General features: G+C 45.5%; 1 protein-coding gene and 1 non-coding gene across 2 annotated transcripts; one reads left to right on the forward strand and one right to left on the reverse strand.

The window, feature by feature from the left end:
• Positions 1-17,792: 17,792 nt before the first annotated feature.
• On the forward strand, positions 17,793-17,867 carry Trnal-caa (transfer RNA leucine (anticodon CAA)). The gene has a single exon. It is a non-coding gene; the product is annotated as a tRNA-Leu (tRNA).
• Positions 17,868-32,590: 14,723 nt separating this feature from the next.
• LOC126427994 (spidroin-2-like) lies at positions 32,591-96,003 on the reverse strand. The gene is made up of 3 exons (XM_050089878.1): positions 95,886-96,003; positions 42,083-42,401; positions 32,591-33,029 (listed from the first exon to the last, which is right to left on the reverse strand). The coding sequence occupies exons 1-3, from the start codon at positions 96,001-96,003 to the stop codon at positions 32,591-32,593; spliced, it is 876 nt and encodes a 291-aa protein (XP_049945835.1).
• Positions 96,004-144,179: the final 48,176 nt, after the last annotated feature.

The following is a 144,179-nucleotide window of genomic DNA, read 5'->3' on the forward strand; positions in this document are numbered from 1 at the left end:
CAGGTATTTAGCATCGTACATTGCTGTTTAAGGGGAGAGGGAGTCTTCTACCTCCACCATGTTAAACCGACAGGAAGTAGATGCTGTGATATGCAAATGTTTTGCTTTTCAGAGCATTCACATAAGGTTGGCTCCCGTGGCGTGATGTCATGAGGAAAGTTACCAACCGATTTCTCATAAACAGCAGTTGACCGGCGTTGTCTGGAGAAACGTCGTTGTGATGCCTCGTGTAAGGAGGAGAAATGCGTACCATCACGTTTCCCACTTTGATAAAGGTCGGATCGTAGCCTATCGCGATTGCGGTTTATCGTATCGCAGACACTGTTGCTCGCGTTGGTCGAGATCCAATGACTGTTAGCAGAACATGGAATCGTTGGATTCAGGAGGGGAATACGGAACGCCGTGCTGCATCCCAACGGCCTCGTATCACTAGCAGTCGAGATGACAGGCATCTTATCCGCATGGCTGTAACGGATCGTGCAGCCACGTCTCGATCCCTGAGTCAACAGATGGAGACGTTTGCAAGACAACAACCATCTGCACGAACAGTTCGACAACGTTTGCAGCAGCACGGACTATCAGCTCGGAGACCGTGGCTGCGGTTACCATTGACGCTGCATCACGGACAGGAGCGCCTGCGATGGTGTACTCAATGACGAAACTGGGAGCACGAATGGCAACAAGTCATTTCTTCGGATGAATCCAGGTTCTGTTTACAGCATCACGAAGGTCGCATCTGTGTTTGGCGACATCACGGTGAACGCACATTCGAAGCGCGTATTCGTCATCGTCATACCGGCGTGATGCTATGGGGTGCCATTGGTTACACGTATCGGTCGGCTCTTGTTCGCATTGACTGCATTTTCAACAGTGGACGTTACATTTCAGTTGTGTTACGACCTGTTGCTCTACCCTTCATTCGATCCCTGCGAAACACTACATTTCAGCAGGATAATGCACAACCGCATGTTGGAGGTCCTGTACGGGCCTTTCTGGATAGAGAAAATGTTTGACTGCTGCCGTGGACAGCACATTCTCCAGATCTCTCACCAATTGAAAACGTCTGGCTTTTGAGCAAGTGGCTCGTCACAATACGCCAGTCACTACTCTTGATGAACTGTGGTATCGTGTTGAAGCTGCATGGGCAGCTGTACCTGTACACACCATCCAAGGTCTGTTTGACTCAATGCCTAGACGTATGAAGGCCGCTATTACGGCCAGAGGTGGTTGTTCTGGGTACGGATTTCTCAGGATCTATGCACCCAAATTGCGTGAAAATGTAATTACATGTCAGTTCTAGTATAATATATTTGTCCAATGAATACCCGTTTGTCATCTGCATTTCTTCTTGGTGTAGCAATTTTAATGGCCAGTAGTGCAGAAACCGCTGAATACTTGGACTTACGTGCTTTCCAGTAAATCAGTTCAGATAAATACTGGGATGGTTCCTTTGAAAATTGCGCAGCCGATTTCTTGCCGAGCCCTGTACTGATGACCTCGTCGTGTATGGGACGCCTGACCGTAACTTTCCTCACAACGAGTGACGAGCAGTTGTGGAGCTGGTGGCGGCAACTGGGAGACGCCGCTGTAGAGTCGGCCGCTGTGCAGCGCGGACAGCCGGCGTCGAGACGGAGGAACGGATGGCACGGCGAGGGAAATTTGCGGCAGGGTCAGGAGGGGAGGGAGGGAGGGGGGAGGTCTAAAACACGGAGGGGGGAGGGCGGGGAGGCTAAAGGACATCCCGAAGTTTATCCGAGCTCCGGCAGCTCGCAGCAGCGCCTTGCGGTCGCCGCTATCTGGAGCCGCCGGGACACAGTGAAATACAGCCCCGCCACCTCCGGAGGAGCTGGATGGCTGGCCGTAGCCGCGCCGCCGCTCCAGTGAAATACGTCACCACCGGCGGCTGCGACAGCTGCGGGCCAGCTCTGCCGGACCCAAAGGCGAACGCCGGACCACACACAGAGAGAGGCGTCACCTGCTACGAACTACGTGGTCACGTCACATTTTGGTGACCACCTGTCAAAAGCCTGAATGACCACCTCTTGTAGCGGGACCTAGCAGGAAGAGGATCAGTGAGGTTCAGGCCAAGGTACCGATAGGGACGTGAAGCCATGCCGACTACAGTATCGTGGCCAGTTGGACTCGGTTCCTCAGTTGAGAATCTACAGCGCAAGGAGCTTGATTGATGGGATTTGAATCCGGGAAGGTTGGTACCAAGGAGAGCACGGTTAACATACTGGTGCTCTTCGAACCACACTCGTGCACTTTGAGCTGTGTAATGCGTTGCATTCTCTTACTGGTAGACGCCATGGTACCGAGCAAAAACAAACCGCTTTTAGGGATGGACAGCGTCGCCAAGGATAGATGCACACTTATGTTCTACATCTACATCATCTACATCTACATTTATACTCCGCAAGCCACCCAACGGTGTGTGGCGGAGGGCACTTTACGTGCTACTGTCATTACCTCCCTTTCCTGTTCCAGCCGCGTATGGTTCGCGGGAAGAACGACTGCCGGAAAGCCTCCATGCGCGCTCGAATCTCTCTAGTTTTACATTCGTGATCTCCTCGGGAGGTATAAGTAGGAGGAAGCAATATATTCGATACCTCATCCAGAAACGCACCCTCTCGAAACCTGGCGAGCAAGCTACACCGCGATGCAGAGCGCCTCTCTTGCAGAGTCTGCCACTTGAGTTTGCTAAACATATCCGTAACGCTATCACGGTTACCAAATAACCCTGTGACGAAACGCGCCCCTCTTCTTTGGATCTTCTCTATCTCCTCCGTCAACCCGATCTGGTACGGATCCCACACTGATGAGCAATACTCAAGTATAGGTCGAACGAGTGTTTTGTAAGCCACCTCCTTCGTTGATGGACTACATTTTCTAAGGACTCTCCCAATGAATCTCAACCTGGTACCCGCCTTACCAACAATTAATTTTATATGATCATTCCACTTCTAATCGTTCCGCACGCATACTCCCAGATATTTTACAGAAGTAACTGCTACCAGTGTTTGTTCCGCTATCATATAATCATACAATAAAGGATGCTTCTTTCTATGTATTCGCAATACATTACATTTGTCTATGTTAAGGGTCAGTTGCCACTCCCTGCACCAAGTGCCTATCCGCTGCAGATCTTCCTGCATTTCGCTACAATTTTCTAATGCTGCAACTTCTCTGTATACTACAGCATCATCCGCGGAAAGCCGCATGGGACTTCCGACACTATCTACTAGGTCATAGGACACACACCCTGTCAGCGCAAGCTAGCTTAACATCAGAAATAGAGCATATACCCTCAGTCTTCTGGAAAAACGGAAACACTCTTAAGCAGATTCATAAGGCCTTCCAAGCAGCCACTCTGTCGCACGACAGAGGAGAAGAGCAGAATGAATTTAAGACACTGGCTTGCTTACACTATGTGGGATCTATTTCTGCCAAGATGGTCCCGGTGTGCTTCGCAACAGCTGTCGCGTTTCATACAGTATGTGATCAAAAGTATACGGACAACCCCAAAAACATACGTTTTTTATATTCGATACATTCTGATCCCATCTACTGGTTCAAATGGCTCTGAGCACTATGGGACTCAACTTCTGAGGTCATTAGTCCCCTAGAACGTAGTACTACTTAAACCTGACTAATCTAAGGACATCACACATCCACGCCCGAGGCAGGATTCGAACCTGCGACCGTAGTACTCGCGCGGTTCCAGACTGCAGCGCCTAGAACCGCACGGCCACTTCGGCCAGGTACTCCACATCAGCGACGTCAGTAGTCGATAGACATCATGAGAGAGCAGAATGGGCCGCTCCGAGGAACTCACGGACTTCGAACGTGGTCAGGTGACAGGGTGTCACTTGTGTCATACGTCCGTACGGGACATTTCCACACTCCTAAACATCCCTAGGTCCTCTGTTTACGATGTGATAATTAAGTGGAAATGTGAAGGGACTCGTGCAGCACAAAAGCGTACAGGCTGACCTCGTCCGTTCACAGAGACTGCCGACAGTTGAAGAGGGTCATGATGTGAAATAGGAAGACACCTATCCAGACCATCACACAGGAATTCCAAACTGCATCTGGATCCACTGCAAGTACTGTGACAGTTAGGCGGGAGGTGAGAAAACTTGGATTTCATGGTCGAGCGGCTGCTCATAAGCCACACATCACGCCGGTAAATGACAAACGACACCCCGCTTGGTGTAAGGAGCGTAAACATTGGATGACTGAACAGTGGGAAATCGTTGTGTGGAGTGACGAATCACGGTACACAAATTGGGGACCCGATGGCAGGGTGTGGGTATGGCGAATGCCCGGTGAAATTCATCTGCCAGCGTGAGTAGTGCCAACAGTAAAATTCGGAGGCAGTAGTACTATGGTGTGGTAGTGTTCTTCACGGAGGGGGCTTGCCCCCTTTGTTGTTTTGCGTGGCACTATCACATCATAGGCCGACACAGATGTTTTAAGGGGCTCCGGAAAGGCTCAAAATCATGAAAAGTTCAATTTTCACTTTTTTGCGTTTTATGAATCTGCAGACTATTACCTTTTAATAGATATATAATTTATTCAATTCCGAAGACTACAACTATTTTTAAATTTTTTTTGAAATGTGTTCTACATAGGCGTGACCCACTGTGGCGCTGTTAAACTGCTGTCAAATGGTGTTATTATTAACGTCCGTGTTCATCAGGTACATTTTAGTGATGTGAGATAAAATATGTGTTGTGGCTAACCTGTGATGGTTCAATATATATCGCTGGTGTGATTGTCGATTGTTTCATATTTACTCTGTCGTTATCTCGAAAATATTCGTAATTAATTCTGTTTCTTGAGTCTCTGTTTTGTTGAAGTATAATAATGAGTAAAAGTAAAGTAATTAGAAATCCTCTGAAGGCTTTTAATAAAAGGAGAAATGTTGGAAAGCCAAAGGTATGTGTTATTACTGTAAACAATAAAGACGATAACCAAGTGAGTGAACCTAACCTCTCAAGTACACCTGCCCATAGCAGTCAAAGTGGGAAAGAAAATACTTCACAGAAGAAGCTTGGTTCAATGAGTGAAAACTATGAATGTTTTATGGGCGAATCGGATGTAAATGAAATATTTGATATGTCGGTTCTCAAAGGAATTTTTTCAAACTGTGTAAGATGTATTCATTGTAGTGAAGTTGGTCTGGAACTCTCCATAATAAAGCACGTAGGACTTGCTAGTGAAATACAACTGAAATGTGATAAGTGTTCATACATGACCACCTTTTGGAACAGTGTTGCAGTAACTGCAACTGAAGAAAATGGTAGCAAAATCTACGAACACAACAACGAGCGATGCTTGCTTTAGACAAGGAACGCATTCGGGCTGCAGACAGGGCTGTAAAGAGTCTAGAAATACAAGCAAGAGTAAACAGGAGGAGGAACAAGAGGAAGCTGGAGGAGGAGTTTGCAGAGGATGAAGATAATCCATCCTATGGACCTGGAATGCACTAAAAAGTTAATCCAATCTTTGTCGCTCGATTCCCAAAACTTTTATTTTCTCATACTAATTACATGTTTTCTAAGGATCTTCCAAACATATTTGTTTCAAACTTTCAGTTAATGTTACACAGTACCTTCTGCATAATTTAACACAGCCTTTTTCCAAAAAACTGTATATTTTTGAATATATAAATAAAAATTGCAAAAAAATGTTGTGAATTTTCATTACAATTGAAAAAAAATCATCTTTAATAACTGAACTAAAATTTTGTAAAATCCCTATGTTAAGTTGTAGCCCATATTCCAATAAATAATCTGTAAAAAGTTCAACTTCCTACCTCAAATACTTTGTAAGGAAAGATGTAATTTATAAGCGTTATTTTAACATTGCAAGTATAGCGCGTTCCAGAGCCCTTTAAGCACCTTCTTGCTCCCCACTGTTGAGGAGCAATCGGGGATCGAGACTGCATCAGTCAGCACGATCGAGAACCAGTTCATAATGCACGGCCTGTGGCGCAGTGGTTACACGACGATAACATTCCTGTAGCGGACTGTCCTGCACAGAGTCCTGACCTGAATCCTATTGAACACCTTTGGGATGTTTTGGAACGCCGACTTCGTGGCAGACCTCACCGACCGACATCGATACCTCTCCTCAGTGTAGCACTCCGTTGAGAATGGGCTGCCATTCCCTAAGAAATCTTCCAGAATATGATTGGACGTATGTCTGCGAGAGTGGAACTTGTCATCAAGGCTAAATGTAGGTCAACACCATACTGAATTCCAGCATTACTGATGGAGGGCCCCACGGACTTGTAAGTCATTATCAGGCAGCTGTCCAGATACTTTTGATCGCATAGTGTATATGACTGTCTGGCGTGTGTTAAGAAAACGGATGCATCTCCGCCATCCGCAATTTCCTAAACGTCCGTTTCCCAGATAAGTGAACAAACCGGGGTGCGCCAATTGCAAAGCCTCCTGATGGACCCGACGCCGACACCTCTGAGCTTTTTATTTTGGAGATTCATCAAAGCTACTGTGTTTGTTCCACCCTTACCGGCTTCTCTTCGAGAGTCAGAGACAGAACTTACCTCAGAACTGAACAAGTCACGCCTCGTATGGTACAGCAAGTTTCGTAAGAAATCGATTTCACATGGGATATCTGCCGCACAATCAATGGGAGTCACAATGAACCACTTATACAGGGTTATTACAAATGATTGAAGCGATTTCACAGCTCTACAATAGCTTTATTATTTGAGATATTTTCCACAATGCTTTGCACACACATACAAAAACTCAAAAAGTTTTTTTAGGCATTCACAAATGTTCGATATGTGCCCCTTCAGTGATTCGGCAGACATCAAGCCGATAATCAAGTTCCTCCCACACTCGGCACAGCATGTCCCCATCAATGAGTTCGAAAGCATCGTTGATTCGAGCTCGCAGTTCTGGCACGTTTCTTGGTAGAGGAGGTTTAAACACTGAATCTTTCACATAACCCCACAGAAAGAAATTGCATGGGGTTAAGTCGGGAGAGCGTGGAGGCCATGACATGAATTGTTGATCATGATCTCCACCACGACCGATCCATCGGTTTTCCAATCTCCTGTTTAAGAAATGTTTCTGCTTTAGCCTTTTCCGTAAGATTTTCCAAACCGTCGGCTGTGGTACGATTAGCTCCCTGCTTGCTTTATTCGTCGACTTCCGCGGGCTACGCGTGAAACTTGCCTGCACGCGTTCAACCGTTTCTTCGCTCACTGCAGGCCGACCCGTTGATTTCCCCTTACAGAGGCATCCAGGAGCTTTAAACTGCGCATACCATCGCCGAATGGAGTTAGCAGTTGGTGGATGTTTGTTGAACTTCGTCCTGAAGTGTCGTTGCACTGTTATGATTGACTGATGTGATTGCATTTCAAGCACGACATACGCTTTCTCGGCTCCTGTCGCCATTTTGTCTCACTGCGCCCTCGAGCGCTCTGGCGGCAGAAACCTGAAGTGCGGCTTCAGCCGAACAAAACTTTATGAGTTTTTCTACGTATCTGTAGTGTGTCATGGCCATATGTCAATGAATGGAGCTACAGTGAATTTATGAAATCGCTTCAATCATTTGTAATAGCCCTGTAGATCTAAGGTAAACAAAGTTATGTATTTTGCTATAAAATGAAGCCAAAACTGTATTTTAAGTTAAGTGAATCAATCAATATGCGTTTTGAAAGTTGTAACGTCCTTCTTATACACCCCATATAGCGTGACTCTGCTTGGCAACGAACGCTATCGGATTTGTCAATAAATGTCTCCGTAATGGCCAACTGCTCTCTGGCTACTCTGCCAGTGAGGTTTGTTGATGGATTCCATGTCGCTCTAGCTTCCTACTAAACGGTCCCGTAACGAAACGCGCCACTCTTCTTTGTACCTTCTCTATCTCCCCTATTAAGCCTGAATAAGCGCACAAAATTCACGAGTAACGTTCTGTAATCTGTCGAACAACTGTTGCGAAAGGCACTGCTTTCATGAATCAATCACATTACATCACTATTATTCGAACCAATGTCAGCCTGCAGTACGCTTTTTCTACAGTTATTTGTATCTACTCTTCCCCCCGGCTGTTCAGTCTATATATATCGAAGTAGCAATGACGGAAATAATAGAAAGTTTCAGGGAAGGGATTACAATTTAGGGCGAACGGATATCAATGATAAGATAGTCACTGAAAGTGAAAAAGAATTACAGGGTGTGCTGAATAAAATGAACTGTTTAATCAATAAAGGAGATGGATTGAGAGTAAACCGAAGAAAGACGACAGGAATGAGAAGTAGCAGAAATGAGTTTAGCGATAAACTTAGCATCATCAAAATTGGTGACAACAAAGTACACGAAGTAAAAAAAATTCTCCTGAATAGTAACTCTTATTTACGTCTTAATTAAAATCAGTTACGTTATTTTTATAAATTACATTTATACTTACGTATAGTTGGAGTTAGATTAATCTTTTGATATCAAGGATGGTGTGTTTGTTGTATAGATATTACGTCGTTAAAAATTTATGTGCATGCGTTATCTATATTTCAAGAATTCGATCAAGAAAAGCTCAAATCTCAGAATTTTAGAACCCGGGAATCTACAAAACTTATTGTGAAAATTGCAAGCAATTCTACATCAGACAAACAGGAAGAAACATCAACATTAGATCCAAGACACATACGAAAGCGTGCGAAATTGATCAGTCATCTTTCTATCTACATCCTAAAAGCGAAAATAACAAAATAGAAAATACTGAAAATTTGCATTGGTTTACTTTGGAAATGCAGTTGGCTGTTAAGGCAAACTCTTTTATGCTTTTTATCGTTAATACGGCGGCAGCTGTTTGTCGTACCACACATAATACGACCTAGACCACACGTAAGTAACTATGTATTCTGATATGGTTGTCACATTTTCTTGTAATTTAATTTATTTTATTGTTATTTATAGTAGTTAATTTTTATTAAAAAATTATTCTTCCACTGTTCCAGTGGACAGACGAATGTATGAAGCACATCTGATGTGTTGCATGGCCTATTACAACTGTGTGTACGGTTTTATGATAATAGCGTTATTTGAGTAAAACTATTAACAACAACATGACATAGGCAGAAGCATATGTGCCCTAATGTTACATATAGTTTTAATGATATACAATATCTCTCTTTGAGCCACTTACATAGTTAACATGACACCTGTAAATTGTTAACGTATGTTCTACATTTTTTATAATTTTTTTATGTTAGTACATTTCTTCTACTCATTGTACAGGGGCCTGAAAATGACATCAATGTAATGCCGAAACTGGTAGCTCATAGAAGTTAATAAAATAAAATAAACTTCTACAAATCATACGGCTGTTGGTAAGTTAATGCATCAAGAAATTTTATTGACGATTCTGGCCACGGCGAAGGTTGAGCCTTTGTAATTACAGATAACACATATACAAAAACTTTTAACGAAATAGTATCTATGCAACGAACATACTATCCTTTATTCCCGAAGATGAAAAATCTGTGGACATACAGCATCTAAGGATCCCAACTGCCAAATAGTTATCACGAAACATTTCATATTATGACAGTTACATGATTATAATAATATTTCATAATAGCCAGGTCACAGTCGGCCATATGATCGACAACTACACCTAGAAGAAAGTAAAAATTTAATGTACAAAAATAACTTTATTGATCATAAATAAGACATAAATGAGGTGCACTATTCACAAAACCCACAGGGGGACTTCAAAGTTACATTGTAATCTATAACGGTCAAGCCTGCACAGGAATCCATGAACACAAGCAAATAACGATTATGTTGCATCTACTGGAAGGGATTTCTTATAAATTGCGACTGGAAAAAATCGTTTCACTTTATGGCCAAATTTGGTGTTACTACTTGCCACCTTTTCTGTTATTTGTATTTTTCCCTGTTTCTTTGATATCTTTCCCAAATAACTTGTTATGTTTTTGCCTAATTTGGTGTATATCTTTTTGGCAAATCGTGTGTTATTTTTTGCCACATTATGTGTCTTCTATTGTCAAGTTCGGCGACATTGTTGCCGAAGTCGACATTAAGTTTCCAAAAATAGGATTCAGTATTTGACAAATTCGGTAACGTTTCTGCAAAATTCGTTAACATTTTCTGTCAGATTCAATCTTGTTCTTTGCCAAATTCAGTGTTGTTTTCCCCCCACATGCCGTGTTATTTTTTCCCAACTTCTGTGATGTTTTTCCCTAAATTTTGAGTCATGTTTTGCCAATTCGGTGACTTTCTTTGCCAGATTCGGTGTTTTTTTGCGGCATTCGGTGTTACCTTTCTGCTATATTTTTCTTTATTTTTGCCATATTTAGTGTATTTTGCCAAGTTCTGTGTCCCGTTTTTGCTAAATTTGAGTTCATTTTTAGCCATATTCGATGGTTTCTTTAAAATTTCAGTGCTATTTTAGTCGTCGCAGCAAACTCTGTTAAGCAGGAAATAAATTGTAAGTTTAAGATTATAAACGAACCTAAGCCTTGAGGAGATTAGAAGTCAAAGCGCAATTTTAACATACCATACCGCTCAGTTACGAACATTAGTATACTGCCGTTCTCAGGCTTACAACCTTTTTATACTAGTGCGACAAAATTACAAATTTCGTGACATCTCGTAAAAATAGCCTATTTCGCGCTATTTCGCTAAAAGCTGCTCATTTCTCGTTATTTTTCACTTTATAGTTGACGCGGACTTTTCCTGTCCCTACTTATGTAGTGTCGACTGTCTTCCTGATAACAAAGAACACACCCACAAATCGTGGCCTAGTGGCTATCGTAGCTGCCTCTGGATCACGGGGGCCCGTGTACGATTCCCGGTCGGGTTGGAGATTTTCTCTGCCCGGGGACTGGGTGTCATCATTTCATCATTATCTACATCTACATCTATATCTACATCTGCATCTACATCCATACTCCGCAAGCCACCTGACGGTGTGTGACGGAGGGTACCTTGAGTACCTCTATCGGTTCTCTCTTCTATTCCAGTCTCGTTTTGATCGTGGAAAGAAAGATTGTCGGTATGCCTCTGAGTGGGCTCTAATCTCTCTGATTTTATCCTCAATGTCTCTTCTCGAGATGTACTTAGGAGGGAGCAATATACTGCTTGACTCCTCGGTGAAGGTATGTTCTCCAAACTTCAACAAAAGCCCGTACCGAGCTACTGAGCGTCTCTCCTGCAGAGTCTTCCACTGGAGTTTATCTGTCATCTCCGTAACGCTTTCGCGATAGTGGACAGGTTTGATTGTGTAAAAATTGAGACTTTGTACGGGCGTTGATGATCGCCCAGTTGAGTGCACCACAGACCAAACATCATCACCATCAAAGAGCAATTCTGGAGGACGACGGTTCAATCCCGCGTCCGGCCATCCTGATTTAGGTTTTCCGTGATTTCCCTAAATCGTTCCAGGCAAATGCCGGAACGGTTCCTTTGAAAGGGCACAGCCGACTTCCTTCCCCATCCTTCCCTAACCCGATGAGACCGATGACCTCGCTGTCTGGTCTCCTTCCGCAAACAACCCCCAAACCCATCAAAGAGCACGCTGACTATCTGTGATACGCTGTCTACGGCGCTCTATGTCTCGTGAACAAACAGAGCGAATTCAGCTAATTTTTTGTCCGGTTGTCGCTACTGTGTGAATACCCAGCAGGCAAACTACACAGCTCCGGAGAGACGGCACGTAATGTGCCGTCGCTTTTGTTTCTCTCCTCCAGCAGTCTCCATCCTGAGGACAGTAATTTTTAGTGCGCCGCGCGCCCTCCAGCCGCCTCCGAGACGCCACAAGACTGATGGACCGCCTGCCCCGGACGGACACTGGCTGCCAGCCACTAATAGCCCGCCCCCGCCGTCCCCGGGCCGCCCCCGCACCGCCGCCACACTCGTCGCGCCGCCTCCGGCTGTAATTGCTAGCGACAGAGATTCCGGGGCTTTGGCGGTGACCGATGGACGTCCGTGTCGGCATATCAGACTCTCTTCTCTCCTACCCTCTCAGCTGCTGAAGACCCCGATACAGACGCGGCAAGTGAACCGAATGAGAGAGTTGCTCAGAACAGGAGAAGAAGGATGCTGGGGAAACATCAGCATTAGATCTGGGCCATAACAGTCCTGCAGACAACTGGAAACTCGTCGCCAATTAGGGTCAAGTGTTCGAAAGTGACCTTTACAAATTTGAGCACACGTACTTCTGACATGGGGATAGGTATAATAGTGCGGTCTGCACTGCAGTGTTCACACACACAAACCAAAACTTTATTGTATTTTATTTCCTAATTTACTTTCTATTCACTTTAGTTGATGACGAATACGGTCACCCACCGCCTTATGGCACAGAATGTGGGATGGTGGATGGTGACCAAATCTACACTACTGGCTATTAAAATTGCTACACCAAAAAGAAATGCAGATCATAAACGTGTATTCATTGGACAAATATATTATACTAGAACCAACATGTCATTACATTTTCACGCAATTTGGGTGAAGAGATCCTGAGAAATCAGTACCCAGAAACAACCATCTCTGGCCGTAATAACGGCCATGATACGCTTGGGAATTGAGTCAAACAGAGCTTGGATGGCGTGTACAGGTACAGCTGCCCATGTAGTTTCAACACTATACCACAGTTCATCAAGAGTAGTGACTGGCGTATTGTGACGAGCCAGTTGCTCGGCCGCCATTGACCAGACGTTTTCAGTTGGTGAGAGATATGGAGAATGTGGTGGCCAGGGCAGCGGTCGAACATTTTCGGTATCCAGAAAGGCCCGTACAGGACCTGCAGCATGCGGTCGTGCATTATCCTGCTGAAATGTAGGGTTTCGCAGGGATCGAATGAATGGTAGAGCCACGGGTGGTAACACATCTGAAATGTAACGTCCACTGTTCAAAGTGCCGTCAATGCGAACAAGAGGTGACCGAGACGTGCAACCAATGGCGCCCCATACCATCACGCCGGGTGATACGCCAGTATGGCGATGACGAATACACGCTTCCAATGTGCTTTCACCGCGATGTCGCCAAACATGGATGCGACCATCATGATGCTGTAAACAGAACCTGGATTCATTCGAAAAAATGACGTTTTGCAATTCGTGCACCCAGGTTCGTCGTTGAGTACACCATCGCAGGCGCTCCTGTCTGTGATGCAGCGTCAAGGGTAACTGCAGCCACGATCTCCGTGCTGATAGTCCATGCTGCTGCAAACATCGTCGAACTGTTGTTGCAGACGGTTGTCGTCTTGCAAAAGTCCTCACCTCTTGACTCAGGGATCGAGACGTGGCTGCACGATTCGTTACAGCCATGCGGATAAGATGCCTTTCATATCGACTGCTAGTGATACGAGGCCGTTGGGATCCAGCACGGCGTGCCGCATTACCCTCCTGAACCCACCGATTCCATATTCTGCTAACAGTCATTGGATCTCGACCCGAGCAGCAATGTCGCGATACGATAAACCGCAATCGCGATAGGCTACACTCCTACCTTTATCAAAGTCGGAAACGTGATGGTACGCATTTCTCCTCCTTACACGAGGCATCACAACAACGTTTCACCAGGCAACGCCGGTCAACTGCTGTTTGTGTACGAGGAATCGGTTGGAAACTTTCCTCATGTCAGCACGCTGTAGGTGTCGCCACCGGCGCCAGCCTTGTGTGAAGGCTCTGAAAAGCTAATCACTTGCATATCACAGCATCTTCTTCGTGTCGGCTAAATTTCGCGCCTGTAGCACGTCCGTGGTGTAGCAATTTTAATGGCCAGTAGTGTAACACCCAGGAGTAGTGGAACTTCCAGTCACGTCTCAGAAGCACACTGACCTCCAGTCAGTGGTAAACAACCTTCGACGGATCCTGGAATGTACTGAAGAGGGCGAGGTCTACGTGTCTGAGCACGACTCATGCCAACATTCACTTATCTCGAGCCAAACCAAATCGATCCGTCAAGTGTCTCGACAGTTGCATCACCTGCCAGCTACTGTGCACAGGGTGCTACACAAGACACTGAAGCCCACGCCTACAAGGTGTGGCTGCTGCGTTCACTACAGCCAATTGATGGACCAGTGTACAAAACATTTTCAGCTGACATTCTGAGATCCAATGGTGATGATCTGCGAAACACAACTAGCTCTTTATTCACATGAAGTGCTGAGGATTTCAGATCGGTTCTGTATTCCTGGATTTTCGGAAGGCTTTTGACACTGTACCACATAAGCGGCACGTAGTAAAATTGCCTGCTTATGGAATATCGTCTCAGATATGTGACTGGATTTGCGATTTCCTGTCAGAGAGGTCACAGTTGGTAGTAATTGACGGAAAGTCATCGAGCAAAACACAAGTAATTTCTGGCGTTCCGCAAGGTAGTGTTATAAGCTATCTGCTGTTCTTTATCTACATAAACGATTTTGGATGTCTGAGCAGCCGTCTGAGGTAGTTTGCAGATGACACTGTCGTTTATCGACTAATAAAGCCATCAGAAGGTCAAAACGAACGGCAAAACGATTTAGAAAAAATATCTGAATGGTGCGAAAAGTGGCAGTGGACCCTAAATAACGAAAAGTGTGAGGTCATTCACATGAGTGCTAAAAGGAACTCAAACTTCGGTTACACGATAAGTCTGTGTAATCTAAAAGCTGTAAATTCAGCTAAATACCATGGTGTTACAATTACGAACAACTTAAATTGGAAGGAACACATAGAAAATGTTGTGGGGAAAGCTAACCAAAGACTGCGTTTTATTGGCAGGACACTTAGAAAATGTAACAGACCTACTAAGCAGACTGCCTACACTACGCTTGTCCGTCCGCTTTTAGAATATAGCTGCGCGGTGTGGGATCCTTACCAGGTAGGACTGACGGAGTACATCGAAAAAGTTCAAAGAAAGGCAGCACGTTTTGTATTATCGCGAAATATGGGAGAGAGTGTCACAGAGATGTTACAGGATTTGGACTGGAAATCGTTAAAAGAAAGGCGTTTTTCGTTGCGACGGAATCTTCTCACGAAATTCCAATCACCTTCTTCTCCGAATGCGAAAATATTTTTTTGACACCGACCTACATAGGGCGGAACGATCACCACGATAAAATAAGGGAAATCAGAGCTGGTACGGAAAGATATAGGTCCATTCTTTCTGCGCGGTATACGAGATTGGAATAATAGAGAATTGTGAAGGTGGTTCGATGAACCCTCTGCCAGGCACTTAAATGTGATTTGCAGAGTATCCATGTAGATGTAGATCCAGACTATCTGAAAAAGATGATGTTCATAGACGAAGCATGCTTTCATGTGTCCAGGAAGTTAAACCGACACAAAGGAAGGATCTGGGGCACTGAGAACACCCACACCAGCACTGCAGTTGCGTGCGACTGTCGAATGTTAAACATGTGGTGCGGTCTGCTTCGAGGCCACGTGGTGGGACCATTTTTCATTGTAGACATGTGAATAACATCGACTGATCACCTGAACGTGTCAAAACAATTTCCTTCCCCACGGGTCGAAAACTGCGATCTGACAACACGCTGCAGTAGGATGGTGCCTATCATTACTGGGCCTTAATCATTAGGAAGGCTTGGTTTCTGGTTAACTGGATTGGCAGAAGAGGACCCATTTGATGGCCCCCAAGGTCTTTTTTCACTCACTGATTTACTTTTAATGATCGGCCACCTGATTTCTTACAGTTGCTCCTTAATTTCTTCACAGAATCTTCCACACTGTTTGGTAGCTCCCCACAGTGTTAGCATCATTTTCTAATTTGATGTGTGTTTGAATGTACTACGTTCTTTGCTAATTTTATTGTGATTTTTGTCAGGCATTACAGTAAATACATATCTGTTATCTCAGTCTTGACATAGAGTCCAAGATCATCTACAGTCTCCTACGACTTTTCCATGGACAGGCGACCCATTAATCTGATATACATATAAAACAAAATCTGTGTGCATATGTCTAAGATCTCCTCCCAAACCTCAAGATCGATTTTTACCAAATTTGTCACAGAAACAGCAGGCCTCACAAGTGCCAGCACTGTGGGGTTTGTAACACCCTAGCTCTAGTAGGAGTGTAAATATAGGCAAAAATACGTTTTCCCCAAACCTGGTAGATAGGCTGCTCTGCACAACAAGCATATTGTGTGGGAACATTGATGGTCTCCCAAATGAATGTGTTTTTCAGGGCAGCCTACATGTCAGGGGCCAACTTCACTGTCCTCCTTTGCATGACGAACTGTATGTCAGAGGCAAATAAATGATTTTCCTAGCCCCTAATGTGTAGACTGCCCTGAATGACAAATGTGTTGTGGAAGTAGTACTGGAGGGCTTTACTGAACCCTACCGCAAATGTTACATGTGCCAATGAGCATGGATGGGGACAGGTTGAGATGAACAGAGTGACAGTGAGGACGAAATAGATAGATCAAGTGAGGCGAGAGGGAGGTGCACGAGAAAGGTGGACAGGGTAGAAGGGTATTAGACCAGTGGTGAAGGACTAGGGACAAAGAGTGGGAAGAGGAGATGAATAGACAGAGAGAGTGAGAAGGAGGAGACAGACAGAAAGAGGTGGGAGGATGAGATGAACAGACAAAGGGAGGAAGAGGTGGACAACAGAGAGGGAGGAAAAGTTGTGTTCAGTATACATATTGAACGCATTCGTGGCTGAAGCTGCAGAGAAAGGCTAGTAAAAGATGTACCATGTTCTCAATGTGACTGTGTTACCGTTGTGCACAGTGGCAAAAGTTAACGATCATTTATAATGAGAAACCAGATACAAGAATGAACACTGCATTTGTTCATCTTCTATAATCAAAGATTTGTTTCGTAGCAATAACTACATTTATGCTTCTCAAGTCTGATCAGAAATTGGGACCGTCTTTCACTATGTCCGTGAAGCTGTGTTCGACAACAGCACATTTGTCGAATAGCGATGTTAAATGTGGCCTCGGTGTTAGGTATATAGTAGGTATATTTTCATCAGATATATAAGAAATGTATTCCAGAAGAATAGCTATAATGAAGAGGTATTAAGTTAGCCGTCTGTAAGAAACAAACATACAGAGATTTTCAATTTTCAGAAGGTAATCAACTCATAGCATTCCTTCATTTCTTCGAAGCTGCAACAACTAAAATGGGTGGACTTCATTTTCCGATAAACTATGAAATTTAGAGGGGTGCTGCACCCTGAAAAAGATAGCCTTGGTCTTGGAGTTCCTGGAATTTATAAAATTCCTTGCGAACGTGTCAGAGGCTACGTAGATCAGTCAGTACCAACGATTTCAGAACGCTGCACAGAGTACCGACGTCATATAAAATGGCGCGAGACCGACAAACCTGGTGTTGCTCAACACAGAACATGATTATGTCGAATTTAATAGAAATATTATCTCATACCTCTGCCTACTGGGACACTGACATCAAAGAAACAATTGAGATCAGAACGTCTGAGCAACAGCAGGAAAGACGACAGAGAAATCAGCACTGTCATTCATCTTCCAATGCCTTATATGGCCAACGGCCAAACCTGTCCCATCGTGTCTTCTCTTATCACCATATGAACAAATTCCTAGTCCACCAGCACGATGCTAAAAACAGTTCTTTCACACTGACCACCCCAAGAATCTAACAAGACTAAAGGTAGAATGAGATTTTCACTCTACAGCGAAGTGTGCGCTGGTATGAAACTTCCTGGCAGATTAAACATACTGGAAGTTTGGAAGGTAGGAGACCAGGTACTGGCGGAATTAAAGCTGTGAGGACGGGGCGTGAGTCGTGCCTGGGTAGCTCAGTCGGTAGAGCGCTTGCCCGCAAAAGGCAAAGGTCCCGAGTTCGAGTCTCGGTCCGGCACACAGTTTTAATCTGGCAGGAAGTTTCAAGGGTAAAGATGTTTCTTTCTCACTGGGAAAGAAAACCTCTCACAAGTATCATTTGACATGATGAAACGTTAGTTCACCAGATTTCGATGGTGTCAAAAGGACATTAGGGGGCTTCAAAAAGAGATTTTAGGTTTCTCTGTACAAATTTTCCACTAGTTCCTTCTAAAGGTATGAAGAGGGACGTGATCATTGGGCAAATCCCGGTTTGAGCTTCGTTCCTGAGGATAATGTGATTGTTCATCTGGTGATCCCAGAAGGTTCGACGGCACAGGTATAGCCGTGGCTTTCGATGTTGGAAGAACTTTGAAAGAAGTTTTCCATATCTAGTTCTGCTGCATGACTACGATGTCAATCTCCACGTGAGAAACAATATAGTCAAGCTGCAGGCTCTACTACATAATCAATTCTCTTCATCAAGGTCTCCAAATGTACAAAGTTGGCTGGTACAAATGAAGATACTTGGCAGATCATCCGTGTCAATTTGAGACTCCGAATGAATTTTATTTATACTGCCTTGTCCGTCATATGTATTACGTGAAGATTCATTTTATATACATGACGTAAAAAAAACACCTTTTAAATATTTCTTTGTGGATTGTCATTACTGTAATGATTTTTTTTCATGGCTCAAAGGGTTCAAATGACTCTGAGCAGTATGGGACTTAACTTATGAGGTCATCAGTCGCCTAGAACTTAGAACTAATTAAACCTAACTAACCGAAGGACATCACACACATCTATGCCCGAAGCAGGATTCGAACCTGCGACCGTATTTTGTTCCATGATAGTAAGTTACTTATTATTTTCAATTAACACACTATACATACGTAAACGGTAAATTAAAAGACAACAAAAGTTAATGTAAAACGTAAACTAACAATTAGAAACATAAAACAAAAGTAACTAAATGAAATGATAATGAACGTTTACATTTATTAATCAGATATGTTGAAAAATCTCTGTCAGCACATTGTGTACAGTATATTTTACAAAAATGGTATTTCATGAATCAGGTTTATTACACATGGATGTATGTGGTGTGAAAGCTTCCCTGGTCCATGCTGTAACAAAAGTTTCATCAAGTCTCCTTTAATTTACGTCTATGGTCACAAACTTTTTATTAACAGATTACCGGTTTCGGTCGATAATGACCATCATCAGATCTGTTTTATAAAAACAAAGTCTCAATGTCGCACTAGTCCCACTGACAACATGACTCGTGTATAAGATGTTATTTGTATATATTTGACGATGTTGGTGCTGATTCTGCATTTAACATTTGACGATGCCACTATGGCTGCAGTACATTGGGACTTAGGTTTTATAAAACAGATCTGATGATGGTCATTATAGACCGAAATCCGTAATCTGTTAAGAAAATGTTTGTGACCACAGACATAAATTAAAGGAAGTTTATTGTATATATGGGTTACTGTTTTATTCGTAGCAATGTCGCAACTTGTGAAAAATTTTTCATTTTTCAGAATTAATTAATGGTGCTAGGGTATTTGCAGATTTTCATATTATTATAAATGGTAACCATACAATAAGTCACAGCTGCAAAGTACTAACGCGAATTCTTTACAGACGGATGGAAAAACTGGTAGAAGCCGACCTCGGGGAAGATCAGTTTGGATTCCGTAGAAATGTTGGAACACGTTAGGCAATAATACTGACCCTACAACTTACCTGAGAAGGTAGATTAAGGAAAGAAAAACCTACGTTTCTAGCATTAGTAGACTTAGAGAAGGCGTTTGACAATGCTGACTGGAATTCTCTCTTTCAAATTCTGAAGGTGGAAGGGGAAAAATAAAGCAAGCGAAAGGCTATTTGCAATTTGTACAGAAACCAGATGACGGTTATAAGAGTCCAGGGATATGTAAGGGAAGCAGTGGTTGGGAAGGGAGTGAGACAGGGTTGTAGCCTATCCCCGATGCTATTCAGTCTGTATATAGAGCAAGCAGTAAAGGAAACAATAGAAAAGTTCGGAGTAGGCATTAAAATCCATTTAGAAGAAATAAAAACTTTGAGTTTCGCCTATGACATTGTAATTCTGTCAGAGACAGCAAAGGACTTGGAAGAGCAGCTGAACGGAATGGACAGTGTCTTGAAAGGAGGGTATAAGATGAACATCAACAAAAGCAAAACGAGGATAATGGACTATAGTCGAATTGATGCTGAGGGAATTAGATTAGGGAATGAGACACTTAAAGTAGTAAAGGAGTTTTGCTATTTGGGGAGCAAAATAACTGATGATGGTCGAAGAAGAGAAGATATAAAATGTAGACTGGCAATGGCAAGAAAGGCATTTCTGAAGAAGAGAAATTTGTTAACATCGAGTATAGATTTAAGTGTCAGGAAGTCGTTTCTGAAAGTGTTTGTGTGGAGTGCAGCCATGTATGGAAGTGAAACATGGACGATAAATAGTTTAGACAAGAAGAGAATAGAAGTTTTCGAAATGTGGTGCTACAGAAGAATGCTGAAGATTAGATGGGTAGATCACATAACTAATGAGGAGGTATTGAATAGAATCGGGGAGAAGAGGAGTCTGTGGCACAACTTGAGTAGTAGAAGGGATCGGTTGGTAGGACATGTTCTGAGGCATCAAGGGCTCACCAGTTTAGTACAAGAGGGCAGCGTGGAGGGTAAAAATCGTAGAGGGAGACCAAGAGATGAATACACTAAGCAGATTCAGAAGGATGTAGGCTGCAGTAGGTACTGGGAGATGAAGAGTCTTGCACAGGATAGAGCACGGAGAGCTGCATCAAACCAGCCTCAGGACTGAAGACCGCAACAACAACAAGAACAACAACCATACAGTTTTCAAAAACGTTAACTACATTTCTACTTTTGCATGAAATGTATTTTTTTGTTTATCAAGGACTCGAAGTTATAGCGTCTGAACGTAATATTCCAAATTGCCTTCCAGCGTGGATTTCAGCGTTGGAAGTGCAACTGGGCAAAAGCGAAAAAATACGCATTGTGTTAGTTTGACCCCTCTACATTCTTGCTGTGATTGATCGAGATAATTTATTTACATCTGAGAATGTTCCCGTGTTAGCAGCTGTTGCTGTGTTTTTCAGAGTAACTTCCACATCACGCATCTGCGTGCAGTCGCAGTGGGTGCAGACCGATGGAAGCAAGCGGCTTTGCTCGCAAACCCTCCCCAGCGCCCCGCCGGAGAGAAGGAGATGTACAGTGCTTGTTTGGCTGTGTGAGGCGGCGCGACGCTCTTGATCCCGCGGCTGCGAAGTTAACCGGCGGTGGCGCTGCGAGATGTCAAAGGTGAGAGTGAGGAGGCGTGGGGCGGCGTGCCAGCCCGCGGCTTAGCGGTGGCGGGGGGCGGGGGGCGGAGGGCGCCTTAAAAGCAAAGCGTGGTCGCGGCGGCGGGCGCCGGGGCGCGGCCCGCGTCCTCAGGAGCGTCGCTGAGCGATGGCGCCGCCGTGACGGACGACGCCGGGCGTCGCCGCGCATCCCAACGCCCCCCGCAGCGCTGCGTGCCGGCGCCGGGCACGTGCGTGCGCTGCGTGCGCCAGTGCGTGCAGCAAGTGGGCGAAAAGAGTCGTCCAGCACTTGCTCACCGACTGCTGTACCAGAAGAATACCGATCTCTCTCTACGTACATCGATTGTAACTCTTAAGTGTCCGTATCGGGCATAGAGTAGAAATATCTCTGGAGTGAGCATTCAGAAGCGCAGAATTGATTTTGCGTTGTCAACATACGTTGCCACAATGGTCACGTGATCTCGGGACGCCGTCGATTTGTCCGACATTTGTCCTATATATTTTGAATGTTGTCATATCGCTAATAAATACAAATTCCCTTCGTAAGTGCTGTGGATTTAGTATAGAAGTTTTGCAGGCACCATAGCAGTTTACGTCTGATATTTGAAACAAATTGGGCTCTTAGCTTTGAAGAGCAAAATGAACGAGCATGACGTCACAGAAGCTTCACGTCAGCATTTATTTACAATGTCTTTCATGTCACATCTCGTCAAGTCGCTTAACACAGTGCTGAACGGCGAAATTGGGGTTTTGAGTAACCATCCTTAATATGCATAAAATGTTACAGTATGGTATCAGAACTGAGGAGCTAACAACGACAAAATTTGTCAATGGCCGAAGCAACCTATATAACCCATGTTCTTGATCAATTATGTTTGGTAAATTACTGAGAAGTGAGACAACGTTTTAAAACATCGACAATTATGTACTAGGCAAAATATGTACATTCGTACACATCAAGGAAAGCTTCAAACGAATTAATGAAGCCTGTTAAACTTATCCATTATGTTTTTTCTTACGCAATTAATAACGTCATAAACAACTGTATTTGACTCCTTCATTAAAGCTGACTTTTTTGCTTAAAATGTCATATGGTGGAATTTGCTTCGTCTACTTATGTTTTTATACATAAACATTGTGGGCGTCAGCGCCATTGTGTTATCGTAAAACATAAATAACTTTTCGCCTTCAGATATACGACCTCGGTTGTGTAAGAAAGTGGAAAAAATATCCCAGTCTTCATGGAACATCTACAATTTGTCACTAAAACAAAGCGCTATTATAAAATAAAGATTGTGAAGATACAACAGTACAAAATCCACTATTATAAGGGGAATGATCGCGGCGAAAATAGCTTAACTTAAGATGTTAACAGACTGGTACCGTCAAAATTTTCTTCCCGAGAAACCTTGATGTACCGTGAAATGACGTGACGTTCCGTTGACGACCTGAGCGAATGCCTCCATTCGAAAGGTATTGTAGAACGTTTTGGTGTTATGTAACGAGACGTGACGTCACCTGATGGCGGACGCGAATTGGCGTTAAACAGTCGACGTCATCGCTAGATCACGTGACAATTCCAGTTTAATGTTAACAACACGCGCAGGACGCAATGCTCACTCCGGAGATATTTCTACTCTATGGTACCGGAGCACACTTCGCGTCAAAGTCGATGTAGCCGAACACGTTTCTGCATCCTAGTGAACACTACTACTCTTAAATTCCAAAGAAATTTATAGAGGTATGGCGCGGGATTAGCCGAGCGGTCAAAGGCGCTGCAGTCATGGATTGTTCGGCTGGTCCCGGCGGGGGTTCGAGTCCTCCCTCGGGCATGGGTGTGTGTGTTTGTCCTTAGGATAATTTAGGTTAAGTAGTGTGTAAGCTTAGGGACTGATGACCTTAGCAGTTAAGTCCCATAAGGTTTCACACACATTTGAACATTTGATAGAGGTATGCGTATCCAAATACAGAGATATGCAAACACGAAGAATACGGCGCTGCGGTCGGCAACGCCTATGTAAGACAGCAAGTATCTAGCGCAGCTGTTAGATCGGTTACTGCTGCTACAGTGGCAGGTTGTCAAGATTTAAGTGAGTCCGAACGTGGTGTTACAGGCGGCGCACGAGGGATGGGACACAGCATCTCCCAAGTATCGATTAAGTGGGGATTTTCCTGGAAGACAATTTCACGAGTGTAACGTAAATATCATGAATCCGGTAAAGCATGAAGTCACCGACATTGCTGCGGCCGGAAAAGATCCTGCAAGAACGGGACCAACGACGACTGATGAGAATCGTTCAGCGTGACAGAAATGCAAACCTTCCGCAAATTGCTGCAGATGTCAATGCTGGGCCACCAACAAGTGTCAGCGTGCAAACCATTCAACGGAAGCTCGTCGATATGGGCTTTCGAAGCCAACGTCCACTTGTGTACCCTTGATAACAGCACGACACAAAGCTTTGCACCTCGTCTGTGACAGTCAACGCTGGCCGGAGTGGCCGAGCGGTTCTAGGCGCTTCAGTCTGGAACCGCGCGACCGCTACGGTCGTAGGTTAGAATCCTGCCTCGGGCATGGATGTGTGTCATATGCTTAGGTTAGTTAGGTTTAAGTAGTGCTAAATCTAGGGGACTGATGACCTCAGATGTTAAGTCCCATACTGCTCAGAGCCATTTGAACCATTTGAGCATCAACACGCACATTGGACTGTTGATGACTGGAAACATGATGCCTGGTTCGACGAGTCCCGTTTCAAATTGTATCGAGCTGATGGAGTGTACGGGTATGGAGACAACCTCATGAATCCATGGACCCTGCATGTCAGCAGGGGACTGTTCGAGCTGGTGGAGGCTCTGTAATGGTGCATGGCTTGTGCAGTTGGAATGAAATGGGACTCCTGATACGTCTAGATACGACTCTGACAGGTCTGATTACTGCTTCCTTTAATGTCCATTGTGAATTCCAACGGACTTGGGCAATTCCAGCACTACAATACGAAACCCCACAGGACCAGAATTGCTAGCGAGTGGCTCCAGGAACACTCTTCTGAGTTTAAACGCTTCCCCTGGACACCATAATTGGTGCAGTTGGAATGAAATGGGACTCCTGATACGTCTAGATACGACTCTGACAGGTCTGATTACTGCTTCCTTTAATGTCCATTGTGAATTCCAACGGACTTGGGCAATTCCAGCACTACAATACGAAACCCCACAGGACCAGAATTGCTAGCGAGTGGCTCCAGGAACACTCTTCTGAGTTTAAACGCTTCCCCTGGACACCATAATCCCCAGAAATGAACATTATTGAGCATATCTGGGATCTCTTGCAACGTGCAGTTCGGAAGATATGTATATCTACCGTACACTTCCGGATTTATGGCCGGCCGAAGTGGCCGCGCGGTTCTGGCGCTGCAGTCTGAAACCGCGAGAGCGCTACGGTCGCAGGTTCGAATCCTGCCTCGGGCATGGATGTGTGTGATGTCCTTAGGTTAGTTAGGTTTAACTAGTTCTAAGTTCTAGGGGACTAATGACCTCAGCAGTTGAGTCCCATAGTGCTCAGAGCCATTTTGAACCGGATTTATGGACACCCCTACAGGATTGACGGTTTCAGTTCCTTCCAGCATTACTTCAGATATTAGCCGAATCCATGCCACGTCGTGCTGTGGCACCTCTGCGTGCTCTCGGGGGCCCTGCGCAATATTAGGCAGGTGTACCCGTATCTGCGGCTCTTCAGTGTATGACATGTAATCATACTGTCTACCTTCACTGCTCTTACATAGGTCGGACAGAAGCAAGCAAGCGATAACTGCATGTTTGAAAACAGATGCAGATGGTAGCCCAGCCTGCAGGTTGCGATGTGCTATTTGACCACGAATGCATGGTGATCATATCCCATACTGATGTAGCGTTACACGCGCAGCAAACAGTGGCGTTTTGTAGCACATGTGTTTCGGGACGGTTTTCTCAACTTATCACCAATACCGTGGACTTAGAGATCTGTGTCGTGTGTGTTCCCTACGTGCCTATGCTATCAGCGCCAGTTTTGTGTAGTGCCACGTTGTGTGGCACCACATTCTGCAATTACCCTTAATTTATGAGCATGAGTGTAGTTATCTGTGGGCTACATACACGGCAGGTGATCAGGTTAACTTTCATTCGTCAGCGCTATCTATCGTGGCAGCAACGCATTTCCGGACACATTTTCATAGGACCTCCTTTTCCTCCACTTCCAACGAGCATCCCGTCCCTGCAATTGCCACTCTTATTAACGCTCACCCTGTACGTTGCATACAAAGTGTGTAATGTTGATGCATTAAGTTGTTCTGAAGGCGGTGCTGATATTCAAGACAATAAAAGCGGGATAAAAGCTGTGAGCTGTCTGCGGAAGTTAACCTTGCATTACTGAGCAACTGTTTCACCAGATATCCAGTCTAGCTTACCAAATTCCCAACCAGACTAACATTAATTATAATCTTTTAATAGTCATCTTACGACAACCGGATATATATATATATATATATATATATATATATATATATATAAAGAGAATTTAAATAAAAAGAAATAAATCAGTATATATTTGGACATTTATTTTAACATTGATCACTGAAATTTCAGCATATTAAACTTGATTCATAACTAAACTGGTACTTTATTTAGGATTGTGAAAATGTGAGTTTGTAATCTTATGGAACACATCAAATATGGAGCCAACATTGGGAGACTGCATACAGCACTGCATTTATAAAATAACACACGAAGAACGTTGAAACATATGCAAGAGGAAATTAACCACAACCAGCAGATTCAATTTTCACTCAAGGAAGCTACATTCATAGCGCAATCCTGTCCGTTATGAAATTACCACACACTGGTATACTAAATTCATACTAACTCTCTGTGAAATCTTCCCGAAAAGAAAAGCTGAGGGCTACTTTGATGATTACACCACATGCTTCACATGGTCAACTTGGTTTACACAAAGAGTATAGCTCCACAATAATTTTGATAATTACAGTATATTACATCGAAATACAAATTACAAAAGAAAAACCTCGAACTGGTTACTATCGTCTTACTATTAACCTGATGGGTCAAACAATTGTATAAGCACGTGGTATTGGTCTCACAAAGTACACCCCACGTGGGTTGAACATAAAGAAAAGTTGCTATATTGAAAAATATTGTCAAGACGAGACTTTATAATCTCACGCACATTCGCATTTAAGATTGATGATCTTAGAGTTACAGGTCATCAACATGTGGTTCCACTTTCCTCACAAAGTAGTGACAAAACAATTACTGGAAGATATTCTGAACTTCACACTCGAATTACACTGCGTTGCAATTTAAGATAACATTACATATTTTAGATCTAAACCTGAAATAAAGGTGATTAAATTTTCAGTTAGGCTGAACTTAAGAAATCCATTATCCTACGGACTTAGCAGACACGCACTTAGCCGGAGATCTCACCACTTCAGACGCTCGTCGCGGACAGACTGACGTGGTCCCTTCCTGAGGGTGCTTCACAGATACAAAACGGAAGTGACCAGGGAGACAGCTTCCTATGCCAACATGACAAGGGATGGACAGAAACATGCTAAGAATGGAAACCTCTCTGCTTTTAGAAAGCGTAGCTACCTGTTCCGACGTTGGTCCTACTGTTCTCTAGCAGACAGGCTTGTCTGCTACCCTCAAGCATGCAACTAGAAACACATTTGCTCATTCACCCTTTCACACAGAAGGGAAGGGGGATGACAGTATCTTATCATATGCAGTATATAAAAGAAAGCGGATGTAGGTTCCGTATGAGACTGTGTGACATGAATTAAACTGTGTTTTAAAGTATAGTAGTGTGACAGATCGTTCTTGTTTACGTGTAAAGGTAACACGTTCCACTACTCAGTCTCCTCCCAGATAGAGTCAGAAACACCACAGTAAATTTAGAAGTGGAATGCATGCCGTAAATGACAACAGATTTAAGAAATTAACATGAAAGGAATCCAACAGAGACCTTTCAAGTGGAATGGTTCCGTGTAGGCAGGCTTGGTAGATTAGAAAGACGTAAGTGTGGGGGACGGTACAGCGACGCACTGGCGCCGCTGTCTGGCTGCTCCGCGATTGGTGGTGGCGGGTGGATCCGTGTGGGCGGAAACAATAAGGTGTAATCAAGCGCCACGGGAGAAACGAAAAAAAGGAAAAAATAAAATAAAGCAATCGGGCAATTTCCAAAGCCGCGACAGATGAGGGAGTCAAGCTCGGGCGTAAATAAAGGAGGCATTCAGGGAGTCCGCAGCAGCGGAGAGTGTCTTCCAAATAAAAATAAACTGCCCTGTGAGGGGGTGGACGGGGGTGGGCTGGGGCGCGCCGCCGGTCGGTTTGTTACCGCTGTTAACAAGACGAGGGACCCATTAAGGGAGGGCGACTCGCAGCCCCCCAATTATAAGGAGGCCCACGCTCCGGTTTTTATTTCGGTATTTCGCCGTCGCGCTGGCTTCTTTCTTTCCCTTTTTTTTCTCCTGCCCTGGCCTCAAGACTTTATAAGGCACTAGTTGGGGACGCGATAGAGGGGGGGGAGGAAGGAAGGGTTCGGCTTGTCTGTTACGGCGGTGACGCGGCCGGGGAAAGAAGGACGGCCCGGCGCGGATTGATGCGGCCTCTTTGCTCCGAACACTGTGGCTGCCGGGCCATTTATATATCGGCCGCACTAATTGCTTTCAATTAAGAGGCCCGGCGTCTCGCTCTTTTCTTCCCTCCTGACACGCTGTGTGTGGCTGGGCGGTCCCGCCCTTGAGCCCTTCTTCCAGGGCAGGCTAAGGGATTCGGCAGTCACAGCGCGGCCGCCGCTGCCGTAAATGGAGCGATAAACAGAAATAATTGCCTGTGCTAGCGAGTAGAGACTCATTCCGCTGCGAGGGGCATTCCGCTTCGAAGCGTCGCCATTGGTCTCTTGCGGCGGTCACGTGACGTATCACCCCTCCGGTGGCTGTCTTACTGCGGCAATCGGACAACGGAGCAGAAACGACAGGATTACGAATCGGGACAATGTACAGTACGGCAGGGACTGTTATTACTGGTATAAGGCATACCATCCCCAAACTCATCCCAGAAAATGTGTTTCGACATGTGAAATTGGATGAACGGGGTGAGTGTAGACCGCGCCCATGGGTTGTAGATAATAAGACAAGTAGGACCTGTTACTCCAACAACCAGTATCTGATCAGAAGTATGTAGACACCTGTTAGTGGACATTGATATGGGACATGTGTACAGTTGCCCTTTGTGACGGCTTAGGGACAGGTTCAGTGATGCGACTGAATGTGTGTGGAGGAATGGCAACGCGTTCTTCCTCAAGAGTCAAGACCAGATACGGTTGTGATGTTGGATACGGGGGTTTCGAGGATGAGGATAATGACGTCGTTTGGTTTCTGGGGCGCTCAAGTGCGCGGTTATCAGCGCCCATACAAATTCCCAACCTTTGCTCAGTCTAATCTCGCCACTTTCATGAATGATGATGAAATGATGAGGACAGCCGGCCGTTGTGGCCGAGCGGTTCTAGGTGCTGCAGTCTGGGACCGCGCAACCACTACGGTCGCAGGTTCGAGTCCTGCCTCGGGCATGGGTTGGGTGTGTGAGATGTCCTTAGGTTAGTTAGGTTTAAGTAGTTCTAAGTTCTAGGGGACTGATGACCTCCGATGTTAAGTCCCATAGTGCTCAGAGCCAATGATGAGGACAACAAAAACACCCAGTCATCTCGGAGCAGGTGAAAATCCCTGAGTCCGCCAGGAATCGAACCCGGGACCCCGTGCTCGGGAAGGAGGTTTCGAGGAGGAGGAGGAGGAGGAGGAGGAGTAGTTTCCTTTATTTTATGTCTATGGTCACAATCTTTTTTGTTTAACAGATTACCGGTTTCGGTCTTTAATGACCATCATCAAATCTGATACTAAAATGTAAACTTTCACGGCCGGAAATATCATGTCCATTATAATTATCTGGGCTGTTATGCCGTGGTCGGTTGATGAATTCTGTGGAGATTCCCAACGTTTCGTCTCCGACTGCGGGAGACATCTTCAAGGGGGTCCGTAGCTTGATGGAAGGTCCAACACACCCACTGGCTCGCTACTGACTGCCGCTAAATTCCGTGTCCGCGCGCCCCCGCGCCGCGGCGTGACGTCACCTGTTTTGAAAACGTCAGTGCAATTGGCCGCTGTCCGTCGCCGTCGATCGCCGTTGCCATCACCCAGTAGTGGGCGAGTGGTACACATCTTCTTTAACACCGGCATCCAGATACCGTTTAATTTGACGCCCTCCTCCTTTCGGTTGAAATTATTTGGGTGTTTAGCGATTTCGATTGCCTCCCTGTAGAGCCTTTCGTAGTATCCGCTCGTGGCCGGTAGTACTTGCGTCTTCTCGAAACGAATATTGTGGTTCCCTGGCTAGAAAGCATGCTCCGCAGCAGCTGATCGTTCCGTTTCTCCGCGGACACGGAATTTAGCGGCAGTCAGTAGCGAGCCAGTGTGTGTGTTGGACCTTCCATCAAGCTACGGACCCCCTTGAAGATGTCTCCCGCAGTCGGAGACGAAACGTTGGGAATCTCCACAGAATTCATCAACCGACCACGGCATAACAGCCCGGATAATTATAATGGACATTATAATGGACATCATCAAATCTGTTTCATAAAAACGAAGACCGAAACCGGTAATCTGTTAAACAAAAAAGATTGTGACCATAGACGTAAATTAAAGGAAACTTATTACATATACGGGTCACTGTGTTTTTTCGCGACGATGTCGCAGCTTGTGGAGGAGGAGGAGATTGGTGTCCAACGCCCGGTCGACAGTGAGGTCATTACAGACGGAGCACAAACTCGCAATGTGTGAAGGATGGGGAAGCAAATCGGCCGTCCCCCTTCAAACGAACAATCCAGGCATTTGCCTGAAGCGATTTAGGGAAATCATGGGAAACCTATATCAGCATGGCCGGTCGCGGGATTGAACCGTCGTCCTCACGAATGCGAGTCCAGTGTGCTAACCACGGCGCAACCTCACTCGGTTGGTGTTTCGGGCGAAGTCGACGAAATAATTTATCCCAAAGTGAGGTACGGTCGGACGCTGGGATGACTGTCTGTAAACTGTTGCTCCAGAGATGCTGCTTTGTCATGCTGACACAATCATCGCCTCTGAACTCTCCCTCCATTGCGCGCAGTAAAATACAGGGTGTTTGGAAATTCCTTGTTACAAACTTCTGGGACTTTTAGAGAGAAGTGAGTAGATACTATTTACAGAGTAATCGATGTACAGCAATGATTAACTCACCATTTTATGTTTAGAGACAGTAAGGAACCAAATTCTGATGAACATTACAAAGAAAATGGAACTGAGAGGATGGCATCGTTGGCCAGGAGGCCCCTATTCGGGAAAGTTCGGATGTCAAGTGCAAGTCTTGTTTCATGAGGACAACACAACACCCAGTCCCCGAGCGGAGAAAATGTCCAATCCGGCCGGGAATCGAACCCGGCCCGCTTGTATGGGAGGCGAGCACGTTACCACCCAGCTAAGCAGTCGCACAGTGAAATGATCGTATGGCATTTATTGGCCGGGATATCTCCTTTCGGGGTTCGGCCGCCGTATTACAAGTCTTTTTAGTTGACGCCACTTCGGTGACTTGCGTGTCAATGATTAATGAAGGACACACAACACCCAGTTCCCTGCCGGGAATCGAACCCGGGCCACTGGCGTGGCAGGCGGTAACGCTACCGCTGTTCTGCGGAGTCTGGCTATTACGGAGAGTCTGACCTTATCACCTCTTTATCCTTGACATCACTGTCAATAAATATTTATGTTACCGGCTGTATTTTTGTTGGTTTGCGTGGAGATCCGTTTCTAAATAAATCGTAACCATCACAAACAGACTTTCCATATATTGCTTTTCTGTGAGTGTTATGATGTACTTTATTTTTTTATTTTATGAAAAATGGAATTTCGCGTTTTCAGTTTACAGTGTAATCAGGCAATAGTATCACACAGAAAGCGTTACCAAGAGACATGGTAAAGTTCACTTCTAATGGTGACTTGATGGCTTTAACTTCTGGTGTGGACTTGGCTAACTGAAGAAGGCTGGGGTGGTGGGAAGTCTTGTTAATTGTTAGTGGTGTCGCAACTACCTTGTGCAAACATAATTGAAGGCTCACTCTTTCGAAACCCGTTATTTTCCCAAATTGTGACGCATAAGTACATCTATAGAAAATGTGATCTCTTTGATCTCTAAGTGTCTGTGGACAGGCAATCCCCTCTAATGCCCCTCCAGGACAGCACACCTGCAAGTAGGCACTGCAGTGGAAGCGTGTCCAGGGTTAGCCTACCCACAGGCGCCTAGAGACTGAAGGGTCGGTAGTTTCTGTATAGGTACATTTTTAATGTGCTCAGCAAAGATGCATAGATAACCTCGATGGTGTTGCCAGACTCTAGGATCTTACAGGAATCCTTGTTCTGTCATGCATGTACTTATTAATGTTGTGCCCCCCCCCCCCCCCCCCAATTGATCATGCCATGGAGGGGAAACAAACAGGATGACTAAAAATGCTTAAACAGCCTTTGCTGCATTGGAGCATGTTCAGATTTTGTTGAACGTTTTCTAACAGTCCTAGTCGTTCCTCTTTGTACACCTGAGTAAAAATTGCAGTCGCACTGCACTCGAAAGGAGCAGGTATCATTAACGGGGATTGCAACCCCACATTGTCCTTAGAAGAGGGTTGAATAGTGCGGGGACATCAACAGTCTGAAAAATTGTTAAAAACGTCGTTCTGTCGCACATCCCACTACAAACAACCGTTTTCAACTGCGAAATAGGTGTGAAGGAATACGCCCTTTATGCCACTCCTCGAGAGCTTCTGGTATCGATTCTGAGCGGTAGTTTGTTTGAAAGATTTTCCTTGTCTGTCCATAAGAAAACCGTGTGATTTCAACGCTGGGCGTCGCAATACTGACCTTCATTACAGACGCGTCAAAAGAATGGGGGTGTTGTGAATATGAATGGGTGTGATGATCTTTTCATCATGTGACACGTACATGGCGGCGTTGGGCAGAATTCTGGTGAATGTGGTGCCAATGTGACTTCGTTAGCTTCTTACACTCCACATGAACTTCTGAGCTCTGCTCTGTAACATTGCAGAACTTTTTCACCGTTACAGTGGAAGACTGTAGACACGGGTTTTGAAAAACCTGAGTCTTTGAAACTGGCGGAATTACAGCTGCGAGGACGGGTCGTGAGTCGTGCTTGTGTAGCTCAGATGGTAGAGCACTCGCCCACGAAAGGCAAAGGTCCCGAATTCGAGTCTCGGTCCAGCACACAATTTTAATCTGCCAGGAAGTTTCACATCAGCGCACACTCCGCTGCAGAGTGAAAATTTCAATCTGGAAACCTGAGTCTTTTATTCCGCACTGTAGTAGTATACTCCACTGCTGCTCCTGGCAGGCGACCACAGCTGCTAATGACGCTGCGGCTGGTAGAGAACGCTGACGCGCAGACCGGCAGGCAGAGAGTGGGGTACTCACCGGTAGCGCTCTCGGCGTCGGCGCGGGCGGCCGCGGTCTCGGGTTCGGCGCCCGGCTCGGCCACCGGCTCGGGGAAGATGACGGCGGTGTCGGCGCGCTGCAGGTACTCGGCGATGCGCGCGCGCTCCTCGCCGCCCCAGCAGCCGGCGGCGGCCACCGCGGCGGCGGCGGCGGCGGACGCGGAGGCGGAGGAGGCCGGCCCCGAGCCGCCCCCGCTCTCGGGGGTCACCGCCCCCGCGCCCGGCGGGTCGGGCGACGCGGCGATGGCCGCCGCTGCCACGAGTGCGCGGACCCTGCACAACAATAGCAGAGGTTCATCTAGGCTGTTGTCGTCAGTGTTTCAGTAAAAACCGCAAGATTAGATTAGATTCCGTTTTCGTACCATAGACCCAAAAATGAGATGACTCTCATGCGTGTGAGACATGTCAGAAAGCTGCTCTTGGTCTCTCTCTACGATTTTTACCCTAAAAAAAAAAATGTTCAGATGTGTGTGAAATCTTATGGGACTTAACTGCTAAGGTCATCAGTCCCTAAGCTTACACACTACTTAACCTAAATTATCCTAAGGACAAACACACACACCCATGCCCGAGGGAGGACTCGAACCTCCGCCGGGATCGGTTTTTACCCTCCACGCTGCCCTCCAATACTAAATTGGTGATCCCTTGATGCCTCAGAACATGTCCTACCAACCGATCCCTTCTTCTAGTCAAGTTGTGCCACTAACTCCTCTTCTCCCCAATTCTATTCAGTACCTCCTCATTAGTTACGTGATCTACCCATCTAATCTTCAGCATTCTTCTGTAGCATCACATTTCGAAAGCTTCTATTCTCTTCTTGTCTAAACTATTTATCGTCCACGTTTCACTTCCATACATGGCTACACTCCATACAAATACTTTCACAAACGACTTCCTGACACTTAAATCTATACTCGATGTTAACAATTTTTCCTTCTTGAGAAACGCTTTCCTTGCCATTGCCAGTTTACATGTTACATAAAAAATACAAAACATTTGGACATAGTACTTACTACCCTGATAATCTGTCAGGAGATTGTCAAAATACGTGAATACATTACAGTAAACTCAACTGCTAATATCTACAGCATTAACACACAGTCAGAATGAAACATTGTTAAGCACTTTTAATAAATTTATCATACACAAAATACCTAATCTTGACTGTTGTGATCAAGTCCTGTCAAAATTGAAATCTAACAGACATTTCTAATTACGCTTGCCTAACAGTCCCCGTTAATATATTCATCTACAGAGTAGAATGAGTTGCCTACCAAAAATAATTCAACCGTTGTTTAAACCGTGCTGTATTTGAAACGAAGTTTTTAATGGTTGCTGGGAATTTACTGAAAATGTGTATTCCTGAACACTGGACTTATTTTTGGACCAAGGTAAGTGATATTACGCCTTTATGTAGATTGCTCTTATTCTTAGTATCGATACTATGTATTGAGCTATTGGTAAGAAGTAGAGATATACTGTTTGCAACCAATTTCCTTAAGGAAAAAAATACTGAGACGCAGATGTTAAAATACAAAGTTCCTTGAACAGGTTTCTATAGAATGTTCTTGAATTTACACCACAAATGATTCTTATTATATGCAAAAATTTTGCTCGGTTTAGTGAGTTACCCCAGAATATTATCCAGTATGACATAATAGAATAAAAGTAAGCAAAGTATGCAAGGTTTCTTTTTTTTTGTATAAATACAGTATATCTCCTACATCTGACGTCATTGTCTGTGCAAATGGTTCAAATGGCTCTAAGCACTATGGGACTTAACATCTGAGGTCATCAGTGCCCAAGGCTTAGAACTACTTAAACCTAAATTAACCTAACACACACATCCATGCCCGAAGCAGGATTCGAACCTGCGACTGCAGCAGCATCAGTGCAAATACAGACTAGTTTAGGCGCTGAACACGTCTAGCACCGAAAGGGTTATAAATAACTGAATTGATTTTACAAAACTCAACACTCATACAGAAAAACCGAAAAACTTGTGTATTCTTACAAACGAACTTCAGATTTCTGGCACGAGAGCTGCAGCAGCCAGGAGTTAGGCGAGGAAAAGGGTACTTTGTGCTTGAAATGCATTACCAACATAACCCCATGCTATTTTCCCCCTTTTTTGGGGGGGATTATGTGTGTTTGCATCTCCTCTACCAACGATGCTATCAGAAGCACGGGCTACCATCGACAGTGCTTATGAGCAGACTGATAGGGACATGCTGCGCCGAGTGTTCAAATGGTTCAAATGGCTCTGAGCACTATGGGACTTAACATCCGAGGTCATCAGTCCCCTAGAACTTAGAACTACTTAAACCTAACTAACCTAAGGACATCACACAACACCCAGTCATCACGAGGCAGAGAAAATCCCTGACCCCGCCGTGAATCGAACCCGGGAACCCGGGCGCCGAGTGTGGGAAGCACTTTTAAATGTCAAAAAATGTCGAAAAAGCATTTCGGGTTTTTCCATGTGTGTACAAAGGCCTGTTACAATATGTCAAATAATATAGCTCCATCTAATCTCTGCTAGTACTTCAATCATTTATAATAACTTTCTTTTCTAGTTTTATTACAATGTGCGATGCATTTCGAGCTGTGGGGGGGTCATCTTCAGGTATTCAATATCTGTTTTATATCATTATTCGAGACAAGCTAGCACTGGTATTTTTGAGTCTACTTGCAAATCGTTAATACACTGTGTTTTAATGTGGCCAAAATTTTTTTTGCAAACCTAAGACAAAAAAAGAAATACTTAGTTTCCAATAATAGTTACAGAGACGTAAATGTGTTTACTTGAGGGCAATTCGAAGACTGTTTGAATGTACAGGTGTTACATTTTATGTACACACAGATGTTGCTCGTTCTAAGGTGATAGGTTTTTATCTATGCACAGAACTTATTTGCAACACGAAAATCTTTTCTGTATACATTAGATGAGGCTATGTGTTACATAACGGTCATAACTATTGCATGCTTTCTTCTTGAAAACTTAGTTAAGAGAATAACATCTATCTACAGATCAAACGTAATGCCTTTACAACTACAAATGTTTGTACGCATGTAAATAATATACATGCTATACCTAACGACTGTGTAACCACTATTGGATATAGCAAGTAATTCTCTTCCCTGTCTCAGTTTTGTAAAAAAATTGTAGCTGCAATAATGCACAACTTGTAATATGTCTATACACACTTAATAGGGCCAGTGTTAACCAGTTCTAAACAATGATGTAAGACTGATGCAAAACTGATGCAGGTCTCAGTCTGCCGGCCAGCCTGGATGTAGATTTTAAGCGATTTCCCACATCCCGCTAAGTGAATACACGGCTGGTCCCCACGATGCGGCTAAGTTACATAGCTCACAGACATCTGACCGCATTCGCACTATTCCATGGATTACACTAGATGCAGGCAGTTGGGGTACACTGATTTCTTCCCAGGTCGTAAGGGGTGGCGACAGGAATGGTATCTGGCCACCCCTCACAATTAACATTTCACATCCGATTAACCAGCGAACCCCGCCTGTCGGGATTACTGCTTGGCAAGAGAGAGAGAGAGAGAGAGAGAGAGAGAGAGAGAGAGAGAGAGAGTAGTATGTTATGTCTTGTCATGGGTTAAGCCTCTTCCACTTTTGTCTGTCCGTAGCCAGTCTATTCATGTCTCAATATTTGATATTGTCTGGCATTTTATATCTTCTATTTCCTCTTCCCTTATTCCCTTCACCATTCCTTCTATTCCTTCCTTCAATAAACAGTCCCTCCTCAAACAATGTCCAATCCAGTTCCGTTTTCTCTTTCTGATGAGTTTCTGCATGTTTCTTTCTCTCCAACTTCTTCATTCCCTTCTAGGCGCTCAGTCCGGAGCCGCGCGACTGCTACGGTCGCAGGTTCGAATCCTGCCTCGGGCATGGATGTGTGTGATGTCCTTAGGTTAGTTAGGTTTAAGTAGTTCTAAATTCTAGGGGACTGATGACCATAGATGTTAAGTCCCATAGTGCTCAGAGCCATTTGAACCATTTCTTCATTCCTTACTCGTTCTTCCCATTTCACTTTTTCCATTCTCCTCCATATCCACATTTCTAGCGCCTCCAATCTTCTTTCATCTTCCTACCTCAATGTCCAGGCCTCTGTACCATACAATGCAACGCTCCAGATGTAACATTTGGCCAGTCTTTTCCTCAGATTTTTGTTTAGTGGTCCGCAAAGTAATTTCTGTTTCCTCTCGAATCTTTCTTTTGCCATTGCAATTCTTTCCCTAATTTATGTTGAGCAATACGTACCATCCATTATTACGCTTCGCAAGTAATCGAAGTTATTCACCAGCCCTATTTTCTCTCCCCTTTCCTCCAATCACCATAATTTTCGTACACACACACACACACACACACACACACACACAAACAAACATTATATATATACAGGGTGTTTCAAAAATGACCGGTATATTTGAAACGGCGATAAAAACTAAACGAGCAGTGATAGAAATACACCGTTTGCTGCAATATGCTTGGGACAACAGTACATTTTCAGGCAGACAAACTTTCGAAATTACAGTAGTTACAATTTTCAACAACAGATGGCGCTGCAAGTGATGTGAAAGATATAGAAGACAACGCAGTCTGTGGGTGCGCCATTCTGTACGTCGTCTTTCTGCTGTAAGCGTGTGCTGTTCACAACGTGCAAGTGTGCTGTAGACAACATGGTTTATTCCTTAGAACAGAGGATTTTTCTGGTGTTGGAATTCCACCGCCTAGAACACAGTGTTGTTGCAACAAGACGAAGTTTTCAACGGAGGTTTAATGTAACCAAAGGACCGAAAAGCGATACAATAAAGGATCTGTTTGAAAAATTTCAACGGACTGGGAACGTGACGGATGAACGTGCTGGAAAGGTAGGGCGACTGCGTACGGCAACCACAGAGGGCAACGCGCAGCTAGTGCAGCAGGTGATCCAACAGCGGCCTCGGGTTTCCGTTCGCCGTGTTGCAGCTGCGGTCCAAATGACGCCAACGTCCACGTATCGTCTCATGCGCCAGAGTTTACACCTCTATCCATACAAAATTCAAACGCGGCAACCCCTCAGCGCCGCTACCATTGCTGCACGAGAGACATTCGCTAACGATATAGTGCACAGGATTGATGACGGCGATATGCATGTGGGCAGCATTTGGTTTACTGACGAAGCTTATTTTTACCTGGACGGCTTCGTCAATAAACAGAACTGGCGCATATGGGGAACCGAAAAGCCCCATGTTGCAGTCCCATCGTCCCTACATCCTCAAAAAGTACTGGACTGGGCCGCCATTTCTTCCAAAGGAATCATTGGCCCATTTTTCAGATCCGAAACGATTACTGCATCACGCTATCTGGACATTCTTCGTGAATCTGTGGTGGTACAAACTGCCTTAGACGACACTGCGAACACCTCGTGGTTTATGCAAGATGGTGCCCGGCCACATCGCACGGCCGACGTCTTTAATTTCCTGAATGAATATTTCGATGATCGTGTGATTGCTTTGGGCTATCCGAAACATACAGGAGGCAGCGTGGATTGGCCTCCCTATTCGCCAGACATGAACCCCTGTGACTTATTTCTGTGGGGACACTTGAAAGACCAGGTGTACCGCCAGAATCCAGAAACAATTGAACAGCTGAAGCAGTACATCTCATCTGCATGTGAAGCCATTCCGCCAGACACGTTGTCAACGGTTTCGGGTAATTTCATTCAGAGACTACGCCATATTATTGCTACGCATGGTGGATATGTGGAAAATATCGTACTATAGAGTTTCCCAGACCGCAGCGCCATCTGTTGTTGAAAATTCTAACTACTGTAATTTCGAAAGTTTGTCTGCCTGAAAATGTACTGTTGTCCCAAGCATATTGCAACAAACGGTGTGTTTCTATCGCTGCTCGTTTAGTTTTTATTGCCGTTTCAAATATACCGGTCATTTTTTAAACACCCTGTATGTTTGTATTAACATAGGTCAAAGTTCTTCGTTTTCGAGTAATTAATAAAAATTGCCGTTCAACGGCTTTTCAGGTATAAGGCCAACAACTTCAGTAATTTATGCGCCTATTTGCTTCATTGTATGGTGTTCTGTTGTCAGGGAGATTTGTTTACACTTGTCATTCGCCTATCTCAAACATGTTCCTAGTCTACACGTATTACAGGTAGTGAGTTGACTGAAATTTCACCGGTCAAAGACGGCGGGATATTCTTTTTGTGAGCAGGCGGACATGATTCTTATGTACGGCAGCGCGAATGGTAATGGACACAAGCCAACACGACTGTATCATATGTTGTTTCCAGACCCAAGACAGCAGAATCATCCAAACTGTTGTGCTGTGTATCGTTGCTCTGCCAAGACAAGCTTCGTAGCACCACAGGCTATGGATAGAGGAAGACCACGTGTTACTCTGACGCCTCATCAGGGAGAGCACGTTCAATGGACTGTCTAAGAAAAGCCAGGTATCGGCGCAAGACAAGTCGCTCTGGCATTTCGTAGATCGCAAACTTCAGCGTGGAAGATACTTTACTAGCACCTCACGTGTATGTAACATCACCACGTGCTGCGCCCTATGCATGCACATCACCCTCCATGTGATAACTTTTAACTATAATTTGTTGCACAAGCTGCCAGTCCGTTCGTTAACAGACGTGGCAACGTTTGGAAGAGATGGAGTAACAAATTTCTACAGTCAGCACATATGGATCGGTAGCAATCATGTTACAGCAAAGCCCAGACATCAGCACCAGTCTAAGACTAATGTGTGGGCTGGTATTGTACATGGCTGCCTGGTAGGATATACATTCTCCCAGAACGTCTTTCAGGTGCTGTTTTCAGGGACTTTACTCAGAACTACCTCCAAGACCCACTAGAAGATGTGCATTTCAAATAAGAATGTAAATGTGGTTTACACATGCTGGAATTTCAGCACACTTCAGGGTCAGTGTTCGAGATGTAATGGCTGGTATGTACCATGACGGTTGGGTAGATAAGTGACTTCCATGGTCTGCACGTTCCCGCGATCTCAGTTGCCAGCGTTTTTATCTCTGGGGGCACCTAAAGGAACTTGTCTACGCAGGGGACCACGTGGGTACAGAAACATTTCATTGACGAGTCACGAAAGTCTGCGAAACCATTCGAAGCCGTATCTGAAAGGGTGCGGCAGTCCACGATTCGACGTGTGCATGCGTGTCTAGAAGTAAGAGGGGGCCATTTAGAGCGTTTGTTTGTGTGTTGTTGATGAGTTCGTGTGTTCGTGAACTGCATTCAGCTAAATAATAAACCTTCACTAGCAACTAGGAAACTAACGAGTTTCGGATATATCAGGTTTATATGAACTTTTTTTGGTTTGGTATAAGAAACTTGCCCCAAAGCTTGTAAAAGAATTATTGAAATGTGCTTTACATACAATGTTGAAAAAAAGTATTCCATATTTAAAGAAGTTATAGTATGTACCAAAACAGAACAAAAATGTCCTTTGGATATGCATACCTTAAGGGCTATGAGCACTTGTACACCTTCACTTCTGTGAAATACATTCATTCTACTGTAAAGTCTTCGCTATTACGAACGAGCTACAGAATGCAGTAAACAAATGCGAACACGTTATTCTGTCACTGTGAATCAGAAGAGCTCGCCGCCCTTTCTCTCACATGGTCACGATCTCGGCTTTTTATAAGAGATTGGAGTACGTGCACTGACCGCTACGGTCGCAGGTTCGAATCCTGCCTCGGGCATGGATGTGTGTGATGTCCTTAGGTTATTTAGGTTTAAGTAGTTCTAAGTTCTAGGGGACTGATGACCTCGGCAGTTGAGTCCCATAGAGCTCAGAGCCATTTGAACCATCTGAGTACGTGCACTACACTCTCTTGTACACTAATTTTCTTCCTTTCAGGATAAGATATGTCGCTGTATGAGCTCACGAGATGTGGGACGAGTGCACAGAGATATTCAATCAATAATATGTACTGTTACTACATATTCGTTTTCTGCTTCACCCACTGGCAAAGGCGATGTCATTATCAGTAACATGGATTGCTATTTATTAATCAGAAATAAAGTATAAAATGAAAGTTTCAAATTGAAGAATGGACCAATTCCTTACTACGTGCCATTGGGTATTATGGAGATACGAGCAACGTTCAGATGAATTTTATGTTGTAGCTGCAGATCCTCTGCATAAATGAATGTATAAATGTTCGTTTGTTCACAATTGTGCATCCACGAAAGTTCTTGATCGTCTGCTTTGAGACACTGAGAAAACGTTGAACTCTAATATAGGTGTGTTTTTAGGTAGCTATACCTTTTGAGATTTTTTGTAACAACATTTCCCAATTATTCAATTTATGGAAAAAGGTATATCACATATATATATATATATATATATATATATATATATATATATATATATATATATATATATATATATATATATATATATATATATAAAGTGTACATACAGGAGATAATCTACGGTCAAGATACTTCCAGTTCCGCTGCCCTACCAACGTCAAAATATCGAAACATTCGGTCAAAAACTTTGGAAGGTTTGCGATTGGGAACATTTACAGTTTCTATGCAAGTTCAAACGTAGATGCTCGTTTCTTCAAAATTTCAAATCTCCTAAAGTTCCACACAGATTGCTTTAAAATTTTGACACAAAATTGCACACAAATACTCACGTGTCTGCATGTACTACTGGTACGTCATCTGGTATATATGTAATAAAAGAGGAGACGTTCAGAATTGTTAATCTGCGAAAATGCTTGACCGAGTATTTTCAAATTTTGACGGAACGTTGAATTCTAATGCGGCTGTGTTTTTAGGTACCCAATTCTTTAATGTATGTAAATTTTTAATACAAATAGTATATAATATATAACGACAAAATATTATTACCAAAAATCTCAAAATGTACCTTTCCACTTCAGATGGCTGAAGGTCAGAGAGAGGGGGTTGATGGAGCGGTGAGGTGAGATAGACACAGAAAATGGAAACGAGGAGATGGACAGAGAGAGGACAGGAGGAGATGGAGAGAGAGGAGGGCGAGAGGAGAAGGTGGACAGAGAAAGAGGAAGAAGGTGATAGAGAAAGGGAAGGGGGTAAACAAAGAAAGGGGGAGGGGAGGTGAATAGAGACAGGGGAGAGTAGGAGATCAGGACGTAAACACAATTCCCATACATATTAGGGACGTGAGCTTTTTCTTTTCTTTGTTTTCCATTTAAGCAGACCGAGCCACAACAAAGCATGTACGGGTAAGGCTTCTATTTTAGTTATGCGGTCAGATGGGTACGTCGTCCTCACCTGAGCAGTCCCTGAAGGCCCAGCGTGGCGGCCACCGCCGGGGGGCTATCGTCGGAGGCGGCGCAGAGGGCGGGGTCTGTCTGGACGGGGCCGCCGCCGCCGCCGCCGCCTCCGTCGCTGCTCCGCCCCCGCTCTTCGTCGGAGGCGGAACACGAGGACGTAGAAGAAGGCACCGTTGCGGAGGCGGAGGCGTCGGGCGCGAGGTGCTCCGGCTCGGGGGCGGGGGACGGCGAGTCTGCGCCCGGCGTCGGCGCCGCGGAGGCGGACACGGGCGCCGCGACGTCAGCCGCCGCCGGCGACCGCGCCTCCTCCAGCTCCACTGCACAGACAAAGAAGGCGTCGTGTCAGCACAGCAGTGGGGAACAGGTGCGAGGCAAGCAGGGGACACAAAAATAGTATGTGTACATACAGGAGATAAGCTACAGTCAAGATACTTCCAGCTCCGCTGCCACTACCAAAGGTGGCAAAGTACTATGGAACAGGTGAAAGGCAAGCAGTGGAAACGTCAACACTAATATTACATACAGCAGATAAGCTGAAGTCAAGATTCCTCCAGCTTTGCCTCCCCAAGCACTTGACTGCTCGTCTACAATATCTGTGACAGACGTAACATGTTATGCGCACTGTCGCCTCTATTGCCAAACCCTCCGCAGACTTTTGTTGCGGTTGTTGCTGCGGCTTTTTTTGTGGCATTCGTGGTGTCTGCCGGTGCTGTGGCCCGTTCGAGGTCGGTATTACAGTTTAGAATATCATTGTTATGAACACTACAATCTCTGTCAGTGAGTCAGAGTTACTTTGCGTTTGATTTGATTACAGTCTGGGGTGTCTGATTTGTCCGTGGTTTCCGTTTGGGCTCCAGTTGTGCTTGCTTGAGTTACGGTTGTGTTTAGCATCGTTGGGTTCAAGGTCTCACCTTGTATGAATATGATTGGTTTGATACGTCCTTCGCATTTTGTAGTGTCGTATGTGCGTCGTTGTGCTGGAGTGGATGGGTGATCTTGACTCGTTAGCAACGCTGTTTTGTGCAGTTGCTTTGGTTGGTCATGTGTGGTATGGTTTTCTGGTGTGTCGGTATCAGGATTTGGGGTTATCATGTCTATTCTCAGTAGTTCGTCTTCGACTTCGTGTATCCTGTTCATAAGGGTCGTCTGGAATATCATCCAGTACATTCTTTGTCTTTTGATTAGTTTGGCGGCTACTGGTGACATTTGTCCTGTGAGTGTTAGGTCGTCTATGTATTCAGTGATTGCGTGATGGCTGTCCTCCAGGTTTGCATTGTTTATCAAGCCTGGAATGTGACCATTGTTGGGGGTAGTTGTCAGGTAATAGTTTTTGCCTCTTACGCCAGAGTATTGCACGTAGATGGTTTCGGTGCCTGGTGGATGGTGACTTGTATGATCTTGTTTTTTCAGGGATTGATTTATGGAGCATGTTCAGTCGCCATAGTCAGTACTGTCAATTAGTCTATCAAGCAGCTGTTTGTAGGTCTGGCAGACGCCACCCCTGCTCTTATTGCAAATTCGGTTTCTGTTCCTGCACGGGATGCAATCGATGGGCTCTGATGCTCGACAGTCCGCGCGTTTGTGGCCCTTTTTACCACACCTTGAACAGGTCGTACCTGTGTCTGCGCAGGCTTTGGTTGTATGGCCAAGGTCGCAACAGTTGTAACACTGGCTCACTGACGTGAAGTCTTTGACAGATAGAGACTGGAAGTCTATGTACACCCTTCCTTTTTTGGTGAGGTACCAATAAATTCTGGGTGTGACTTCCAACACTTGATGGTTGTATCCCTTTCCTTTGGGCCCTGTGCGGAATCTGATTTTAACGTCTTTGTCGAATTCGTCTTTTGTGAAATCGTCACTGAGATTTTGGTCGTATAGACACTCAAGAAATTCTCTATCCGAGATAGTGTCTGTCACTCGATAGACTACCACCAAAGGTTGCCGCTTTCTGGGCCCCTCACACGCGATATTCTCAATATCTTTCGCCTTTTCTATTATTTTCCTACAGTCCTCCTGTGTTGCTGCTTCGACAATCACAGCTGTCTTCGTGTTTCTTATTGACTTAATGTGTAGGTTGTCTCGTCTTGGATTCATGTTTTTTGTCAACGTTTGTTTTATTGTTTTCGTGTCTTGGTTGTTCAAAATGGTTCAAATGGCTCTGAGCACTAAGGGACTTAACTTCTGATGTCATCAGTCCCCTAGAACTTAGAACTGCTTAAACCTAACTAACCTAAGGACATCACACACATCCATGCCCGAGGCAGGATCCGAACCTGGGACCGTAGCGGTCGCGCGGCGTCAGACTGCAGCGCCTGGAACCGCTCGGCCACCCAGGCCGGCTGTCTTGGTTGTTGGTAGGCTTTATGAAGAGAGTAGATGCCTGCTTGGCTTTTGCCACCTCAATGCGTTTATGTTCTTTGGGTGCGGTGGAGAGTGCCGCAGCGTATGTTAGTGTCTTGGCCGGTTGCTGTGCCTGTTCAGTAAGCTTTCCTGTCAGTTCCCTAATTTGGTCCCTGAGATCTTGGTTTATTTCAGCGAGTGTTCTATTGTCTTTCTCGAGTTTGTTGACTTGTTCTGTGAGAGACTCAATTTTAAAGGTCCTTCACTGGGTCAGCTGAGTGTTGAAGTTCGCGCAGTAGATCTTTGTTCTAGCGCGAACGTGAACCTCATGCGCCGCCGCCTGCAGACGGCATGTGAAGCTCTAAGTACATGGGCCACAAAGTGACGCCTGAAATACAATGCCAGCAAAAGCCAGGCAATCATTATTACGAGGAAAAGAATCCCCAACGACCTACAGCCGGTGCGGATCATGGGAGGCCCCATCACATGGACCCGCACTGCGAAATACCTTGGGGTGACCCTGGATAGGAGCCTCACGTGGGGACCACACATAAGGGACATTGTGGGTAAAGCCTATGGCAGATTGAGAGCGCTATACCCAATCCTGAACCCGAAGACAACCCTACCCACACGCTGCGGCATTACGCTGTTTCTCGCCCTTATAAGGCCGGTGATGGAGTATGCGGCAGTAGTGTGGGGCAACGCGGCAGACTGCCACATCCGGAGATTACAGGGCCTCCAGGGTAGAGTGCTTAGGATGGTCATGAAACTCCCGCGTGATTTTCCCAATAGGGAGTTGCATACCACCACTGGAGTGCAGCCAATAAAGGAAAGAATAAGACAGACCGCTCAATTTTTCTATGAGAAATCACAGCAGTCAGAGAACAGACTAGTCTCGAACTTCGGGAACCAGATACATAGAAGGGGCACCACAAGATGGCCCGACCTGCTACGGCAGTAAAAACCACTACAGTAACGACTATTAACTAACATAAAATGCTCATCACAAAATAGGACCTACATACACGATAGGCCCACTCAAACACATATTAGGAAACGCAGGAATAGTGCAAAGCACTTAACTTGCTTAACCTAGAGGTAGTCAGGCACTATCCAATTAGGTAATGAGCGGAGTGTGCTGTTGCAGCAGCTCGACCTTTGCTTCTGATGACTTGAGTTGGAAAGCCAAAGGGAATATTTTATTCCTTATCGTATTCAGTACTCTACTCGATACGTGTTTGGCCTTTAATTCTGCCCCAATGCCATTTAATAGCTCGTCAATTGCAGCGATCTTCTGGCTCGGTGACATGACGGCATATTCGTGGGCACCAGACGCCATGCCTATAGGCGATGCTTTGCTACTGGTGCTGCTCTGCGCTCTACTAAGCGTCCCTTTCGTGGACTTGCGTGTGGTGTTAGCACCACTTAGTTGGCGTGCTCGATCCAGGATTGCGGATCTGTGTTATAGTTCTTAAAGATTGACCTTTATTTGGTCCATTTTCATGAATGATGATGAAATGATGAGGACAAGACAAACAGCCAGTCATCTCGAGGCAGGTGAAAATCCTTGACCCTGCCGGGAATGCGAATTTAGAGATGGCAGTATTAGAGGAGCAACGCGTCTGCATTAAAGTTTAGGGGGAACTTCAAAAGCCGGCCGAAGTGGCCGTGCGGTTCTAGGCGCTGCAGTCTGGAACCGCGAGACCGCTACGGTCGCAGGTTCGAATCCTGCCTCGGGCATGGATGTGCGTGATGTCCTTAGGTTGGTTAGGTTTAACTAGTTCTAAGTACTGGGGGTCTAATGACCTCAGGAGTCCCATAGTGCTCAGAGCCATTTGAACCATTTTGAACTTCAAAAAACCTTTACAGAGGCACACCAATTCATGCAGAAAGCCTGCGGTCATGAGTGCCTTAACCATACTCGTTGTTACGAACGGTTCAGACGGTTTAAAAATGGCCGGACGGAAGCTAAAGAAGAGCCTCATTCAGAACGCCGACGCTCATGCTAGGAACGACAACGAAGCTGTGCGTGACGATCGAAGGCTGACTGTCCGAGGGACTGCAGAAGAACGCAACATGTCAGTTGGATCGTGACACGAAGTCCTGACACAGCATCGTGGAATGCATGGTTTTGCTGCCGAGTTCCTCCCGTGGTTCACGAGTCGAGATCACAAAGACCTTCGCGTCGCAAACTGTGAAGAGCTTTTGGATCGTGCAAATGAGGACGAGGTGTTCCTTAAGAGAATCATAACTGGATATGAGACATGGGTCTACGGTTGTGATGTTGAGACCAAGGTTCAATCTTCGCAATGGGTGGGGGAAGGTATTCCAGGTCAGGTCAAATGTCAAAGACGTGCTGATAATTTTCTTTGACTTTGTAGCAATAATTCATCATGAACTCGTGCTACAGAGACAAATTGATTGGCTTATTTCAATAGTGGTACAAGTACATTACCTCCACATTTCTGCCTATAATGCTTCTGAAATTAATGATCCAAACAAACAGAAAGAAAGGTTCATCTCTAGCAGGAAGCCATATGCTTGAATACTTCTGGGATCTTAACTGCAGATTTTGCAGCGCTCATTTAATTTTAAGACTCTGTATCTCAAAATGAACAAAACTGGACTCGAAAATTCCTGGCAGATTAAAATTGTGTGCCTGACCGAGACTCGAACTCGGGACATTTGCCTTTCCCGGGCAAGTGCTCTACCAACTTTTTTTAAAAATCTTATTCCGTTTTTTTTTTTTTTTGCATCTGCTCTGTGCGGACGTCGCAAGACACCCGTTTCAGTTCGTCGTTGAGCCATTAACTCAGTTTTTTTATTGCAGAGGGCCATCTAACCCTCTGACACCAACTGAGCTATCCAAGCACGACTCACGCCCCGTCCCCACAGCTTTACTTCTGCCAGTACCTCGTCTCCTACGTCCCTATCTTGTCGTGCTTGGGTAGCTCAGTTTGTAGAGCACTTGCCCGAGAAAGACGAGGGTCCCGAGTTCGAGTCTCTGTCCGGCACATAGTTCTAATCTGCCAGGAAGTTTCATACCAGCGCACACTCCGCTGCTCAGTGAAAATCTCATTCTAAAAATGGACTTGTACCACTACTGAAATAAGCCCTTAAACTGTTAATCGATGCCTGTGAGAAAATATGAGAAGGAAACGGCCTGTAATGCCGTGAGACAATTCACGGCTCTTGCATCACGACAGCGCGGGTGCTACGGTCGCAGGTTCGAATCCTGCCTCGGGCATGAATGTGTGTGATGTCCTTAGGTTAGTTAGGTTTAAGCAGTCATAAGTCTAGGAAACTGATGACCTCAGATGTTAAGCCCCATAGTGCTTAGAGCCATTTGAATCATTTTTTTTTTTTTTGCATCCAATTACTAGGCTAAATTCAAAGCCAGTTACCTCTCCTGACTGATATATTCTGTAGTTACTGCCTCCCTACTGTCAAAACACGTAATACCTTGAATCAGATAGCCTCCAAGTACCTCCAAGCTTTCGTTATTAAAGATGTTGCAACTGAAACGTTACTCATACCTTTGGTATCAACGAGTGCGGCTTGTGACCTGTTTATTCTGCAGCTGCTTACAGCACGGTGTAACCTCCCAACAGATAAAAAAAAATATAATTACGTATATAGCATTCACATTTAGCGTAACCTACCAACAGATAAATTCCGTAACCTACCAATAATACAATGTGATTAACCTCTCAATGAAATTGCTGCTCACTTATAAACTTTCTATAATTGGCTGTGAATTTAAACTGGTAAATTTTGGACGTCAGCAGTGCTGCGTCACGGCCTTGAAAATTCATTCTGAATAAAAATGAAAATTCTTACCTCAATAAGGTCGCCGGATAAAAATGGCTCTGAGCACTATGGGACTTGATATCTTAAGTCATCAGTCCCCTAGAACTCAGAACTACTTAAACCTAACTAATCTAAGGACATCACACACATGCATGCCCGAGGTAGGATTCGAACCTGCGACCGTAGCAGTCCCGCGGTTCCGGACTGTAGCGCCTAGAACCGCTCGGCCACCTCGGCCGTCGGTCGCCGGATAACGCAATATAGATCTGCTCCTATAAGAAATTTTTCTGGCACAACCCAGTGCAATGCTGGCCGATAGATTTGTCATGTATAAAAAGAAACAACTGATTTTTCTTTACAATAATCGGGATGACCATGGATTGGAGAAATCAGTAAATTCTTTAAATTGAAATGAATGATTGTCAAAAGTTACTCTTTATGAGAAAGATTATTATTACGAGATTTTCTTAAAACGTTTACATGAGACATGGTATAACAATAGTATATATACGTGAGGCTGCTTTTACCTTATACTACATCGCTCAGGCACCGCCATAGCTCCCCACGAGCGGCCCAGCCAACTCCATACACCAGACTGCTAGCTACTACCTACTCCTACTGCCATACAGTTCCTACTGCAGCCAACACCGCTCTTTGGTCTGAGATTCTCTTATAGCTTACATATCGCAGACAGCGCGTGAGCAAAAAACACCTAGTCATGGACCTCTCACAACGGCCCGGCAGTTTTCAGATGGTTCAAATGGCTCTGAGCGCTATTGGACTTAACATCTGAGGTCATCAGTCCCCTAGACTTAGAACTACTTAAAGCTAACTAACCTAAGGACATCACATACATCCATGCCCGAGGCAGGATTCGAACCTGCGACCGTAGCGGTCGCGCTGCTCCATACTGTAGCGCCTAGAACCGCTCGGCCACCCCGGCTGTTTTCAATCAGGATCAAATGTGGTTGACGTTTTTATTTTGTGGCGAGAAGGGTGTAAGGAGAAATGTTCCCTACCGACAATCCTGTCGCCGCGAAACATTTCACATGACGGCACAGCAGAGGGACGAGGGGACCCTGCAGTTCCGAAGCCGTGTCCGCTGTTTACTGGACCGCGAAGCCATCGCGTTGGCGCCATACGGGCCGCGATTGTGGCATTGTCGGCGGGCAAAACCGGTCGCAAATAAAACAAGAAAATAAAAAAAGGTAAATTATATATTTCGGCGCATCGCGGCGCGGCTCTGGCCTGGATGCGTGTTTATTGTAATAGGAAGTGTGTTGTCGGGGCACCGGGCGCGCAGACAGCTACAACCGCCCCCGGGGCTTGTCAACGAATAAAATTTGCGTTTGTTTTTCGCTTTGGCGCTGTTTGAAGCACCCGCCCCCGCGCACCGGGCCACTTTTCGGCCGCGCCCGCACGCGCCGTGTGCCATGTTTTTGTACTAGTTTTCTTTTTTTTGGTGGGAGGGGGGAGGGAGGGGCTGGTTCACATGTGAAGGGGTGGTGGCGGTGGTGTGCGGGGGTGGAATAAATAAATGTTGAGAGAGGGGATGGGTGCCGTTGTAGCGACAGGGGCGATGTTTTTTGAAGGGCCCTGCACGGCGACATTACACCGGCTGTCGCTGCCGGGGGCCCGTCGATGTGCGCGTCGCTGGCGTGCGGTCTCCGGCCGAGAGCCCTCAGTGCGATGTGGTGTGACGTCACGCGTGCGGCCGCAAAGTTCCCCTGTTAGGTGAGCGGAGAGCGGCGACTGCAAAGTGTGCACGCAACAAGCACTACAGAGACAGCGGCAGCGTGGAAAAAGCGTGTCACTCTAGAGACAGCCATTGAAGAGTGGAACTAACGTCGTATTGGCCGATATTTTTCCCGGTTCCACTGTTAGAGTGCTTTTCTGATCAGATACCTTCAGCAATACCTCGGTCAATATCTCCGCACATTTTTGGGTGTCTAAACTACAGACTTTAGGAAAGTGAAGGTCACTTAGCGTCTCCTACGCAGTTCCGTCTCTCATTTCCAAATTAATGAATCCCGAAAACTTGAACAACTCTATGGAACACTGAGTGCCCAACCTTAGCTTAGTGCATCAGGGAAGTCTTATTAAGGAAGCTCAAGCAAATACAGCCGGTTGGACCTCAAGGCAAGTTACAAGGAATATGACAACTGGATCGTGGAACGTCATATTGGCTGATATTGTTCACGGTTCCGGCGTCTGTCTCCTTTTTTCAACAGATACCTTCAGCAATACCTCGGTCAGTATCCTCGCTCATTTATGGGCATCTAAACTACAGACTTCCGTCTCTCACCTCCGTGCTGATGATTATGGGAATTGGATCGTGGAAAGTACAGATGTTATACAGAATTCGAGCCCCTGGAAGTCTGACGGAAATAGTGAAAACATGCAAAGTGGGGATCATGGCTTTGCAAGAGGTAAGATGGCCTGGACAGTCTGCTTTCCATAAACAGCAGCGACCTATGCACTGCAGCGGCCACAATAGTGAACACACTGGATAACTAGTGATAGTATTTGAAGCAATAAGTCTACGGCTTATCTTAGAATAAAGATTAAGGAAAGGCAAACTTATATTTTTAGCATTGGTAGACTTAGAGAAAGCTTTTGACAATGTTGACTGGAATACTCTCTTTCAAATTCTGAATGTGTCACGGGTAAAATACAGGGAGCGAAAGGCTATTTACAATTTGTAAAGGAACCAGATGGCAGTTATAGGAGTCGAGGGACATGAAAGGGAAGCAGTGGTTGGGAAGGGAGTGAGACACGGTTGTGGCCTATACCCGATGTTATTCAATCTGTATATTGATCAAGCAGTAAAGGAAACAAAAGAAAAGTTCGGATTAGGCATTAAAATCCATGGAGAAGAAATAAAAACTGTGAGGTTCGCCGATGACATTGTAATTCAGTCAGAGACAGCAAAGGACCTGGAAGAGCAGTTGAACGGAATGGATAGTGTCTTGAAAGGAGGAGGATATAAGATGAACATCAACAAAAGGAAAACGAGGATAATGGAATGTAGTCGAATTAAGTCGGGTGATGCTGAGGGAATTAGATTACGAAATGAGACGCTTAAAGTAGTAAAGGAGTTTTGCTATTTGGGGAGCAAAATAACTGATGATGGTCGAAGTAGAGAGGATATCAAATGTAGACTGGCAATGGCAAGGAAAGCGTTTCTGAAGAAGAGAAATTTGTTAATATCGAGTATAGATTTAAGTGTCAGGAAGTCGTTTCTGAAAGTATTTGTATGGAGTGTAGCCATGTATGGAAGTGAAACATGGACGGTAAATACTTTGGACAAGAAGAGAATAGAAGCTTTCGAAATGTGGTGCTACAGAAGAATGCTGAAGATTAGATGGGTAGATCACATAACTAATGAGGAGGTACTGAATAAAATTGGGGAGGAGTTTGTGGCAGAACTTGACAAGAAGAAGAGACCGGTTGGTAAGACATGTTCTGAGGCATCAAGGGGTCACAAATTTAGCATTGGAGGGCAGCGTAGAGGGTAAAAATCGTAAAAAAAAGTAGGGCAGGAGTGGGTCTTCTCCCTACCACCTATAAATACAGGAACCATAAAGAGAGCAGTAACAACTGACACCGTTTGTAAAATTTTGTAGCTTCATTTACTATCACAGTTTCTAGCATGTGGTTTCAAGTTAAGTACATACATGAAATGACCGTGGTGTCACCCACAACAATACTAGGATCCAAACTGATGACGTACAAATAGATACCAGGGATGGTTCTGATTACTAGACTGCCGTAGTTTCAAAGCTGCTAATGTGAACTCTGATCATTCCCCCACACAGCAAAATTTAGAGGGGGAATTTCAAATGCACATGGAGTTAAAGGAGACATACAAAATACGTATAATGTCTTCATAACTTTAGGATCTTTCGAAGGCTGAACACCTAGCTATTTATTTTGAACAATAGACTGACAGGAATTCTGCAGAACTATACTCATAACTTGAATGAGCAGTGGAACAAAGACAGTCTGTTGCAAAGGAAGTGACTGGTATAGAACAACAGCCCAGAAGGAATTGATGGTATGATGAAGATTGCCCGAGGGTAACAAGAATAAACAATGAAGCATGTGAAGAGATGCAAGCCAGAAGATCAAGAACGCTTGTGGATGACTGCAGAGAAAAAAGGCGTGTTGAAAAGCGGATTCTGAAAGCAAAGAAGAGAGGCTCTCTCGAAAGACACTTGCAGGACATTAATCACTGAGTAACTCCTATGAAAGCAGGAAATTCTATAGAAAGGTGCCAGCCGCAGTGGCTGAGCAATTATAGGCACTTCAGTCTGGAACCGCGCGACTGCTACGGTCGCAGGTTCGAATCCTGCCTCGCGCATGGCTGTGTGTGATGTCCTTAGGTTAGTTAGGTTTAAGTAGTTCTAAGTTCTAGGGGACTGATGACCTCAGATGTTAAGTCCCATAGTGCTTAGAGCTATTTGAACCAATTCTCAATTGCATACTGGGAAGTTAAAATATGTCTGACCTGTCCGTGACATGTGTCATCGTCGACAATACGTATTTCTGGTCTCACAGACCAGTTGTCGCAATACAGGATACAAGTACATATACAAGACAAGTAAAAGGCTGACACTGTGCACCATGAGAAACCATTAGCATACAGTGTGGAGTATTCAACAACTGATATAATATATGCTGGTGATCTGAATTTATCACGTATGTCAATGTCACCTGATGAACAGAAGTGATGAATGCAGGTCATAAGAATACATTAGCTGTTGACTACAGCACTGCTTTCTCATCACTCACAATGCCCGTCTCTCTCTCTCTCTCTCTCTCTGCCCCGGTATATACATATATATATACCGGGGGAGAGAGCGAGAGAGAGATATATACCGGGTGATCATAAAGTCAGTATAAATTTGAAAACTTAATAAACCATGGAATAATGTAGATAGAGAGGTAAAAATTGACGCACACGCTTGGAATGACACGGGATTTTATTAGAAAAAAAAACAAAAACAAAGTTCACCAAATGTCCGACAGATGACGCTGGACAGCAAAACGTCAGTAACTGCTACCGTGACGGGTGAGAAGTACGTCGATATGTAACAGAATTGCATCATCCCCAGCCTGACTGATAAACACCTGCTGGAACGTACGATGTTTATGCAGGATGGCGCTCCACCCCCATATTGCTAGACGCGTGGAAGATCTCTTGCGCGCGTCGTTTGGTGGTGATCGTGTGCTCAGCCGTCAGTTTCGTCATGCTTGGCCTCCCAGGTCCCCAGACCTCAGTCCGTGCGATTATTGGCTTTAGGGTTACGTGATGTCGCAATTGTATCATGATCGACCGACATCTCTAGGGATACTGAAAGACAACATCCGACTCCGGACATGCTTTACAGTGTTGTTCACAACACTATTCCTCGACTGCACCTATTGTTGAGGAATGATGGTGGACATATTGAGCATCACCTGTAAAGAACATCATCTTTGCTTTGTCTTGCTTTGTTATGCTAATTACTGCTATTCTGCTCAGTTGAAGCGCCGTCTGTCGAACATTTTTTGAATTTTTGTATTTTTTTTTTTTTTGTTCTAATAAAACCGAATGTCATTCCAAGCATGTGTGTCAATTTGCACCTCTCTGTCTACATTATTCCGTGATTTATTCAGTTTTCAAATTTATACTGACTTTTTGATCACCCGGTATCTATATGCCAGCGTCCTTGCCGAGTGGTAACATTGGTTCCTGTCAGATCACCGAAGTTAAGTGCTGTCGGGTTGGGCTAGCACTTGGATGGGTGACCATCCACTCTGCCGAGCGCTTTTGGGAGTGGTAACATTGGTTCCTGTCAGATCACCGAAGTTAAGTGCTGTCGGGTTGGGCTAGCACTTGGATGGGTGACCATCCACTCTGCCGAGCGCTTTTGGGAAGCGGCGTGCACTCAGCCCCCGCAAGGCAAAACTGAGAAGTAATATCTATCTCTTAAACTAACATACGGTCGGGAGAGCGGTGTGCTGACCACATGCCGCTACATACCCTCATCCAGTGACAGCTGTGGGATGAGGATGACACGGCGGCCGGTCGGTACCGTTCGGCCTTCATGGCCTGTTCGGGCGGAGTTCCCTCAGTGCGCGATTCCTACTCGCAGTTCGCACATTATCTTTACGTTCGTGTCACGAGAAATTCAGGAAAGGTGGTTCTTTCTTATTAAATGATAACTCGTTCATCAAGCCGGGTGGTGGTAATTGGGATACCGACTGCGGATAGCAGGAGACTTTGGCTTGGCGACGTAGACGGACCCCTTCCCTCCCCCGCACTGGATTGTGACAGCTGCCTCCCCCCCTCCCCTCTCCTCCCCTCCCCACCCACCACCCCCACCACGCGACACGGCCCACCTCGCGCTGAGGCGACACGTCCCTAGCTGTTTTCGGTGTCGCGCCAGAAATTTATGGAGCGCCACGCTGTGGCTTTCCCGTGTCGGCCCCCCTGCGGCAGCCAGCCTCGCAACCACCCTCCGCCACGCACCCACTCACGCACTCTGCTGCTGACGCAGTATTTCACGCGGCGCTGCTATCGCGCTCAGGTACGTTAATTGGACCCCCGGGCGGAGTGCGGAGCAGGAGTAAGAGGCGGCGACAGGCCTTGGAAAAGCTGTCGGCCACAAATCAGACGGCCGGCGCGAGCCGACGCGAACCGGTGAACGTGAACGTGACGGCTGAGCCGCTGCCAGAAATACTGTCCCGCGTCTCCCCGTAAATGCCCAGATCCTCTACTGCGACAAAAACACACTGCGGAAGTCGTACGTTTCCCCGTGGATGGTCTGTCCCTCATCGTAAGGCGAGATACCATGTTTCGCGACATTATTGAAACCCAGTGAGCTGTGGGCACAGGCTAAGACCGCTTCACACCCGTCAGTGACGTGACAGAGAATGTGACTACTAGTGAATGACCGACCGTGATGCCACAGAGACGTCTATTCACGATGGTGGTGGTGATGATGATGATGTTTGGTATATGGGGCACTCAACTGCGGGGTCATCAGCACCCAAACAAAGTCCCAATTTCTAAACAGTCCAATTTTGTTCACAGTCCAATCTAACCACTGTCACGATGATGATGAAATGGTGAGGACAACACAAACACGCAGTCCCAGAGCAGAGAAAATCCCCAACTCGGCCGGGAATCGAACCTGGGACCCCGTGATCCAGAGGCAGCAAAGCTAACCACTAGACCGCGAGCTGCGGACCCTATTCACAATGGTCAGCGCTTCTTCCGGAGTGTGACAATGAGCTTGGTGAAGTTCTTGGACTAAGCTCTAGTGTTAATTGCTGTGATTCTGGTTGGTTGGGTTGTTTGGGGGCAGGGCACCAAACAACGAGTTCATCGGTTCGACTGGATTATGGAGGGATGGGGAACGAAGTTGGCCTTGCCTTTTCAAAGGAACCATCCCGGCATTTGCCTGAAGAATTTTAGGGAAATCGTGAAGACCTAATTCAGGGTGGACGGACGGGGGTTGAACCGTCGTCCTACCGAATGCGAGTCCAGTGTGCTAACCACTGCGCCATCCCACTCGGTCGTGATTTTGGATGAACAAGTCGAAAAACAACTAAAAAAACGAAAGTGGGTTCATCAGGCGTGGAAAAATAGAGCAACAGAAGGTGAATCTGACACTTTGTACAGCGAACTGGTCGACGACGGAGCAAAGTTTTTTGGACATTTCAGAATGTCAGCAATTTCATTCAGCTTATTACTGAACAAGAAGTTCATTTAAAAAAGGGTTACCCGCACTCGAGGAAAGCCATGACTCCAAGAGAAAGGCTCGCCGTTTGCTTCAGTTTAGTTAGTGTATAGGGTGCTTTCGTAAAATGGTGCAAAAATTTAACAGGACATTGGGGATGATCCACTGAACAATTTGTGGTAGGGAACCTGGGGTCGGAGAAGCCAGATTAAGGAGATGTTGTTGTTGCGATCTTCAGTCCTGAGACTGGCTTGATGCAGTTCTCCATGCTACTCTATCCTGTGCAAGCTTCTTCATCTCCCAGTACTTACTGCAACCTACATCCTTCTGAATCTGCTTATTGTATTCATCTCTTGGTCTCCCTCTACGATTTTTACCCTCCACACTGCCCTCCAATGCTAAATTGGTGATCCCTCGGTGTCTCAGAATATGTCCTACCAACCGATCCCTTCCTTCTAGTCCAGTTGTGCCACAAGCTCCTCTTCTCCCCAATTCTATTCACTACTTCCTCATTAGTTATGCGATCTACCCATCTAATCTTCAGCATACAATGTCATCGAGGAACCGCAAGGTTTTTATTTCTTCTCCATGGATTTTAATACCTACTCCGAATTTTTCTTTTGTTTCCTTTACTGCTTGCTCAATATACAGGTTGATTAACATCGGGGAGAGGCTACAACGCTGTCTCACTTCCTTCGCAACCACTGCTTCCCTTAAGGAGATAATAGGAATAAAATCACATTACTGTGTACTTTTTCATTACATTAGTTAACTGCAAATACCATCATTGGCACTATGAACGCAGCATTTGTACTGTGTCTTGCAAAATGTGCTGAAACTGACAACCATTAAACTCAGTGCGAGCATGACATCGGAGAACAAGATTTTGACGCATCCTGACAAATATCCCTGGTGTGTTTCGGATCACATCACAGGCTGTCACAATTATGGCGACTAATTCCATGTCTGTATCCACTGGAATCTCATACACAAGAGACTTAAGATACCCCCACAGAAAATGATGGAAGGTATTCAGGTCAGGCGACCTCGTAGAATAGGACTTCCCCTTCAAATCCAGCGACCACGAAATATTGTACTGATACTGCTCCATCGTGTTGTACTGTACGCCTCTGAATAACACTGAGGAATGAGCGGATCTGTCGTTGATTCACAGCACATTCTTCATGGGACAGTGTAAATACGATGCAACGGAGCTACATTATGGAAAAGTAAATTAAACAAAACCTGCATTACCTTTGAAAGGGTACAGTACCGCCTGACATTGAAAATAGGTACAACATACTTCATTATTTTTGTCAGAACAACACATTCTTTTTGTAAAATAACTCAATTTCAATTAATACAGCGAAGCCGGATACCAGTGTGGGAAAGAATGACAATTTATTTATTTAATTGATCACATGTGCACTCCCACAAAATAAATCCCTACATCCAGTTTGGTGAGATCTGTGAAATGAATGAATGTATGGTCATCTGCTAACCGCAGACAGTGAATTTGAATATATGATCATCTTTGAGACGATCCTTTGGCCACCTTTGGTGGAACCAAAGAGATGAAACTTACCTGAGCTTTGAGCGCCTGAAATGTGGCTGACCAATACGGTAGCAAGGTGCTCCCCCACTTCAGCAGAGGTGCAAGAGGACCTGAAGAACGGCCATGTTTCAGCACTCTGCCGCTGGATCTTGTCCTGTTAAGAACTGTCTTAGTTGTGCTCCGTAAAGACAAAAGAGTGGAGACATGGTATGCATGTGGAATATTTAAGAGTAGTTTGAAATAATAATTTCTCTATTTCAGGAACTTTTGTGGGGAGAATTAAATGTCAGGCAGGTAATATTAATGGGATCGTAGTAATCTTCGGAAGTGACCAACGGTCACAATGAAACCACGTGTAGCAATAAGTTGAAATACTTAAGTTAAGCTGAATTACTAGCGTGTGTACTATAAGTTGAAATATTTAAGAAATTGCGTGTGCAGGACTTGAAATTAGAGACGAGTACTTCCACGTGGTGAGTACTGCGTGAGTCTCAATCTGTGTATGAGACAAAGGATAAAGAGAAGTACTCGTCCATGGTATCAGTTGAGGACTCGCGTGTGTGATGAATATGTTCTTAATATTACTTTGCGTGATATGTTTCCGTGTGATGCTTGATTCAAACTATAATACTCTGAGAGAGAAGCAAGGTGAGTCAGCCGTCTATCCAGCAACGCCGCTTGGCTTGCATTGCGCAGGAAGACGTGCATATATCTCCAGAGTTCATAGTAGGAAAATAGAACTACGAAGTGGGGCAGTGTCGTGTGAAACTGGGATAAATATTAACTGAAGTGGGAAAGCTGAAAGTGATAATGTTGTGACTATTCCCTGTGTTGTATTTCATGTTGTAGTGTGGTGTATGTCATGTAATTTAAGTATGTGTGGTTTGCATGGGAGAGTAGCAAGGTAGTTTCAAAAGATTAATGGGTTATGCTTGTTCCTTCTGTATCGCTCGATCTGGAGGGAAGTTTCGTGATGATGGTGATTGTGAGAGTCGAAGTTTGAAGTATAATAAAAGATCCACCATCCTATCCAGAAAGTGCACTGTAGCGTTAAATAATTACGAGACCATAAGGTAGAGAATCACCAATGTAAAGCCATGCCCACTGGGCAGAATTTCTCATGTGTTATTGTTGTAGGTTATAGAATTTGTGTGTCTAGGTTATAGAATTTATCGGAATAAATAAGATAGTGACTAGAAAAAGACTGGTGGCCTTTTCCTTCGAATTGTATGTTGTCATGATATCCAGAATTTATAATGTGTGCGCCACTCATATTCAGTGCGATGGCCACGTGTTGATAAAAGCTGTTAAATAAAAAAAAAAAAAAAAAAAAGATGTGGTATTGCCAGTGCGTAGTGAACAGTCAGCGTTCTGTAAATTACTGATAGTCAGAAGTGCGTTTCCGTTGCGTATTAGTCATACTGGAGGATAATTTGTAACTTAATTGAGAGTACGAGAGTTCATATTACTCGATAAATAAGAATGAATCCACTCGCTTGGCAGACCACTCATCTTGCAGGCCTGACTGCTTGATGCCACAGTATGAGCAAGGCATGTGGGTGCCTCTCACCTTCCAGAGCGAAGTAAAGAATGTACATGCAAATAAACAGCACAGTACGTGTAAAATAGTACGCATGGTAACTGTAAATAAGCATGAAAGCAGCAATGCTAAACAAACCGGTAGTCAAGTTTATTTCCGTATCTCCTTAACCTGGCTTCGTCGACCCCAGGTTCCCTATCTCAATTGTTCTCTCGTTCAGTGGAGCATCCTCTATGTCCCGTCAAATTTTTGCATGCTCTTATGGAAACGGTTATGTCACTATTGTCTACCGTTTTTCACATATTTGCCTACTTGAAATGAGCTACACACTATTTCATTTAGCTATCACATAGGGCATAGTACGGTTCACAAGGTCGTACGAGCAATCTGAAAGATCCAGAATGAGATTTTCACTCTGCAGCGGAGTGTGCGCTGACATGAAACTTCCTGGCAGATTAAAACTGTGTGCCGGACCGAGACTCGAACTCGGGACCTTTGCCTTTCGCGGGCAAGTGCTCTGCCATCTGAGCTACCGAAGCACGACTCACGCCTGGTCCTCACAGCTTTACTTCTGGCAGTATCTCGTCTCCTACCTTCCAAACTTTACAGAAGCTCTCCTGCGAACATTGCAGGACTAGCACTCCTGAAAGAAAGGATATTGCGGAGACATGGCTAAGCCACAGCCTGGAGGATGTTTCCAGGATGAGATTTTCACTCCGCAGCGGAGTGTGCGCTGATATGAAACTTCCTGGCAGATTAAAACTATGTGCTCGACCGAAACTCGAAATCGGAACCTTTGCCTTTCGCAAGTGCTCTACCAACTTCTGTAAAGTTTGGAAGGTAGGAGACGAGATACTGGCAGAAATAAGGCTGTGAGGACCGGGCGTGAGTCGTGCTTCGGTAGCTCAGATGGTAGAGCACTTGCCCGCGAAAGGCAAAGGTACCGAGTTCGAGTCTCGGTCGGGCACACAATTTTAATCTGCCAGGAAGTTTCAATCTGAAAGATAATTACAGGCGATGTGATCCACGAATTGATGCCTACTCTGACAGAAAAAATGTGGAAGAACATCGCCAAGGGCTTTAACGGAATGTGTCAATTTTCCGAACCTGATAGGAGCATTTTCGGCGGGACACACGTTGCTATTCGAACACCGAATCTTTGTTCTTCAATTACAAAAAGACATTTTCCAAACCTTTGTTGCCTCTAGTAGACGCTCAGTCTAACTATATTGCTACTGATATCGGGGCATATGAAAAATAAATGTTGCGGCTATAGCCAACAGTCACAGACAACAACGTCTTACCTAGTTGCTTTTATACATTAATGTAAAATCTGGAACATACACATATGTACTTGTTGTTGTTGCGGTCTTCACTTCGAAGACAGCTTTGATGCAGTTCTGCACGCTAGTTGCCCTGGAAACCCCTCTCCATCTCCGAATATCGGCTGTAAAAAAAATATGACTAATAAACAGAAGTTCTACATTTTAGACCCCCCGTTTACCAGTTTTTCCTCCTTCTGGTCGGTACTACCTCCTCGCAAAACATGGAAGGATAAGTCCATAGAGTGGAAGAGATCTGTTTCATACTATCGAAGATGACCAAGTGACCTTGTTTACTAGTTTTTTTTTCTTGTTTTGGTGTAAGGAACCTGTCACTAAAGCTTGTTAGTATTTTTTGGGACATTGTATACCTCTGCCTCTGCTTACTGTATTCATTTCTTTGGCTCCCTCTAGGATTTTTATTTGCCACACTTCTCTCCAGTACTAAAATCGCGATCCCTTGATGTCTCACATTATCTCATATCAAGCGATCCCTTCTTCTAGTCAGGTTGAGCCACAAATTTCTTTTCTAGTCTATTCGATTCAGTCCACCTCATTAGCTGCGTGACCCACCCATCTAATCTTCAGCGTTCTTATGTAGCGCCACATTTCAAAGGCTTCTATTCTCTTTCTATCTATTTTTATCGCCCCCATTTCACTTCCATACATGGCTACACTCCATAGAAATACCTTCAGAAAAGACTTTCTAACACTTCCATTTATACTCGAAGTTAAGAAATTTCTCTTGCTCAGAAACGTTTTTCTTGCCAATTCAAGCCTACATTTCACATCCTCTCTACTTCGACCATTATCAGTTATTTTGCTACCCCAATAGCAAGACTCATCTACTGCTTTAAGTGTCTCATTTCCTAATCTAATTCCCTCAGCATCACCCGATTTAATTCGATTACATTCCATTATTTTTGTCTTGCTTTTTCTGATGTCTTACACTCTCCTTTCAAGACACTGTGCATTCCGTTTACCTGCTCTTTTAAGTCCTTTCTTGTCTCTGACTGATTTTCAAGTTTTTATTTCTACTCCCTGAACTTTAATTCCTACTCCAAATTTTTCTATGGTTTCTTTTACTGCTCCCATTTCATACCAGAGTGTATTGGTTGGTTGGTTGTTTCGGGGAAGGAGACCAGACAGCGAGGTCATCGGTCTCATCGGATTAGGGAAGGACGGGGAAGGAAGTCGGCCGTGCCCTTTGAAAGGAACCATCCCGGCATTTGCCTGGAGCGATTTTAGGGAAATCACGGAAAACCTAAATCAGGATGGCCGGACGCGGGATTGAACCGTCGTCCTCCCGATTGCGAGTCCAGTGTCTAACCACTGCGCCACCTCGCTCGGTCCAGAGTGTATTCTTCAGCTGTGTGTCCACATATTTGGTATAGGATAGATCGTACAACACTGAATAGTTACCCCGTAATTCCATAGATTTTCGTCATTTATTTTTATGATGATTGACTACTGCCGAAAACACAACAACCTGACCGTGCGGCAATCACGGAGCAGTGTTGGCGGGAGCACGGTTTTACACTGTCACGGTCATGCCACGGGCCAGTGTGAAGATAGACTGCCTTTTAAATTTCCAGAAAGCATTAAGGCGTCACTGACGTGTGTGGAGTTGATGAGAGGTGACAAATGGTTCAAATGGCTCTGAGCACTATGGGACTCAACATCTAAGGTCATCAGTCCCCTCGAACTTAGAACAACTTAAACCTAACTAACCTAAAGGACATCACACACATCCATGCCCGAGGCAGGAGATAAGAGGTGACAATATGGTTCGAGTGTGGCGCAGGCCGCACGAAACCTTGAACCCAAGTTGTCAGCAAGGCACTGTACAAGCTGGTGTGGCTCGATAGTGATGTGGACTGTGGTTACATGGGTCCTATGGTCCAACTGAACCGATCATTCACTGGAAATGGTTACGTTAGACTACTTTGAGACCATCTGCAGACATTCCCAAACAACAGTGTCATGCCACTGGATCACTATTGCTCCCAACTGGTTTGAAATACATTCTGGACTGTAATGAGATTTTCATTCTGCAGCGGAGTGTGCACTGATATGAAACTTCCTGGCAGATTAAAACTGTGTTCCGGACCGAGACTCGAACTTGGGATCTTTGCCTTTCGCGGGCAAGAGACAAGGTAGAGCACTTGCTCGCGAAAGGCAAAGGTCCCAAGTTCGAGTCTCGGTCCGGCACACAGTTATAATCTGCAAGGAAGTTTTACATTCTAGACTGTTCGAGCCAGTAATTTGGCACCCGTATCGCCCGACACGAATCCCATTTGTGGGGCATAATCGAAAGATCTGTTCGTCCACAAAATCAGGGGACTTCCGACGACTTGTTGAGTCTATGCCACGTCCGGTATCTGCAACAAGCCGAGCGAAAGTAGGTCCGATACGGTATTAGGATGTCTGTCATTATTTTGATCACCTCAGTGTTTACCCCTAAAATGATCTACGAATTTAGTGACGAATTCCTCCACCTATACTGTAAAAACGCAACAAGAAAAACTTCGCGACTTTCCCATTTGGGTGTTGTGGCGTGCTAGACATTTTCGACGCTACTCTCGAGTGTGGATCGCGTACGATTCCTCCCCTTCTCTTTTCTATAGCACGTCGTCAGATACACCATATGCAAATGATTAGCATTTTCAGAGCATCTGGACAAGGCTGGCGCCGGGGGCCACACCTGCAACGTCCTGACACGAGGAAAGTTTCCAACCGATTTCTCATACGCCAACAGCAGTTGACAGGCGTTGCCTGGTGAAACATTGTTGTGATGCCTCGTGTAAGGAGGAGAAATGCGTAGCATCACGTTTCCGAATTTGATAAAGGTCGGATTGTAGCCTATCGCGATTGCGGTTTATCGTATCGCGACATTGCTGCTCGTGTTGGTCGAGATCCAATGAAATCGGCGGGTTCAGGAGGGTAATACGGAACGCCGTACAGGATCCCAACGGCCTCGTATCACTAGCAGTCGAGATGACAGGCATCTTATCCGCATGGCTGTAACGGATCGTGCAGCCACGTTTCGATCCCTGAGTCAACAGATGGGGACGTTTGCAAGACAACAACCATGTGTACGAACAGTTCGACGACGTTTGCAGCAGCATGGACTATCAGCTCGGAGACCGTGGCTGCGGTTACCCTTGACGCTGCATCACAGACAGGAGCGCCTGCGATGGTGTACTCAACGACGAACCTGGTTGCACGAATGGCAAAACGTCATTTTTCGGATAAATCCAGGTTCTGTTTATAGCATCATGATTGTCGCATCCGTGTTTGGTGGCATCGCGTGTATTTTCATCGCCATACTGGCGTATCACCCGGCGTGGTGGTATGGGGTGCCACTGGTTACACGTCTCGGTCACCTCTTGTTCGCACTGACGGCACTTTGAACTGTGGACGTTACATTTCAGATGTGTTACGACCCTTCACTCGATCCCTGCGAAACCCTACATTTCAGCAGGATAATGCATGACCGCATGTTGCAGGTCCTGTGCGGGCCTTTCTGGATACAGGAAACGTTGGACTGCTGCCCTGGCCAGCACATTCTCCAGGTCTCTCACCAACTGAAAACGTCTGGTCAATGGTGGCCGAGCAACTGGCTCGTCACAATACTCCTGATGAACTGTGGTATGGTGTTGAAGCTGCATGGGCAGCTATACCTGTACACGCCATCCAAGTTCTGACTCAATGCCCAGGCGTATCAAGGCCGTTATTACGGCCAGAGGTGGCTGTTCTGGGTAGTGATTTCTCAGGATCTATGCACCCAAATTGCGTGTCAGTTGTAGTATAATATATTTGTCCAATGAATACCCGTTTGTCATCTGCATTTCTTCTTGGTGTAGCATTTTTAATCGCCAGTAGGGTAACATAGGGTAGTGCGGGTTCGATACACGGAGACTTACGGTCGGACATCGCGTGGCATAAATATCGCCACGTGGAAGAACAAAGGGTTGCGATGTAGACAAGGAGACGAGCGCGCGGGGCAGACAGGAAGGGATCGCCGGATCCTGCTAGTGGATGCGAGGGCCCCGGCAGAGGGAATAAGAGGGAGCATTGGGAAGTAGAGGAGAGGAGAGGGAAGGGAAGGCGGCGGCGATCCGCGGACATTATGCGCCGGCACGGAGGGCCGTGGGATTTGCCGGACCGCGCGGAGGCGGCCGGGCTGCAGGTGGCGAAGACAGCGCGCGGGCGGCCGGCGCCCAGGTCCAGAGGCTCCTCAGGATTACCCGGGCCGTCCGCCTCAAATCCGCAGATCACTCCTCGGGGCGCGATGCACGGCTTACCGCGCCGCAATTAAAACCTTACGGGGCGCGCGGCGCGGACAATAAAACACCGGCAGCGGCGGGCCATCACGGTGTTAAGTGTCTCGCACCGAAGTGGCAAACTGTAGTTGTCAACAATACGCCCACGAGAAAAAAACAATGATACCTTCAGAGGTATGAGCCACCACCAGTTCGGCTTCAGATCTGGCAGATCAATAGATGATGCCATCAACCAAGCCCTGCACATACAGCGTTATTACAAATGATTGAAGCGATTTCACAGCTCTACAATAACTTTATTATTTGAGATATTTTCACAATGCTTTGCACACACATACAAAAACTCAAAAAGTTTTTTTAGGCATTCACAAATGTTCGATATGTGCCCCTTTAGTGATTCGGCAGACATCAAGCCGATAATCAAGTTCCTCCCACACTCGGCGCAGCACGTCCCCATCAATGAGTTCGAAAGCATCGTTGATGCGAGCTCGCAGTTCTGGCACGTTTCTTGGTAGAGGAGGTTTGAAACACTGAATCTTTCACGTAACCCCACTGAAAGAAATCGCATGGGGTTAAGTCGGGAGAGCGTGGAGGCCATGACATGAATTGCTGATCATGATCTCCACCACGACCGATCCATCGGTTTTCCAATCTCCTGTGCGGTGGAACACCATCCTGTTGAAAGATGAAGTCGGCGCTGTCGGTCTCCAGTTGTGGCATGAGCCAATTTTCCAGCATGTCCAGATACACGTGTCCTGTGACGTTTTTTTTCGCAGAAGAAAAAGAGGCCGTAAACTTTAAACTGTGAGATTGCACTAAACACGTTAACTTTTCGTGAATTGCGAATTTGCTGCAGGAATGCGTGAGGATTCTCTACCGCCCAGATCCGCACATTGTGTCTGTTCACTTCACCATTAAGAAAAAATGTTGCTTCATCACTGAAAACAAGTTTCGCACTGAACGCATCCTCTTCCGTGAGCTGTTGCAACCGCGCCGAAAATTCAAAGCGTTTGTCTTTGTCATCGGGTGTCAGGGCTTGTAGCAATTGTAAACGGTAAGACTTCTGCTTTAGCCTTTTCCGTAAGATTTTCCAAACCGTCCGCTGTGGTACGTTTAGCTCCCTGCTTGCTTTATTCGTCGACTTCCGCGGGCTACGCGTGAAACTTGCCCGCACGCGTTCAACCGTTTCTTCGCCCACTGCAGGCCGACCCGTTGATTTCCCCTTACAGAGGCATCCAGAATCTTTAAACTGCGCATACCATCGCCGAATGGAGTTATCAGTTGGTGGATCTTTGTTGAACTTCGTTCTGAAGTGTCGTTGCACTGTTATGACTGACTGATGTGAGTGCATTTCAAGCACGACATCCGCTTTCTCGGCTCCTGTCGCCATTTTGTCTCACTGCGCGCTCGAGCGCTCTGGCGGCAGAAACGTGAAGTGCGGCTTCAGTCGAACAAAACTTTATGAGTTTTTCTACGTATCTGTAGTGTGTCGTGACCGTATGTCAATGAATGGAGCTACAGTGTATTTATGAAATCACTTCAATCATTTGTAATAGCCCTGTAGTTAACACCACAAAACAGAAATACGCCATGGTAATAATGATTGACATTGCCGGAGCATTTGATAATCTTTGGTGGCCAGCACTGTTTCAGAGGCTAAGACATCTGGAGGTACCGCAATCACTGTACAACAGTTTTCTAGACTACTGTAAAGACCGAGTAGTCGAATGACAGATGGACAGCCGGAAAGTAATTAAAAGAATTGCCAGAGGCTCTCCTCATGGGTCGATCTGCGGCCCCATCTTCTGGGACATAGCAATCGATCCCATCCTACAGCTTCTGGATGGGGATGACAGGTCAGACGGTATTGTCGCCTACGCAGATGACCTATTAGTTGTAGGCACTGCAAACAACAGAGCCCAGTTAGAAGAGAAAGCCAGTCGATTACTACAAACAATTACTCAGTGGTGTCACAACAACAAACTCAGGATAGCCGAAAACAAAACAACATACACTTTACTGAAAGGATCACTCCAAAGGAATCCTGCGGTTAAAATTGGGGACACAAACATCAAACGAGCACGCATTACGCGCTATCTTGGGGTACACATTGATGAAAAATTGAATTTCCACGAACACATAAGGCTAACAACAGACAAAGCAGAAAAAATTCTCCACAAACTGGTGAGGCTAAATTCAAAACAGTACAGACTACCTCAACCAGTCATACATACAGGCCACTGTGCGCTCTTCGAATCAGTACTCAGCTTTGCCGCTAGCACGTGGGCACATAGACTGAACGTGGCCACTAACAAAGCATCGGTCAGACGAGGGCAGAAAAGTGTCCTACTTAGGCTATCTGGAGCCTCCAGTACCACCTCAGCGGATGCACTGTGTGTGGTGCTCGGAATATGCCCCATAGATACCACGATCAAATACAGAGCTGCAAGGTACTGGTTAAAGGTGCGGAGGCTAGATAAGGTACACACAATAACCGGTGTGGCCATAGAGACGATACGTCACCTTAAACGTTGGCGTTTGGCTGCATGGCAAGGTGAGTGGGATGTAAGTGATAAGGGACGTAGACTGCACGACTTCCTCCCTAACATAAGGGAGCGGTTGAGAATGAGACATATCGATCCCAGCCGCGGTATGGTACATTTCTTAACCAGACACGGACCTTATCCCACCCACTTAAACCGCGTGGGGTCTGAGGCAGACACCTACATACACATGCGGGGAAGAAGGTTCCCCAGAACACACTCTCTTTTCTGCGGGCAATACGCGAACAATAGACATACACTACACTTAAATTACACAGATACAGACATAGATATATACACAGCAATAAGAGACGAAGAACAATGGGCACAATTAAACGCACTGACAATCAGTATTTCAAAAACAACACATGAAGAGTATATGCGGACACGACATCACAGACATGCCTATGTGCAGCGTAACAGAAATCTCCAGAGAATGCACAGCGATACCGACGGTGACACGAAAATAGTGACAATGAGGAGGAACAGGAGGAGGAAGCTGAGACGTGACAGTAAATAAGCAGAAGTGCTGGCAATCTAGCCAAGAAAACACCAAATGCTGTACATGGATGGGCACCTAAAGTAGTTAATACATAGGATTAGTAACAAATAGGATAAGCAACATTATTTCTCTACTAATAACCATTCGTGTGTGTGTGTGTGTGTGTGTGTGTGTGTGTGTGTGTGTGTGTGTGTGTGACTGGCGGCCAACGGCTCGAAGAAATCATTCCGAGGTATTCACCGTCAATCAGGTGATGGTACTAACAAATCTCTCATCTATCCTATCTTCTTTTTATATTCTTCTTAAAAAACAAAAAAATTTTATTTATATTTCAACCTTAAATTATTGTTATTGAGAGGCACCCACGTGTTTTGCTCATACTGTGGCATCAAGCAGTCAGGCGTGCAAGATGAGTGGTCTGCCAAGCGAGTGGATTCATTCTTATTTATCGAGTAACATGAGCTCTCGTACTCACAATTAAGTTACAAATTATCCTCCTGTATTAATAATACGCAACGGAAACGCACATCTGACTATCAGTAGTATACAGAACTCTGACTGTTCACTACGCACTGGCAATACTATATTTTCTTTTTTTTTTTTTTATTTAACGGCTTTTATCAACACGTGGCTATCGGACTGAATATGAATGGCGCACACATTATAAATTCTGAATATCATGACAACATACAATTCGAAGCAAAGGCCACCAATCTTTTTCTATTCACTATCTTATTTATTCCGATAAATTCTATAACCTAAACACACAAATACTATAACCTACAACAATAACACATGAGAAATTCCGCCCAGTGGGCATGGCTTTACATTGGTGAATCTCTATATTATGGTCTCGTAATTATTTAACGCTACAGTGCACTTTCTGGATAGGATGGTGGATCATTTATTATTTCTCACACTTCGACTCTCACAATCATCATCACGAAACTTTCCTCCAGACCGAGCGGTACCGAAGGAACAAGCATAACCCACTAATCTTTTGAAACTACCTTGCTACTCTCCCATGCAAACCACACATACCCAAATTACATGACATACATCACACTACGACAGGGAATACAATACACTAAATAGTCACAACACTATCACTTTCAGCTTTCCCACTTCAATTAGTATTTATCCCAGTTTCACACGACACTGCCCCACTTTGTAATTCTACTTTCCTACTATGAACTCTGGAGATATTTCCACGTCTTCCTGTGCAATGCAAGCCAAGTGGCGTTGCTGGATAGACGGCCGACTCACCTTGCTTCTCTCTCAGAGTTTGAATCTAGCGTCACACGGAATCATATCACGCAAAGTAATATTAAGAACATATTCATCACACACGCGAGTCCTCAACTGATACCATGGACGAATACTTCTCTTTATCGTTTGTCTCATACACAGATTGAGACTCACACAGTACTCACCACGTTGAAGTACTCGCCACTAATTTCAAGTCCTGCACGTGCTATTTCTTAAATATTTCAACTTATAGTACACACGCTAGTAATTCAGCTTAACTTAAGGACACGGAAGTATTTCAACTTATTGCTACACGTGGTTTCATTGTGACCGTTGCTCACTTCCGAAGATTACTACGATCCCATTAATATTACCTGCCTGACCTTTAATTCTCCCCACAAAAGTTCCTGAAATAGAGAAATTATTATTTCAAACTACTCTTAAATATTCCACATGCATACCATGTCTCCACTCTTTTGTCTTTACGGAGCACATCTAAGACAGGTCTTAACAGCACAAGATCCAGTGGCAGAGTGCTGAAACATGGCCGTTCTTCAGGTCCTCTCGCACCTCTGTCGAAGTGGGGGAGCACCTTGCTACTGTATTGGTCAGCCACATTTTAGGCGCTCAAAGCTCCGGTAAGTTTCATCTCTTTGGTCCCACCAAAGGTGGCCAAACGATCGTCTCAAAGATGATCATATATTCACATTCACTATCTGCGGTTAGCAGACGACCATACGTTCATTCATTTCACAGATCTCACCAAACTGGATGTAGGGATTTATTTTGTGGGAGTGGACACGTGATCAATTAAATAAATAAATAAATAGTCATTCTTTCCCACACTGGTATCCGGCTTCGCTGTATTAATTGAAATTGAGTTATTTTACAAAAAAATGTGTTGTTCTGACAAAAATAATGAAGTATGTTGTACCTATTTTCAATGTCGGGCGGTACTGTACCCTTTCATTATTTTGAAAAGTATCATTCTTTGTAAATGTTGTAGATAAAACAAAAGGAAAGAAAACTGTAAAAAGATGAAAAACGAAAATTGTAAGATGTACGACCTGTTTTAAACATCAGGTAACAGGACTATAATGTGGCCATAAATAAATAAATAAAAAATACCTTCAGATGATGACCGCAACTGTTCAAGTATGGCTCTAAGCACTATGGGACTTAACTGCTGAGGTCATCAGTCCCCTAGAACTTAGGACTACTTATATCTGACTAACCTAAGGACGTCACATACATCCATGCCCGAGGCAGGATTCGAACCTGCGATCGTAGCGGTCGCGCGGTTCCAGACTGTGGCGCCTAGAACCGCTCGGCCACTTCGGCCGGCTCGGTATAGTCCACGAGAAATCGAAACGTTAAACTATCTTTTTGTTTTCAATTTCCCCTAACAGCTCTCAAACAACTGTACCAGGATGTTGGAAGCTCACTTTTCCTTTTCATGGGTGCCTGCGGTATGTCTACGGACACCAGGCAGTGAACAAAAGCGCGGTGAGTCGTTGAACGAGACGTCTGTCTTCAACGCAACAAGACCGCGCAAACCGTTACCATCTCCCGCATGCCTGCCGGCCGGCCGCGCACAGTTGTGACTCCCACAGTGTTCGAACGTGCGGACACTCTCACTGCGGGTAATCGGTGGGTCACAGTCAAACCCCTCGCTGCTCCAACAGACGTCTCTGCTAGTACGAGGTGTGGCTAGAAAAAAACCGGACTAGTACTGGTGAAACAATAAAACGAATGCAGTAAGGCTGAAAGTCGGGTGGCCTGTCACGTGACTCGCTCCGCCTACTGCTCGAGTTTCATCTGCCTCCTGCACTCAGTCTGCCCGTGGCGTCTGTTTTAAGTAGTTGACGTTTTGTCTGTGCGTCGGAAAATGTTGAGCGTACAGAAAGAACAGCGTGTTAACATCAAATTTTGTTTCAAACTAGGAAAATCTGCAAGTGAAACGTTTGTAATGTTACAACAAGTGTACGGCGATGATTGTTTATCGCGAACGCAAGTGTTTGAGTGGTTTAAACGATTTAAAGATGGCTGCGAAGACACCAGCGATGACACTCGCACTGGCAGACCATTGTCAGCAAAAACTGATGCAAACATTGAAAAAATCGGTAAACTTGTTCGACAAGATCGCCGTTTAACAATCAGAGCAGTGTCTGAGTTAACAGGAGTTGACAAGGAAAGTGTTAGGCAGATTCTTCATGAAAGTTTCAACATGAACCAAGTGTGTTCAAAAATGGTTGCAAAGTGTCTCACAATTGAACAGAAGGAACGCCGAAGAATGATTTGTTCTGACATCCTGGAAAACATTGAAAGTGATCCCACCTTCTTACAAAATGTTATTACTTGCGATGAATCGTGGTTTTTTACTTACGATCCCGAAACTAAACGCCAATCGATGCATTGGAAAACTCCTGGTTCTCCACGACAAAAAAAAGCACGAATGTCAAAATCGAAATTCAAGGCAATGATGATTGTTTTTTTTTGACATCAAAGGGATTGTGCACATTGATTGGGTACCAGAGGGACAAACAGTGAATCAGCATTACTACATTAGCGTCCTGGCTACCCTACGTGAGCGAGTACGGAGAAAACGGAACGATTTGTGGAGCAAAAAGTCATGGATCCTTCACCAAGACAATGCCCCAGCTCACAGTGCGTTGTCAGTGAAGACGTTTTTGGCAAAACACAACATTCCCATCTTAGATCATCCACCCTACTCACCTGATTTGGCCCCCTGTGACTTTTTTCTTTTCCCTACAGTCAAGTCAGCTTTGAAAGGAACTAGATTTGAGACTGTTGAAGCAGTAAAAGAAAAAGCGACGGAAGTAATGTATGGACTTACCGGAAATGATCTGCAGCATTGCTATGAACAGTGGAAAATTCGTATGGAGCGGTGTAGAGACCGAGGAGGAGAGTACATTGAAGGAGATAACATGAAATTGTAAATAATTGTAAATAAATGTTTTTTCCAGCATGTCCGGTTTTTTTCTAGCCGCACCTCGTAGTGTAGTCACAATCAACCACGCCCTGAAAAAAAGGGGTTGAGACTACTACAGAGATAGGAAACGCATGTATCGCTTATCAATTTCATGCTGATCGTACGGTGAACGCTTTCACGACCGGATGTTTCGGCTGCCGAGGATTATTCTGGGTTGTATGGCCGTGGTCCATGGAACTCTTCTATCCCTGACGTTTCGTCCAAAGCTACGTTGGACGTCTTCGGAGGTGGTCCTGGTTGCGCTGAGTCTTGCCGGCTGACGATTCGGACGTCGAAGAACGGCCTAAATACCGTGGAAAGTGGGCGTGGTCTGAATTTCTCGTGGCAGCACACATAAACCTTGTCAAGGATAAAATATAACTATCGATCACAGTGCGTCAAAGATAAAAATTTCTCATCGATTCTGTAGCGCCACTGTCCATATATCACTGAGTTTCATAGCTTTTTCTTTTCTGTTAAAATTATCCCCATGTTTATATATTTCGACGGCTTCTCTCTATAGCCGTGGATAATAGTTCGTCATAGTACATAAAACTTCAGATTCCGAAAATTTCTCTACGTGATCACCCGACTGAAGAGCATGTTCCGCCACGGCTGACTTGTCTGTTTTACCTAGTCGGCAAAGACTTTTATGTTCCTTCAACCGTGTATTCACACTTCTCTTTGACGTACTATGATCGATAGTTATATTTTATCCTTGATAAGGTTTATCTCTGCTGTCACGTAAACTTCACACCACGCCCACTTTTCACGGTATTTAGGCCCCTTTTCGACGTCCTACTCGTCAGTTGGCAAGACTCAGCACAACCAGGAGCACCTCCGAAGACGTCCAACGTAGGTTTGCGCGAAACTTCAGGGATAGACGAATTCCATGAACCACGGCCATACAACCCGAAGAAATTCTCGGCAGCTGCTAGTTCATGCTGGCACAACAACCGGAAAGTTTGGTTGACCCATGTCGAAAGAGCATCATCTGCATTTCGCTCCCATCACCGAAAGTAGAAAGCTTTTTTTCATCTAATGTTCAAGACAACCATCAAATCAGCTGTTGCCTCGGATATAATGAAGTAAAATATGATGAGCATGGTGCTAACATTAAATTTCCGCGACAGCGAAATGAAGGAATCTATTTAATTTAAGGAACCGGTGAATAGAATAAGTCGGGATAGAGGCTGCAGTTTAAACGAGACTTGTTATCCGATTTATTAAGATTTCATAGTCCATCTCATCCACCAGAGCTGGGAAAAGCTGGAAATACTGTGCGTTTCACACAATAGCAGTAGAGGCTCAGTAAAGCGAATGAGCATCAAAGGGCGTAACGGGCACCCAGAGTCGAGCTCACCCGTAAACAGTGGCTTCAACCGACAATAGTTCACTGTCTGACTGGACTCTAGCAGTATATTTGCAACATAGCAAGCAGTTATAACTCCTGACTTTTTTCCCCTCTATGACGAAAACTATTGGGGAAGTCATAGATGGCAATCAGATCACTATAGATCCTAACAAGCATTTCTGAGGAACTGATCTGTTACAGTATTCTGGTTCTGTTAACTGTTTCGTTCCGGCCGGTGTGGCCGAGCGGTTCTAGCCGCTTCAGTCTGGAACCGCGCGACAGCCATGGTCGCAGGTTCGAATCCTGCCTCGGGCATGGATGTGTGTGATGTCCTTAGGTTGGTTAGGTTTAATTAGTTCTAAGTTCTAGGGGACTGATGACCGCAGATGTTAAGTCAAATAGTGCTCAGAGCCATTTGAACCATTTCGTAAAAGTTCTCAGCAGGTACAGTTGCTGCACAGCAACTCAAGAGTTTTTTCCCCATGACTAAAAAAACACCTGCGAAAGTAATTCGTATCTATCAGGTATAGTGCAGACCTAATATGTTATCCTTCTCAGGAACTGCCCTATTTGCTTCTGATCAATATTTCGTTAAGGGGCTAGTCTTCTTTGAAAATTTCAAAACTCGATCTTTTCGGATTAAAATGTTCCCTGGGACGTCTCTTTTATTGTAATGTTTACCCCTAATTCACCAGAAAGTGCGGCGTTGTCGAGTTACAAGGCGATGTGTGAAAAAGCTTCTTTGAAAAAATTTACAACTTGGGAAAAATATCTCGACATCGCGGCCATGTGGAATCATGTGCATTCGACGACGCCCTAGCAAGCATTACGAAAATTATGGAAGTGCTCGATCTTGAGATCAGATCATCGTTTTACAACTTCTGCAAAAAGAAAAAAAAGGAAAGAAAAAGGCAGAGCAAAATCGTATCGAGAGAGCAGAGCAGCGGATGACACAGATCGTCTTGACCACAACGGCCATGAAGAAGATGGACCATCTGGATCTGAAAGGATCGGTGTTTTGCCCAGGGATCGCAGACTAGTTTAACTTAACTACAAAAAATGGAACCCAAAACTTCAAACATGCTTGTCTCAAAACAGTCCTTTTAAGATTGTCCGCAAACATACATTTAGAACGGTACATCTGATTTTGAACGGAATTTCAGGCCGGCATTCTAAACTGAATTCATCAGCATACACAGCCGTTTTGCGGTATCTTCAAAAATATATTTTCAGTGGACGCTTTTGTATCGGTTTCTTGGGCGAAGAAATTGACATTTTGTTCAGCACATCATAACTTTGTTAAAACTTAATATTACTGAATTATCCTAAGTATGCCGATAGAAAATATACTGAAAATAACTTCTGCAAAACTGATATAAGAACGTAGGCTTCCATGGCCGCTGTCATAGTGATTAAAATTCTTCTGGGTATTACGCCGCGTCATTGCTAAAAACTAACAACAATAATAAACTAAAACCGACGTTTCGGCCGAATTGCAACGGCCTTCCTCAGGGCACACGCCATGCTAGGATTCTCAGGAGATTGGTATAGTCCACGCGAAATACAAACATTAAACCGCAATCTTTTTAGCTTTTAATTTCTCCCAACAGCTCTCAAACAATGTTAGCAGTTATAACTTATGCGTTGTCGTGTTGGAAGTCAGATCTGGAAGCTGGAGAGATCTGTAGAGACTGAATAAGAGCCCCTAACCGTTGTTTCCACCAACCTGTCGTCTTCTGAAGTTGTCCCCCCAGCGCGCAAGATAGCGCGTCGGTCGTGGGATCTTCTCCGGCGGAGGCTGCTATGGTCTCTCCTCGAACTTGAACATGTGATTGTGCCTTTTATGTGATGACACTTGCCCAGGTTAGTCCCTGTATCCACAGAGGGCAAGAACTGTAGTACTGACAATGATGGTAGAGGACACCTCTAATTAATGTATCCTGTTTGTTTACATTTTAAATAATCACTTTTTACACTGTCTTCTACAACACTCGATATAGCTTTCTTAATACTACGGTAAATTTTCTGACAACTTCCGATATGGAACACAAGTCCGTCTGATACAGAGATACACATCCAGCTCAGAAGAACGCCCGAAACTGTCTGACTATGTCAACTGAAGAAATTCGTCTCCTAGGCGCGCCAAAGCGACCCGAAGGTATCTGAAGCACTTCGGTTGTAATATCGCTACTCTTATTTTTCTGAAAACTAGTGAAATTTAGTAAACAAAAACGGCAGACTCATAGGGTAATCATGAGAGATTGTCATACTGAAAACTGGGTTAAACACAGTGGAAAGTATGTAAATAATTAAGAAGAGAAGCTAAGCGTTTCGGCGCCTAACACCCGAATATGCCGACCAATCGGAAGCAAGTTCAATACAATTCGCGGTCTCTCCCACGGGACTGGTACATATTGTACGATTTGTCGCTTCTACCTCACTCCACTTTTGTACCACTTTTGTTCATCTTGTAAGTACGCTGTTAAGGTTTTTTTATTGGTAACGCCATGTAGTGCTCTATATGAAAATCACTGACTGTGCTGTGTGCAGTCTGTGGCTGGTTTGCATTGTTGTTTGCTATTGTAGTGTTGGGCAGTTGGCTGTTAACAGCGCGTAGCGTTGCGCAGTTGGAGGTGAGCCGCCAGCAGTGGTGGATGTGGGGGGAGAGATGGCGGAATTTTGAGAGCGGATGATCTGGACGTGTGTCCATCAGATACAGTAAATTTGTAAGACTGGATGTCATGAACTGAGTATATATATAATGACTTTTGAACATTGTTAAGGTAAATACATTTTTTGTTCTCTATCAAAATCTTTCATTTGCTAACTATGCCTATCAGTAGTTAGTGCTTTCAGTAGTTAGAATCTTTTATTTAGCTGGCAGTAGTGGCGCTCGCTGTATTGCAGTAGTTCGAGTAACGAAGATTTTTGTGAGGTAAGTGATTTGTGAAAGGTATAGGTTAATGTTAGTCACGGTCATTATTTGTAGGGATTATTGAAAGTCAGATTGCGTTGCGCTAAAAATATTGTGTGTCAGTTTAGTGTTGATCAGAATAAGTAAAGAGAGAATTGTCTGAGTACGTTCAATTCTGCTCAGCTGTTTGAAAATCAAATAACGTAAGGGGTTTATGAGCACAGCAATACACTGAGTTTTCTAAGGGGACGTTTCAATCTGTATCAAGCTGCATCAAAGCGAGATTCTAGCAAGATAAAACACTGGCGTCCACAGCCAGGAATATCACACAGTTTCTTTGCGAGAACATCTTCCGTTATTTAGGTCTTGGATGAACCGATCTTTGGAACGAAACAAATGGTTCAAATAGCTCTGAGCACTATGGGACTTTACAGCGGAGGTCATCAGTCCGCTAGAACTTAGAACTACTTAAACGTAACTAACCTAAGGACATCACACACATCCATACCCGAGGCAGGATTCGAACCTGCGACCGTGGTGGTCGCGCGGATCCAGACTGCAGCGCCTAGAACCGCTCGGCCACTCCGGCCGGCTGCAACGAAACAGACTGCCTTTAAGGCCACGGTATACTATCAGAGGTTTCGTGTTATTCCGTCCAGCCCCCTGTAATGTGATGAACGGGATATGGAAATCAGTGGAAATTACGTAAATGTTCCGGTCAGGTATCAAGCCTTTCGCACGCATTTACGCTCGACTTTCGGGGCCATACCGCGTTCCCAGCCTTTTCCAAATCAGAGCTCACTTTCAGCTCGATACACGTGCCCTGCCGGGACCAGAATATGTATAAATTTCCGCCGAAAAATCGCGTGTTATTCTTGGCAGGCTTTTTTTTGTGTTCCCGCGTTCGGCCGTCGCCGGTGCCCTCCCTCGCATACAAATGCGAGCGAGCGAGGCCGCCCGTGTTTTGCTCGCGTTCGCCCGACGGCCCGGCACATGTGTCGATGTTATTGTATAATGATGCTCTCCTTCACATCAGGCGCACACCACGTACGCCGTAATCACTCAGCGTGCTCGGGTCCGACTGTCTGTCTGTCCGTCATGTAAATTGTAACGCGGTGCACGCACGCCGATATCGCATTTGATGTTATCGTCTCGTTACAGCCGTTTTTTGCGCGTTCGCAGATTCGCTTCGCAATATTTTTTCCCTTTTTTTTTAATTCCTGTCCGTGACGTCGATCCTGATATGTAACAGGCTTCGTAACCAGAGAGGAAGATGGGGGGTAGAGGTACGGGGGTGGTGGAGGGGGAGGGGGGGCAGGAAAAAAAGAGGAGCGACACGACAGAAAACAGGCAGAAATCACAGTCGCTTGGCTGTCGAGTTGATGATGCAAATACTTGGTGCGGATGTTAATTATAATACCGCCTCGTGTTGTTCTCGTCTCTTTCTGTTTTTGCTTTTTTCGATTCCGGTGGCCCGTGGAACATTTTGCGCCAGCCGGTCCGCCGGCCACGTGGTTTTTTTTTCCCCCCGGCTTCTTCTTTTTCGGGGCACCGCGTGTCTGGTCGCGGTAGGCCATCTGTAAAATTCGCGTCGTGTTTGTTCCGCGTCGCGTACGCTGACAAGCGCCGACCCGGGCCGCCTGCCGTTTGGATACAGCGCGCAGAGCTGCTGATCATCGCCGAGGTAGCAGCGAACCCAACTGTTCACCGGCACAAATTGTGTGACTGTTTGTTATAAAGTGTATGGACCTGCTGGGTTCTTTTAGTGAAACACTTAACCGAACCAAAATACAATGAAAAAGCTGTTCCTCAGGGTATCATATTCGGACCAATAATACACAACTGGCCATTAAAATTGTTACACCAAGAAGAAATGCAGATGATAAACGGATATTCATTGGGCAAATATATTATACCAGAACTCACATGTGATTACATTTTCACGCAATTTGGGTGCATAGATCCCGAGAAATCAGTACCCAGAACAACCACCTCTGGCCGTAATAACGGCCTTGATACGCCTGGGCATTGAGTCAAACACAGCTTGCACAGCGTGTACAGGTACAGCTGCCCATGCAGCTTCAACACGATACCGCAGGTCATCCAGAGTAGTGACTCGCGTATTGTGACGAGCCAGTTGCTCCACCACAACTGACCAGACGTTTTCAGTTGGTGAGAGATCTGGAGAATGTGCTGGCCAGGGCAGCAGTCGAACATTTTCTGTATCCAGAAAGGCCTGTACAGGACCTGCAACATGTGGTCGTGCATTATTCTGCTGAAATGTAGGGTTTCGCAGGGATCGAATCAAGGGTAGAGCCACGGGTCGTAACCATTTGAAATGTAACGTCCACTGTTCAAAGTGCCGTCAGTGCGAACAAGAGGTGACCGAGGTGTGTAACCAATGGCACCCCATACCATCACGCCGGGTGATACGCCAGTATGGCGATGACGAATACACGATTCCAATGTGCGTTCACCGCGATGTCGCCAAACACTGATGCGACCATCATGATGCTGTAAACTGAACCTGGATTCATCCGAAAAAATGACGTTTAAGCCATTCGTGCACCCAGGTTCGTCGTCGTGTACGCCATTGCAGGCACTCCTGTCTGTGATTCAACGATAAGGGTAAGCGCAGCCACAGTCTCCCAGCTGATAGTCCATGCTGCTGCGAACGACGTCGAACTGTTCGTGCAGATTGTTGTTACCTTGCAAACGTCCCCATGTGTTGGCGCCGGCCGACGTGGCCGTGCGGTTCTAGGCGCTGCAGTCTGGAACCGCGAGACCACTACGGTCGCAGGTTCGAATCCTGCCTCGGGCATGGATGTGTGTGATGTTCTTAGGTTAGTTAGGTTTAAGTAGTTCTAAGTTCTAGGGGACTAATGACCTCAGATCTTAAGTCCCATAGTGCTCAGAGCCATTTGAACCAGTTTAACCATCTGTTGGCTCAGGGATCCAGAAGATCCGTTACAGCCATGTGGATAAGATGCCCGTCATCTCGACTGCTAGTGATACGAGGCCGTTGGGATCCAGCACGGCGTTCCGTATTACCCTCCTGAACCCACCGATTCCATTAACAGTCATTGGATCTCGACCAACGTGAGCAGCTATGTCGCGACACGATAAACCGCAATTGAGATAGGCTACAATCCGACCTTGATCAAAGTCGGAAACGTGGTGGTACGCATTTCTGCTATTTACACGAGGCATCACAACAACGTTTCACCAGGAATCGCTGGTAAACTGCTGTTTGTGTTTGAGAAATCGGTTGGAAACTTTCCTCATATCAGCAGGTTGGAGGTGTCGCCACCGGCGCCAAACTTGTGTGAATGCTCTGAAAGGAATCATTTGCGTATCACAGCATCGGTTAAATTTCGCGTCTGTAGCACGTCATCTTCGTGGTGCAGCAATTTTAATGGCCAGTATAATCAGCAGTCCGCTGAGGAGTAGTTTAATTTCTCTCCCGCCGCTCATCTCTGAGACGTAGAAACGTGTTCTGGTTGGGACGCGCGTGGTAACTGACGGACGCCACGGCTGCCCCGATGCACGAAGTACAGGGACGCTCCAGCTGGCCCGGTATAATTGCGGTGAGGGATACGGAGAGTGGCTGGCACGACGGCGGTAACCATGGCGACGGCCGCAGCGCACACTGCCGGCAGAGGCTCGCGGCCGGAAGCGGCGTCGCACGTGGCCCCGGGCTTCCTGTGGACGCTCCGCCGCCCCCGCGCGGCACTCGTCCGGCGTCGCGGCGCCGCCCCAGCTGCCGGGCGAGCGACGCCACGCGTGGCTGCGCGCAGAGCGCCGCGTGTTCGACGCCGGACGCGGGAGGCATCTGGCTCGCGTCGCTGCCTGTGGGTGTGACTGCTCAGCAAGCGCTGCCCTGCATGTGCGTACACGCGAGCGCTGCCGCCGCCGCCGCCGCCGCCACAGCGGAAACCTGAGGTCAGTGACAAACTACGAGGGCAGTTCAATAAGTAATGCAACACATTTTTTTTTCTCGGCCAATTTTGGTTGAAAAAACCGGAAATTTCTTTTGGAATATTTTCAAACAGTCCCGCTTCGTCTCGTACAGTTTCATTGACTTCCGACAGGTGGCAGCGCTGTACGGAGCTGTTAAAATGGCGTCTGTAACGGATGTGCGTTGCAAACAACGGGCAGTGATCGAGTTTCTTTTGGCGGAAAACCAGGGCATCTCAAATATTCATAGGCGCTTGCAGAATGTCTACGGTGATCTGGCAGTGGACAAAAGCACGGTGAGTCGTCGGGCAAAGCGTGTGTCATCATCGCCGCAAGGTCAAGCAAGACTGTCTGATCTCCCGCGTGCGGGCCGGCCGTGCACAGCTGTGACTCCTGCAATGGCGGAGCGTGCGAACACACTCGTTCGAGATGATCGACGGATCACCATCAAACAACTCAGTGCTCAACTTGACATCTCTGTTGGTAGTGCTGTCACAAGTGTTCACCAGTTGGGATATTTAAAGGTTTGTTCCCGCTGGGTCCCTCGTTGTCTAACCGAACACCATAAAGAGCAAAGGAGAACCATCTGTGCGGAATTGCTTGCTCGTCATGTGGCTGAGGGTGACAATTTCTTGTCAAAGATTGTTACAGGCGATGAAACATGGGTTCATCACTTCGAACCTGAAACAAAACGGCAATCAATGGAGTGGCGCCACATCCACTCCCCTACCAAGAAAAAGCTTAAAGCCATACCCTCAGCCGGTAAAGTCATGGTTACAGTCTTCTGGGACGCTGAAGGGGTTATTCTGTTCGATGTCCTTCCCCATGGTCAAACGATCAACTCTGAAGTGTATTGTGCTACTCTTCAGAAATTTAAGAAACGACTTCAGCGTGTTCGTAGGCACAAAAATCTGACGAACTTCTCCTTCTTCATGACAACGCAAGACCTCACACAAGTCTTCGCACCTGAGAGGAGCTCACAAAACTTCAGTGGACTGTTCTTCCTCATGCACCCTACAGCCCCGATCTCGCACCGTCGGATTTCCATATGTTTGGCCCAATGAAGGACGCAATCCGTGGGAGGCACTACGCGGATGATGAAGAAGTTATTGATGCAGTACGACGTTGGCTCCGACATCGACCAGTGGAATGGTACCGTGCAGGTAGACAGGCCCTCATTTCAAGGTGGCGTAAGGCCGTAGCATTGAATGGAGATTACGTTGAAAAATAGTGTTGTGTAGCTAAAAGATTGGGGAATAACCTGGTGTATTTCAATGCTGAATAAAACAACCCCTGTTTCAGAAAAAAATGTGTTGCATTTTTAATTGAACTGCCCTCGTACACTGAAGCGCCAAAGAAACTGGTATAGGCATGGGTACTCAGATACAGAGATATGTAAACGGGGAGAATACGGCGCTGCGGTCGATAACGCCGAAGACAACAAGTGGCTGGCGCACTTGTTAGATCGATTACTACTGCTACAATGCCAGGCTACCAATATTTAAGTGGGTTTGAACGTGGTGTTATAGCCGGCGCACGAGCAATGGGACACAGCATCTCCGAGGCAGCGATGGTGGGGACTCCTGTACGACCATTTCACGAGTGCACGGTGAATGTCAGGAATGCGGTAAAACATCACATCTCCGACATCGCCTCGGCCGGAAAAATATCCTTCAAGAGCGGGACCAACGACGACTGAAGAGAATCGGTCAGCGTGACAAGTGCAACCCTTCCTCAAATTGTTGCAGATTTCAATGATGGGCCATCAACAAGCGTCAGCTTGTGAGCGTGTGGGTGCTATTCTGTCATTCTGCGCAACGGATTAATCTGAGATGTACCCTTTACCCTGTGGCTCCTGCAAAATGCAATTTCCACCCCCACACTACTACAGAAGTCAGACAGACGCTCCTAACGTTCTAAAGAGAAATGCCCGAAAAACTTTCAGCAATAAATATCTTCTGGAGTCGTCCGCTGTAAGGAAATGACACAAAAATTCGCAAAATTTCTTATGTAACTAGTGGGATACTTGGGTACTGGAGTCGTGCTAGTTAGTGTAAGAAAAACATGAAACTAACGAAAATTATTATTTATTTTGCAAAAATTCTGAGAAATCACGATGGCCTCTTTTAGTTATGAACTGAACAAGTTATTTCCGGGCTCTTTTCAAAAAGTGAAGTTACCTCTTAAGGATAGGATACGCTAATAAAATTTCTATACAAAGTTTAGGATTGTTGTTGACTTGGCAGAATGGCTGAGAGCCACACCTACTCAACTTGAATAATTATCCGTTAGGATGTTGCTAGGTACGTTCGAGGCTGTCATGTGTGAAATGCAGTGAAGTATACTGTTGCGGAGGAAATATGGGGCTCGCAATAGCTGTAGCGCACAATACCGTAAGCTGCGATGACTGCTGCCTGCGCATCTCGCTGCTGACAAATAAGATAACTCTCGTTCTATCTGGATTGACCTTCGCCAATCAAACTCTCCCTACGCCTTGATGAAGTCAAGGACTCCTATTCGCCCCTAGTCCAACTATTGGCGTTGTACACCGGTCAGATAACCAGTCCACCGCGATACCACTCAAAATTCGCTCGCACGCGCTTAACAATAACTCTGTCCGTTCACACCGGACAATAAGTGTGGCGGCCAACACAGTGAACAACGCTTGATCGCAAGGACTCAATGTAGAGTCGCCCTTTGGTTCCCTATCGACAGAGGTGCTGTCCCAGTGAAGTACTGAGGAGAGACTTGTTCCTTGCTCTTTGAGTACACGTACGAGCGCGCACGCTCTCGTTACGTGTTCTCGCTCCAAGAGCGACAACGGAACGGCGCCTCTCCATGCCAGACGTGAAGGGGTATATCTTTCGGTCTCTTCCATTACTCCTTCAGCTGAACGCGTTAGAAATATCGTCTGCCAATCAGAATTGCTCTTCTAAAACGGGAGAAAGACGTTTCGTTTAAGGCGACCAATCCAGAAATCTGTAGCATCGGCGTTTGGCGTTTGCTGTTTCCCTGTGAAAATCTCTGAAACTGCGTGCTATATTCGTAAGAATGCGTAGGCTGGGAGCTCCCACACAATGTAGCGGTATTTGCTTTTAAGCCGAACATGGGGTCTTTCTTCCCCTCACTCGGGCTAATGCTGTCCGCTCCACGCGCAGTCACCTCGGCGTTTGGCGTTGACTCGTCCTCTGAAGGGACCGACGCCCCGGCGTGCGGTTTGCGTCTCCCGAACTAAAAGTCCCTGTGAGCATCGTGTCTGGAATGTGTTGTGTGTACGCCAGCCTCCAGTATTTCAATCTCGGAGCGCATTTGCGATTTATTTGTTATTTGCATACCGTTTACATGAATTCATACAACCTTGACCTCATCTCATTGAGTTTGGGTTCGAATGAAGCGTCTTGATGTGCGGAATATGATTGTGAGGGTGGAATATGTGAGCAATGAAGGTCAGGAGACCACAACGTCTTACAAGCTTGCGAACAATTCAACGAAATAGAATAGATATGAGCTTTCGGAGCCGAAGGCCTACTCATGTACCCTCGGTGACTGCGTGACACAAAGCTTCACGCCTCACTGCGGCCATTAAACATGGACAGTGGACTATTGATGACTGGAAAAAAGGTTTCCTGGTAGGACGAATCTCTTTTCAAATTGCATCGAGTGGATGGACGAGTACGGGCTTGGAAAAAGCCTCACGAATCCATGGACCCCACATTTCAATACTTGCTGTTGAAGCTGGTGGAGCATCTGTAATGGCGTGGGGAACGTGCTTTTCAAAAAATTGTTCGAATGGCTCTGAACACTATGGGACTTAACTTCTGAGGTCATCAGTCCCCTAGAACTACTTAAACCTAACCAACCTAAGGACATCACACACGTCCATGGCCGAGGCAGGATTCGAACCATAGCGGTCATGCGGTTCCAGACTGAAGTGCCTAGAACCGCTCGGCAGCACAGGCTGTGTTCACGTTAATGTGACTAGGCCGTGTGTGTGTGTGTGTGTGTGTGTGTGTGTGTGTGTGTGTGTGTGTGTGTGTGTTACTATGTTTACGTTTTACAGAAGTTCTGAAAGACGGAGACCGACTTCCGGAAACTGCTTTTGCCGTCGTGTTTACATGTTAAGACCTGAGGCCGTTCCGCTAGACCGGACAAATATGGAGTCTGGAAATGAGTCGTTTCTATCTATAATTCCGTCAACATTATGGCTGTTTTTCTTTACTTAAACAACAGACGCAGACTACTTCAGTCTGATATGTCTACTTCTCCCTCACTGCACAAAAAATTCACTACGTCCACTTTAACGGAATAATTTTGAAAAAAAGGATATAAGCTGACATTCTGAGGAAGATTCGGAAACGAGTGTGCGTGAGGATTGGACCGAAAATCGCTTGTGGGAGTGCAAAATCCGGCATCTAGAACCGCATTTTCAGAATCTGGAGTGTTTACATGACCATCCGGAAATGGTACTCTGGAATTTGTTTCGGAAGTACAGTAGTGGGGGTCCTATTGAGGCGTAGCGCCGTATACCGTTTCTGCCTTGGAGGCGGTTAAGTGGGAGATGTGTCTCAGAGCTGGATAGTGACAGATAGTGACGCGAGACTGGACGCGCACGTAGTTTATGTATCAGCCGATAGAGGACAGTATTGGATAGGGGACTGTGATTTAGTTTCGATTGTGCCCACTAGAGTGCACTAAGGTAATAGAATGTTTTTCATAAACTGTTCTAGTATTTTCATAAAGTGTTATTATGTCTTTTTGTGTATGTAAAATGTTATAAATGTGTTTTAGCAGTATGAATGATGCGTGAGTGTGGTTTAAGGTTAATATGAAGATAATTGTTTAACGAGTTATGTAGTGGGATTTAGTGTGAGAACATTTCGAAGAAGTATGGATGTGGACAAAGGGGATTTTTGTAGAATAGATTTGTAAAGTAAGTTTATGGAAAAAGGAATTAATTCAGGTATAGATAACAATAGTAAATAACTTTAGGCATAAACAAAACTTCAGCATATTAGATAATTACGTCGGTAAAAAGTGCAGTCATTAGGTTTACTATTTTGCGATTGGTTATTGATGAAAAGCTCGGATTCACGCGGGAGGATGTTGTTTTGCTCTTGGCTGTTGAGTTAACTGACTAATGGTAAAGCAATATTCTTCGCGAGCCTTTCTCTGCCGGTAGAGAAAACTTATTCTAGAGAGGAGTCGGAGCCTAGCCATGAAACAGTTCGGACGTGTGTAGTAGTAGTTCCAATGGAAATGATAATTTGCCGGATCTAGCAGTGTTTCTTACATCAAAAGTGTTGTAAAGTGACAGCATAATTATTCCGATGAATGTGTAGAAATTTCGGAATTTTTTAGCGAATTTTGTGACGAGAAAAGACATAAATTCCGCGTGGCGTATTGAGCAGGTTGGTGGCTAAAAACTGTGAGCATATATCGAGCATTCTCGATCAAAAATAATCCGTATTTTTGTAGCTATTACGTTTACGGAAAATGCAACACCATAAACCTGCTAACGTGGGTGAAAGGGATTGTGAGTGACTGCGTTAAGACTAGCACGGGCTTGGCAGTGATACTTGTTCAGCCAAGTTTCAGAATAAATTAATTAAGGACGAAATTACCAACCTTTCATTTCGGGTTTCTCCCGAAACGTAGATTAGTGACTTTAATTGCAGCCTGGTTCACGTCGATGTACAGTAGGTTTCGCTCGGCTTCCTTACTGATGAACTGTTGAGACAATGTGGACAGGTAGGTGCAGGTCCGTCGTAAAGGAACGGAAGAAACCGCGCCGCAGCAATATGTAGAAAACGAATGACGGACATTTGTCACACTTGCCCCTTCGCCAGGTAGCTTGAGTAGCGATCCCTCAGGTTTAGGGACGCCCTTCCTTGTACTTCTGTCCGCTTTCAAACCGCCGCCTCCACATCTTACTCGATACAGCCAGTGCGTAAGGGACCTTCGTCTTCGACATCTTGGCGAAATACAGAGCTTCTTTTCCGAAATCGAAATATTTATAACTTTTGGGAAACGAAAGCAATTCCGACGACTATGTCAGTATCGTAATTAGTTCTGCCAAGTATAAATATAGACCCTCTGTCTGTACGGTAGCTTCCTTTCACGCTTACTGATTGCGATAGAAAGAGTCGATCGCCATGAGAGCAACAAGTAAGGAACGATGTAAAGAGAATGCGAATGTACGTTAATCATTTATTTTTGATCACTGCGTTTGTGCCTACTTTAATTACTACAACTGCATGCCCAAAAAACAGCAAGGAAAGAAGAAATGGGTATGTGAATGTTTGAAAAGATGAACGACATACTCCATATTAATTTACTCTCTAAAATCCAATATCACTTGCTGCGAAACATTAGTTAATAAAGTGTAGCGGGATAATGTTCAAAACATGACTGAAAATACGTTCACTAAATATAAGAACATCTATGATTGACTTGTCATCTAAAGTCGACGTAAAATTTTAAAATGTTAGAAATAAGGAAATAAAGTAATACACAATGCTATGCTTGTAACGTACGTTGTTGTTCTACATTGCTTAGCTCTGGTATTTACTGGGTCACAGAGAAAGCATCCTAGGTTTTGGAGGGAAAAGCCGTAATTGTAATGATCTGCACTGCAACAGAAACAAGAAGCACAATTTAAGGAAAAATAATGTAATGCGTGTTTCAGCTCACAAGCGACATTGGAGCAGGTAGTTTCTGTGCCTTAGTATGGACAGAGGTTATATTCGACAACCGGAATAAATTAATAACTGGCTCCTTTTACCGACCCCCGGTCTCAGATGAAACAGTTGCTGAACTGTTCAAGGAAAACTGGAGTTCATCGCAAATAGGTACCCTACTCATACAATTATAGTTGGCAGTGACTTCAATCTACCTTCCGTATGTTGACAAAAATACATTTTCAGACCCTATTGTGATAGAAAACAACTTCCGTAAATGTTCTAAATGCCTTTTTTAAAATTATTTTGAATAATTTGTTCACGAGGTCATTCAAATTGTAAATGGTTACGAAAACATACTTGGTCTCTTAGCCACAAATAATCCTGAGCATCACGACGGATACAGGTGTTAGTGAACACACGGTCGTAGCGAGGCTCAATTCCATAACAAACAAATTCACCAAAACTAAACGCGAAATATATCTAATTATAAAAGCAACTAAAAATTCGGTTGACGTCTTTCTAATAGACAGTCTCCAATCCTTCCCAACTGTGTAAGTGAAGACCATATGTGGCTTAAGTTCAAAGAAATAGTATCAACAGCACTCGAGAGATTCATACCAAATAAATTAATAACAGACGGCACTGATCCCCTATGGTACACAAAACACGACAGAAAGCTGCTGCAGGAGCACCGAAAAAGGCAAGTATAATTTAGACGAATGCAAAATCTCCAAGATTGGCAACGTTTTACTGACGCTCGAAATTTAGTGCGAATTTCAATGGGAGATGCATTTGATAGTTTCCACAACGGAAGTCTCTTTAGAAATGTGGCGGAAAATCCAGAGAGATTCTGGTCCTATGTTAAGTAAACTAGCGGAAAGGCTCGGTAATTACCTTTACTGCGGGTCGGGCGACGAATAAGGAGGAGGAGGAGGAGGGGGAGGAGGAGGGGGAGGAGGGGGAGGAGGGGGAGGAGGAGGAGGAGCAGGAGGGAGAGGAGGGGGAGGAGGAGGAGGGGGAGGGGGAGGGGAGGAGGGGGAGGGGGAGGGGGAGGGGGAGGAGGAGGAGGAGACAAAGGACCCAACCCTTCGGAGAAGGTAAAATCGTGGCGAATGTCCGCCGTGGCAAATGACCGCACAGGGTGGCATTCATTTCACGCTAGGTGAGGAGAGCCCTACGTCAACGTGATGTAGGCACGCGTCATATTGAGTTTCACGAGTTGTCCTATCGACTGTTCTGTGCGTTCTGTATACATCGACTGTTGTGTGCGTCGTGAATCTGCACTGTTCTTTGTTCTTAGTTGATTAACAAGATGAAGGCAAAATTAAATGGAATTAGATGGTTTAATATTTCCAGCTACATTCGGAATTACTTCGAACTTCAGTTTCTCAGTTTAACGTTTCTGCCCGCATGAATTACGTACAATGCATTGGCTTTTAAAAAAATACGAAACACTTTAATTTCTCCCTATTTTACGGTTTTATCCACATGATTTATGCACGATTAATCGGACTAAAAAATGCCTAGACACTTTCGTTATAGTTATGATTCCTTCATTCAGATATTCGTAATGTTCATGAAACACACAATAACATCCCACATACTTTGGATTGCAGCTTAATAATTAATTATTTCATGTTTCTATCCACAGCATTTAGACACGGTCATCGGATTTTTTTTTTTTAAATGGGGTAGCATTCATTTCAGGCTAGAAAAATAACAAGACACTTTCGTTATAGTTATGATTCCTTCATTCAGATGTTCGTTATGTTCATGAAACACACAGTAACATCCCTCATTCTTTGGATTACAGCTTAATAATGAATTATTTCACGTTTCTATCCACACTATTCATCGGATTTTTTTTTAAATGACAAAGCTTTTTTTACTTTCGTTGTGGTTCCTTCGTTCAGACATTCATTATGTTCCTGAAGCACATAATACCATCCCAAATTGTTGGGATTACAGCTTAATAAATAATTCAACTGGGATGAGCGTAACAGATAACTCCTGTCACTTCGTGTGTACATATGTATTTACATTTAGCTTTGACGTTATCGGTACAACCGCAAAGATCGATATACGCACTCATGTAGTCGATTTAGGTTATTTACGTCACGATGACGTAGTGTTACGTCACTATGACGTAGGGTTCTCCTCACCTAGCGTGAGATGAATGCTACCCGTCCGAACACCGTAGAAAACAAGTCTTACCACTGAAGGTTGGGCACACGGCTGTACCAGCTTTGCCCGGTATTCCGGCCTAAACAACCGCCTGCTGAAATGGTAACCCAGGGTGGGAAGTTGCCTGCAGAGGCTAGAGGTATTACTGAAGCGTCGTTAGGTGGCGGCGAAATTTTCTGCGGCTAGTCGGTAGCTGGAGAACCTGCGGTCGCGCCAGATTTCTAAGACGCCGCGCGCTGAGCTGCCGAAGTCGAAGTTGGGCGCCCACGCCGGCGAGCAGCTGAGTTGAGGGCGCAAGACCACGGCTTGAGGCGTTCGCGTATCTATCGGCGCCGCGAGTTTGCCGAGGCTGTGGGAGGGAGGCGGGGGTGTAGGAGCGGGGGAGGGGGGGGGGGGAGGCAGGAGGGCCTGCTGCGAATTCCTGGCGCCGGATCGCTGGAATATTTGCCGAGATTATTAAGACGGCCCGCCGGAGTCTGGAGAAGACGGCGGAAGGTGCCCCAGTAGCAGCACGGCTCCCCAAACAGAACACCAGGGAGGGAGGGAGGGAGGGCGCGCTGGAATCCGGGCACAGGCCGCTCCAGGAGGCAAGTCCCTCCCGAGAAGTGCGGCCTGGCCGGAGAGGTGGCGAGGTCAGCGTCCTCCGCCTAGAGAGCCTGTGTAGGGAGAGAGCGGCCAACCGGAAGATACGGCGGCCATTTTTCTGCCAAACTGCGGGCGGGCTTTTGAATGGCCAGTAGTGGAGTAGTGGAGTACACACTAACGAATAATTTCGCCATATTGTCTTGTGCTTTTGATTCGGTCAAATGCCTTTGTTTATAAGAATAGTGTGTATAATAATTTTCACACAGCCAATTTACAGGTCTGTTTTCAAATTTAACTATGTATAATTACTGTTAAAAACAGTCTTGATCACGATTTATTTAACAAGGTGACCGGTTTCGACCACTACTGTGGTCATCTTCAGACCTACAAGTTGTATACAAAGCTCTAATTAGAGGGCTACATGCATTAATGAAAATACATAAACTTATAAAGCTATAAAACGTTGAATTACCATTGAGTAGGAACCTCTTTCTGTTGGAGAATCACTACTGGAGAAACCAGTGCACGTCTTACTATATATAATGGAGGCTCCACCCACTTCTGACTGCATGATGTCATTACTAACCAATGAGTTATAAGTCGAATTACAATTTAAAATTTCTTAGTTAAAAGAACATTGTCAAGAATTAGAAATAAATACACACTAAACTTAGCTTATTAAACAGCTATTGTCAATTAAGAAGCGTTAAAAATATTTAAATATGTAGGAAAATGAACTTCGATTTGGCAGTACATGGGTTGCCCTCTCAAGGCCAGTCAGTGAACCATTTGGAACCACTGGTTGCTATGGTGAAGTTGGACGCCGTTGCAACCGAAGTTCATTTTCCTACATATTTAAATATTTTTAACGCTTCTTCATTGACAATAGCTGTTTAATAAGCTAAGATTAGTGTGTATTTATTTCTAATTCTTGACAATGTTCTTTTAACTAAGAAATTTTAAATTGTAATTCGACTTATAACTCATTGGTTAGTAATGACATCATGCAGTCAGAGGTGGGTGGAGCCTCCATTATATATAGTAAGACGTGCACTGGTTTCTCCAGTAGTGATTCTCCAACAGAAAGAGGTTCCTACTCAATGGTAATTCAACGTTTTATAGCTTTATAACTTTATGTATTTTCTTTAATGTATGTAGCCCTCTAATTAGAGCTTTGTATACAACTTGTAGGTCTGAAGATGACCACAGTAGTGGTCGAAACCGGTCACCTTGTTAAATAAATCGTGATCAAGACTGTTTTTAATAGTAATTATTTATAAGACATTGATCACTGCTGTTCACGTAATGCATTCAAAACCAATTAACTATGTATATTGCAAGTTGTTTTATATGTGGTAAAAAGCAAAAACGACTTACTTCGCATAGATAAGAGTACTTGGTTAGATTCCACGTGGCTCCTGTTTGATTCATGTCAGCCCTGTTGACTTCGATTGCCCACTGCTTTCGTCTTTCTTCATTGCGTGGAAACGCTGACACGCGAAATCCACCTTCGCCTCTATTGTAACAACCAAATGTAGCACAACCTGGCCTCGCTTACGAACGTCTGTAGAACGAATCACAGATGTCAAAAACAATACTGTACGATTACTAACGTGTTTACTTCAAACACGTAGGCCTACCGACTTCCGGAGTGGCCGTGCGGTTCTAGGCGCTTCAGTCTGAAACCGCGTGACCGCTACGGTCGCAGGTTCGAATCCTGCCTCGGGCATGGATGTGTGTGCTGTCCTTAGGTCAGTTAGGTTTAAGTAGTTCTAAGTTCTAGGGGACTGATGACCACAGATGTTAAGTCCCATAGTGCTCAGAGCCATTTGAACCATTTGAACCTACCGACTTCATCACAAAACGCTTCATTATTTCAACTCGTATTTAAGATCGCAAACGCTAATTACGTACTAAAAACGATATACAACTAAAACGAATATGCATACACAACGCATAAGAAGTCTCTCAATAATTCAAATACCTTTTAATCGTTTCCAAAAGTCCTCTGAACTTCAGTTCAACTCAAAAGCACGGCGAACATAAAAAGCGCGAGAGACGTTTGGCGCCATTTTCCTGCCAAAGCTAATCAACCAATCACGGGCAACTTCACCTATGGCCACTCTCTCTGTATACACGCTCTCTACCTCTGTCATCCCATTGTATGTGCGCTGGCGTCGCTGTCTCCTGGTACGACGCGTGAGGCGATGCGGATCTGAGCGGACATTCACAATAACAATTAATTTTGCCGATAAAAGCTTGCGACGGTGTGGATACAAGCGGGTGTCTCCAGGTGTATTCGTAGAAATGTGTGCAAGAGGGCGCAACATTCCAAAAGTGGCACTTTTATACACCGAAGCGCCAAAGAAACTGGTATACGCATTCGTATTCAAATACATCGATATGTAAACAGGCAGAATGCGGCGCTGCCGTCCGCAGCGCCTGTAGAATATAACAAGTGTCTGGCTCAGTGTTAGATCTGTTACTGCTGCTACAATGCCAGGTTATCAAGATTTAAGTGAGTTTGAACGTGTTGTTATAGTCGGCGCACGAGCGATGGGACACAGTGTCTCCGAGGAAACGATGCAGTGGGTATTTTCCCGTACGACCTTTTCACAAGTGTACCGTGAATATCAGCAATCCCGTAAAACATAAAAATCTCCGACATTGCTACGGTCACGAACGGGAGCAACGACGACGGAAGACAATCGTTCAGCGTGACAGAAGTGCAACCCTTGCGCAAATTGCTGCATGTTTCTATGCTGGGTCATCAACAGGTGTGAGCGTGTGAACCGTTCAACGAATCATCATCGATATGGGCTTTCGGGGGGATGACTGCACGACTCAACGTTTTGCGCCTCGCCTGGGCCCGTCAACAGCGACATCGGAGTGTTGATGACTGGAAAACTGTTGCTTGGTCAGACGAGTCTCGTTAAAAATTGTATCGACCGGATGGACATGTACGGGTATGGAGACTTTATGAATCCATGGACCCTGCATGTCAGCAGGGGACTGTTCAAGCTGGTGGAGGCTCTGTAATGGTGTGGATCAAAATGTTTCAGATGGCTCTGAGCGGTATGGGACTTAACTTCTGAGGTCATCAGTCCCCTAGAACTTACAAGGGAACCTCCCCATCGCACCCCCCTCAGATTTAGTTATAAGTTGGCACAGTGGATAGGCCTTGAAAAACTGAACACAGATCAATTGAGAAAACAGGAAGATGTTGTGTGGAACTGTGAAAAAATAAGCAAAATATACAAACTGAGTAGTTCATGGCAAGATATGCAATATTAAGGACGGTGGGACTGCAGCAGCGCCGTGGTTTCGTGGTAACGTGAGCAGCTGCGGAACGAAAGGTCCTTGGTTCAAATCTTCCATCGAGTGAAAACTTTAATTTTTTATTTTCAGTTTATGTGACAAACTCTTATGTTTTCATCACTTTTTTGGGAGTGATTATCACATCCACAAGAAAACCTAAATCGGGCAAGATAGAAGAATCTTTTTACCCATTCGCCAAGTGTACAAGTTAGGTGGGTCGACAACATATTCCTGTCATATGACGCACATGCCGTCACCAGTGTCGTATAGAATATATCAGATGTGTTTTCCTGTGGAGGAATCGGTTGACCTATGACCTTGCGATCAAATGTTTTCGGTTCCCATTGGAGAGGCACGTCCTTTCGTCTACTAATCGCACGGTTTTGCGATGCGGTCGCAAAACACAGACACTAAACTTATAACAGTGAACAGAGACGTCAATGAACAAACGGACAGATAATAACTATGCAAAAATAAAGAAAGTAAAATTTTTGCTCGTGGGAAGACTTGAACCAAGGACCTCTCCTTCTGCAACTGCTCACTCTACCACGGGACCACGGCGCTCCTGAGCTCACTTTGTCCTTTATGTTGCCTATGTGGCCAAGACTGATGACCAGTTTGTATATTTTGCTTATTTTTCCACAGTTCCACACAACTTCTTCCTGTTTTCTCAATTGATCTGTGTTCAGTTTATCAAGGCCTATCCACTGTGCCAAGTTATAACTAAATCTGAGGGGGGTGCGATGGGGAGGTTCCCTTGTTAGATCTACGTAAACCTAACTAACCTAAGGACTTCATACACATCCATGCCCGAGGCAGGATTCGAACCTGCGACCATACTGTTCGCGCGGTGCCAGACTCTAGACCTCTGTGCAAGCCTCTTGATCTCTGCATAATTACTGCAGTCAAGCCTTTGATCTCCCTCTACAGTCTTAACCTCCCCTCCTCCTTCCCTTCCAGCACAAATAAACGCACTTCCCTCCGACTATCAGACTGACTCCTCAGGATGAGCACTGTCAACCAGTCTCTTTTTAATCATCGTACATCCATATTTAAATTGGATGATGGTGGGGCATCAGCTGGTATCACTTTTATTAAAAATGAAACTCTTTCAGCTGTACTTAATATTTCGTATTTATTTGTCTACTAGTTTCGACGTTGCGTCAACGCCATCTTCCGGCCTGTACACTTTGATGATATCAGTTGTGTGTGGCTGAGTACTAGAAATCAGTGGTGAGTCCAATACGTGCTCCACATGGATGGCGGGCATTGAGTTACAACAGATTTAAGAAATTAACATGAAAGGAATCCAACGGAGACCTTTCAGTATGTTATATAACAAATTCAGTACGTAATGTCCTTTTTATACTCTAGAGCATTAATAAATTTTACGGAGATTTGGTAATGTAAGGTTAAAAATGTGCAATGTACCACGCACCTTATAAAGTATCTCCCGTGTACAGGTATGACACACAGACGGACACACGTGTAAGTTTTCGTCTGACCATGAGTAGTGCACGGATAGCCGAAGCTGTTAAGGCGGCTGCTCCCGTAAAGCGCGAAATCCGGGTTCGAGTCCTGGTCCGGCACAAATGTTCAGTGTCTTCACTCCTTTATACAGATGAAGATGGCTCGTATTCGCAACAGCGAATACGTTTCATGTGTTTTACAGCTGCTGCTGTCACCACAATGTCTGTTCCCTGGAACATGCATGGCTGTCCGAACGATCATTGTATCTTACTTCCTCATAGCACAGGCACTGCAGTTTCGCATTTGTAACTGCCCTCTGGATTCTCTACAACTTGCAGTGAACTTCTCGCCTACTTACGCAATCACAGATGGGATTTTCACGGCGACCGTTATGCTGTCACCACGTAATGTCATTGCGAGAATTAAAAGGACTAATTAACCGCAAATGTTACGTGAAAGTAGCAATAAATCAGACGCAATGTAAAAACAGTATTAGCCCTACAACTGAAAAAGGCGGGCCGGGGGGTGGGGGAGGGTGATGAAGGGGGTGGAAGAAAGGGGGGGAGGAAGTTAAAATACTACTAACCCATCGTAAAGTTAACTGTTCCACATCTTAGTCATAGGACGTCATAATACAGTATTAAGCAGTAGTTAGTTAGTTGCTGTTATTGGATCTCCACTGGTATGTTATATAGCAAGCCGGAGTGGCCGAGTGGTTCTAGGCGCTACAGTCTGTAACCGCGCAACCGCTACGGCCCCAGGTTCGAATACTGCCTCGGGAATGGATGTGTGTGATGTCCTTAGGTTAGTTAGGTTTGAGTAGTTCTAAGTTCTAGGGGACTGATGACCTCAGAAGTTAAGTCCCATAGTGCTCAGAGTCATTTTGAACCATTTTCTTTTTTTTTTTGCTATGTCATATAACAAATTCATTACAAAAAGTTCTCTTTTATACCCTACTCCAGTACCAGATTTTACGAGGATTTAGTATCGTAAGGTTAAAACCGTGCGATGTAACATGCATCTTGGGAACGAAAGGGAGTTTTTCCGCAGTAAAAAAAATGCATTGTGCTATTACTTAAAAAAAAAATTGCTAAGAATCACGTCTAGCTCTTCCGAGAAAGGGGGGACCACACCGCCACAGCCCAAGTTGCGTCAGCGGAAGCTGCAGCCCCGTGACGTCACCACAATGAGGCGGCGCCTGTGCAGGGCGGCATTGTTCCGCCGGCAGACAGGTGTATGGGGGCGGGGGCAGCGGTGGCGGGGGCGGGAAGGGGGCACACCTCAAGTCGTTAGGCCGCCCCCGCCCGAGGTCTTCAACTTGGCCTCCTACTCCACCCTCCACCAGCCACCACTACCAGCAACCACCGCCACCGCCGTCACCCCCCTTCCCCCACCCCCGCTGGCTGCTATTCTGGGCGGCGCGCCTGTCTGCGTTAATTAATTGACGCTATTGTTGCCGGCTTCTAATTACCTGCGCCGACGAGACCCCAGAGCGCGGCTTTCGGCTTTGGCCTCGGCAGCGCGCGACCTGAAAGACGCCGGCTCCACCGCGCCTCAGCTACAGTGTTGTTAAGGCAGGGGACCGGCATTCCTGCAGAGGTGTGGCGAAATTAATTCCACCGCGGAGGCGAGACGTCACGAACCGATCGCGCCAGGGACTGGCTGCGCCTTACCGCGGCGACGGCAGGGCTGCCAAAGCGTGTAGGGCACTCGAAACACGCTCCTTGTCACAAGCAAACACGAAGGGGAACAAATCTCGCAGAGCTGGTGCTATGTTTTTAAGATGAAGAACAGCAAGGAACACTTGACAAAGTACTCCATCCACTGTAAAATGTAAACTGTAAATTTTCACGGCCGCAATTACCACAATTAATAAAATATTTCGGGGCTATTATGCAGTGGACGAAGGGATTTCACTTTAAAACCCGACTTTCCGTCCCCATCTTGCGATGACATTTTCAAGGCTGATCTTGTTCTTATTGCTGTGGTCTTCAGTCCAGAGACTGGTTTGATGCAGCTCTCCATGCTACTCTATCCTGTGCAAGCTTCTTCATCTCCCGGTACCTACTGCAACCTACATCCTTCTGAATCTGCTTAGTGTATTCATCTCTTGGTCTCCCTCTACGATTTTTACCCTCCACGCTGCCCTCCAATACTAAATTGGTGATCCCTTGGTGCCTCAGAACATGCCCTACCAACCGATCCCTTCATCTAGTCAAGTTGTGCCACAAATTTCTCTTCTCCCCAATTCTATTCAATCCCTCCTCATTAGTGATGTGATCTACCCATCTAAATTTCAGCATTTTTCTGTAGCACCACATTTCGAAAGCTTCTATTCTCTTCTTGTCCTAACTATTTATCGTACATGTTTCACTTCCATACATGGCTACACTCCATACAAATACTTTCAGAAACGACTTTCTGACATTTAAATCTATACTCGATGTTAACAAATATCTCTCCTCAGAAACGCTTTCCTTGCCATTGCCAGTCTACATTTTATATCCTCTCTACCGTCATCAGTTATTTTGCTCCCCAAATAGCAAAACTATTTTACTACTTTAAGTGTGTCATTCCCTAATCTAATTCCCTCAGCATTACCCGACTTAATTAGACTACATTCCATTATACTTGTTTTGCTTTGTTGATGTTCATCTTATATCCTCCTTTCAAGGCACTGTCCATTTCGTTCAACTGCTGTTGCAAGTCCTTTGATGTATACGACAGAATTACAATGTCATCGGCGAACCTCAAAGCTTTTATTTCTTCTAAATGGATTTTTATTCGTACTCCGAATTTTTCTTTTGTTTCCTTTACTGCTTGCTCAATATACAGACTGAATAATATCGGGGAGAGGCTACAACCCTGTCTCACTCCCTTCCCAACCACTGCTTCCCTTTCATGCCCCTCGACTCTCGTAACTGCCATCTGGTTTCTGTACAAATTGTAAATAGCCTTTCGCTCCCTGTATTTTAGCCCTGCCACCTTCAGAATTTGAAAAAGAGTATTCCAGTCAACACTGTCTAAAGCTTATTCTAAGTCAGGTTTGTCTTTCGTTAATGTATTTTCTAAGATAAGTGGTAGGGTCAGTATTGCCTCACGTGTTCCAACATTTCTACGGAATCCAAACTGATCTTACCCGAGATCGGCTTCTACCAGTTTTACAATTCGTCTGTAAAGAAGCTTTGTTGAATATCCGACTTCCACCCTGGCTAGCTACTGACTTAGCACAAAGCTACGATCCCCCTTGAAAACGTCCTCCGCAGATGGGGACGAAACGTTGGATTTTAAAGTGAAATCCCTTCGACCACGGCATACTAGCCCGGAATATTTTATTAATTGTAATCCGTCCACTGTATTTTCAATAGCGATTCTGCGACGGAGTGCTAAAAAGAAATACCTCCGAATTTTTAAATGCGAAAACTCTTGAAACAAACGTCATTAACATCCTAAATCTTCATTCTTCATGTTGTATTAGAACTGTTACCTTTATGGGTGTATGTTTTACTTTTTTCTGCCTACTTTTATTATTTCGGCCTTGCCGCAGTTGGTACACCGGTTTTCGTCACATAACCGAAGTTAAGCGCTGTCGGGTGTGGCCGGCACTTGGATGGGTGACCATCCGGGCCGCCATGCGCTCTTGCTACTTTTGGTGGTGCAGTCAGCCTCGTGATGCCAATTGGGAAGCTACTCCACCGAATACTAGCAGCTCCGGTGACAGAAAACCATCGTAAAAACCGGGAGAGCGGTGTGGTGACCACACGCCCCTCCTACCCGCATCCTCAGCTAAGGATGACACGGCGGTCGGACGGTCCCGATGGGCCACTTGTGACCTGAAGACGGAGTGCTTTTATTTTTATCAATTCATTCGCCTAGCTCGTTTAGAGCAAAGATTAAAACGCTGTGAGGCCCGAGCAGTCAAACATGTGGCAGTAGCGAAAAAAGATGGACATTATTTTCTTACGTATTTTAAAAACTGCTATCGAATGTTTTCATCGATCTTGGTCGGTCTACCTTTTTTTGTCCATAATAGAGAGAGGACGTGGATTTATGATTAGTTCACTAATAATGTGGCACATTTTAATCCTTATAGTACGAAGTCAACTCCTTTTACTAGTTCCTTATTTCGCCTGATCTACCTATCTGCGTTACCGGTGGCTGTAACATTCCGGACTCGCAGGAAATCCAAGCAGAGCAAACTGGACGGCATCAAACTGGCTTTGAAGAAGATTACGAGGTAAATAATTCCAAAATTCGAAGAATTATCATCTAATAATCCAATATTATATGTTACAGATTTTTCGTGTATACGAAAATTCACAAGCCTATCTGGAGTGTCCGTCCCTGGACGTAAATTAGCAGACACACACGCTCCCGAGAGAACTCACTATTGTTGCGCCTCTAGTGCGGCGCCAGCAAATTTCCATCGTAATTATTGTTCTTAACATTATTAATTATCCAGTAGTCTGTCTGAATATTTGCATCGCCCTACCCCGACAGGGCTCCGAACTGCAGCGTGTACCATGATGGTGCGTAACGCAGCTATGTCGGTGCGTGAGAAACGGCGAACTGTAATCGTGTTTCCAACCGCAGAAAACGTGCCTCCAATTGAAATTAATCTATCCTTCAGCATGACAAGGCCAGACCACACACGAGGGCTGCGACATGAGCAACAACCCGGCGCCTCCGGTTCACTCTCATCCATCATCCTGCATACGGACCATAAAACAAATCTACATCTTCATCTGTTCGACTACTACGCAATTCACACTCAAGCGCCCGTCGCAGAGTTCGTCAGACCTCCTTCAGACTACTTGACTCGCGAATAGCGCCTGGGAAAAGCAAACACATCTTTCCGTGGGAGACATGATTTTTTTCTTATTCCATTACGATTATCGTATCTCCGTATGTAGGTGGGCTCCAGTAGAATATTTTTGATTCAGATGGGAAGTTGGTGACTAAATTTTTGTGGAAAGATCTCGCCGCAACGAAAAACGCCTTTCTTTTAATGATTGCCTACCTAACTTGCACATCATATCCGTGACGCTGTGGCACTGTCCCCTATTTCGCGATAATACGAAACAAGCTGTCCTGCCATGAAGTTTTTCGGTACCCCCCACCAATTCTGTCTGATAATGTTCCGATACCGCGCACCAACACTCTAGCAGAGGACGGTCAACAGTAGTGTAGGCAGTCTCTTTAGTGCATTTGTTGCATTTTCTAAGTTTACTGCCAATAAATCGTAGTTTTTGGTTCGCGTTCCCCACAACATTATTTGTGTGGTCTTTCTGGTTTAAGTTGCTCGTAACTTTACAGCAACATTTGTGTTAACTACCTTCAGAAAATCTTATAGAATGTTTACATAAAGTCATCGACGTCATCTTCCTTTCAAGGATTAGCGTATTGCCGGTTCCGAACTCACAAACAAAGTAATTCCCATCTTTTTCGATGTCTTCCAATATTCCTTTTCCCATTATGCTCGCAATTCAGTACCTTCCGAGAAACTCTGCCACCTGGCATTCTCATGAGGTGTTGTCTCCAATTTTCACGATTTTTTTGACTTTCCTCTTTCACGCTGATTCCGAAACTTCCTGGCAGATTAAAACTGTATGCCGGACCGAGACTCGAACTCAGGACCTTTGCCTTTCGCGGGAAAGTGCTCTACCAAATGAGCTACCCAAGCAAGACTCACGCCCCGTCCTCACAGCCTGACATCTGCCAGTACCTCGTTTCCTACCATTCTTTCAGGAGTGCTAGTTCCGCTAGGTTCGCAGGAGAGCTTCTGTGAAGCTGAAAGGTAGGAGACGAGGTACTGGCACATGTAAGGCTGCGAGGAGGGGGCGTGAGTCGTGCTTGTGTAGATCAGATGGAGTTCGATTCTCGGTCAGGCACACAATTTTAAACTGCCAGGAAGTTTCATATCAGCGCACACTCCGCTGCAGAATGAAAATCTCATTCTGGATATTTAATTCTAATATCCTCGTTTCTAATCATATCTCTTATTGTGCAGTCCATCTTTCTTAGGCACCTCGTCTCTGCTGTTGGAATTGTATTAATATTATTATTATTATTTTTTTTTTTTTTTTTTTTTTTTTTTGCGGTAACCCATATGTAGCTCCCATAGAATAACACAGGAAGCGCTATCACATTATAGAATTTCATGGTGGTTTCTTTTTGTACTTTATGGCCCACTGTTCTGCTAGAACGTTTAAAGTTGTACTTGTTCCAAATTTCGTTCACCTCGTATAGTGATCTTTGGAGCTCATCTTCATTCTCTTGAATCATAACGATGTCATCAAGCAAACAGAAGCACATTCAGGTTTATGTAAAGTTTACGTAAAAAGTCAATGAGTTAAAGGAAAAATGAGCACTCAGAAGCCGGAAAAAGAAGTTACAGTAATCTAAATTTTTTTGTACTTTAATCCCTGCTAAAAACGATACGTAAAATTAGCCGTCGTTATCTGTGAAAACAAACCATACTGGCCATAAGTAACTTGTAAAAAACACGTCCTTCTGAAAAAAATCCTTTTTGGCTCTATAATAATCGAAATATTGGAAAGGACTGTGAATTTAATAGTTAACAGAATCACTGCCGAGAATCCTTCACTAACAGAGCAAAACCATCGTTGCGAAAAACTTTTCTGAATTTGCTGCATACATGACGGGAAAAATCACATAATGGCCTACTTGGTATAGCAGGTGTTGTCTGATCACCCTGCAAACACTCTAGGTACTCTCTTTGTGAAAATTAATCTTTCGTAATATATTCGTGTCTATCACTCCTTACAGGAACATAAAATAAACCACCTTTTCTATTCGCTTCATTATCCAGGGTATATGTATGACACACGAGTGATTAATAGAGGCGAGCTATGAGCGACCCTCAAAAAAGAATCTGTCATAAAAAGGAGTCGCAAGGATCACGGAACGTGTCTGATAATCTCCGTTTTGTGAGTGGTCCGGTATTACTGGAGAGCTATTCAGAATTTTTAATTTCGGAAATAATTCTTATTCCAGTGACGGACCATTTGATGCCTTTCCATGGGTTCAACAGCCGCTGTTGACTTTATCGGCGGCCTAATCCTGCCACCGCTCCTCATTTCAGTTTTTTTCTACTTTTTTTGTCAGCCTTCAATACGCCGCTAATGACGGAGCTTCAAATTACTCTGACAGTGGCCTCCAACGCCATGTTTCTTCAAATTGAGTTTGGTTTCACTATTCTCGTTTGCTTTCTATATTTTCTTTATTAATGATTCCTCGAAGATATACCGCCCAATAAAGGCGTCAAACTAATTGGGTTATCAGAGTTTTCTTCACAGGCAGTGTTCATTCAATTTAGAAAATGTTTACACCGCTGGTCATTTGTAGTAGTGTTTCCGCAAAATATAGCTTGGTAGAGGTCTAAATGAAAATCCCATGAATCGGAGAGAGCCTCGTCCAGTGATGTTCACGTAGTCAGTGGATGCGGGACACCACGCAAAAACCCTCTTACTTTGTGCTGTCCATGAAACTACGAACGTATCAACAAATACCTTCGAAATAACAATTACTTTGAGTAAGCTCGCCTCAACTTCCTCCGTAAAAGGGTTGGACACCAAAAGGGAAAGAGGGATCCCCATAGCGACCCTGTCTGTCTATTCAGAAGACAGCATCATAAACATAAATTAAGTTGAGGTAAGAGAATGTTGGCGTAAGACAACTCGCGCCGTCTCAGCTTCGCTTATAAGGACAGCCGGTTTAGAATGAAAGTGTAGAAGATGGTTGTTTGCCGTTCTTAGCTGTTCCGCTTGGATAGAAAAATGATGGCTCTCCATGTCTTTTAGCTTACCGTAAGGCCAGCTTCTCACGGGTTTGTAAAAAAAAAAACAAAAAAAAACGGAGGAGACGAATAGTACCTTGACAACATACATAGGCCTAGATTTTGTTTCTTCTGCGGGCAACGTCTAGTTCAAGATACGCAGTAAATTACGAATTAGACAGATTTTTCATCCACAACCAATGATTGCACAGCTCTTTAGATCGGTGAAAGATAGTTTGTTACTGCGGAAGTTTGGAGCATATGCTGTAAAATGCATCGTCCTGTGGTGTAGTCTATGCACCCTGAAAGGCAAAAGCATAACCCAGCGCGAGATTCTGTTCTGCCTGACGGTGTCGCAGACACGTGACGCGTCAAGGAAAATACACTATGTGATCAAAAATATCGCGACACCTGGCTGAAAATGACTTACGTGGCGCCCTCCATCGGTAATGCTGGAATTCAGTATGGTGTTGGCCCACCCTTAGCCTTGATGACAGCTTCCACTGTTGCAGGTATACGTTCAATCAGGTGCTGCAAGGTTTCTTGGGGAATGGCAGCCCATTCTTCACGGAGTGCTTCACTGAGGAGAGGTATCGATGTCGGTCGGTGAGGCCTGGCACGAAGTCGGCGTTCAAAAACATGTCATGTAAAGGATTCAGGTCAGAACTCTGTGCAGGCCAGTCCATTACAGGGATGTTACTGTCGTGTAACCGCTCCGCCAGATGCCGTGCATTATGAACAGGTGCTCGATCGTGTTGACAGATGCAATCACAATCTCCGAATTTCTCTTCAACATTGGGAAGCAAGAAGGTCCTTAAAACATCAGTGTAGGACTGTGCTGTGACAGTGCCACCTAAAACAATGACACCATAACACTATCGCCTCCGAATTTTACTGTTGGCACTACACGCGCTTGCAGATGAATTTCAAAGGGTATTCGCCATACCCACATCTTGCCATCCGATAGCGACATTGTGTACCGTGATTCGTCACTCCACACAACCTTTTCCCACCGTTCAGTAGTCCAATGTTTGGTTCAAATGGCTCTGAGCACTATGGGACTTAACATCTTAGGTCATCAGTCCCCTAGAACTTAGAACTACTTAAACCTAACTAACCTAAGGATATCACACAACACCCAGCCATCACGAGGCAGAGAAAATCCCTGACCCCGCCGGGAATCGAACCCGGGAACCCGGGCGTGGGAAGCGAGAACGCTACCGCACGACCACGAGATGCGGGCAGTCCAATGTTTACGCTCCTTACACCAAGCGAGGCGTCGTTTGGCATTTACCAGCGTGATGTGTGGCTTACGAGCAGCCGGTCGACCACGAAATCCAAGTTTTCTCACCTCCTGCCCAACTGTCATAGTACTTGCAATGGATTCTGATGCAGTTTGGAATTCCTGTGATATGGTGTGAATAGATGTCTGCCTGTTACACATTACAACCATCTTCAACTGTCGGCCGTCTCTGTCAGTCAACAGACGAGGTCGGCCTGTACGCTTTTGTGCTGTACGTGTCCCTTCACGTTTCCAGTTCACTATCACGCCGTGAACAGTGGACCTACGGACGTTTAGGAGTGTGGAAATCTCGCGTACAGACGTAAGAGGCAAGTGAAGTCCAAATATGTCATTTCCTCTATGAATGCCACCGTTTCATCGATCTGCTCTCAGTGAAAACGATGGAGTACGCGGAGTACCGTGGCTCCTAGGGACCCACCGCACAACCGAGTTTCGCTGTTCTGCCACCGAGGGCGGCAGTGTGGTCGGTTTTGCAGTTGCGGCGATGACGGCCAAGCGGAAACGCATACCGCACGCTAATTAAACCGTGACACGTGGCCAGCCGACGTCAGTACGAGACTTAAAACACCTATAACCTGAGCTGCATTTTCCGCCATGTTTTCGCCAAAGGATATTCATACTTGCTACAGGTGAGTCACGAAGCGAGTGGAAATTCCTAGTGAAACGTACTCAAGATTTAGTCGGAAATATGTTTGGTTGCTCAGCTAATGAGCTGCACTAACTATTGCAAAAATGGTTTTCATATGTTTACATTTCCAAGTGACTGCAAACTAAGAAAAATATGGGCCATAAATTGCGACAGAGGCAGCTCGGAACCACGCCGTAAGGATCAGTTGTGTATTGCAAGCATATGTTAATAAAAGTAGATATAAACATGAAACCACTAGAATGAGATTTTCACTCTGCAGCGGAGTGTGCGCTGATATGAAACTTCCTGGCAGATTAAAACCGTGTGCCGGACCGAGACTCGAACTCGGGACCTTTGCCTTTCGCGGGCAAGTGCTCTACCGACTGAGCTACCCAAGCAGGACAGCTTCTGTAAAGTTTGGAAGGTAGGAGACGAGGTACTGGCATAAGTAAAGCTGTGAGGACGGGGCGTGAGTCGTGCTTGGGTAGCTCAGTCGGTAGAGCACTTGCCCGCGAAAGGCAAAGGTCCCGAGTTCGAGTCTCGCTCCGGCACACAGTTTTAATCTGCCAGGAAGTTTCATGAAACCACTAGTATATCCCCCCCCACCCATGAACCATGGACCTTGCCGTTGGTGGGGAGGCTTGCGTGCCTCAGTGATACAGATGGCCGTACCGTAGGTGCAACCACAACGGAGGGGTATCTGTTGAGAGGCCAGACAAACGTGTGGTTCCTGAAGAGGGGCACCAGCCTTTTCAGTAGTTGCAGGGGCAGCAGTCTGGATGGTTGACTGATCTGGCCTTGTAACACTAACCAAATTGGCCTTGCTGTGCTGGTACTGCGAACGGCTGAAAGCAAGGGGAAACTACGGCCGTAATTTTTCCCGAGGGCATGCAGCTTTACTGTAGCATGGAGAGCTGCATCAAACCAGTCTCAGGACTGAAGATCACAACAACAACAACAACAACAACAACTAGTATATCGTTGCCTTTCTTCCCCCAGTCAATGACTATACTAAAGCAATTCGTCTTACAATTGTTCGATTCGTGAGATATTTTCGCAGTCGGCGAAGTGGTTGAGGAACCTTTATGGTTGTGTAGTTATCATAAACATATACTTTCGTATAGTGTTCAGTTTTGGAACACAACCTGCGACCGGCTTAGAGACAGAAGTGATGACACTTTCCGCAGGACGTTACCATCATTTTGCAGGACAATGCTCAAACACGTACAGTGCAAGCTGTTACTGATTTGTTTGACTGATGGGGCTGCTAAGTGCTATACCACCTACTGCGCTCCCCTGACTTAATCCGTCATAAGTTCAACTCGATTTCTAAACTCAAGGAAACACTTCGCGGCATTCGCTTCATAACTGCTACAGATTCGTCGGGCCGCTCGAACTGTCAACACAGCTGGCACTGCTAAGAGTATCCTACGACTTCCACATCGCTGGGAACGGGTTATACGCAATGCTGGTGACTACTTTGAAGGTCAGTAGAACTTTGAGGCACGTATCTGTTTTGTACGAGCTGTAAATAAATAGTTGCCACTATTAAAGACGAAACGTCTCTGTGAAGTCGTTTCGTAAGACGCTTGTCGAATTCGGTACAACTTATTCACTTTACTACCTGATTTTAGCTCAATTCATGAACGCTTCCAGAAAGACTGAGCACTCAAATAAGGGCTACTGAATATTATACAGGGTGTTACAAAAAGGTGCGGCCAAACTTTCAGGAAACATTCCTCACACACAAATAAAGAAAATATGTTATGTGTACATGTGTCCGGAAACGCTTAATTTACATGTTAGAGCTCATTTTAGTTTCGTCAGTATGTGATCAAATTGTAAATTTTCGCAATCAACATGTGTTGGCTGACGAGAATCCGCACGCAGTTGTGCAATCACGTCATCAACACAGATTTTCTGTGAACGTTTGGGCAGGCATTGTTGGTGATGTCTTGATTGGGCCCCGTGTTCTTCCACCTACGCTCAATGGAGCACGTTATCATGATTTCATACGGGATACTCTACCTGTGCTGCTAGAACATGTGCCTTTACAAGTACGACACAACATGTGGTTCATGCACGATGGAGCTCCTGCACATTTCAGTCGAAGTGTTCGTACGCTTCTCAACAACAGATTCCGTGACCGATGGATTGGTAGAGGCGGACCAATTCCATGGACTCCACGCTCTCCTGACCTCAACCCTCTTGACTTTCATTTCTGGGGGCATTTGAAAGCTCTTGTCCACGCAACCCCGGTACCAAATGTAGAGACTCTTCGTGCTCGTATTGTGGACGGCTGTGATACAATACGCCATTCTCCAGGGCTGCATCAGCGCATCAGGGATTCCATGCGACGGAGGGTGGATGCATGTATCCTCGCTAACGGAGGACATTTTGAACATTTCCTGTAACAAACTGTTTGAAGTCACGCTGGCACGTTCTGTTGCTGTGTGTTTCCATTCCATGATTAATGTGATTTGAAGAGGAGTAATAAAATGAGCTCTAACATGGAAAGTAAGCGTTTCCGGACACATGACCACATAACATATTTTCTTTCTCTGTGTGTGAGGAATGTTTCCTGAAAGTTTGGCCGTACCTTTTTGTAACACCCTGTATGTGTGTTTTAATGTGGGGTTTCGGTTTTGTTTTGTGGGAAACGCTGACTTGGTCGCCGTCTGCTGGGAGCAGTCGACGTTGCTTCTCGTTCGGAGGAGAGCACAGGATGACTAACTTAGGTCTGCAATACCTGAACGCTTTTTTCTCGGACCAATTTGTCTCTCTAATTACTGAATGACCCTCTTAGACTGGATCAAATCAGTGTCGCTGGAACGCCATCTACGATCAGCTAATTCGATCAAATGATAGACACCAGCAAAGAACGCACTGGATGAGAGGAAGAATCGTTGGAAACTCCGATACTGCCTCTTCCTTCTCCCCTGGTGTAGCTTTCCAGAAATGCTCGCGACATTAAGTCTGGAGGTAATCCCCCCCCCCCCCCACCGGAGCCGCGTAGTAAAAAATGTAAACTGCACGTATCGGGCACTCCCCGGTACAGGGCCCCGTAGCTTAAAAGTCTGCCCCTCCTGATGTCTCAGCATTGTGATGTAGAGGCCGGACGAGACAAATCGCTTGAGGACTTTAAGGATGGACCACCCATGAGCTGATACGGCGCGCCATAACAGTATATCTGCCACTTCGGCGCACCCTCGCCCGGAATTATAATATTTGCACCGCCGCACGTCCCCCACCTCCGTTCCAGCCATCGTGGTCTGTTCCAGTCGCCGATAGCTGCGCAGCGGGGAGTCGGTTTGTGGCGCGGCGGGGGACACAGCAAAGGTCACGAGTAAGGCTGAGCATTCTGGGACGGTCGCGAGATTACTCCTGGAGGTTCGTGCAGCATCCCAGACACTACGTGACTTCGCAACCAACGCTGTGGTACTGACGTTTCGGGTTACCTGTAGAGGCTTCAGAATCTTGGAATTTCCACGGCGTACTTAATAATTATTCTAATCCCAAACAAAGCAGGTGTTGACAGATGTGAAAATTACCGGTGTATCAGTCTAATAAGTCACACATGCAAAATACTAACACGAATTCTTTACACACGAATGGAAAACGGGCGCTGATAACCTCGTTGTTAGTCCGCAGCTCGTGGTCGTGCGGTAGCGTTCTCGCTTCCCGCGCCCGGGTTCCCGGGCTCGATTCCCGGCGGGGTCAGAGATTTTCTCTGCCTCGTAATGACTGGGTGTTGTGTGCTGTCCTTGGGTTAGTTAGGTTTAAGTAGTTATAAGTTCTAGGGGACTGATGACCATAGATGTTAAGTCCCATAGTGCTCGGAGCCATTTGAACCATTTTGAACCTCGTTGTTGTGCGCCCTAAAACACTAATCATCATCATCAACATCATCATCATGAATGGAAAAACTGGTAGAAGCCGACGTCGCGGAATATCAGTTTGGATTCCGTAGAAATATTGGAACACTTGAGGCAATACTGACCTTACGACTTATCTTAGTAGAAAGATTAAGGGAAGGCAAACCTACGTTTCTAGCATTTGTGGACATAGAGAAAGCTTTTGACAATGTTGACTCCAATACTCCCTTTCAAATTCTAAAGGTGGCAGGGGTAAAATACAGGGAGCGAGAGGCTATTTACAATTTGTACAGAAAGCAGATGGCAGTTATGAGAGTCGAGGGGCAGTAAAGGGAAGCAGTGGTTGGGAAGGGAATGAGACAGGGTTGTAGCCTATCCCCGATATTATTCAATCTGTATATTGAGCAAGCAGTGAAGGAAACAAAAGAAAAATTCGGAGTAGGTATTAAAATCCATGGATAAGAAATAAAAATTTTGAGGTTCGACGATGACATTGTAATTCTGTCAGAGACAGCAAAGGACTTGGAAGAGCAGTTGAACGGAATGGACAGTGTCTTGAAGGAAGGATGTAAGATGAACATCAACAAAAGCAAAACGAGGATAATGGAATGTAGTCGAATTAAGTCGGGTGATGTCGACGGAATTAGATTAGGATATGAGATACTTAAAGTAGTAAAGGAGTTTTGCTACTTGAGGAGCAAAATAACTGATGATGGTCAAAGTAGAGAGGATATAAAATGTAGACTGGTAATGGAAAGGAAAGCGTTTCTGAAGAAGAGAAATTTGTTAACATCGAGTATAGATTTAAGTGTCAGGAAGTCGTTTCTGAAACTATTTGTATGGAGTTTAGCCATGTATGGAAGTGAAACATGGACGATAAATAGTTTGGAGAAGAAGAGAATAGAAGCTTTCGAAATGTGGTCCTACAGAAGAATGCTGGAGATTAGATGGGTAGATCACATAACTAATGAGGAGGTATTGAACAGAATTGGGGAGAAGAGGAGTTTGTGGCACAACTTGACTAGAAGAAGGGATCTGTTGGTAGGACATGTTCTGAGGCATCAAGGGATCACCAATTTAGTGTTGGAGGTCATCGTGGATGGTAAAAATCATAGAGGGAGACCAAGAGATGAATACACTGAACAGGTTCAGAAGGATGTAGGTTGCAGTAGGTACTGGGAGATGAGGAAGCTTGCACAGGATAGAGTAGCATGGAGAGCTGCATCAAACCAGTCTCAGGACTGAAGACCACAACAGCAACAACAACAACTTAATACTCCATGGATACATTAATGTAATAAAGACAATGTGCAGAGGACACAGTTGTAGAATTAGAACACCACTGGGGAACTCTGAATACTTCGAAATAAGACAAGGATTTAAGCAAGGAAGTATTCTATGTCCTGCACTTTTTAATGTTGTGATGGACGGAATGAATAGGGCAGTTAAAGATATAGTAAAAGAAAAAAAACAAAAACATGATTTTTGCAGATCATATGCTAATATGGGGCGATAAAGAGGCAGATGTACAGCTGTAATTTGATGCGTGGAAGGAAATAACGAAAAGGTATGGATTAAAAATAAATGAAGATAAGAGTGAAGTAATGGTTAGGTTAGGTTAGTGTTGTTTAACGTCCCGTCGACAACGAGGTCATTAGAGACGGAGCGCAAGCTCGGGTTAGGGAAGGATGGGGAAGGAAATCGGCCGTGCCCTTTCAAAGGAACCATCCCGGCATTTGCCTGAAACGATTTAGGGAAATCACGGAAAACCTAAATCAGGATGGCTGGAGACGGGATTGAACCGTCGTCCTCCCGAATGCGAGTCCAGTGTGCTAACCACAGTGAAGTAATGGTATTTGGAAGAGAGAAAGGGATCAACGGAAATATTTCCTTGAATGGAGAACCCCTCAAAGTAGTAGAAATATTCACTCATTTAGGGAGTGAAATATCTAGGGATGGAAGAATAACTAACGAAATTAATAGGAGGTTACAGAAGGGATGCAAAATGGCTCTGAGCACTATGCGACTTAACTTCTGAGGCCATCAGTCGCCTAGAACTTAGAACTAATTAAACCTAACTAACCTAAGGACATCACACACATCCATGCCCGAGGCAGGATTCGAACCTGTGACGTAGCGGTTGCTCGGTTCCAGACTGTAGCGCCTAGAACCGCACGGCTACTCCGGCCGGCCGAAGGGATGCAATTTCTACCAAACAATAAAACACTTGATTCGGAATAAGGAAGTTTCACAAAAAGCAAAACTCCTTATGTATAAGAATTATTACTTCCCTATTGTCACCTATGGTGGAGAAACATGGACAAGGACAGAAAGGGACTGGAGCAGACTGCTAGCAGGGGGAATGAAATTTCTGAGAGCAGTTAAAGGAAAAACAAGAATGGACAGAGTAAGGAACGTAGATATCAGAAAGGACCTTAAACAAGAAAGTATGAGAGAAAAAAATTGAAAAAAAGAGATTAAGATGGTATGGGCATGTTAAGAGGATGCATGGGCAGAGACTCCCCAAAATTATGGAAGAGCTAAAGACGGATGGGAAAAGACCTACAGGGCGCCCAAGAACACGGTGGAAAATGGGAGTGAGAATATCTGTAGAAAGGAGAGGTGTGACCTGGCAGCAAGTGGAGGAAGAAAAGTGGTGGGAGGACCGAGCCAAATGGAGAGGACTCGTCAGCACCCAGACCCGGCAGTAGCTGGAGCGGGACTCGGATATAGATAGATAGACGTAATACTCGATACTTAATACTCGATACCATCGGAGGTTCCAATGGATGAGTGCTTTACGGAGATCTGTCACTTCATGTGCCGGCCGGGGTGCCCGAAGGGTTCTAAGCGCTACACTCTGGAACTGCGTGACCGCTACGGTTGCAGGTTCGAATCCTGCCTCGGGCATGGATAAGTGTGATGTTCTTAGGTTGGTTAGGTTGAAGTAGTTCTACGTTCTAGGGGACTGATGACTTTAGAAGTCAAGTCCCATAGTGCTCAGAGCCATTTGAACCATTTTTTTGTCACTTCATCTAACTAGCTGGTCTCAGATGATGTTGAGCTGAGACTGATTTTTCCCAATATAATATACACCGATGTGCAAAACATAATGACCACCTGCTTAATAGTTTGTTTTCCTGTCTTTGGAACGAAATACATCACAGATTCTGCGTATCAGAGATCCGACAGTTTGTTGGTACCTTTGTGGAGATATGTGCCATTAGATGTATACAAGCAGGTCATGTAATTCGTGTAAATAACGGGCCGCTGATCTGTATACACGGTGATGGCTTCTGATAGCGACCCAGCTGATCGTGTTCCAAAAATTAACGGCATAGAGACAGAAGTGATGACATTTTCTGCACGACCTGACCATCATTTTGCAGGGCAATACTCAAGCACGTACAGTGCAAGCTGTTACTGATTTGTTAGACTGACTACCCTGACTTAAGCTCTCGTAAGTTCAACTCGATTTCTAAACTGAAGGAAACACTTCACAGCATTCGCTTCAGAACTGCTACAAATTCGTCGGGCAATACACCGCGTCGCTCTAACTGTCAACACAACTGGCACTGCTAAGAGTATCCTACGACTTCCACATCGCTGGTAACGGGTTATACACGATGCTGGTGACTACTTTGAAGGTCAGTAAAACTTTGAAACACATGTCTATTTTGTACGAGCTGTAAATATGCAGTTGCCACTATTAAAGTTCCAACCCTAGTATACAGGGTGTTACAAAAAAGTACGGCCAAACTTTCAGGAAACATTCCTAACACACAAAGAAAGAAAGTATGTTATGTGGACATGTGTCCGGAAACGCTTACTTTCCATGTTAGAGCTCATTTTATTACTTCTCTTCAAATCACATTAATCATGGAATGGAAACACACAGCAACAGAACGTACCAGCGTGACTTCAAACACTTTGTTACAGGAAATGTTCAAAATGCCCTCCGTTAGCGAGGATACATGCATTCACCCTCCGTCTTACGGAATCCCTGATCCGCTGATGCAGCCCTGGAGAATGGCGTATTGTATCACAGCCGTCCACAACACGAGCACGAAGAGTCTCTACATTTGGTACCGGGGTTGCGTAGACAAGAGCTTTCAAATGCCCCCATTAATGAAAGTCAAGAGGGTTGAGGTCAGGAGAGCGTGGAGTCCATGGAATTGGTCCGCCTCTACCAATCCATCGGTCACGGAATCTGTTGTTGAAAAGCGTACGAACACTTCGACTGAAATGTGCAGGAGCTCCATCGTGCATGAACCACATGTTGTGTCGTACTTGTAAAGGCACATGTTCTAGCAGCACAGGTAGAGTATCCCATATGAAATCATGATAACGTGCTCCATTGAGCGTAGGTGGAAGAACACGGGGCCCAATCAAGACATCAACAAAAATTCCTGCCCAAACGTTCACAGAAAATCTGTGTTGATGAAGTGATTGCACAACTGCGTGCGGATTCTCGTCAGCCCACACATGTTGATTGCGAAAATTTACAATTTGATCACATACTGACGAAACTAAAATGAGCTCTAACATGTAAATTAAGCGTTTCCCGACACATGTCCACATAACATATTTTCTTTCTTTGTGTGTGAGGAATGTTTCCTGAGAGTTTGCCGGTACCTTTTTGTAACACCCTGTATATTCCCGCAATTTCATTACTCTGTTAGTCTACATTGATCATTTCTTGGAATTGGGGTACTTGTACCACCAGTGTGAAGACCATCTACATCTACATCTACATCCATACTCCTGAAGCCACCTGACGGTGTGTGGTGGAGGATACCTTGAGTACCTCTATCGGTTCTCGCTTCAATTCCAGTCTCGTATTGTTCGTGGAATGAAATAGTGTTGGCATACCTCTGTTAGGCCTCTAATCTCTGATTTTTTCCTCATGGTCTCTTCGCGAGATATACGTAGGAAGGAGCAATCCTCGATGAAAGTATGTTCTCGAAACTTCAACAAAAGCCCGTACCGAGCTACTGAGCGTCTCTCTTGCAGAGTCTTCCACTGGCGTTTATGTATCATCTCCGTAACGCTTTTGCGATTACCAAATGATCCTGTAACGAAGCGCGCTGCTCTCCGTTGGATCTTCTCTCTCTCCTCTATCAACCCTATCTGGTACGGATCGCACACCGGGGAGCAGTATTCAAGCAGTGGGCGAACAAGTGTACTGTAACGTACTTCCTTTGTTTTCGGACTGCATTTCCTTAGGATTCTTCCAATGAATCTCAGTCTGGCATCTGCTTTACCAACGATCAACTTTATATGGTTATTCCATTTTAAATCACTCCTAATGCCTACTCCCAGATAATTTATGGAATTAACTGCTTCCAGTTGCTGACCTGCTATATTGTAGCTATATGATAAAGGATCTTTCCTTCTATATATTCGCAGCACATTACACGTGTCTACATTGAGATTCAATTGCCATTCCCTGCACCATGCGTCAATTCGCTGCAGATCCTCCTGCATTTCAGTACAATTTTCCATTGTTACAACCTCTCGATATACCACAGCATCATCCGCAAAAAGCCTCAGTGAACTTATGATGTCATCCACAAGGTCATTTATATGTATTGTGAACAGCAACGGTCCTATGACACTCTCCTGCGGCACACCTGAAATCACTCTTACTTCGGAAGACTTCTCTCCATTGAGAATGACATGCTGCGTTCTGTTATCTAGGAACCATCTTGATAAGTTTACCCATCCTTGAGAGAAATGTTTCTTAACAGTCGAACAAAGAGACAGATAGGACAAAAAAACGGTCCTATAAGGGTCTCTCTGACTGAGGGGCGGAACCGAAATACATAGTGAACAGATAGTAGAGTATTGGAAGAAAGTAACGAAAACAGCGAATAAGGGATTGAAATTGGCAAGTCGTCTTTAGTTGGCCCATCCGAGAAGGGGAAAAAAGGTAACGCACGTGCGAGCTGTTGGCAGAACGCGTCCTCGCTGGCGGCGAACTAATTCGGCCGGACGGAAGCGGCGGCTGGGCCTGGCGGTATATGAGTGGGAGGCGTCGCGGTCGTTTAATAAGCAAAATACCTCCACGCAGAATACCTAGGCAGGCGGCCTACGTGACCGGCGTGGGGATAGCCAGAGCTGCGTGTCGCGTATAGTGAGTGCTTTGTCCTTAGCGGGGGACGCGAGTGTATGGGACGGGATGGGACACTGCTGAAGGTAACCGCAGCGCGCGTTCGTAGATTCCTGGCGGCCGACTCCAATGTCTATAAAGAGGACACTTTCTCTCGCCCGCTCACAGAGAAGTGATAATTTAGATGCCCCCCCTTTCCCTCCCCCCCCCCAACCCCCATCCAGACGGCGCGCTACGCGAGAGGACGGGGGTAGCAATGGGATTCCATTGTGGTCGAGACAGGGATGGCGAAAGAGGAGATGTACTTCTCACGTAGTTATTTTTTGCTTTGGATAGCAGAGACTCTGCAACCAGTAGTCGTTACAACAGTGTCAAGGTTAGGTTAGTTCATTTTTCACAATAGAACAATGTAACAGTGTTAAGAACACAGGTGTATACACACTACTGGCCATTAAAATTGTTACACCAACAAGAAATGCAAATGATAAACTGGTATTCATTGGACAAATATATTTGACTAGAACTGACATGTGATTACATTTTCACGCAATTTGGGTGCATAGATCCTGAGAAATCAGTACCCAGAACAACCACCTCTGGCTGTAATAACGGCCTTGATACGCCTGGGCATTGAGTCAAACACAGCTTGGATGGCGTGTACAGGTACAGCTGCCCATGCAGCTTCAACACGATACCACAGTTCATCAAGAGTAGTAACTGGCGTATTGTGACGAGCCAGTTGCTCGGCCATCATTGACCAGAAGGTTTCAATTCGGGAGAGATCTGGAGAATGTGCTGGCCAGGGCAGCAGTCGAACATTTTCTGTATCCAGAAAGGCCCGTAGTGGACCTGCAACATGCGGTCGTCCATTATCCTGCTGAAATGCAGGGTCTCGCAGCGATCGAATGAAGGGTAGAGCCACGGGTCATACCACTTCTAAAATTTAACGTCCACTGTTCAATGAGCCGTCAATGAGAACAAGAGCTGACCGAGACGTGTAACCAATGGCATCCCATACCATCACGCCGGGTGATACGCCGATATGGCGACGACGAATACACGCTTCGAGCTGATAGTCCATGCTGCTGCAAACGTCGTCGAACTGTTCGTGCAGATGGTTGTTGTCTTTCAAACGTCCCCATCTGTTGACTCAGGGATCGAGACGTGGCTGCATGATCCGTTACAGCCATGCTAGTGATACGAGGCCGTTGGGATCCAGCACGGCGTTCCGTATTACCCTCCTGAACCCAGCGATTCCATATTCTGCTAACAGTCATTGGATCTTGACCAACGCGAGCAGCAGTGTAGCGATACGATAAACCGCAATCGCGATAGGCTACAATCCGACCTTTATCAAAGTCGGAACCGTGATGGTACGCATTTCTCCTCCTTACACGAGGCATCAGAACAACGTTTCACCAGGCAACACCGATCAACTGCTGTTTGTGTATGAGAAATCGGTTGGAAAGTTTCCTAGTGTCAGCACCAGATTATCAAGAAGAAAAGGAGTCTGAATGTGGTGTTATAGTTCGCGCACGAGCGATGGCACACAGCATCTCCGAGGTGGCACTGATGTAGGGAATTTCCCGTACGGCCATTTCAATAGTGTGCCGTGAATATCTGGTTCAAATGGTTCAAATGGGTCTGAGCACTATGGGACTCAACTGCTGTTGAATATCTGGAATCCGGAAAAGCATCTCCGACATCACTGCCGCCGGAAAAACATCCTGCAACAACGGGACCAACGACGACTGGAGAGAATTATTCAGCGTTACGTAAGAGCAACCCTTCCGCAAATTGCTGCACATTTCAATGGTGGGCCATCAACAATTATCAGCGTGTGAACCATTCAACGAAATATCATGGATATGTGCTTTCGGAGCCGAAGGCCCGGTTGTGTATCCTTGATGACTGCATGACACAAAGCTTTATGCGTCGCCTGGGGCCGGCCGCTGTGAACGAGCGGTTCTAGGCGCTACATGCTGGAACCGCACTGCTGCTACGGTCGCAGGTTCGAATCCTGCCTCGGGCATGGATGTGTGTGATGTCCCTAGGTTAGTTAGGTTTAAGTAGTTCCAAGTTCTAGGCTACTGATTACCTCAGAAGTTAAGTCGCATACTGGGCAGAGCCATTTTTAGGTCTTGAAAAACTGAACACAGATCAATTGAGAAAACAGGATGAAGTTGTGTGGAACTACGAAGAAATGAGCAAAATATACCAACTGAGGAGTCCATGCGCAAGATAGGCAACATCAAGGACAGTGTGAGCTCAGGAGCGCCGTGGTCCCGTCGTTAGCGTGAGCAGCTGCGGAACGAGAGGTCCTTGGTTCAAGTCTTCCCTGGAGTGAAATGTTTATTTTTTTTTATATTTTCAGACAATTATTATCTGTCCGTCCGTCCGTCCGATGCGAGGTAACTGCGCTTTAGTATTGGGACGCTACACCTAAACAAACATCCAAACACACGACGACAGTCGACTAAAGCGCACGTAGGAGAGAGTATTCCTGCTAACGAGGCTCCCTGGCTGGCGGTTGACTGTTCGCTACTTTGGACGAGAGTGCATTAAATACGTGAGTTGTATTCCGTGGGCAATATGAATCCAGCAAATATAGCTCGCGACTTCATTGGAGAGGCACGTCCTTTCGTCTACTAATCGCACGGTTTTGCGGTGCGGTCGCAAAACACAGACAGAGAACAGAGACGTCAAGGAAAGAACGGACATATCATAACTTCGCGAAAGTAAAGAAAGTAAACTTTTCACTCGAGGGAAGACTTGAACCAAGGACCTCTCGTTCCTGAGCTGCTCACGCTAACCACGGGACCACGGCACTCCTGGGCTCACACTGTCCTTGATGTTGCCTATCTTGCGCATGGACTTGTATATTTTGCTTATTTTTTCATAGTTCCACACAACTTCATCCTGTTTTCTCGATTGATCTGTGTTCAGTTCTTCGAGGCCTATCCACTGTGCCAGCTCATAACTAAATCTGAGGGGGGTGCGATGGGGAGGTTGCCTTGTTAGAGGCATTTGAAGCATCTCTGTTCCCTCTACGGAGTAAGTTAATCTTTCTGCTGGTTTTCACGCACTCTCTCTGCAAATGGTGCGGTGCACCTGGAGCGGCGCTTGTCTCCGCCGTGTACGCGACATTTGGCGACAGTTGTGGACACAATGACCAGACCCTCCCCCCTGCCTGCCTGCTACATCTGCCGCTCCCTACCTTGAGCCCCACCCCTCCTCACCCCCGGCCCACATCGCTCGGTCCCCAGGGCTACCTCACGTCAGCCCGTAATCCCGGCAGCCGCTCGGCTACCTCCGCACAATGCCGAGGTGCGCGGAGCGGCGCTGCAGTAGCCGGGGGAATCCCCGGCCATTGTCCGACGGCCGCCGGTTTACCTTTGCTCGCACACTTTGCTTTGTCGCCGTATACCCACCCCCTGCGTCACCGCACCGTCACACCCAGCAACGACGGGGGCGCCCGACGTGGATGGACTGGTCACAGCCCCACGATACCCCTCGCTACAACTGGCAAATACGAGGACTGGAACTTTAATAGTGGCAACTACTTATTTACAGCTCGTAAAAAATAGATACGCGTTTCAAGGTTTTACTGATCTTCAAAGTAGTCCCCAGGATTGTGTATAACCAGTTGCACGCGATGTGGAAGTCGTAGGATAAAATGATTGAAAAGCCACGAACGCTTCAATTGTTTATTAGACGACCGGTTTCAGCACTCTGAAGGTACCATCATCATCAGCAAGGTATAACATAACAGGTTTGAGGGAGGGCTTACATGAGTTAACTATATACATTACGATTATTACAGAACCACATACCTGAAACGTGGCTCAACATTTATAAAACCATATGGACATCATGGCATATGACGGAGACCATCTGATAAAATCATTGTCACAACCAACAAAAAATAATAAAAAACCTCTCATGGTCGTTCTTCCCACAAAATATAAAACTGAAGTCACCAGGTGAATCTACCACTGCTCGCCTAAACCCAGTCGGCATCATCACTGCCCTATTTCGCGTAGGCTTACCTGCTGTGATTCTAGCGGCTCACAAACGGCCACTAGATAGCGCTGTCCAAGCAGCGCATGCACAGTCATTACTACTAAAACACAGTCCGCCTCCGTAGCGTAGAGGTAGTGTTACCGCGTACCACGCAGGGGGGCCCGGGTTCGATTCCCGGCAGGGGACTGGGTGTTGTGTGCCGTTCATTATCATTTTCATCACCACTGACTCGCAAGTCCCTCAAGTGGCGTCAGCTAAAACGGACTTGCAATACGGCGGCCGAACTCAGCGAATGGGGCCTCCCAGCCAACAATGCCACACGATCATTTCTCACTAAAACACAACTTTACTGTAACTGCTTGACTGCTTGTCACACACCCATGCAAAGCCCACATTTGCGCATGCTTTTCCTGTACATACTACAATCACTATCCACGACACACCATGTGTTCACTGCAAAAAAGTCGTAGGATACTCTAAGCATTCCCAGTTTTGTTGACAGTTCGTGCGGAGCGGTTTATTGCCCGACGAATTTTGCAGCAGTTCTGAAGCGAATGCCGTGAAGTGTTTCCTTCACCTTAGAAATCGAGTTGAACTCACGAGGACTTACGTGAGAGGAGTGCAGTAGGTGGTATAGCACTTAGCAGCCCCATCACTCAAACAAAGCAGTAATAAATGGCCCTGAGCACTATGCGGCTTAACTTCTGAGGTCATCAGTCGCCTAGAACTGCACCAGTTGACCCAGATTTGTAATATATTCAATTTTCCCGTTTAATGGATTGTAGATCCTTATCAATAACGTACAAAAATTTTCCATGATACAATTGTTTTTATTAGGCAACTGTAGAAGTATAATTCCCGCTCTAGTCATTGCCAGTCCCGATCCCATCATTTATCTAAATTAAAATATTCCATAATTTTTGTCAAATCATAGTCATGTGCTCTTTAGTAATCAGACGACCAGCTGTGCAGCTGTTTCACTAAGTGAAGTCAGTTTTTCTGGTCATTCAGGTCTCAGACAAATGTTGTCCAGTATTAGTAGATAGGCCAGCACTGCTCCAAGCTGTGCCATTTACGAGCAGATATATAGACAGCGCTATCCGGCGACACCGTCACGAGGTAAGAATTTTTCAGATTGATTTCACAGGGCCATGGCGTAGCGCTGTTTACGTCAAAATTTTATCAGTTTTTCATGAGTTAAGATTTGTCAGTTTTCATACGTCAGAATTTAATTATCGAAATTTAATTTTTTTTTATTTTCTGTTCAGGAAGGTTACATTTCATTATTTTTATTTATTTATACAGGAACGTTACAACATATCAGACAGTTCCCAATTCCGTGACCAACTTTATGTTGTTGTACACTTTATATAGTCTTGTACTCTCAGATATCCAAACGCTGAGTGTGTATTGTATTATGTGTTGAAACGGGGACCTAGAAACGAAGGAGAGACTTCGTCCCGCCGTAGCCCTCAGTGGTTCACAACTCCACAACAGGTCACAGCAGTCCACCCACCCCACCGCCGCCCCACACCGAACCCAGGGTTATTGTGCGGTTCGGCCCCCAGTGGACCCCCACCAACCCCCACCCCCTGGGAACGTATCAAACCAGACGAGTTGTAAGTAGGCTGTTTAGGTTTTCTTATTGGTAACGCCACGTAGCGCTCTGATGAAAATCACTGGCTGTGCTGTGTGCAGTCAGTGGCTGGTTGGCACTGTTGTAATACTCGCCATTGTAGTGTTGGGCAGCGGCAGCTGGATGTGAACAGCGCGTAGGGTTGCGCAGTTGGAGGTGAGCCGCCAGCAGTGGTGGATGTGGGGAGAGAGCTGGCGGAGTTTTGAAATTTGTAAGACTGGATGTCATGAACTGCTATGTATATTATGATTTTTCAACACTATTAAGGTAAATACATTGTTTGTTCTCTATTAAAATCTTTCATTTGCTAACTATGCCTATCAGTAGTTAGTGCCTTCCGTAGTTTGAATCTTTTATTTAGCTGGCAGTAGTGGCGCTCGCTGTATTGCAGTAGTTCGAGTAACGAAGATTTTTGTGAGGTAAGTGATTTGTGAAACGTATAGGTTAATGTTAGTCAGGGCCATTCTTTTGTAGGGATTTTTGAAAGTCAGATTGCATTGCACCAAAAATATTGTGTTTCAGTTTAAGCACAGTAATTCACAATTTTTCTTAGGGGACGTTTCAGAGTGTAACCCCAAATGTTTGCGTGGTAGAGTAACTATGATGTATGGATACGTGGAGACAGTGTTTGCGCAGCAATCGCCGACATAGTGTAACTGAGGCGGAATAAGGGGAACCAGCCTGCATTCGCCGAGGCAGACGGAAAACCGCCTAAAAACCATCCACAGGCTGGCCGGCACACCGGACCTCGACACTAGTCCGCCGGGCGGATTCAGGCCGGGGACCGGGCGCTCCTTCCCACTCTGGAAGCAGCGTGTTCGACCACGCGGCTAGCCGGTGTAATGCGTCTCCAATTCCTATTTCAACTATTCTCTGAATTACTAAAATCTTTTTGTAGTGCTATATTTCAATCGATTCGCTACTTTCAATACTGCGTGGCCAGCAGTCACGGGAAGGCAACGGATGTGATTTTGGGCTGTCGGCTGGTGAAGCGTGTGCAGTGCCCTTGTCTCTGTACAGTGCAGTTAGAAATGACTGCCTCACGCCTCACATTCTGACCGGTCGCGCTCTGGCCCACAGTAGACCATCGACTGGCCTTTACGGTTCTAAGGATGCAGCGTGGGTCCGATCATCCAACACTTGCGGTGGTCTTGGAGGCGGTTTACGTATGCGTATGGGAACATTGTTTCTGCTATATGAAACATCCTTCCTATCCGCTGTAGGCCACGGAAACCAGATTTCCTGAGCAGTCTCCGAAGTACTACTTCGCGAAAATGAAAACGCGAAAATAATTCCGCCGGCTGGTGTGGCCGAGCAGTTCTAGGCGCTTCAGTCTGGAACCGCGGGACCGCTACGGTCGCAGGTTCGAATCCTGCCTCGGGCATGGATCTGTCTGATGTCCTTAGGTTAGTTAGGCTTAAGTAGTTCTAAGTTCTAGGGGATTTATGACCTCAAATGTTGAATCCCATAGTGCTCAGAGCCATTTGAACCTTTTTTTTTAAATAATGCCTTTTACCGAAATAACGTGAAATCGGCGATTTCTACAAGATATCACATTATTCACAATTCATCCGTATAAAAGTGGTACAAATTTGACGACAGCACCTGCCTAATATTAATAACTGATAGTCATTCAGTGTTAAAATTGCATTTTGACATTTAATCTCTTCAAGGCTGATCTTCGTGTGTAATCTTAAAATGAAAGTTCATTTCCCACTTACCGGACTTTGCTCTGACAACGAAAATAGAATGGAGAGGCCAAAAATGACACTGACATTGACAAAAAAGAACACTGAATTCGACGAAAAACAACATCGAAATTGGAAAAAAAAACCAAATCTAGCGAAAGATAACACGAATTTGGCAATAACATTCACACAGAATCTTGCAAAAAAGATACCGAATTTGGCATAAAATAATGCCAAATGTGGCTAAAAATATCCCGAATTGGCTAAAAATAACACAAAATCTGGGAAAAAATTACTCCAAAATGTGAAAAAAAACAGTACCGAATTCGGCACAAAATAGCACCGAATTCTGCAAAAAGAAATACTTACGAATTTGGCAAAAACCACCAAGCTTGGCCTAAAATTGGCGCAAAATTTGACAAAAAAATAGTCTGGAATTAGGAAAAAATGACCACTAAATTGGCAGAAGACGCCGGCTTTGGAAAAAAATAACATCAAATTTGGCTAAAAAGTTGCGCTGAATCCGGCAAAAAAATTATACCAAATTTGGCATAAAATAACGCCGAATTTGACTAAAAATTTACATCGAGTTTGAAAAAAAACTTCAAATGTAGCAAAAACACCGGAGGTACTGGCGGAATTGAAGCTGTGAGGACTGTTTGTGAGTCGGTAGGTGAGATGGTAGAGTGCTTGCCCGCAAAAGTTCGAGTCTCGATCCGGCACACAGTTTTAATCTGCCAGGAAGTTTCAGGATTTAGGGTGTTCTGTGTTAAAAGCGCACAGATGTTTTCACATCATAAAATTTTTGGTGAGGAAAGGACCGTGGGGATTGAGGCAGCTGGTAACCCAGGTTTACTGTCAGAGTCTTTTAAGAGGAACATTTGCCTTCCTGTCGGAGCACTTTTGAGGTGGTAACTTCATATGGCTGAAAAACCTGATGTAGGTTCGATCTCCGGCCACAGCCCAACTGACATAAGATCTTCTACATCTACATCTACATACATACTGCGCAATCCACCATACGGTGCGTGGCGGAGGGTAGCTCGGACCACAACTAGCATCTTCTCTCCCTGTTCCACTCCCAAACAGGAGGGGAAAATGACTGCCTATATGCCTCTGTACGAGCCCTAATATCGTATCTTTGTGGTCTTTCCACCAAATTTAAGTTGGCGGCCGTAAAATTGTACTGCAGTCAGCCGCAAATGCTGGTTCTCTAAATTTCCTCAGTAGCGATTCACGAAAAGAACGCCTCCTTTCCTCTAGATACACCCACCCGAGTTCCTGAAGCATTTCCGTAACACTCGCGTGATGATCACACCTACCAGTAACAAATCTAGCAGCCCGCCTCTGAATTGCTTCTATGTCTTCCCTCAATCCGACCTGATACACCGATCGAGGCGGCGCAGTGGTTAGGCACTGGACTCGTATTCGGGAGGACGACGGTTCAATCCCGCGTCCGGCCATCCTGATTTAGGTTTTCCGTGATTTCCCTAAATCGCTCCAGGCAAATGCCGGGATGGTTCCTTTGAAAGGGCAAGGCCGACTTCCTTCCCCATCCTTCCCTAATCCGATGAGACCGATGACCTCGCTGTCTGGTCTCCTTCCCCAAAACCACCCCAACGACCTGATACGGATCCCAAACGCTCGAGCAGTAGTCGAGAATAGGTCGTATAAGTGTTTTCTAAACGGTCTCCTTTACAGATGAACCAAATCTTCTCAAACTTCTACCAATGAACCGAAGACGACTATCCGCCTTCCCCACAACTGCCATTACATGCTTGTCCCACTTCATATCGCTCTGCATTGTTACGCCCAAATATTTAATCGACGTGACTGTGTCAAGTGCTACACTACTTATGCAGTATTCAGACATTACAGTTTTCCTATTCATCTGCATTAGTTTACATAGATCTATATTTAGAGTTAGCTGGCTTTCTTTACGCCAATCATAAATCCTGTCCAAGTCATCTTGTATCCTCCTACAGTCACTCAACGACGACACCTTCCCGTACACCATAGCATCATCAGCAAACAGCCGCACATTGCTATCCACCCTATCCAAAAGATCATTTATGTAGATTGATGTAGATTTATGTAGATGTGTATCTTCAGGTAAGCTAGCTTTAATATGCAGTTAGGGAAGCGGTAACAAACAATGCAGAAGGTCCAGTAATTCTTAATTCTCTTTGAAGACATGCACTTGAGCCTCAACATGCATCGTTTAGTATTCATTTATATTTTCCGTAACAGCGCTACATCACTGCACTTCATGGAGCACCTTGCATGTAGTGCCTGGCGTGGGAAAACACTCAAGTCTAAGGGGATGAGGCGTGGATACCGCGACAGCAGAGAAACGACTCCGGATGCCAGACTGTCAGTCCATCCAGACGGCGTACAGTCAGCGCTCGCGGTGACTCAGGGGCGGCCAGGTGGCACAGTGCCGTGGGGACAGGCGACTGCGACAGACAGAGAGAGAGAGACAGACAAAGACAGACAGAGACAGGCGCCCCAATACTAATCCGCGCCAGGCGCTTTGTCCGAGCGCCGCCACGTGGACGCGACTCTGGCGCGCCGGACACGTGTGGAGAGGGGGAGGGGGTGGGTGCCTCTGGGCCTAAGCGATTGTGTCCGCCTTGCTGTGGCGGCAGCGGAGGTGGGAGGCGGGCTCAAACGGAAGCTTCTGTTGATGCGGAAAACCCGAAAAGAGAGGTTCTCGTGAGTGTCCTCAGTCACCCGCGTTATCCAGACCAGCGCAACCGCTTAGAATCCACACTACTGGCCATTAAAATTGCTACATCAAGAAGCAATACAGATGATAAACGGGTATTCATTGGACAAATACATTATACTAGAAATGACATGTGATTACATTTTCACGCAATTTGGGTGCATAGATCCTGAGAAATCAGTACCCAGAACAATCACCTCTGGCCGTAGTAACGGCCTTGATACGCCTGGGCATTGAGTCAAACAGAGCTTGGATGGCGTGTACAGATACAGTTGCCCATGCAGCTTCAACACGATACCACAGTTCATCGAGAGTAGTGACTGGCGTATTGCGACGAGCCAGTTGCTCGGCCACCATTGACGAGACGTTTCCAATTGGTGAGAGATCTGGAGAATGTGCTGGCCAGGACAGCAGTCGAACATTTTCTGTATCCAGAAAGGCCCGTACAAGACCTCCAACATGCGGTCTTGCATTATCCTGCTGAAATGTAGGGTTTCGCAGGGATCGAATGAAGGGTAGAGCCACGGATCGTAACACATCTGAAATGTAACGTCCACTGTTCAAAGTGCCGTCAATGCGAACAAGAGGTCACCGAAACGTGCAACCAATGGTACCCCATACCATCACGCCGGGTGATACGCCAGTATGGCGATGACGAATACACGCTTACAATGTGCGTTCACCGGTATGTCGCCAAACACGGGTGCGAAAATCACGATGCTGTAAACAGAACGTCGATTCATCCGAAAAAATGACGTTTTCCCAATCGTGCACCCAGGTTCGTCGTCCAGTACACCATCGCAGGCGCTCCTGTCTGTGATGCAGCGTCTAGGGTAACCGCAGACGTGGTCTCCTAGCTGATAGTCCGTGCTGCTGCAAACGTCGTCGAACTGTTCGTGAAGATGGTTGTCTTGCAAACGTGCCCATCTGTTGACTCAGGGATCGAGACGTGGCTGCACGATCCGTAACAGCCATGCGGATACGATGCTTGTCCGCAGGTCGTGGTCGTGCGGTAGCGTTCTCGCTTCCCACGCCCGGGTTCCGGGTTCGATTCCCGGCGGGGTCACGGATTTTCTCTGCCTCGTGATGACTGGGTGTTGTGTGATGTCCTTAGGTTAGTTATGTTTAAGTAGTTCCAAGTTCTAGGGCACTGATGACCATAGATGTTAAGTCCCATAGTGCTAAAACCATTTGAACCATTTGATACGATGCTTGTCATCTCGACTGCTAGTGATCCGAGGCCGTTGGGATCCAGCACGCAGTTCCGTATTACCCTCCTGTACCGACCGATTCCATATTCTGCTAACAGTCATTGGATCTCGACCAACGCGAGCAGCAATGTCGCGATACGATAAACCGCAGTCGTGTTAGGCTACAATCCGACCTTTATCAAAGTCGGAAACGTGATGGTACGCATTTCTCCTCCTTACACGAGGCATCACAACAACGTTTCACTAGGCAACGCCGGTCAACTGCTGTTTGTGTATAAGAAATCGGTTGGAAACTTTCCTCATGTCAGCACGTTGTAGGTGTCACCACCAATGCCAACCTTGTGTGAATGCTCTGAAAAGCACGTAACAGCATCTTCTTCCTGTCGGTAGCACATCATCTTAGTGGTGTAGCAATTTTAATGGCCAGTATTGTATTAAGATGCAATCCTAACTACAATCGTAGGATCTGCACCCAATGTGTGGGCTCAGAAACTGCGATAAAAAAAAACGCCTTGAAAGTCCAACGGTACCGCCCGGCCGCCGTGTCAACCTCAGCGGCACCCGATGCGGATACGTAGCGGCATATTTTCAGCACACCGCTCTTCGGGACGTTATCAGTTTTCGAGACCGATGTCACTGCTGCTCAGTCACGTAGATCCTCAATTGGCCTCACAAGGGCTGAGTGCACCCCGCTTGCCAACAGCGCTCGGCAGACCGGATGGTCACCCATCCAAGTGCTAGCCACGCCCGACAGTGCTTAACTTCGGTGATCTGACGAGAACCGGTGTTACCACTGCGGCAATTCATAAGGAGCATACAAAGCAGTGGCCTACTGAGGCTCACAAGAGCCTATCGCACGACACCGGTCGAGGCATTATTATTTATACAGGGTAGGGGGGGAGGGGTTGTGGGGCGCTCAACTGCCGGGTCATCAGCACCCGTACAAAGTCCCAACTTTTACGCAGTCCACTTTTAGGCAGTCCGATCTCGTCACTGTCACGAATGATGAGTAAGTGGATGAAATGATGAGGACGACACAAACATCCAGTCCCCAGGCAGAGAAAATCGCCAACCCGGCCGGGAATCGAACCAGGGAGCCCATGGTCTAGGAGCATCAACGCTAGCCACTAGACCACGAGCTGAGGACTTACGCAGGGGTGTGCCCCATATATTGTGTATTACCGTCAGGTACAGAGAGTGTCTCTTTGCTGGGTCCCCAAAGCGGATCTCTCCCAAATGAGAGAAATTATTGGACGGGAAATAACAACGAAACTAGAACTAAAATTGTGGAATGAGCCTGAACCGCAAAAACGATGTGACAATATCACACGGGTTGCAGTGTATACGAGAGTAATCTGAAATGTCTAAAGCCTCGGCTTCAATACAGAAGCACTTGTGGCGGAAAGTTGCGTTTGCGGATGTCTAGATAGGCACTCACGAAAATTTCAGCAACTTTGGAAGCACCGTCGTGGTCTGACAGTCGTTTCAGTGAGTCGATGTCAGTGTTTTTGTTAAAATGAAGAAAATCGAGTATCCATCCGTCATTAGATTTTTGTTTCTGTAAGGCAGTGCGACGTCAGCTACACATGTTTTGCTTACTGTGTATGGGGACTCTGCACCGCCCTTTATCACCATGAAATTTAAGGCAGTTGAATTCGAACGTCGCCATACCAGCTTGGGAGACTATGTGCCAACTGCAGACACTGACACAGGTCAGCTTAATCATGTGGTGATAGAGACCCAATGAATTAAGGGAGAGTGGGAGAGTGAGGGGGAGAGGGAGGGGGAGAGGGAGGGGGAGAGGGGAGAGGGGAGAGGGAAGAGGGAGAGATATCAGAGGCTATGAGTATACCATAAGAACATACATGTGGCATTTACCGACTCCAGTGTAACAGTTGTCATACCCAATACCTAATACATACAGCCAGAACTTTTGAAATAAGAGGCAGGGAGAACAGACGAGCATGAAAATAGGGCACGATTCGATCAACATTTGCAGAATACCTCAGGAAAGAAAACTACCACCTTACCACAATAGAGAAGGCATCGAAATAGATTCAGCAACAAGAGCCATCTCCTACAACAAAACTTCCAAATTCAAAGCAATTATAGAGAAGAAACACATAATAAACGTCCAAACAGAAGTCAGTAACCGGACACTGTTTCAACTAATAAAACATATTGTTGAGGAAGAACAACACCCAAAAGACAGCACAAGATAATATCACAATCTAGACCATCCACCACTCTATCACAGCGAAGCAGTAACCTGCACACACACTAGACAGGACATGACACCGCGCTGCACAAACACACAAATACAAACGAACAATCACACCCACGTTAAAATAAAAAACAAGAAACAATAATAAATAAACAAAAATAATAGAATCTCTCTTTCTTTCTCTCTCTCCACTAGTGAAAATATGAATACACACACAGCGACAGCAGACGCTTCCACCACTATCAAAACAAACAAAAGACGAACTATTCCGTAATAGAAAAACAAAACATGCAAAAGTGCGAGAGGACAGTGAATACTTCCGAACACGAGAATGTGTTAAGTGCAGTGAAAGTGCTGCGTGCAAAAACTCAACACATTCACGTGGAAAACAAAGAAGAATGCAATAAATAACAAAAACAATGAGAAACGAAAGGAATAAAAACGGTTTGTAGTAATAAATAAAGCATGCCAATTGTTAATGGTCATAACAAACAAAACTGAAAGAGAAAGAAACCATAGTGTACCATGACAACTAGAAGATGCTTTGAAATAAAGCCAAACGCGTCTGGTCTTTTGTTACAGTCGCTGAAGACGTCAATTAACCTATAAAACTAGAAAATATGCTTGTCACATACTATCCGAAAATTCATGGATGAGGAAGCTGACTGCATCTTGGATGCCACGGTTGGACGACCCTACCAACTCCTTTGCTCCCTTCAATGTTTTACGAGGAGGTAGTGGCGACCAGAAGAAGGAAAACCTGTCTCGTAGACAGGGAGTCTAAAATGGTTACCTTCGGAGCTTGTTCATCTTTGTTAGCCGCGTGGGATTAGCCGAGCGGTCTGGGGCGCTACAGTCGTGGACTGTGCGGCTGGTCCCGGCGGAGGTTCGAGTCCTCCCTCGGGCATGGGTGTGTGTGTGTTTGTCCTTAGGATAATGTAGCTTAAGTAGTATGTAAGCTTAGAAACTGATGACCTTAGCAGTGAAGTCCCATAACATTTACACACATTTAACATTTTAACATCTTCGCTACTGTGAAACCCATCTCCTCTATTGACACAAGTGCTCATGGCTCTTAATGTACGCATTTTAGAGCCCCAGTTTACTGGACAGATTTTCCTTGTTTTGGCCTAACGAACCTGTCCCGAAAGCTGTGCGGATTTTTTTTTTTTTTTGACACCATGTATACCGTGCGACCAAAAAGTCAGTATAAATTTGAAAACTGAATAAATCACGGAATAATGTAGATAGAGAGGTACAAATTGACACATGTGCTTAGAATGACAAGGGGTTTTATTAGAACCAAAAAAATACAGACGTTCAAAAACTGTCCGACAGATGGCGCTCCATCTGATCAGAATAGCAATAATTAGCATAACAAAGTAAGACAAAGCAAAGATAATGTTCTTTACAGGAAATGCTCAATATGTCCACCATAATTCCTCAACAATAGCTGTAGTCGAGGAATGATGTCGTAAACAGCACTGTAAAGCATGTCCGCAGTTATGGTGAGGCATTGGCGTCGGATGTTGTCTTTCAGCATCCCTAGAGATGTCGGTCGATCACGATACACTTGCGACTTCGGGTAACCCTAAAGCCAATAATCGCACGGACCTGGGATGCCAAGCATGACGAAAGTGGCGGCTGAGCACACGATCATCACCAAACGACGCGCGCAAGAGATCTTTCACGCGTCTTTGCTCTTTTTTTTTTTTTTTTTTTTTTTCTAATAAAACCCCATGTCATTCCAAGCGTGTGTGTCAATTTTTACATCTCTATCTACATTATTCCGTGGTTTATTAAGTTTTCAAATTTATACTGACTTTTTGATCACACTGTACATTGCAGCAGATAAAAAGACGAAATGATCGCATGGCATTGCTGGTCGGGAGGCCCCATTCGGGGAAGTTCGCCCGGCAAGTGCGAGTCTCATTTCAACCGACGCCATGTTGGGGGGGGGGGGGGGGACCCGAGTGCCGGTGATGAGGATTATGATGAGAGCACTACACCCATTCCACGAGCGGAGAAAATCTCCAACCTGGCCGGGAATCGAAGCCGGAGCCGTGCATGGGAGGCAAACACGTTATCAGTCAGCTAAGGAGGCGGACATTGCAGCAGATTTTCTGAGAGGAAGAGGGTCTTACAGGGTCACCAGCGCGGAGAGCGGCACCAAGTAAGTCTTCGCGCTGAAGATGACAACAGCAAGGCAACCTGATACTTGTGTTGGCTGCCAGCGAGAATACGAGCCAGGTACAGTACTGTTCAGGAAGGACGTGGTGCTGCACAGCCAGAAGAAAGGGCGCCGCTAGGCAATGAGGCGCGATCCCTGCGCCCTATTCCAGCGCAGCAACCTCCCCCTACCCTTCCCTGCCACCCCACCCTTAGGCCAACCCCGCTGGAAAGGGGTTGCGGACGCAATGGAGCGTCGCGTAATCCGGGCGACAAAAGTCATCCCTCGCCGGCCGTGACATATGAGTCAGCGGCCACCCCTCACCGGCGCACCTAAAGGAGCAGTCGGTCGGTCGCCCTGCGCTGCGACGATAATTGTGTCTATTGAGGGCTGCGCGTGCTGCTGCAGCCGCCGCCGCCGCCGCTTGCCCATCTGCCGCGCAGACGGGAGCTCACGGTGGGTGGGAGGGATGGGGGGGGGGGGTGGGCTGAGTGAACCGGGGGGAGCTCCAGGGATCTTATCACGACAACAGCCAGCAGCACCTGGGAGCGGACGCTGCATCGGCACCACAGTGCAACAGCACACGTACAGGGGTTGGACAAAAATATGGAAACGATAGGGAGTGCATGTTTGAACATACAGTGAGGCGATAAAAGTCACGGGAAAGCCATATATCCATATACAGATGGCGGTAATATCGCGTACATATCAAGAGCAGTTGAATGGAATGGACAGTGTTACGAAAGGAGGGTATAAGATGAACATCAACAAAAGCAAAACGAGGATAATGGAATGTAGTCTAATTAAGTCTGGTGATGTTGAGGGAATTAGATTAGGAAATGAGACACTTAAAGTAGTAAATGAGTTTTGCTATTTGGGGAGCAAAATAACTGATGATGCTCGAAGTAGAGAGGATATAAAATGTAGACTGGCAATGGGAAGGAAAGCGTTTCTGAAGAAGAGAAATTTGTTAACATCGAGTATTGATTGAGGTGTCAGGAAGTCGTTTCTGAAAGTATTTGTATGGAGTGTAGCCATGTATGGAAGTGAAACATGGACGATAACTAGTTTGGACAAGAAGAGAATAGAAGCTTTCGAAATGTGGTGCTACAGAAGAATGCTGAAGATTAGATGGGTAGATCACGTAACTAATGAGGAGTATTGAATAGGATTGGAGAGGAGCTTGTGGCACAACTTGACCAGAAGAAGGGATCGGTTGGTAGGATATGTTCTGAGGCATCAAGGGATCAACAATTTAATATTGGAGGGCAGCGTGGAGGGTAAAAATCGTAGAGGGAGACCAAGAGATGAATACACTAAGCAGATTCAGACGGATGTAGGTTGCAGTAGGTACTGGGAGATGAAAAAGCTTGCACAGGATAGAGTAGCATGGAGAGCTGCATCAAACCAGTCTCAGGGCTGAAGACCACAACAACAACAACAACAGGGTATATTTGGGAAGTGCATTGGTGGTGCTCTCAGATGATTCATGTGAAAAAGTGTCCGACGTGATTATGGCGGCATGATGAGAAATAAACAGACTTTCAATGCGGAATGGTAGTTGGAGTTAGATGCATAGGACGTTCCATTTCGTAAATCGTTAGGGAACTCAATATCCCTAGATCCACAATGTAGAGAGTGTACCGAGTACACAAGATTTCAGGCATTACCCTCCACCATGGACAACACAGTGACCGGCAGCCTTCACTTAACGACCGAGAGCAGCGGCGTTCCCTCAGAGTTGTCAGTGCTAACAGGCAAGAAACTCTGTGCAAAATAGCCGCAGAAATCAATGTAGGGCCAATGACGAGCTGTCAGCTACGACAAGGCGGCGAAATGGGGCGTTGATGGGTATGGCAACAGACGATCGACGCGAGTGCCTTCGCTAAACAGCACGACATCGCCTGCAGCGCCTCTCCTGGTCTCGTCACCCTAGACGACTGGAAAACTGTGGCGTGGTGGGATGAATCCAGATTTCAGCCAGTAAGATCTGAGAGTAGGGTTCGAGTGTGGCGTAGAATCCACGAACCCATGAACACAAATTGTCAACAAAGCACTGAGCAAGCTGGTGGTGGACTGTACTTGGATGGAATGGACTGAGCGCTCTGGTACAACTGAATCACCTTTTTAACACATGTACCAGATGGCGTAAAGTAGGCACATAAAAAGGCTACTGTGTTCGAATGCAGTGTTCTGTCAAAATTTCAGAACAATTCCTGTAGAACTTTCCGAGGTTTGAGATTCTGAAGAAATGAAGGTCTACGTTTGTACTTACAGAGAAACTGTAAATGTACCTAATCGCAAATCTCCGACGGTTTTTGACCGATTCCTTTGAAATTTTGGCAGGAAGTTTCATTTGGTACATTATGTATTAAAGAATTAGGTACTGCTGTGTCAAAATTTCAAAGCCATAAATATAAGTTTCCAAGTTTCCTAATAACATTACACTATTGTATACTTTTTATATAGTCTATTTGTGCCTAAACATTTGTTACACTAACATTAAAAACTTGAGCTAAATCGGAAAAGTACTTAAACACATTTTGAGAGTCTTGGTAACAATGTTAAATAGACTACATACTTTTTAATTTGAAATATGTGTTAAGGTTCTATGGATCCAAACTGCTGAGGTCATTGGTCCCTAGGCTTATACAATAAGTAAACTACCTTACGCTAGGGAGAACACACACACCCATACGCGAGGGAGGACTCGAACCGTGTGTGTGTGTGTGTGTGTGTGTGTGTGTGTGTGTGTGTGTAAAATATACAACAGTTAAACATTGTTAGCAAGCATGCAAAGTTGCATTTATTGCTTATTGGCTTATGGTTAGAATACTACTACAGAATCTGAATTTGCAATAACAATGAACAAGGCTCAAGGTCAGAGAACAGGAGGGGAGAGGAGATGGACAAAGGGGTAGTAAGTCGGCAAAGACGTAGCGTGAAGATCGATAGTAGGCGCAGGATCAAGCGTGTCCATCACGAGAGAGGCCAGAGACACACCCACAAGTAACAGGCCGCCAACGCCTTCTCGACAGCATGTACTTAGGCCACCGCCGATGATTAAAGGGCCTCACTCACTGACTCACTCTTCCACTTTGGCGTCTGTCAGCACATTCCCAAAGCGGGATCCGTTCACGTAACGGGCTACGACGAGAGTAGTGGTTACAGTGGGGCTATAAGTGAAATTAAAGTTTGTAATAGCAAGATCACCGATATTGTCTGAAAGAGCACTGTTACTGATCAGCTTGTACCACAACCCATGGACTCTGTTCAAGACAAGTAAATGTTCGCGTAAATAAAGAACTGTACTAATCCACGTGTGCATTTGTGTTGTAGAAAGATGATACCAGCCACCCATAACAACATCCTCTCCTTTGCTTCCTTGCAGTACAACACTTTAGAGAAGGACCATAGAAAACGAGAGAGAGAGAGAGAGGGGGGGGGGGGGACAGGAGAAGATGGAAAGAGAGGACGGTGCGGGAAATGGACAGAGAAAGGGGAAGGAGGTGATAGACACAGGGAAGTGGAAGGAGGAGGAGATGGACAAGGAAAGCGGGAGAGGGAGATGGATGGAGAAAGGAGAGAGAAGGAGATTAGGACGTACATCCAATTCCCACACATATTGGAGGCGTGTGCTTGCTCGTTTCTCTCTTTTCCACTGAAGCATAGTGAGACACAAGAACGTGGGGCCGGGTACATCCAACAACAATAAAATCTGGGAAAGAAATTCTATAAGACTGCCACTCCATAATTGACGGATGGATCTGTCCCAATGTCTGGTAATAGATTCTCCTACCTTAATTAGTTATAATACTAAACTATTTTCTGCTCTTGACGAACTGTCTCGACTCAGAACGATCTACTGAAATTGATGCCGTCGTACTGATCTGTCTGCAGTCGTGCTCTAGCTGTTAGCATCGCTGCCTCTATATTGCAGGGTCCAGGATTTGATTCCAGACCGGGTTGAAAATTTTCTTCGTCCAGCGACTGGGAGTTTGTGTTGTTCCGGCCTTCATCGCAAAATACTCAAGCCGTCGAAGTGGTACCAAATAGGAAGACTGAAAGGCTGAACGACCACAGATGGCGCCATAGGATCATTTCCTTATTTTTCCTTTCGTCGCAGCAGGATGATCGCATGCATGGCAACTGAATGTCAATGTAGACAAGTGTAATGTGCTTCGAATACATAGAAACAAAGATCCTTTATCATTTAGCTACAATATAGCAGGTCAGCAACTGGAAGCAGTTAATTCCATAAATTATCTGGGAGTATGCGTTAGGAGTGATTTAAAATGGAATAATCATACAAAGTTGATCGTCGGTAAAGCAGATGCCAGACTGAGATTCATTGGAAGAATCCTAATGAAATGCAATCTGAAAACAAAGGAAGTAGCTTACAGTACGCCTGTTCGCCCACTGCTTGAATACTGCTCAGCAGTGTGGGATCCGTACCAGATAGGGTTGATAGAACAGATAGAAAAGATCCAACGGAGAGCAGCGCGCTTCGTTACAGGATCATTTAGTAATCGCGAAAGCGTTACGGAGATGATAGATAAAGTCCAGTGGAAGACTCTGCAGGAGAGACGCTCAGTAGCTCGGTACGGGCTTTTGTTGAAGTTTCGAGAACATACCTTCAGCGAGGAGTCAAGCAGTATAATGCTCCCTCCTGCGTATATCTCGCGAAGAAACCATGCGGATAAAATCAGAGAGATTAGAGCCCACACAGAGGCATACCGACAATCTTTCTTTCCACGAACAATACGAGACTGGAATGGAAGGGAGAACCGAAGAGGTACTCAAGGTACCCTCCGCCACACACCGTCAGGTGGCTTGCCGAGTATGGATGTAGATGTAGATGTAGATGTAGATCGTCCACTGGTACCATTGCTGAAAAGTCGGTGTTGGCACTGCACGCTTGTCGGCCTACACTCCACGCAACAGGGCGCGTCTTCGTCCCTGATTAACGATTCCAAGTTTGTCAGGTTTTCCCCAGTCGGCGTGCCCGGTCGGCCGCCCTTCGGAAGTCATTACGGCGGATCCGACGCACCGACAATGTCCCGGAACTGGACGAAGCGGCCCACCTCGAGGGCAGTCGGTGAAGGGGAGGGAAAAAATAGGCCCGACAGAACAGAACAGAACGCGGGAGTAAAGTCTGTCGGATCTGCCGCAGGCTGCGCAGCATTGTCCGTGGCCGGCACGGCTGCGCGGGTGGACAACAAAGGGGGGAGGGAAAAAAAAGAGATGGATGTGGATGGACGCTGGCTGGCCAGTAGGCGCCTATTCTCGCAGCCGCACCGGGCCGGCGCGCCGTCAGGAAATCGTTAGGAACTGGACGGAGGCCTTCTTGGGCGGATGTTGACGCCGCCGGAGGCTGGCAGGGGGGAAGGGGTGGCGCCAAGGTGGGGAGGTTCCGGCGGCGGCGCGGACAATGGCCGCCGAGACAATGGGCCGGCATTGTTGCTGCCGCGGAAGGCGCCGGCTGCAGAGGCGCGTCTAATAAGAAAGCCCGCGGTCCGCCAACTCTTCGGTTCCCCTTGTAACGTCTACGCTCGGGCGTACGTTAACTCTTTAAAGCCTGTACTATGATAAGTTGATGGGCTTCACCTTATAAGAAAGGATTTTAGTAAATATGTTGACCCCGTGTACCTGAATGGAGGCAAAATCAGACTTACGCCCACTCAGTAACAACAATGATACGTCAAGCAAGTCTTAAGTGCAACTACACCTTAGGACGGGCAAGAAACATACACAGCAGATGCTACCAATTGTTAATAATACGGTCGCCAGCGTAATTAGGCATTAAGTGAGTTTTTTTTCTTGTACAAGTGGATGTACGTACAAGCATAACCTCACGTAGTAATACTGCATTATATGGTACATTTTAGAACCAGAAAAATCTACTGAACTAATATTTTCCCTTTCTGTACTAATTTGGGCAAGCTATAAATACACAACATCTTACTATAATGATTACTACAAACTGCGTTTTGTCTATTGATCTGACTGAAATCGGGCATAGGTTACCCTAGAAATAGCACTTTTGAAACACACAAACAATGTCAATTTTAATAAGAGTAAAACACTGATAAATTTAGGTCTTATATTGACTTTAACTTTGCAGGTCAAATCAGTTCAGTACACTACAGAATTTAAATGAATAGAAAAGAAAAGAGTGGAGGGGGGGGGGGACCCTGAAACTGTTATGATCACTGTGTTGCAACTATTAACTATTGGAAACATTAATCACTCAAGATTTACAAAATATGAGTTACTACTCTTTTTGTCTTATTACTTCCTCATTTAACTACCATTATTTTTGTCTCAAATTAATTAAGCTTCATTACTAAACCAGTTCCAAAATTAACTTCCAACTTTGTCAGACCTTTGTTCTTTGCTTGTATTTTCATTAACAATAAAGCTCCTTAAAATTGATTCTAGCATAAAAAGGTCTGCAGGAAATTCTTATTAACATAAACTTTAAATCTTCATTTCGGGTCACTCGGATTGCACAACATGTGGAAAGGACCCTGTCTAGGTTAGTGATAAGGATAATTAATTGATAGGACAATTCTGGTAAAAGTTAAGTTGTTATTGAACAGTCAGGAACAAAATTAACACTGGTCCACACGAATACAATTCTAAAGATTCAACCTGTTCGTGTCGATGCGGCGGTTGGCGGGCGGCGAGATGGCGAGGCGCAGAGCACACATACAATCGCAGCTATGGCTCTTGGTATATTGGCACTTTGCTTCTTCTTAGCGTCGCAATCCTTTTCAATTCAGTGCCTATAGAATATAGCCATGCTGTATAGTCGTCGGAAACGGCACATCCGAGGCTCAATGAAACCACTTTTTCCAGGATAGCCTCCTCGTTCCGGAACGTGTTCCTCAGACCGATGCCCAACTCCGACTGCCTTGCTGAGCCCGTTATGCCGTGCCGCGCCCGTGTGCATTATCTCGCGCTCGCCTGCCATCCACCCTTTACCGCTCCCCTACAGATATTAATATATGTACAGTTGTTGTTGTTACACCCTCTTAGGTGCGCGTCATCGCAGTCCCAGTGCCAGTGTGTTCAACACTCTGCAATAGACGTGATCCACAGTGGTTTACAGAGAAAGGCGACATTCAGTATCTGCTTGTTGTTGTAACTAAGTCTAGGAGTATGGAAACTACACCACTGCCCATTGAAATTGCTACACCAAGAAGAAATGCAAATGATAAACGAGTATTCATTGGACAAATATATTATACTAGAAATGACATGTGATTACATTTTCACAAAATTTGGGTGCATAGATCCTGAGAAATCAGTACCCAGAACAACCACCTCTGGCCGTAATAACGGCCTCGATACGCCTGGGCATTGAGTCAAACAGAGCTTGGATGGCGTGTACAGGTACAGCTGCCCATGCAGCTTCAACACGATACCACAGTTCATCAAGAGTAGTGACTGGCGTATTGAGATGAGCCAGTTGCTCAGCCGCCATTGACCAGACGTTTTCAATTGGTGAGAGACCTGGAGAATGTGCTGGCCAGGGCAGCAGTCGAACATTTTCTGTATCCAGAAAAGCCCGTACAGAACCTGCAACATTTGGTCGTGCAATATCCTGCTGAAATGTAGGATTTCGCACGGATCGAATCGAGGGTAGAGCCACGGGTCGTAACGCATCTGAAATGTAACGTCCACTGTTCAAAGTGCTGTCAGCGCGAACAAGAGGTGACCGAGACTTGTAACCAATGGCACCTCATACCATCACGCCGGGTGATACGCCAGTATGGCGATGACGAATACACGCTTTCAATGTGCGTTCACCGCGATGTCGCTAAACACGGATGCGACCATCACGATGCTGTAAACAGAATCTGGATTCATTCGAAAAAAAATGACGTTTTGCCATTCGTGCACCCAGGTTCGTCGTTGAGTACGCCATCGCAGGCGCTCCTGTCTGTGATGCAACGTCTAGGGTAACCGCAGCCACGGTCTCCGAGCTGATAGTCCGTGCTGCTGCAAACGTCGTCGAACTGTTCGTGAAGATGGTTGTCTTGCAAACTTGCCCATCTGTTGACTCAGGGATCGAGACGTGGCTGCACGATACGTGCCAGCCATGCGGATAAGATGCCTGTCATCTCGACTGCTAGTGATACGAGGCCGTTGGGATCCAGCACGGGGTTCCGTGTTACCCTCCTGAACCCATCGATTCCACATTCGGCTAAGAGTCATTAGAACTCGAGGAGCATTGTCGCGATACAATAAACCGCAATCGCGATAGGCTACAATCCGACCTTTATTAAAGTCGGAAACTTGACGGTACACATTTCTCCTCCATACCCGAGGTATCACAACGTTTCAGCAGGCAACGCCGGTCAACTGCTGTTTGTGTATGAGAAATCGGTTGGAAACTTTCCTCATGTCAGCACGTTGTAGGTGTCGCTACCGGGGCCAACCTTGTGTGAATGCTCTGAAAAGCTAATCATTTGCATATGACAGCGTCTTCTTCCTGTCGGTTAAATTTCGCGTCTGTAGGACGTCATGTTCGTAGTGTAGTCATTTCCAATGGCCAGTAGTGTAAGCCTACGTGTATGAAAACCAAACATGCCTCGGAAGGCTCAACGGCACCGACCGACCACCGTGTCATCCTCAACAATAGTCTCCACTGGATGGGTATTTGAAGCGAGTTTTTCACTCACAGAGCTCTGCGGAGTAATGGGAGCCGTATAAACCGCGCCGAGTCAGCTCGCTGGCAGTGTCCGACAGTGGGACCAGGTCTCACATGGTCGCGCTCTGCGAGTTTAGACCTGCCGTGTAGGCGGCAACCTCCACCTCTCGAGAACTGCTCGCCGTAGCTGTCAGACAAGGAAAATTATAGCAGCATTGAAGGGAGACCTGGGAGTACTCGGAGACTGGTGAGCGGCCATATTGTGTCCCAGATCTGTACCGTATTACACAGTTTATATGCTACCGCTTGTAGCCTTTCCCCGATGTTATTCTATCTGTATACTGAGCAAGCAGTACAGGAAACAAAAGAAAAATTCGGAGTGGAAATTAAAATCCATGGAGAAGAAATAAAAACTGAGGTTCGCCGATGACACTGTAATTCTGTCAGCAAAGGACCTGGAAGAGCAGTTGAATGGAATGGACAATATCTTGAAAGGAGGATATAGGATGAACATCAACAAAAGCAAAACGAGGATAATGGAACGTAATCAAATTAAGTCGGGTGATGCCGACTGAATTAGATTACGAAATGAGACGCTTAAAGTAGTAAATGAATTTTGCTATTTAGGGAGCAAAATAACTGATTATGGTCGAAGTAGAGAGGATATAAAATGAAGACTGGGAATGGCAAGGAAAGCGTTTCTGAAGCAGAGAAATTTGTTAACATCGAGTATAGATTTAAGTGGCAGGAAGTCGTTTCTGAAAGTATTTGTATGGAGTGTAGCCATATATGAAAATGAAACGTGGACGATAAATAGCGCTGTTGGCAAGCGGGGTGCACTCAGCCCTTATGAGGCAAACTCAGGAGCTACATGATTGAGAAGTAGCGGCTCCGGTCTCGTAGACTGACATACGGCTGGGACAGTGGTGTGCTGATCACATGACCCTCCATATCTGTATTCAGTGACGTATTTGGGCTGATGATGACACGGCGGTCGGTCGGTGCCGTTGGGCCTTCCAAGACCTGTTCCGGCGGAGTTTAGTTTAGTTAATAAACGCCGATAATACGAATATCACTGAGAGATACCCGGTAGAATAAAACTGGCTACATAAAAATTTTTTTGGCTGTCAAAATGGCACTGTGCGAATCCTTCAGCGAACACGATGTCACTATCTTACGGAAAGAAATGTAAGAGAACCTAAAGAAATCCCGGCTGCTAGAGGCACGAAACTTAGTGCCCAGGCCTGAAGACAAATCAACAGAAACTGACGATAGCAAAGCAAAAGCAGAAATGCTCAACTCCAGTTTTCAAAAAAAAAATGGTTCAAATGGCTCTGAGCACTATGGGACTCAACTGCTGAGGTCATTAGTCCCCTAGAACTTAGAACTACTTAAACCTAACTAACCTAAGGACATCACAAACATCCATGCCCGAGGCAGGATTCGAACCTGCGACCGTAGCGGTCTTGCGGTTCCAGACTGCAGCGCCTTTAACCGCACGGCCACTTCGGCCGGCGTCCAGTTTTCGAATGGTCCTTTACAAAGGCAAATCCGAGAGACGTTGATGATGTAGAACGGTGGGAGCCGGGGTTATCAACAAGACGCGCTAAAGTCGCAGGAGCTACGTCCCAAACAGATACGCGCTTTGCATGTTATAACAGGGCTCGGAGCCACACGTCAAACGGAACGGGGCGATAACACGCGGGCGCTGTTGCGACTCGGCGGGGGCGGCGCCGGGGGCGGCAGTGCGACGCCGCCCCCGACGCCCCGCGGAGATGCCGCCGCTGATAGCGGGCGCCGCTTTCTCCCGCGTTTTTATTTATCCGCGCCCTCTCCTTCCCTTCTTTCGCTTAACGTCGTCGCCGGCCCCCGTGCAAGGTATAAACGGCCACGGCAGCTAGAACTACTACCAACCCCGAGCCTTTTGTTTTTTTATACGCGTCCGCTTCTCGTTTCCCTCGCAGCGGCAAATGGCTCGCAGGACCTACACAGATCCTAATCTGCTAACAGGGCCGCATGACGGATTGCGGCACTGCTGCTGCTGCTGCTGCTCTCCCGTATGTACACGTGTGTGTGCGAGCGCATTCTCCCGTATGTACATACAATAGTTTCTGCGTGTGCTGGCTCCTTCTCCCGTCGGGGAGGACAGCCGAGATGGGGGAAGACGTTGTCTTGATGTAGATACAGTGTAACAGCAGGAATATGGCTATGAACTGGCTTCGTACAATGCGAGGGCGGTGAAGAGATTTGTAGGCAACAGGCGGTGGGTGTGTTAGTAACAGGAAAATTCACATGCAATGAATAAAACGGGCTGAAATGAAATGAGTAACTCTTTGGGAACGAAATTAATGAGTATGCAGTGACGTCAGTTGATACCGGCTGTGCGGCTGATCCCGGTGGAGTTTCGAGTCCTCCCTCAGGCATGGGTGTGTGTGTTTGTACTTAGGATAATTTAGGTTAAGTAGTGTGTAAGCTAAGGGACTGATGAGCTTAGCAGTTAAGTCCCATAAGATTTCACACACATTTGTAAAAAAAAAAAAAAAAAAAAATAAGAAAATAAGTTGATACTGTTGCAAAACATTCGCAGCTGCTGAAAACTGCAGTGTAATGAATGTGTAGTGACTGCTGAAAATTTTGGCGAGACCGGGAAATGAACTGGGTTTCCCTGCTTCTTTTCAAAAACAGCCGTCTTAAATACTGGGCTATCTGTACACGTGTCCAGGTGCGACTCAAAGTTCTGCAAAAATAAGATCAGGATGTAACGTCCCATCGAATACATCTACATCTAATTCATTCTCCGCAAACCATTGTGAAGTGCATGTAAGAGTGTATTTCCTATTGAACCGACTATTAACGCCTCTTCCGGTGCATTTATGTATGGAGCAGAAGAACAACGATTGCGCTTCCTAATTATTCTTATCTTGTCTTCGCCAACCCTATGAGAGCCATAAGCACAGCGTTGTAGTATATTCCGACTCTTTGCATAAATCTGGCTCTTCAAACCTTGAAATTGGTCTTTGACGCATCCACCCTTAAGTTTTTGCCACTACAGTTTTTTCAGCATCTCCGTTACGCATAGGTCAGACAGTCCATTTATCATTCGTACTGGCCCGTCTTTATAACACCATTAATCCTGTTTGGTACGGTTCCAACATACTTAAGCAATATTCTTAAGTACAATGAACGCCAAAGAAACCTGTATAGATATGTGTATTCAAATACAGAGATGTGTAAACACGCAGAATACGGCGCTGCGGTCGGCAACGTCTATACAGGGTGAGTCCCTTACTGTTGCCACCTAGAATAACTCCGAAAGCATGATAGTAGCTGAAAAGTTTGTGGGACAAAAGTGTGTGGGACAAAAGTGTGTGGGACAAAAGTGTGTGGGACAAACGTTTCTGGGACAAAAGTTGTATGGGACGAAAGTTGTATGGGACAAAAGTTGTATGGGACAAAAGTTGTATGGGACAAAAGTTGTATGGGACAAAAGTTGTATGGGACAAAAGTTGTATGGGACAAAAGTTGTATGGGACAAAACTTGTATGGGACAAAAGTTGTATGGGACAACGCGGGCCATAATATGACGGTGCTTTTTTGTTGCTTGGTGGGGTCGCTTCAGAAATATGAAGGTCAACTGTGTTTTTTTGATGTGATGCTATACTTTGATATTTATTTTCTGATAGCGGCTATCAGGACGAATCCAGTGATGTGTATGGTCTTTGAAGGTCAAAAATGTGGCATGAACGTCCATTTACAGGTGTTCTAAGTCATCACCATGGGTACCAATGCAGTGCTACAATCTTCTTATCATGGATTGAGTGATATTCCTTATCACGTCGGCACTTATCGAAGCACATGCTGTGGCAATTCGGTCTCGCATATCTTCAGGTGTAGTTGGAACGTCTTTATAAACAATATCTGTTACGAATCCCCATAAGAAAAAAAAATCCAGAGGCGTCAAGTCTGTCGAACGAGCCGGCCACGACATACCTCCTCCGCGTCCAATCCAACGATTTGGGAGTTGTCTCTGCAACTCATTTCTAGCCATCAGCGAAAAATGTGCCTGACACTCTTCGTACCGATATCACATTCTGTTCCTTGTTCCTAAAGGTATTTATTCCAATAACAGACCTAATGTTTTGTCAAAACATGAGCAACATTGCTGCTGGTTTTCGCCAGTGTCAACGCATGAAAGGATGAGACGTCCTCTTTCCACGACGGGGTAGAAGAACACGACTTGAATTAACTGGCGATTTCGGAATTGCTGCTAGGAGAAGCCGACGGTCAACTGCGCGACAAATTGTTGAAGTTACTATTGCCTTGGTTGAGATTGCTAGAGGCAATGAGCGATCTTCAAGCAATGCAAGAGTTGTGTCACGACAGCTCAACATTCCACGGTCCACCGTTCGAAAAGTGCTGCGAGAGATAACGAAATGGTCTCTAGTGCAGTTCCAGGCTGTTTTGGACGAAGATGGTCGTCATATTCAGCAACGTTCCTAACCTACAACGTAAACGTGGTACGCAATTACCAAATCTTAGTCTTTCACATGGAAATTACAATGTGTTCCTTTCAAAGGTGTATTCGTTATTTCTCTTACGCATGTCCTTACAAGTGTTACCACGATGTTTCATTATCCTACGATCAGTCGTTTTTATGGGGGCCTCCCTCAGGTAGCGAAAGTTTAATTATAACCGCCCTGTACCTAGTTTTTTGCCGGTATAACCCAAGGTCCTCCCCCGAAGCAGTTCGCCGAGTGGTGCTGTTCCGTCATGCATGAAAGAATAAGCTTTGGTTGCAGAGTTGAGAAATGACAGACGGAAACATCTGAGGGTCTGAGTCAGGCCTAAATAGATTTGGTGGCTGATCACATCAAGCACGACATCCGTGTTCTCTCTCTCTCTCTCTCTCTCTCTCTCTCTCTCTCTCTCACACACACACACACACACACACACAGACACGCGCGCGCGCAGCAGGAACTGAACTGCTTTCCTCGTCAGCTGCAGTGAGACACACAGGAACAATTGAGTAAGGAGTGTGAATCAGTTAACGGAAGCGTTGAAAGGCATACGGGTACGCGCCTGTCTTAATGACAACATCCAGCCATCATGTCCCCCGCTGTGCGCGTGAAAGTTCCACTCGTATCTCCATTACTGAACAGTTTCGACCGTGAAATCACTTCGAAATGTATGCATAAGTATGAACCAGCAGAAGGCCAGGCTTTGCTCATGATCCAAGAGCTCATTAATTCAGCGTTAGCGAGTAGGGTTGATAGAAGAGACAGAAAAGATTCAAGAGCGGCGCGTTTCGTCAAGTAACTGTTCAGTGGGAGACGCTCAACAAACTCCGACGGAAAACGCTACAAGAGCGGCGTTGTGTTTAAGTCACAGGTTCACAGCTGAAGTTTTGAGAGCGCAAAGAGGTGCCGGACAAAAAAATATTACTCTATCATTGGATATCAGGTCTGCCTGTTATGCAACAGGCTGTTTCAGCACCTCTCTGCCATCATCAATATCTTTCCCTTATTGAAATCTTAATTTTACATCATACGCTTATGTAGGACCATTTGTACATTATCATGCACTGGTAGCTCGTCACGTTTTGCTTTCGTAGACTGTTCTCATTTTGCATTCTCGTGAGTTACACACAAATATTACACATCTTTGTTTGTAAACAGCAAGTTTTCCTGAAGTGAAAAGTGTTCATCACAAA

This window comes from Schistocerca serialis, chromosome 12 (genome assembly GCF_023864345.2).
Source record: "Schistocerca serialis cubense isolate TAMUIC-IGC-003099 chromosome 12, iqSchSeri2.2, whole genome shotgun sequence".
In the NCBI taxonomy this organism is placed as follows: domain Eukaryota; kingdom Metazoa; phylum Arthropoda; class Insecta; order Orthoptera; family Acrididae; genus Schistocerca; species Schistocerca serialis.

Coding starts and splice junctions, on each gene's coding strand:
- LOC126427994 (XM_050089878.1), bottom strand. CDS start 96,003: ATGCCGGTCCCCTGCCTTAACAACACTGTAGCTGAGGCGCGGTGGAGC. Junction 42,402..95,885: donor CTGGGGTCTCGTCGGCGCAG/GTAATTAGAAGC, acceptor TTGTCTGTGCAG/TGGAGCTGGAGGAGGCGCGG. Junction 33,030..42,082: donor GGCCTTCAGGGACTGCTCAG/GTGAGGACGACG, acceptor ATTGTTGTGCAG/GGTCCGCGCACTCGTGGCAG.